Consider the following 144179-nt stretch of genomic DNA (forward strand, 5'->3'; position numbering starts at 1 on the left):
AGTAAGGTTCTAGTAAAATAATATTATCCTTGATTTAGTTCAGGTTCCCACTCAGATAGCCTTGGTGGTCCTAAACCCCCACATTCTGGCAACTGCTGCTCCAGCACCTCCAGCCACAACAGCACTGCCACGTGCGTCACTCGGCTTCTAATAAAAACACCCACTTGTTTTTCTTTCTTGCTGGCACTTTATGCATGACTTTACGAATCTGAGTCGATTGTGTAGAAAATAAAAAACTCTGACTGTGCCCAGTCTATGTTTTTGGATGTGCAAGAGTTAAAATTAAATATCACTCTGAAGGTAAATATCGATATGCGTTTTATGTGTTTTATATGTGGTCCATCTGTCTTGGTGACACTGTAATAAACCTTTTTATTTTGTGTAGTTGCTGATTTACACAGGAGGAGTTTTTATAAATCAATAGAAAATATAACTGGCTTGTGTTTAGATTTGTCTTGATTACTATGATCCAGTTAAGCCCTCGATGTTCCATAAAAGACTCCAGCAGAGTTACAGTTTTATTAAGAAGCCCAATTACCCCCACAGGGCAGTGTTTATTGCTGCCACTTGTCATGACAAAGCACAGGTTTTTTTCACATTTCACCGCATTAAGGCCACTTCCATGTACACTTATATATGGCCATAGTTAATATGGAAATCTGCAGGTGTTGGTGGGGAGATCTTTTATAGTGCATTCATATGTATAAGTGTGTATTTCCACTAATGTCATTACAGTACTGAATATGAAGTTAAAGCTGTTTGCTTTCGTTGCGGCATGTTTTAAACATGTCTTACTGTAGGAGCTGCAGTCTCTCTGCTGATGATGGCACTGATCTGTGTTGAAGAAGGTCCATAATTATGTAAAGAACATTGTTTCTGTGTGATGCTGCCACACTGAGTGCCCTATGAGCAGAAATAGCTCTGCCTACTATTCTCCATGCCTTTCTGCTGGTTTCATCAATATGCTGTGGAGGGAGGCGGCATGTTGCCATGGAAACAGGAGACAAAGATGCAAAGCAAGGATGTCAATGAGCAGGAGAGAGGGCTCCGCTGAGTAACAGTGTATGTGCTGTGCATATTTGTAGGAAGGGTCTTGAGCTCTGAATCACTGGAGCCAGTGTCCCCTTCAGCAGTGTCTTCTCATAAGACATTTGTCTCAAGTTATTATAAAGTGACACAATCATAATTTGGAGTTGAAAGTTGACTGCTGTTTGTCTGCAGCAAATCATCTGTCAGCACAATTTTAATTTTCAATGGGCACCGAAGCAGAATCATTCATTCATCTAACTTCTTATACATGATGATGTGCCATTATTGGTGACAAAGCTGTCCATTACTGTGATTGACCAGAAATAATTGCAACATATTCTATCTTTTTTGATGACAGATTTTCTATCTCATTGTCCTGGTCGTTTGAAGATAAGCTTATTCTCTACAAAATGTTAGGAGTTGATCTAATAACCTTGTTAGTTTGTTTCCATTACTAGATGTTATTCAGCTGCTGATGTGTTGGGTTTTATTTTAGATACTTTATTAATCCCCTTAGGGAAATTATTCTCTGCATTTTGACCAATCCTAGAATTAGGAGCAGTGGGCTGCCACACTGAGTAGCGCCCGGGGGGGAAAAGGACCTTGCTCAGGGGTACCCCAGCCCTTTCGACCTGGTGGGGACTTGAACCGGTGACCTTCCAGTTACAAGCCACAGGCTGCTGGTTGATTAATATGAAATGATTATTCACATCAAATAAGATGCATGCAGCTCAATTGTGTATCTCTAAACATCACTCAACAAACAAGTGACATTCCCTTCTCTTTCATTTTACATTTTACAGGATGGATGATTTAAAAATTAGTTTTCATAGTAAAATAAACCTTGGACATGTACTGGACACAAATAAAAAGTATTACATACTGGTGTTTTTCAACACACATGCAAATCAGTTATTCTTATATAATTAATTATTATTTAATAATCTTAACTAATTCTTGTTGTTGTCTTATGTGATGACATTTAAAAAAAAAATAATCGTACATCACATAATCTCTGACTATTTTCCTTTTCACCACCCAACAGAGTGTGAGTGAAGTATTGTTTTTAGGGGCTCTGTGTGTCTATTTGTTTGTGCTTCCACACTTGCCAATATGACCAACAGAGGCCGCCAGAGGCTTGTTGCGTGAATGGACCGAAGTCTGCCACCTCTGACTGCCTTCTTTATATATGTGTATTTTAAAAAAAAGAAAGAAAAAGGTCTGAAAAAGTGGTTTTTCTTCCCACATTCTAAAAACATGCAATATGGGGATTGGGTAAAATGGACAAAATTGGACTAAATTGACTGGTGTGAGTGTGAAAGTGGATGGTTGTTTGTCTCTATGTGGCCCTGTAATGGACAGGTGATCTGTTCCCCGTGACCCTCATGTGGAGGATAAAGCGGTAGAAGATGTCTAGTAGTTTTTTCTTTTTGGAATGTTTTTAACTTTTTATTTATTATATGAATTTCTCTCAATACCTTGATTCACATAAATCTGGTTTGAGTACAAGTTGCTTCATGTATAAAGAAATACGCATCAATTTGCTGACAGTGAAAGGTAAATATCTTCACACAGTTTGTTCCTGTATTCAGTTGTGTGAACATCTCACACTGATTGTGTTGTTACTTTGATTGGTTCTCCTCTTTAGGAGGAGGCATGGTCTTATCACTCTCTGGTACAAATACTGTCAATTAAGCCAGATAAAGAGAGACTGGTGACGGTGAGATTATGACTCAAGTATAGAATAAAAACATTTGTTGATCATTCACTCTTGGAGGCTTGGAGGACATGTACATTTTTGCTGCTGGTTTAAAACGAGCATAATGACAGCTTTTGATCACATTGCTGTGTGACGGTAGCTCAGTGGTAGAGCAAGTCGTCTTTCAACTGGAAGGTTCAATTCCCAGCCCCACTAGTCTACATGCGGATGTGTCAACGTGTGTTTGATAGCTGTGCTGGCAGCGTGTCAATGGGTATGAAAGATGTGCTGTATGAAAGTGTGAGTGAATGGGTGTGACTGGGTGAATGGCAAAAACTATAGTGTAAAGCAGATTTGAGTGGTCATCTGATATAAAACAGCTCTTGTAAATACAAAAATAGGTCTATAAATACAAACATTTACCATCCTCATCTACTCAGAACCTCCTACAGACAGAATATGAATGAATATCGTGTGTGTTGTGGATGCATACAAATTGAATGCATTACTTTAACCAGTATCCATGTTAATTAAAGCAATTACCCCATTTTATCTCTGGCTGTAGGAGAGGCATGCTAATCAAATTATCATCATCAAGCACCCATTTTCTGACAGCCAACAAGGTCAGTCCTGATTTTCCAGGCAGTTTTGAATCAAAAAATCTTATTAAATTGAATATGATGTTTGCAGTCATGGGAGCAGCTTGCAAAGGGGCAGTAATGAGTAGCCAATGAGAATATTCTTCATTACACTGTAGAATTTCCCTGAACTCTTTAACATAAACTTAACTGTATTTCACTTTTTAATTGTTTAAGCAACCTTTGTTGCTGAAACCATTATTATCTGCAAGAAATGTTTTAGATTGCATTAGATGCACTGTTTGAAGAGACAATGATCTTCTTACATCTGACAAGAGTTTCATGCAGCAGCTCCAGAATAACCACTCAGTGAGTGTAGGAGCTATGTTATGGGCAGTGGTTAAATCTGACCTCAGTCTCTTTTAAAGCATTTAAAGTATGCATTAGGTGCCCTCTAAAGGCAGTTGTGAAAGCTGAGAATAGCATTGAGTTAACTTCCTCTGATTTACATCTGTCTCTGTCAGCTCTTAATGTCTGCTACATTGGTCTTGGTAGTTGCTGAGTCCAGTGGAACAATGCCAGCTAGGTAGAGGTGGTGCTGGGACTTAGCCAGCAGCAATCTGGGACAAGATCCAGAATCAGACGTCAAACCTGCTTAAAACTATATGGAATCTTCCCGCTGATCCTCAGCCACCACATGGCTTTTATCCCCTATTTTGTGATGATGTGGCATAATCTACTGTGTTGGTCACTTCCTCATTCATTCATCAAATTTCCCAGAATGACTTCCAAAGAATCCATAACCTCCTTATTGGGTATACTGTATGTCCAAACATACTGATTTGTTTTCTGCTTTCTTTGCTGCTGTAATACTGGGAATTTCCCCATTGTGGGACAATAAAGGTTTATTGTATAGTATTGTATATATCTAAGTTTGTCTAAGTTAAACATTACAATAGAAGCTGCCTTTTTACTAGCACTGAATTGTGTAAATGACTGCAGCTTTGTGAATGTGCATTCCACCACTGTGTGAATATCAAAGTCCCACAAATGCAACAACAACCACTGAAAATCCACTGAATTTAATGAAAATCTGCACAGAGGCGACTGGCTCCTCTAGATAAGTGATAACTGTCCACAAATAGTTCTCAAGCTGTGCTACGTGTACCACCAGTGGTACATGAGCTTCCTTGGGTGGTACTTGGAGGAAAATCAGAAATAATGTTCAACTACTGTATAACAGGGTATGTGATTGGACATACCCTTAATCTACTTTTACTAAACCAGTGTCTGAAGTATATGTGAGGAAGAGGAGGATGATTAGAGAGCAAATGATCTTATCTTATTAGGAATAAATCTGCCTCCTGTGAAAAGACTGCAGCTGACTTTGCGCAGCCTATTTACAACACTGTATTTTAACGTTGGTCATAATGGTGTTACTTGAGCTCAATATTTTCTCCGGTGGTACTTGGTATAAAAGTTTGAGATCCACTGGTCCTCAACATCAAATAAACATTACCTTGTTAATTTTTCTACTCATTCAAATTGTAAGAGCAGCTGCTCTTCTTTTTTCTCAGCTGGATGTATCTGAGTGCTCTTGTTCTATGTTGTTCTACGTAAAGTTAAAGGGACTGAGGCCTAAACTTGGCATTTTCCTCTGGTGCATCTGATCATTTTCTTTGTTGGATGAGCTGTACTGAGTTTAGTTGAGGCTCCACAGGAATGGAGTGGTTATGAGAGCTATTACTTTCAGGGCCCTTGGGGCATCTAAGAGAACAAACCATAACAGGTAAATACTGAATACTGGTTCAGTATTGAGTTTTTGAAAATTTCACTAGATGATGAAGCTAATATCAGATTCTGCTTTTCTTTTTTTTTTAAATTGTGTTTTGCAGATCCCTCGTGTCAGTATACTGACTAAAATGTTGGAGCCTTCCAAATGGTTGTTTTCTCCTTTAAATGCTGAGCTTACAGGATCCTGATTTCACTGAACAGCACACAATATGGCCAATGGAAATATGTACAACACCTATTTCAATACATTTGAAATCAGAGTGAATATATTACATTATAAATAGACATCCATATTGACTTTGCTTATGACTAAATGGAAAATAAAATGAGCTGTTAAACAAAGCAAACATGCTTTTTCTCTGGGCTTTCATTCAGAGACATCAATGCAATAAAAACAGGGAATCTTGAATGCACATTTCCACCTGCTGCATTCTCTCGATGTTCATCACTCAGTGTCCTCAGATTCACCTTTTTGCAGCATCCGGCCTTTTCGACCTCTTGTCCCTTTTTGTCATCACAAGGATAAACACTTAATCCTTTGTGTTTTCCTTCTCATCTCCTATTCCCCACATATGCTACTGTATCTGTGGCTGAATGCTCGGCTTTGGCTTGGCATGAATACTCTGCACAAAACAGGATTAGCTCAGAGCAGAGAGTGGGCGATGTGGAGCGGGTGCCTTCCTGACCCAGCATGCTGTCAGAGGCACACCAGGCCCACTCACTAAGCTCTTTAAAGGATTATTCACTGATAAAGAGCACACATTCTATTCTGATCTCCAGATTGCTACTGTCAGAAACAGTCGACGTGCAGTTAAAGTGGCATCTGCTGCCTGATGCCAGTGGCAGCTCATCAGCAAAGGACTTGATACTACTTTTGGCTGAATGAGTCAAGGACAGTGTCATTAGGATTTGAATATGAATGATGCAGGGTTTGATTTTAAAAGCATCAATCCAGTTATTCAAATTTAGATTATTGAATTTTCATAATCTTGTTTTGTAAATGCATTAAAAGTAATGTGTATTGCAGCGGGTGGGGATTGGGAACAGTCTGTGAGCAGCATAACTCAAAAAGTAAAGGGTGGATTTTATAAATGGAGAAAATGATGGGTTCTTCAACACCATCTCCTGTCATTGAAATCTAGATACACACTACCAGTCAAAAGTTTGGACTAGAGTTGTCACGATACCAAAATGAGTAACCACGATACTATACCAGACAAAGTATCACGGTTCCGGGTAGTATCGCGAAACTGCGGCCTTTTTTGATTATTATTATGAACTGCAATGTATTTGTACAAGTTATAAATACTTATTAATTACTTATAATGTTGTTTGGTGCATGATAAACATATAACATATATAGATATATATATATATTTATATTTATATAATAATTCAGTTTCCTTTGCACATTAATTTATGTTTAACTAATATAAATAATCAACTTAGGATAACAAATCCACTGTCACTTCACCGTGGGACCCATGCATGTAGAGACCATCCTTTCACCTTTTCTATATCGCACAAAGACACGGCGGGTGAAACCAAAGATCTCAAATTTGGACTCATCAGACAAAAGCACAGATTTCCACTGGTCAAACATATATCTTCTGCTTGTTGCTTTTCCTTAGTAGTGCTTTTTTTAGCAGATATTTGACAATAAAGGTCTGATTCACGCAGTCTCCTCCGAACAGTTGACGTAGAGCTGTGTCTGCTACTGGAACTCTGTGTGGCATTCTTCTGGGCTCTAATCTGAGGTGCTGTTAACTCGGATGAACTTATCCTCAGCAGCAGAGGTGACTCTAGGTCTTTCTCTCCTGGGATTGTCCTCATTTGAACTCCAGACTCTGATACTGTTGTTGTTGCGCTTACTTTTTCATGTAATATCGAATAATATGTCCCGAGCTTATTATCGAAATCGATCAAAATTTTATCGCGATCCCGAATTGAGATCGAATTATCGCCCAGCCCTAGTTGGGACTCCCAACCGCATTAAGAAGGCAAAAACTTCACAAATGAACCCTGACAAGGCTGTGAAGTGAAAACCATTTCAGGTGACTACATCATGAAGCTCATTGAGAGAAGGCCAAGGGTTTGCTGTCAACAAAGCAAATGGTGACTACTTTGAGGAATCTAAAATATAAAACATGTTTTGAGAACACACTCCATATGTGTTCATTCATTGTTTTGATGCCTTCAGTGAGAATCTAGAATGTAAATAATCATGAAAATAAAGAAAAAACATGAAATAAGAAGGTGTGTCCAAACCTTTGACTGGTAGTATATAAATATGTATAAAAAAACTTAAATGTCTGTATAGGCAACCCTTGGTACATTAACAGTTACCTTTAAATTCTTCTATTCATCACGGGAACACATATCCAGAACAACGTCAACCTTATGAAGTTTTAAGGGACACAAAAATGTTGTTTCCCTGTGGTTAAGGTTAAAAGGTACAGATTCATTTGTTCCTGCATCTGTTAGAATAAGTACAGCCTCCTCTGTCAAAAACATTGTTTCACAGCATGAGCATGGTGTGGCTCATTTAAGCTCCTGAGGCTGTGTGCTTTGGTGCCGCTGTGTGTGGATTCATATTCATCATAGTCAAACTGGCTCATGTTGAACTGTGATGACAATGCCTTTTTTTTTTTGGTTTTCTGCTCCAATCCATTGATAGAGTTTTGCCAAATTGCCGCCACACATAGTGATGCTGAGGCTTAAGTGCTGCTGTATGTGTTTGTGTTTGTCTGTTTCCATCTGAGCGATCCCCACCCTTAGAGACTCACTCTCTGCAACATGTGCATACACTTTACACTTATTAACAGATGTCTAATTCTGTTCAATGTGGCCATAACATTTTTTCTCAACAGAGCTGTTATATGGGCAGGCTGGTGCCCTTTGTTTTATTCACCAGGTATCACCTTTAAATACAATTCCATTTTGTGGCTTAAAGTTGGTGTGTTTCCTTTTCAAAGATGTTTGACTTTGACATTTAAAAGTCCTGCTGTAAAACTTTTAGGGTTTCCTCTTTATGGCTTTTCATAAAATACAGTTTGTAACGCTTGCATTTACGTCAAAGTCTTGAGGCAGCAAACAATGCCTTATGTTTGATTTTCTCTTTCTATAACTATATATATGTTTACATATCAATTTTTATATATATATAATTAATTCCAAAATGTTCTGTAATTTATTGCGATTGATCACAAACATAAATTTGAAGCTTATAACAGATATTTATTTATATAAAATCATGGAATTAATGTAGAATCAACACAAATGGTATATTTAAATTCAAAGACTGTTTAAATGGCTTTCTTTAAACTTTAAACACAATTTCTCTCCTGTGAAGTACAAATTTGGCACAAGAAGGAATGATATAATAGATCCCAGGGCCATGTTAAAGTGCAGGTTGAATATCAAAATCACCAAGGCCAATAAAATTAGACATCAGCTGAAATGGCAATTATTTCTTATATGAACTAGTAACATAAATGATAACATCAATCTTTGTGCCAGTTCAATTTCAAAAAGGTGCACATGTGCACAGTGCAAATATAAAAAAACCTCCGAACATTGAACATTTTTCACTGCATAGAGACAATTTGGCGTAGTCCTTTACATTCAGGCAGTTACTGAGGCGGACCAGTTTGTTTACATTACCAGGCACTTCTCACTCTCAGGCCACATCATTCAAAAGAAGCAGGCTTCTTCGTCCCCTGATAGTGGAAACAAACTGGTTGTGCGATTAATAAGTCATTTTTTTTTTAATCGTGTGAAAATGATGTCTCATGCTCCCTGAACTCCCTGGCATTGTCATCTTGGAATATACCCATGCCATCAGGGAAGAAAAAATCCATTGATGGAATAATCTGGTCATTCAGTATATTCAGGAGGTCAGCTGACCTCAGTCTCTGGGCACATAATGTTGCCGAACGTGTTTGCATTTTGATGCTTATTTGTTGTTTGTGGTTGTGTTCATTTCCTGTGCGCCTTTGAGGCTTCTTATAACGTTAAGTTTGTCCTTGTTAAAACAGGTGTGTGAGCACTTCACATTTTGTTTGCGTGATGATGTAAAGCCAATAAAACCTGTTTTACAACAGGCACATTCAATAGCTATCAAATGGAAGCTTGGAGCAAGTCTTAGCATGGGTGGGCAGCACTTGGCAGCGCCTCAGCTCTGGCACCCTGTAGGTAGAAACTGGCTGTTAACATGACAAGTATCCCCAATGATTTCTGCTGGTCAGTGGCCAAATACACTTCTTATTTACTGATATGTGTCTCAGATTTGACTATTTTACAATAAAAAAAAAAAAAAGACAATCAGAAGTGCATCACAGTGATGTTATTTGTTTGATTACAAGCTCTTGACCTTTTTGGGACTTTTCTGTCCTGCTAGAGAAAATTGTTTTGTGTGCTTGCTACATCATTAAAAGCATAAGTGGTTTAACAACGGAATCAATGAAATCACTTTCTTTCTCCACTGTGGTTGGTGTTACATGACACCAGCACAACAACACTAAGAAACAGCTTCTACCCATGGATCACTCTGATAAACTCTCAATAACCATATTGCTATGTATATGTATTCATGTATGTACTGTAAAACTATTTGGAGGGACTGTGTGCATCGTTCTTATTATCTTAATGTTTCACTTATTTGTTCTGTATTTTTTGTCCTTATTTTTGTTTTGTTTTTACAAGTACACAGAGATAGAAAAGTCAACTTTCCTGTATGGCCAATAAAGTTGATTCATTTATCATTCATTTTAAAATGTTGTGACATAAGGTAAATCTAAGCTAGATACTACAGCCTCAAAATCCATAACTTATTTTGGAAACAGTTTACTGATGAGATTGAAATTTCTGCATATTAATAACGTTTTGTTTTTCCTATGCTTCCATATGTCCTTCCTATGTGATCCTGGGACCTTCGTAACACAGGTAAGCAGTAAAAAACGTTTCTTTTTATACACTTTTATTCATATTCCTTGTTGGTTCTTCGCTGGCATTAGATTCAGCTGAGTGTGAGTTTCTTCAAACACTGTGTCTCTCAGCAGAAGCTCACATATGTCTACCAGATGTAAGTTTGAGCACAGTAGGAGGGTGTTTAATCTTAAAATGTGGGTGTTACTGCATGTGCATGCAAACGGTTGAGCCCATCTGTGCATTTGTGTTTGTCAGCATGTAAGATTATGTCAGGAACTACAGCAAAATGATTATGCAGAACTGTACTGTTTCCTCAAAGGAGAAGACATTAACACAAAAACTAGCATTAATTCAACAATCTATATATTATTGATGAAGAAAAGGCCAATGTGGAACTGGAAAAGCTCTTGTATGAATTCAGCATACAAAAGTTTGACATACAGGAATAGTCCTTTATTATCCTTCAATTTTAAGAAAGTCGCAATTGTGACTCGGCACTAGAAACATTCTACAAGGTTTCGTAAGGACATAAACTTGTATAGTAAAGTACTATATAATCTCACCCTTAACTATACTAATTTGGATCATTGTCTCTAACTTGAATGCAAGCTGGCTAAAGCTAATGTTCTTTACAACAGAACAACTTCAAGCTGAGAAGGGATGTGTTTGATGTTAGCCAGAATATGGGTGGATACTTTACTGCCCTTTAAAACATCTCAGCTCACATATAGGAGCTTTTATAGGAGCAACAACTGAATCAGATGCTTTAGAAATGACTTTAAACAAAAATACTTGACCTCGGGGTGAATGAACTTTGAGTGAAAATGACTGTGAATAAATATCCCAAGTATTTTGGGTGGAGACAAATTCATAAAGTACAAACTGATATGCCACATCCAGAGGAATTGAAATACTGAAAACTGTTCTCATTGTCCTTCAGTGTCATTCAGTTAAAACAGAGTGATAAATGGTCAAGCAGGGGCAGATTGTGGAGTAATTAATAATGAATTGGTGCAAACACCTATCTCAGGTATTAGTGAATATCATTTGAGTCTTTTAATCTTTAACATCCCCTAATCTTTGCTCTCGTTAACCTGTATTTTCAGTCTGTCAACATGGCAGTTATGAGTACTTCATAGTTGTGCTTTAAAGTTTTGTTACATGTGGATCAGTGTGGATGTAATCCTCATGTATGGAGTTGATAATCGATACATGAGCTTTGTTTTCTCATGTGGATCCTGCAGCTCATTAATGAAATACTTAGTGCTAGTGAAAACCACAGTATTTATGAAACAGGAAAGTACATCCTACATGTCAGTGGCCGTTTCTCAATATCCATACTTGCGTACTTGTGCTTACTTGCGTACTCCCGTACTTGTGAAAACGTCATCAGCCTCAGTCCAAGTGCTGTTCCAATTCTCAAGTAAGCGAACAGCGAGGACGGTTCTCAAACCCGGAAGTGTTCTCGCTCCGCCCATGTTTACCAAGTATGCATCGGAGGTGACTTAAGCGTACTTGGGATGGCCATGTATCCCAGAATACATTTCGGCGGAGCATAGCAGCAGATAATAGAAATATAAATCTGAAATAAATATTTTTCTGTGTCCCGGAACAAAGTTTTAAGATCATTTGAGGCGAGAAATGAGTCATTTATAATTCAAATATGTGGTTTGTGTATGAAGATATGACGTATTTATAGTTTGGCAGCGACATTTGTCGGAGGTGATCAGCTCCACCTCTGTGGGCGCTCGGCGCTCACTGTGCCCGGCACAGAGCAGCGTGACCTCGGCCTGTCCTGATGAAATGATCCGCTGGCTCAGACGTCGCTGTCATTACATGCTCGGTGTGATCCATAGATTTGTTGTTGACGTGTTATTTTGATTTTAATGGAAACGTTTTGACCTGACGGTTTGAAAATTTGTATATCATTCATTTTTTTTAAATTTCAACTTTCAAAGTTAGATTTATATTAAAGTCGCACGGTCATTGTATCTGTACTTAAATATAATATGTAAATATTAGCTATGTAGAGTAGTATATATTTGTACACGTCATATATATATATATATATATATGTATATAAATACTACTCTACAATGCTGTAATATATCTATTTTCCACATTGTATTATTTGTATTGTATATTTTAATAGAAATAAATTAATAAATGAAGTTAAATATTTAAAATGTAAAAATAATAACAACATGTATATGCATTTATTAAAAGTATTTCATATGTTCATTGATCAACACCGTAGGTGGCGGTAATGAGGCTGCAGCACTTGGCGCCAGCCACCATTCAAACAGCAGAACAATACATACATACTTGCATACTTGAGTACTGAGAAACAACCACATACTTGTGTACTCCCGTACTTGGCAAGTATATACTCCCAGCTTACTTCTCAAGTATATACTTCCCAAGTAAGTACATACTTGCTAACTTGAGTATTGAGAAACGGCCAGTGTCTCCAAACCACCACTTTGTCTCTTTTGAATACCAGATAACCTGTTCCATTTGACTCAGATTTTTTAAAGATAAAAGTCCCAAGGTTCTAGCCAGTAGGGGTGGGCGATATGACCTAAAATTAATATCACGGTATTTTTCGTCTTTTGAACGGTGACAGTATAATATCACGGTATTACTTTTCTTTGGTTCGTTTTGTGAGGAGTAGCCTCCAGAGTGTGAACCACATATCTGAAGCCATATCTCTCTATGGTTTGAATGGGCACCATGTCCTTTGCGATATATAGTGCAATTGCCCTGGTAATATCTTTCCATTTCTTACTAATCTTGTCGTAAGGTGTAGCAGCAGTAAACGATGCCTGCAGTGAAAGCTGTGTGGTCTTGGCTGCTGGTCCCACTTGCCCTCGTTTTGGCCCGGGTTGCTTCTTCATATTCACGCGCGTGCATGTTTTTTAAATGATGAAACCGGTTGCTTGTGTTTCCACCTCTTGCTGTGGCAACAGCAACACGGCGGCAAACCTTGCATATTACTGAAGTGTCTCTGTGTCGGATGATTTAAAACTGAACCAGTTCCAAATAACGGAGGTGCCTCCTCTTTTTGGAACGAGAGTTTCCTCTCCAGCGGCCTCGGTCTCTCCGTCTGGTTCCGACACTCCACTCATCTCTTTTCAGATAATATAGGCTAAAGGCCCAGTCGTTTCTTTATTGATTACCCAGGTTAGTGCTCGTTATGCTAATTTAATGGCCACTCCCTTTTTACCACCTGCAAAGCTGATACGAATATGTTTTACTTTTTTATTTGCAACAAGATATATAGTATATAAGGACAGGTATTTAGACCACAACTGAACGTTTGAAGAAAATTGAATGCCTTATTATTTAGAATTTGGCTATTATTGATGTAATTGCAGCCGTTCAAGGCGCACAATTGATTTATTACGGTATTGACGGTATTGCAAAATCCATGTCGTGGCGCAATGTCACACGGGTGATGACTATGACACCGGTGTACCGCCCACCCCTACTAGCCAGGAAATTATTTTAGCATAACACATTTATTATATTAATATAATATATATGTATTATATATATATATATATATATATATATATATATATATATATATATATATATATATTATAAATAATATAATGTTAATATAATAAAGGACACATTTCGATAAACCCATTTTAACTTGTCAGTTATATTATTCATAATTAAAGTGATTGCTTTGTTTATTTTTGGTTTGTTTGTTAAACAAGTATTTGAAAGATAACAAATCCCCTTTTTTCTTTCAAAAGTCTATATATTTGTATAGACTTTAATAGATGGTGAATCTGCACTTATTTGTACATTGGTTAATGTGAGTGTGTTATGTTCATTGTACATCATATTTAAAACATTTGTTGCCAGTTCAACATCCACAATGAAAATCCACACCGTAAGTATGTCATTAATGCGATGTTGTGTCGTGATTTATCAAACCAGGACAATCTCAGAATAGAATGACTTTGTGATATCATCTACATCTCCATTCCTTTCCCCTCTCACCTCCTCTGCAGATCTACCCTTGCGAGTGTCTCCATTTTCTGTCCTATTTGGTCACTGAAAAAAGCATTCAGCGGTTTTGTGTCACGGCAGTTTGAGGATAATTGCCATTTAAGCCTCAGGGCCCACATTACATCAGCTGGTTTATTGCAGCTCTTTTGGGTGATACCATTTTTAATCTCACCCACATTGATCTTTCTCTTTCTCCATTAAGGAATCAAGTCAGGTGGAGTTGAATTTCTCTTAGTGGTGGGTGGTGGATTGGTGTTTTGAAGTAGGACATTGTCTGAACACTGGAAGGCATAAAGGAGGTCAGCTCAGCTAATATTGACTCACAGTCATTAAATATATCATTTGGAGCATTTGTCAGCAAGCCTCTGAGGCTCTCAGACATCATGTGTCCTCTCCTTCACCCTCATTCATTCATAAATGATGCTGCTGTCTCCTTTATTGAGTAAGCAGGGCTTTGAAAATCTTATCTTATCCTAGGAGTCATAATTGTTGTACATTATTGGAAGAAAGGACATGTCCAATTTAATTTAGTTATTCCACCTTTAAATAGGATATTCATGAGCTGTTAACATGAGCTTGATTAGTGTTTGTATTACACACACACACACACGCACACACACTGAGTAGCCTTGCAGACTTTTCCCTGTAACCTCAGTTTATTGCAGAGACTGTTATTCGGTTACTGGTGTCTCCATACTTTTATTCCATGAAGGGGTGTGTGTGTGTGTGTGTGCGTGTGCGTGCACGTGTGTGTGTGTGTGTTCGTGTGTGTGTGCGCAAATATAAAGTGTGACATTTTGAGTAATCACTTTCTGTTGTACCTAGAAGTTAAGTGTGAGTGACATCTCATGACAAGTGGAACTTGAACTGGAAATGGTAACACGCTCAGTAGGAATCTCTGTCTTTCTCTCTCAGCTATTCTTCTGAGGACAGTGCATTGACTTCCATTCATTTGGATAGCCTTAAACAAAGCCTTATCCCTAACCTTAACCCTAAATTTAACTTAACCACAATTCAAATCTTAGTCCTAAACTTAACCAGTGTCTTAGAAATGAGGGGTGTGTGTAACCCAGCATCACTTGAGCCATGCCAGAGCTCTGCCGGGCTTCATGGAATTGGCTCCTTTTCTCCGTGATTTAGCCACACAGCACTGCCACTGTTCATTTGCGTGTGTGTGTGTGTGTAAGAGGCCAGTGTATAGGTCGACTTGTAGATCCTGTGCTGTCACTGTGGAAATGTCAGGTCATTGCTCCAGTTAGCAAAGCCCTTGTCAGTGGGAGCACTTGTTCTGCTCTGCTAACTCTGTTAATGAAAACCATCGGCATGAGAAGGGTATGTGTGTGTGTGTGTGTAGTATAATTTCATTTTCCATATATACAGAGTGAAAGAGAGCGGAAGAGACTACAAAAGTGGGTCACTTTATGTGTTAAAGAAAATGATACAAATCAAATAGGTGAAGGACTTTCTTTGATAAATAATAATTATTGATTTTTTTATAGTTTTTTTTAATAGAGGTAAATCTCTGAGGCACAAATCTGGGATGTATTTAACTGCAATAAGTAAATAAATGATGATGTTCTAAATTATAGTCTGTTTCTTTTGATTCAGATTAACGTCAAGTGTCATCAAAATATACCACTCACTGAAATGACTTTACTTTGTTTTATACAGAATAGAAATGATGCGCACGTTTGTCTGGAGTATACTTCATGGCAGGAGGATTTATTCTTCCTGTGTGCCTAGCGATTCTATACCCCTCGAAAACAGCATGCAATATATATATGTTGCATGCAACATTATGCTAATTCTCTCACACTAACAAGAAACAACAGCAGTTAAAGTAAGAACGATTCTTTCTGATATAAGGCCAATGACAGATTTTTCATTCACAGCTGATAGATCACTCATGGCTGATAAGAACCAATCAGGAAGTGAATGCAGGTAGCTTACCGTTTTCAAACATCGCTGTTTCTGTCTGTTCAGACTAAAACACCACTTTGAAGTTATCAAAGTAAAATGGGTGTTTTCAAATGCTGTGTTCCAAGGCTCTAAATGCTGGGATAGCAGGTATATTCACAGCAAATGTATTTGTATTGTTAAATAAATAATGAAAAAAAGTAGATGTAGCCAGACAGCAGCAGTGTGTAAAAACACAAAGCTGTCCCTTAAGCTGGGGACACACTGTCCAACTTTCACAGTCATGACTGATTTTGAAGACTTGGAATACACACTGACTGACTGGTTTCACGTGTTTGATTGACTGTGACTAAGGTCATGTTGGGTCTGTTCCCCCGCTTCAGACACACTACATGATTTTTTGCCCGACGTTACCCAGGATTCACACTAGTTGGCACAGATATCTGTTAGTGTGTGAGGGGTGAAAACTTGTACTGATTACCAACCCAACTGCAAACATATGTTGCCACCATCCAATGAAAAGGAGTAGGTGGGACACAGGGCATAGCGTCAGAAGATGAAGATGACTGGAAGTAGTGGGGATATAAAAACAAAGATGGCAATGAAACTGACACTCTTGTACACATGGCCGCTCTTGTGAGAGTTTGATGCCTTCACTTGGCTTTAGTTGGTTTGACAAATCGTGTGTGATCCCTCATCAGGAGCAGTCGTTAAATGTGTGATCCCCAGTCTTTTAGTCCAACCTGTCCTCCAACTGAAATGTAACTATGGGTCGTTTTGGGCGCTGGTTTTGAAAACATAGATATAGTTTGTAATTCCTGCATACAACCTATATTGTACGTTGCAGTATTTTTCAGTATGTGTTACTGAAGTTACAGGGTTAGGGCAAAAAATACAGGGTTTGGCATTCAAAATTAAAAAGGTGGTATTGGGAGTCGACCACACTCGGGTGCAGAGCCGGATTAAATAAATGGACTATACTAGGCAGACTGTATTTTTTGGGCCCCCCTCCATCAATGTTATTTATGAATTGAAATCTGAAACTTACCAAAGTTATTAATAAAAGTTAATTCACATTTTACATAGCGTAGTCTTTGGTTACGACTTATCCTTATCTTATCTGATTATCTAAAACGCATTTTAGTTTTAGTCACGTTTTAGTCATTTCTATATGTGATAGTTTTAGTCCAATTTTAGTCGAGGAAGTCAGTTTTAGGTTTTTCTTTTTTTTTTCTTTTAGTCTTTTAACAAATCCATTTATGTCAATAAGTGTTGGAGATAACTGTTAGGCAGAAACCTTTAATCTCCATATTTCAACTTTTCAACAGTTTTTTCCATGAATTGATGCCGACTTCATCATACAATAGTGTCACACATAAGTTTAGCATAAATGAGACTTTAGTGTACACAGCACAGAGGGGCCCAGAAAGGATAATGCAGGTTCTTCCAGGAAAAAAGACAAATTTAGCTTTTTTTTTTGGCCACAGCACAACAGTGGCAACGCACTGTGTTAGCTGATCAAATACATATGGTAGCACAATTCTGATGAATCACTTGTCAAGACAGAGGATGCTCTTTTGTGATATTGTGAACCTGAGTGCAGTGTTATTTTGTTCTGAAAACCTACTGATCTTTAGCCTTGTTCAGTGTGTCCAGCATGTGTATATGCATGTATCCACCCCACACGAGTGTTTGTTATTCCAAGAAGAAAAACAGTATAAACATACAGCAAAGCAAGGCAGTGGGTGTCCTAGTTATTACTGTCATTGCTGCCCATTTGCAGCCAAACCAGCTCTATTATTAGACTGGTGTGGACTGTCATCAGGTATCTTCAAACGCTGCTGTGCATAAATCACATTTGACAGGTTTTTTTTCCCCTCTACTCTGTGAAGTGCAGTGTTGTGAACTAGCTGTGACATGTTTACCATTACAGAAGACATTAGTAGGAAAATAATGCAAGTTTCCCATGTTATGCTAAGCTTTGTGTTTTTTTTTTCCATTTTGTAAATCACAGAATAACATGTGCGATTAGCCAGCAGAGATTTATGTGTTTTCCTATACATTCAGTCAAAGATCTCCGGTGTGTTTTGGTGTCAGGATATGGGTGTGTTTTTAGTCAGGGAGGCAGCCTGGATTTCTACTCATCACCATTTATAACATGGTCAGTAGTTAAAAACAAAATGTAAAAACTGTCTCCTGTAGTTAGTAAATATCACAAGAATATCCACAAATAAAGTATTATTATTATTATTATTATTATTATTATTATAATAACAAATAATTATGTATAGTGAGGATACAATTGAAAAAAAATATTGGGTGTTTTTCCTCAACTGAGAGACATTAGGTGCAGAGCAGATACATTGTGAGAAATGTCCAGACTCAGTGTGCAGATTCTTCAAAAACAGAAGCAGATCGGTGTGTGACCTGGTTACTGATAAAATATTTAAAGCTGTGGTGCAGGTTTAACTCCATCTCACACATACTCACAACAACACCACTTTAGACCATAATCAAATATCCGTATTTACATAATTTAGGATTAAATTAACAGGATTAAGATTAACTTGATAACCATATCCTCTCACACCTGAAATCATTGCTCTCATAAAGTGTGTGTGTGTGTGTGTGTAAGAGTGTTTATGTCTATATGCACTCACTCAAATTTCCTGTGTTTAGCTGCAGTAAAAAGCAAGATAATCTTGTCAGTATGAAATGTAATTTCTGCTCTTTGTGCTGTTCTAGCTACTATGTTTTCTCTCCCCATTCAAGAGAACACAATTTTCAGAATCATATCCATCCAGTATGTGGATGATGTTTTGTCCCCATGCTTTTGTCCATTACTCGTGTTTCATCCAAGGTGATCATCAGGTCATAGCTTCTTCTTGCATCTTTTATCAGCTCAGAGACAACAGACAGTCATAATTTCTAGATTATATCCTGAATACTGACTCTGCTACACTGTCAGGACATTTATCAATTAGGTTAATTTTGCTATTACAGTGAAACAGCAAAGTTTAAGAAACAAATCCAAATCTTTCTTGTTCTAGCTTATCGTATTTACAAATTCATACAAAATATATATTTTACACAATGGTCAGGCAAAAGGAGATACTAGAAGATACAGGGTTTATTAACTTTCTCTCAGCACAAATTAAAGAAGTTAAAACTCACAAGACTGTAAATGGAGAGGTAAAGTAACACAATGTAGGATTTGGTTCAGTCCTAGACCTTCATCAGGCAAACAATTTCTTCAAAATGAAAAGCCTTCTTACCTACGGTGTGTTTATAAACCCGCCAACCATCACCAGTGAAATGAAAAATACAAAATGAATATAAACAATGAAACAGTTTTAATAATATATGAACATAATAATACATACAAAATGAAGCAAATTATAAAACAATAGAGTTTTACACCTAGATATTGAAGAGACAATGTATACAAATGTATACAAAACATGGGACATGATTAACAGGTTATTCAGATTTTTTCATGAGCTGAACTCAAAGATCTAAAACATTTCTATATACACAATTTCTTTCAAATATTGTTCACAAATCTGTCTAAATCTGTGTTAGTGAGCACTCCTCTGTCCAGATAATCCATCCCACTTCCCTGATTAGACAGCATGAATATTGCACAGGGGTGCCTTAGGCTGGCCACAATATTTATTTAGATTTATTTTTTTTGTTTGGTTGGTTGTTGTCAGACTCATTCTGTAAATCTTTGATTTGGATAAGTAAAAACCATGAGACCACTGTCAGTAGCCTTCATCCACTGGGGAACATATCCAAAATGTTGAATATCTAAACTAATGGCGTGTTCACTAGCGCGACTCAACTCGCCTCACCTCGGCTCGGCACGGCACGGCAAGCGAGCTGAGGCAATACTGTGCGTGATGTTGCCATACTGCCGGCCACTGATTGGTCAGAGTGCCATCACAGGAAGAGCCATGAGCAGGACGTCCGACACAAGAATCAAACTAGATCAGTTGAAAAGACTTAAATCCTAAAAATGTGGGTTAATCTTCATCAATTACCAGGGATTGCGACTGGCGAGCCGCATCACAAACCCTGCTGCTGTATTTTGATAATGTGAACCAGATTTACTCATGCTATTACTCATGGGATTTATTTATTGAATTAACTGTCATTTAACTAGAAAGTGGCTTGACAAAGAACACATGCACATATAAGTAACACATACTCAAGACAAGAACAACAGTTGATTATAAAAGGGGAGACCAAAACCCCTCCTTTTAAAACAGTTGCAATTTTCAACTCCTTCAGCAATGAAAGTGGCAAACCCAACTAATATTTTTAAAACCCGAGATGAGATTAAATACCATCTCTAAATACTGTAAGAAGAGTATTTTAAAATACAAAAGGAGAGACAGGCTGGAGGAGCATACTGAGTAGATGTGTTTAGCTTCTCCACATATGTCAGCTCTGATCCAAGCCACACCTGCTGCTAACCACGACTTACCACAGAGGGAGGGAGAGACAGAGAGGGAGAGAGAGAGAGAGAGAGAGAGGGGCAGCAGAGTGCAGGGTGTTTCTGCCTGTGCAGTCACAGGCTGAGCAGTCTCTGAAGCGAATGGTCGCTGCGGTGCTGCTGCCATTTCCTTTTTTCCCCTCTCATGTTCTTCTCTTTTCTCTTTCTACTCCATGATGGAGCTTGTTCTCTCCTGTCATCCTGAAGCAATGGTGTAATGAAAAGGCTCTGTGGGAGAGAAACTGCACCACTTCATAAAGGAGCCTCTGGCTATTTGCTGACACTCACTCAGTGCTGGAAATACACAGAAGGAAACACTCGCTCCAAATTGGCAATTCTCCTGTAATGAATTGTGATTTTTTTATTTCTCTCCTGGATTTTGGACTGTGGATTTTTTTTCTGGTCATTTTCTGCATCATTTTTAAGATCCCAGGCTATCCGGAAACAGGTGGAATTCTTGGGGGTTAACCTCTTTGCTGCATGTTGTGGAGCTCAGCTCACAGACGGACAATGACAAATAGCTCACACTGATTGAATCAAGTGCCAGGTCAGGTGCAAGCTCTGTGTGTTTCTGTTGATAATCACACATTTAACAAATGGGAGTCAAAGAAGAGTCTTGCTGACTAGGAGCAGGATTTCCATGTCAGTGTGAGAGGGAGAGGAGTGTGTGGTCACTGAGCAGCTGGGGAGAGCATGCCAGCCATCCTGGTGGCCACAAAGATGAAGTCAGGACTCCCCAAACCCAAACCAGTGCACAGTGCTTTACCCATTCCCCAGACTCCCACCAGGCCGTCAGCTCTAGCTCTGCCTCCTGCTCCCGTCAAGTCCCACATATCTTCCCTGGGCCAGCCGTTGAACTCAGGAGGACACACAAGAAGCAAGGCTCAAGGGTCAGAGGCTGGAGGCAACACCCAGGTATACTCTTCTAGTGTACTAGTTTAGATCAAGTGTGCCAGGTATTTTGTGCTGCCTCTTTGTAATTAATAGCCTAGGCTCCTTAAAGTAAAATGCAATAAACTAGAGGTTTATCTCACACAGGTTAAGTGTTTACCTTTGTGAGGCATTATGTGGTCAAGTTCAGTTAAGAGGCCAAATACTTTATACTTTAAAGGGAACTTAAAGTATTTCATGTTGGTTATTTTTACCCTCATTTAAAAAGAAAAAGAGTTGTAGAGTACAGTATTCTCCATATTTGGCATAAGACACAGTCACAAAAAAATCACTTTCTTTTTTCATGTTGTGTCCCAAGTACCAACCGTTCATGGTGTCACCTATAAATATCTCAACTCCAGTGTGAATCCTTTTGCAGTTTGGTTTACACCATTTTGACATTTGATGTCTCCTGCACCCAGGCCCCTGTTGGATGATACCAGCTGTCAGTCATTCTGGTGTCCACTTGTATGTGCTGTGTTTTATAATCTGTCATGTGATAGTGATCAACCGTCTATGTTCCAAAGATCTGCCTCAGATTGACTCCTCAGGAAAATGTTTACTGATGTTATAAATTAAGTTCATAGTAGGCAATTACTACCAATCACGCGGACTGATGGCTCTACAATATATTCTTATTTACTAATTCAGCCAGCACCGTGGAAAACTACCTCTATTTTTTTATATTCGGTCTGTGTGTGCATATCTACCCTGAATAGGGGTGTACAGAGGGAAATCAGACTGAAGTGTGATTTTTCTTGGTTAGTCAATACACTTTTGTATTAGCAATATTTCATATTTGTTGTTTGTTTCCCCTCAGCTTAATAAATGCCATTTTAATGACATTCTGAATGTTCAGCATAACGTTCAAAGGCATGTATTCTTGGCACAAAAAGTCACTTTATCTTTCCATGTTGTGTCATTTGAAGGATTGAAGGATGTTTGTTTTACTTGTTAAATCAATGCACACAATTTTAGTATCAACACACTCCCTCACTGGCTCAGTGTAGCATAACACAAACACAAAGCCAAACTCAGTGAGTTCCTTGGAGGAAACGGAGAAGGCTGTGTCTCTGCTGTCCAGGATGGATGGATGAATGGCTGCATGGCAGATACCACAGTGCCTGGTTTGCTGTGTTTGTGAAATATTGGCTGCACTTAGCAACCCCACGCAAATGGCTACAACCACAAGAGGGATCGTTTTAATGCCATGTAAGGCAGCGAGGGGAAGGAGGTGTCTGTGTGCTTTAGTGAGCCAGCAAGTGCATGCTTGGCAGTCAGTCTTCACAGTGAGTGTGACTCAGAGCCAGTGAGGCATCCAACACACTGGTGTTCAGGGGACAAATCTAAACCAGTCATGATGGTGATCGCGTGAGTAGAAGATAAGGGAAGCCAGTGGCGTCGGGCGTGGCAAATATCTGCTGCTGGTGTCGTTTGTTTTAGTGTCCAATCACGTTTTCTCACTGACCTACATTCCACTCTCCTCTTTTTCTATCCCTGTGGTGCTGATGAAGCAGCAGTCATCATCCTCAGCTGGGATAACACTTGACTTTCCCAACCAGCTGTAGTGATGTGAATGATATCCTCATATTGATCACTGCTGACAATGTGCATGCATGGCATTTGGACTTTTAGTGAAAGTATATACAGTCAAAGTGAGGCGACTCTCTTGGGTGAGTATACTTCAGCTGGCATCTGCGAACAGTCCATGATGCTAGGGCCCCAAGTCTGTCTATGTGCGTGTCTCTCTCTCTGAGCAAAAGTTTACAGACATGAAATAGACAGACATAAAAGAGACAGACATCTGCGCCCAAAAACCGGAAATACGTCACTGGCACTCGCTGTAAATGAGTGAGAGAAGTTAAGGTTTTAAAGGTTTTATGTGAATGCAGATTGCACACGGTAGTCACAGACTGTACAACGTGTAGTGCATTCATTTATGTTTTCCATGTTTTTCCATGGAACTTGTTCTACCGATACCTTTAATACATCACTTCTGACATGCATGGTTAAAGCAATCCTTAAAAAGTCTAGTCTTGATCGAGGCATCCTGGAAAACTGTAGGCCAATTTGAAAACTTCCATTCCCATCAAAATGTTTTTGAGAAAATTGTAGCAGAGCAGCTCACTTCCTTTTTAGAGAAACACCAAATTTTATATTAATGGCAGTCTGGTTTTCACAAGATGCACTCAACTGAAACTGCTTTGAATAGATCTATCTGCCACTGTTGACACTGTTGATCATAAGATTCTAATAGACTTTGAGATGTGGTTGGGCTTTCATGAGTGCTTTTATAATGTTCTCCTCATACCTCTCTGACCAAAGTTTTAGTGTTTTTTAAAAAAAGACCCATTTTAAGACACAAGGTGATCGCTCCTGTGGAACACTCTCCCTTTGTTGCTTTAAAAAAAACCATTTATTTTTAATCAGGCTTTTAGTTAGACTAATTATTGTTTTTTATTTTGATTCCATATCTGTTAAAGGTGCTATATAAATCAAATTGACTTACTTACTTACCTGCAATATAAATGCAAACAATTTACTATTATTTTAAATAGTTTTTTTAATTTACTTGTTCTTGGTGTAATCAGTGTTGTTTAGTTGTCTGTAATAGATGAGCCAAAGATAATTATCTACATCGATGGACAATGAAGACATATTTTATTCTAATCTATTCTATGCTAACAGATGAACTTGATGTTTAACTTTATTATTTATTACTTATTTATATAAATTATATTTTTTGTGTAAAAACCCCAACATATTTCTACATTTGATCTACCAGTTTGTAGATTAAAAAAAACAAAAAACTAATGCAAATAAAAATAGTACTTGGATTGAAGATAGAATTTAAATAAATATCAGGTTGGAGTAAACGATTGACATTTTTTAGTAATTGTCCTTCATATTAGAAAACAAATCAACAGATTCTCTAATAGTTTGTTTATTTATTTATTTAGTACAGGACAGGAGTGTTGGTTGTTTCATCGCTCAGTTTTATTGTCCTCATTTCTGTGCTGCCTCTGCTGGCCTTCGCCCCAGGGACTGACAGAATGGCAGGAAGGGCTGATGAGCAGAACAGCTACATCACTGATAGTGAAGGTCTAACACTCTCAGTGACCCCAATCAGCTCATTTTTTAATGTTTCTGGTGTTTTTTCTGCCAGTGGTTTCTGCCAGAGGGCAGAGAACATACTGTAGGAGACACAATTAAAGAGGCTGTTCCCTTACCATACAGCACTTAAAGCCAATGAAACATCAGATTGTCAAGGTTGGGGCTGTCTTTGACATTTTGACAGAAAGATGTGTTATAGGAGGGACAGAGAAATCATTTTCACCTTCCACAGTAGCAAGAAATACATGACAGTTATGTGTTGTAACACTGTATGAGTGGATATGAGGATTATTTAATTTCTCAACTAGAACATGTAACCCTTTAACTCTTTATTTATCTGTCACAGGCAGAATTTTAAGTATTGTGACTTGATTTGAGTATTGAGGCCAAACCTAATTCAAAATAACACTAGATAGATTTCTGAGTAGCTACATTTAGGGATAATATTTGAATTGTGGTTAGTGTTATGCATTAAATGTTATGGTTATGGTTAGGGATAATACTTTGTTTAGCCTGTTCAAATTAATGAGTGTCTCAAAAAGAATAGTTGGGTAACCATCTATTTGTTTGTGTGTGCCTTCCATTATATGAAGAGCCAATCCGTGCACTGATACTCTGCTGCCCTCCTGTGGCATTTTTTTTTTTTTGCCCTACACCCAATTCCATTCACAAACATCCAGACGCTGCATGTGTGTTCCAATAATTCAAGGCCGTCGTCTTTGCTGCTTTATTCATGTTTAATGCCTTAGTGTGATCCCAAACCACCTTCTCTCTTTTACTCTGTCTGTTTTTTTATTTCCTCCCACTTTCACTCCTCTCTTTTTCCTTTTTGGTATCCAAGTGTGCATCGTTGCCAGCTCATTATTTCATAGTTACAGCTTTGAAACTGAATATATTCAAATAAAGGATTAGTCATTCTGCCACATTAGCAGCAGGGGACCCTGAAAAATAAATTCGGATGGTTTGTGAAATGTGCCTAAACCTTTTTAAAATAAGATATAGTTTTATCTGGACACACATCAACTAGTGATAGATGGAAAACATGTGTCTGTATGATAAGGAGCTCATTTCTTAATATGCATCTTTCTAGATAAAGGCTTAAGTCAGGCTATGTTTAAAGACTGATTTTGTTAAATTCATTACGAAAAACTAATCTCTGCCTGGGAACACAATCTAAATCCCATAAAAAACAGATTAGGACCAGTAATAAGCCAGCTCAGTTTATGTTTACAGAGATTATCTTGTAAATGAAACAGAATCAGAACAGACTTCAGTGCAGTATCGTGGAGCTCAGTCTGGATATTAAAATATTACTGTTAAATGGCTACAGATTGATAGGTGTATACTTGTTCAACTCCATTAATTCAATGAGTAATTGCCCAAGATTATGATTTCCATAATTTTAATTATTTAACTTGAGTGTAATTTCATTGAGGAAATTGGTATGACCATGAGCTTTACACCAGAGTATGTGTGAATACATTTAATTATTAGATATTCAAAGCTAATTAAAGGACTTTTACAAGCAGAAGCTAATGGGGAATGGAGGCTGGAGAGCAGATGCAGGCTGATAAATAGTTTTGGTGATAATTGCATCAGAAAATTTAATATTTTAATGTAATTTTTACAATTATAATATTATATAATATAATGAAACATGCCGTCTTGGCTTTTTGGACTAATGGATAAACTCTTAGGTTACAGCCCCTGTGTAATCCTAGGATTTCCAAGCCTAGACATCCAAAATCCAGAGCAGTGTCATAAACCAGAGCTTTCATGGTATTGTTTCATTTTATTAGGATACAAAGGGAATCCCATCACAAACCAACCAAAACAATTGTATACTAGTTTCATCCATGAGGTGTGGATGAAACCATGAGCTCCTCCCCCCTTTTACTCAATATCCTGTGAAAGACAATTAGGACTTTTTATGGCTTCTGAGATTTAGCCTGAGTCTAGTGAGGATACAGCAGCAGACAAGAGTGAAAGCCAAACCACCATCATCACACTGCATTGGATTGCTAATGCTGTCCTGCCCACCCAGAGCAGATTGGCTGGGTGTCTCTGGGTGACTATATATTGCTTCTTTTCTAAAATTACCATGACAAAAGACCAAAGATAGACATATGTCTCCTCTGGAGGTGCTGCAATTTAAAGCAAGATTTAATGGATGTTTTAGTGATTGATTGTTGAAGAGTTCTTTGTTCAGTGGAAAAAGCAAGGTTTTAAGAGACTGCTTGAGTTCAGAGGAAGAGCACAGGATAAAACCTCTGGTCTGTGAGTGATCTTCTTAGATTCGGCTTACGTGGTTCATTCTTCGATTGTGTTTGACCTGTTGACCGTGGCACATCTTAGGCTGGAGGGAGACCATGTTGTTGTTGATAAGAGACATCACACCTCTGTGTCCTCCTCTCAGAGAATATAAAGGTGGTTATCCTCCAGTTTGTCACACGCACACACACACACACAGACCACCTGAAGTCTGTGGCTTTTATCTGACATTAAGAGGCAGCTTCTCTCCATGTGCCACCTGTACAGTTTTGAGCATGAAAATAAAACAGGATGTATTCAAGATTTTTCAAATTATATTTTTAGACTCATATTTATTTCAGAAGGAATTCTGGTATGTGGTTTGTTGGTGTTTTGCTTTAGTTTTTTGGGAAGAAATTCAGTGGTAATAATTAATTAGTTCTTAATTTATTTTCCTGTCTTCAAATCCAGCTTAATCAGACAAGATGTTTGCTGCTTTATACTATTTAGCCATACAATGTTTAATCACTAAAAATAATTAGTATTGTGTTTTGTTGACTCCATTGGTTTTAAATAAACTATCTGTAACCCATGTTTTAAGATATGTTTTATCACTTGCAGCAGTTGGCTCCACTTTTAATGACCTCATCTCTGTCTAATGTGTCGCGCTCAGATTCCACTTCCTGTGCAGTTGTCCCCTCGCCTTCCTGTGTGAGGTCATGGCTGAGTACATAACCATATTAATTAAGGCTGGGCCTCTGCCTCTCCTGACTCAACATCCTACCATTGATCTAACCCCTAAGGTGCCCTCCTCCCCTGGTTTGTCTCCTTCTCTACTTTCCTTACATTAGTTGACACATGGAGCCCGTTAGTGCAGACAAACTGGCCGTTGTGAGTGGCACCCCATGGGGAATTGGTGTGGCACAGGGAGTTGGACTAACACAATCAGCTCCATCTCTGTCTGGAGATAGCAGTGAGTGTGGAGAAAGGAGAGATAGAGGTCAGTGAGGATGAAGTCACCCTCCCCTGAAGCCACCCAGAGTCAAAAAGCTGGTTGGATATAACTTTGATCACTTATTTGACCTACAGAGAGGTAATGTTGTCTCCTGATCATGGTACCGTTGATGCAAGACAAAGCTAATCTTAACTATCATTGTGAGAATATTTACAAAATGAACTTTTACAGTTCTCTGTATTTCCTCTGTTGTCAGCTTCACTTTCTTGAGCTTCCTGAACATTGTAGGAATTACAATGAGTGTGTGTGTGTGTTTGGTTGGTCTGCATGTCTGTGCACACTAAGTTGACACAAGCAGTCTCTTATACCTGGTTTACACTAAAATAAACAGTTATATGCAGTTTGTTTTCCTAAAATAGGTAAACCAGCCAAAAAAAGACAACTGACCTTCTGCCCATTTTTTTTCCTCTGGTGAGTCGTGTTAAACAACCATGGAGAGCACTGGCACTGTTACAGTGGTGGCATCTTTATATTTCACTTCCTTCTTCAAACTGAGCACTGACTGAATGATTTTGGATCACTGCTAGAACAGTGTGCATCAAAATTCAGTCTGCATATGGTGTAAATTCAGCGTAGGCTGCCAAAATGAAGTAGTCGAAAACAGAACCCGCATGTTCACCTGGTGTCACCTTGTCCATCACTGCTGATTCAAGTCATGTGTCTATTGCAGATTCATCTGACACAGGAGTGAAAGATCGTATCCATTCCCACTGCAGACAAAAGCCAGGTGATAGCAGGTGTTGTGGAACACCAAATCTAAAACAGTGCTATATTAAAAATCAAAGGCTCACCATCTTCCACACATCATCATCATCACACATAGAATGCATAAAATGAAAATATCTTATCATTAAAAATGTCACTGCATCATTAACTTGTTCAATCGTTTACTATATAGGGGAACGTGTTCTAGACTGTGTGGAGAGTTTCATAACTGAGGTGGTCTCAGCTGGTAGTTGTGAAAACTAGAACCAGATGGCATCATTGCATTCAAAGTGTTCTGATTGCAATGAAGGGTTTATAATTGAATAAGATACATTTAATGGCATTTTCATTGTTCTCCACAGGTCAAATTGAAGGTTGAGTTGAACATACTGTTGAGTGCATCCAGGTGCAAATAATAGGAAATATATGTCTAAATGTGGAATTATAGTATGATTGTTATGGCTGTAAATGATCAGAAAACGCTGAAGTATTAGCACAGATTTTGGGGAAATCAGAAAGCACAGAGATGTAGTCCATCATCCAAGGTTCAGTTCTTTTTTTATGTTCTGTGTTGAAAAACACATCAATCCACATCTGATGTTTAGTGCCAACCACAGAGGCCAAGGAAAAATATTACTAATTAGCTGAAATATTATTTTTTATTTCTGTTTTATGCAGTACTATATACTGTTCTGTATCAGTATTACATTTGTCTGTATGATGCAGTGTGGTGAAACATCAAAAGGAGCATGTGTACTGTGGTTTCCATCCTCTTTGTATCTGTATCTGCCCACACTGCTCAATCATCGTCAATCACGATTTACTTCACTGTGGGTAATAATAGCAACATTCATGTTATGTTTTTGGTTGATTTAGTTGATATTATCACTGCAGACCCTGTAAAAACATTGAACACTGTTATACTAAATCACAACTTTAGCAACAATGTTGGGCTGAGGGAGTTCATATACAGTATATGCACATTTTACAGTATGTAACATACTTAATCACTAATAGCAGTGTGTGAAAGTGAAGAAGCCAATAAAAGGATGCAGTGACTTCTCTTTTATCAACTGTATACTGGGCTGCCTGTCCAATTTCTTTTGTTTATGTTTCTTATCCCCTGCGTATCCATATGTCTCCCCCCACCCACTTACTCCCTCACTGAAATAATCACGTAACAGAGCCACCCCAACTCCTCACCCCCACCATCACCCCAGTCTTCCTCCCCCGCCTCAGGAGCTCAGAGGTGCAGGTCCCCCAAAATAAAGACCCTTCAATGGTGAGGTTTTCCCCCATTGTTCCCAACACCCTGAGGTTTATCTGGGCTGTGAAAGGAACCACACTCTGAGCTTTTTCAAGGCCTGTACTAAAATTGTTAAACAAGCCCTAAATAATGACATATGTTCTTGTCTCTCAGCCTTAATGTCATTAAATCAATGCTGGTTAGAAGCAGCAGGTATCATGATGTTTTAGTTTAGTAGTCTGTAATGTGATTAGACGGGTTTTGTATTGTGTGTTACTGTATATAGATGTTGATACATGCAGTAGTTACGGAAACACTTGAGATCCACATTTTTTTGAAATGGTTATGTTTCCATCTGTGCTATTTTTCCACTGCTGTGTTTTCATCCATGTTAGTGCCGTGGTTCTTGGAATGGTAATGCCTGTTGGTCAGTTGGTCTACCGCTTTGGTTTAGAATATTAAATGGTTCATGGTGACATTAAATGTGGCCAGAGAATGCAATCATTCTGACCTGGTGATCCCTGGGCTTTTCAACTACTGCTAGTGGTTTAAAATCCCAAGGTAAAATCCTCATATATTAAAATCAACATTTTGTTGCATGTGTTTGTTGATATGTTTCCAACATCCCTATGGATTTCAGAGGTTGCTATGCCCTCACATGTGCTTTGAGATGTTTTTAAGACTCATCTTGTTGTCTGGGAGTATACTTATTATCATCCCATCAAGCACAGAATGATTATTTTTATTTTCTGCCCCTACCCCAACCCGACGTGACCCTGTGTTTCTCCAGTCTCTCGCTTTTCAGCAACACTCTGGTTTACATGGTTTACTGCAGAAGATGTCATTATATCCTGTTCCTCATGAACCTCCCTCTCAGCTTCTTCTTCACTTAACATCACAGACATAGACAATGATGCTGGTGAGACATTGCCATTATGTCATTATTATTTACTCTAAATGCCACTTAATATGGTAACATGACCTTGCAGCTCATTTTAACTGGAAATACATAGATGGAAGCTAGTAGTGCGTCATTAGGACTTTTAAGTGTCACATTTCATGAAATATCTTAATTTCCCCCTCAACCTTAGCTCCTCTCTAACATGCTAATTGAAATGATGATGCATCATATCAAACATTATCTGACATTAACCTTTAGCTAAAATCAAACAACAACCAAGCAGAACATCTATATCCGCTTTTGTGAATATCTTTTACCTTATTCACACTGGTCAAAAACTGCTCTTTAAAGTTTTTGCGATTCTTGCATTTTAACATCACATAACAATATCATCTAAATCAGCTCAGCAATTGATTTAAAAAGAGACTAAAATAAAAGATGTAACATATCTTTCTTTCCACTGTGGAATGGAAATGTTGATGTTAATTGCCTGTTTGTAGCAGCTTCACCAAAGTTAAAAATTCTGCGTATGCCCATTCATTTTAGTGTGAAAAGAGCTTTTAAACAACACTGGTGGCTAATAAGGCTTCTCACTTAAATGTACTCAAGGCCAAATTGCTTAAATTCCTCTCAGTTCGCATGAGATGGAAGACTGATAACTTTAATTTGAAAAATTCTGCTTTGCATAGTTCAGCTGCTTTGTGTTATTACAAGGAAATAAAATAGTCTTTTATGCTACACTGCATTTAAGCAGCTTGCCACTCTCAGCATGTTGTTTAGAAAATTGAACACCATGCATTTCAGCTACAAATGTGAGCTATTTCTGTTTTACACAAACTGGAAATATAAAATGCATTATAAAATTACCACAAACCAGCTGTGAGTTACACATGTGTCTTATTTTATTATTTGGCATTCGAGAAGCAAAACAAACATTTATTTCTCATAGATCATTACTTTATACTGCATCCATGCATTATCGTTTCATGAAGCTTAAAATGTTTCTGCTCATGTTTCTGCTGGAAGTGATCAGGCACCACCCCCCTCCACTGTAGTGAGAACTTTCTGTAAATCTTGGGCCTTTCCCAAAATTCAATTTCAGCTTGTAATTTGTGGTCATTGGTGGTGACCTACACACACATAAATACACATATGCAGCTGCTGCAGTGTGATGTGGGTGATGGTTGATCAGAGACTGGACTGTCAGTCTTTGGTCAGAGAAAAAAAACAAGGCTTTTTTTAACAGACAGCAGAAGAGTTGGTTAAAGAAATAATAAATAGAACAGAGTGGGTTCGTGCTGAGGTCTACTTGGTTTGGCTTCTGCATTCTGCACGTCCCACTCTTTAGTTTATCTACTGTTAACAAGGGTTCACCAATCATCCCTTTTTTGTTCGTTTTCAACACTTTTTGGCCACAGTTTTGGTCAACTGGGGGTGGGGCAGCAGGAGGTTAAGAGGTCTGTCCTTTTCTCTTCCTTTCTCCTCCCCATATGACCTGTGGTCTATTGAAGCGCAATAGCATAATGTGTAGCTGCAGGCAAGGGAGGAGGGGAATGAGGGGGTGCTGTACTTGTCTTACTCCTCACAGTGCTTTTGGTTTGGCTATCTCTCTGAGCCAGTGGAGGTTGTGGAGCTCCGCTCGCCTCTCCACTCCAGTGTTTATTTTTCCCTCTGTTGTCCACAGTGGGTGGAGAGAAGCTGGAGGTGCAGAGCTCTCCCACCCCCTCAGGCTACAGAGACCTGCCAGGATTCAAGCAAGCAGCAGCTGACTTTTTCTGCATGGTGCATTTATTCAGGACACTTTCCTCAAACCTGCTGATGCCTCCTTGAGTCTGTTTTTTTTTTTTTGTCTGGTTGGAGTTGGGTTCTGTTAAGTCTAGACTTGCTACTGATGGCTCATATTTGGGCCTGGCTGGCCAACCAGCAGTCCTCCTTCAAGTGACGCAGGTGTCTCTGAGAAAGAAACTGCAAGAAGCAACATGAGCTTAATGCTGTGCCGCTGGGAGCAAAACAATTTCAACATGAAACTGGTAGGCTGACAACTTCATAAGTTATCAGAGGCCAAGCACCAGAAGGCATTTAAAAAATTGATTATGTTTCAGTTCATTTAAAGGCCTTTCTTTTCAGTTGTTGACAGCTCAATGTAATGTTCACATCTTTATCTTGCTTTTCTTTACTAATGTTGTGGCTTTAAGACACGTCTCACTTTGATATTTTTCCTGCTTTGAGTTTATGTGTCAGTGGAATTGCTTGTCTCATCAGCTCAAAGCAGTGACTGTGGTGTTAGGTTGCATCTATGCTTTGGAGTATTTGCTGTCATTTTTAGGTTTTAGGTTTTCCACTTACCTTTACTCGTGTGTGTGTGTGTGTGTGTGTGTGTGTGTGTGTGTGTGTGCACATGCATGTCTGTATTGGGATTTTAAAAAGTGTTTTAGGAGGAGTTTAAAAAGAGTATTCTAAAGGATTGTGGCTCTGCTTTATTGCCCACTTTTGGTGGAAAAAACACCACACTGGAAAAAAAGATGGTAAATATTCAAGGGTCTGGGACACAGTGGTAAAGAACAGTCCTGGTCAGGTGCAAGCAAGTGAGAAAAATAGGTCTTTGTAATAGTTGATGTGTATGATACAAGTAGGAAGCAGTTCATCCAATTAAAGTAATTTTGTGTAATGAGCACCCTACTGAGTTTACACATAACACAGGCGGATGAGACACACACTCTCACCCTTTCTTTTTCCCTGCTTTTTTCTTTGAGTGTGTATGTCTTGCTTTCAGTTGTGGCTCTTATCTGGATCTATGAGGCCAGAGAGGAAGGAGAGATGGAAGCAGAGGAGGTTATTAGCAGTCTAGAGATGAGGTGATAAGAAGGCTACTTTAATTACACTCTGCTAACCTCGACACAGCGTGACTGACAGGGGACCGGTGGGCCACAGGGTCAGTGTGTGTGTGTGTATGAGTGATAAAGAGAGAGGGAGAGAATGACAAAGTGATTGCAGACATGCATACAGCGTAAATCAAAATGGATGATTGATGTGTTTAGTTCTGGTTAGAGATTGGGACGAGGCAATACTGGTCAAAATTAATGGATCAGATCAGAAAGAAAAAAGTGTTAAATCTGTTACAATTCAAACATCCTATATCTTGCATGTTATACTACACATAAACTCAGCCACAGCTTTTTTGCTGAGTCATGTTGAAGGCTGCTTATCTCTTTTTTAGATGATTGGCCACACCCTACACAACTTATCTCGGAATATTGTTACACAGCTGGAGAATTATTCATGTCTTTGAAATAGCTTGAAATTTCTAGGTGGTAAATGCATCTGTAATTCAAAAGGTGCAAAATGAAAGTATAGATATTAGCATCAGCAGATTCTCGTTGTGATATCCCAAGTTAAACATACCAGTAACCAGATCAGGTTTGATTCAGGCATATACTGCACTATTCATAAGGTATACATCATGGTACTGTGTCATTCTTTAAAAAAAGAAATAATGTTTGCCCTAAATAGCATCAGCATTCATTTAACTGTATATTTTGTTTTTCAGACGGAGAGAAAGTTTTATTTCAATCGTCCAGAAAGTTGAATTCATCACAAGCCTTGTAGTGTTAAATGTTAACATGAGGCAAGTCTTGAGCTGTATTTGTACTTGTGGGTAGATTTGTTGTAAGACAGTAGTATCCTTTGACAATCATCCTGCAGACAGTCATACATGACAGTCATGACAAGCATTAAAATATGTAAGTTAAAAGCATAATAGGGCCACACGGTTGCTAGCACTGTTGGCATGTTTCCTCTGTGTTGGTGTGGATTTGCTCCAGGTGCTCTGGTTTCCTCCCACAGTCCAAAAACATGCAGTGGATAATTGGACACTCTAAATAAAGGTGTGAATGTGAGAATGAATGGTTGTCTTTACGTTTGCCCTGCCATGGACCCACGTTTCCCCTGATGTCAGCTGGGATTGGCTCCGGCTTCCACATGACTGTAATGTGGAGGTCAAAGTGCTAGACAATGAATGAAAAGCTTACAAAAGACATGAAGTGAGATAAATGTGCTTTAGATTTAGATTTAAAATACGTAATACTAATAATAGCAGAAGCACTGGACCAATTCTAAAACCTCTTGTTTGTGCTGAATTGCCCTCCTTGAAGTGCATCAGGCTGCATGTTCTCAAAATTGATCTTGATCAGATGTTACTTGTTACTGTAAAGCACCGATTTAGGGGAATTATCATTTGTCTATTTGTTGTCATACTCTGGATTAACCTCTAGAAATGTTTGCACTTTTAGATAGTCAGGATACGTGGTGTAGCCATTATCAAAACTGCAGCTACTGGGTGGGGATGTTCAGTGTTTTTGATTTAAGTATCAAGTTAGTTCATGACTACACATGAACTGTTGGCTTCTGATGGATACTTCTGTTTCCCATGCTCTAAGCTGCAGGGTTCTGGCCAAATCATTTTGTCTACCATGTGCCTGCTTTGGCCTCATGAAGCCACATGTCTTTCATGTGACAAATGGAGAGCAAGCAGAGACATGAGGGCTCATTTAGAGCTGGTCTGGTTCAGCGTTGTGCGGGTTAAAGCCACTTGAGAGACTTGTGTGTGTACAACAGAGAACAGAGGCTGGGAAAGTAGCTACCAGGGGCCCTGTAGACCTAAAACCATCCTGGATGAATCCTGCTGGGGGCCGACAAGAAGAAGCAGCAGCTCCAGTTGCATTGGTGATGGTGAATAGAGATTAGGGAGGAAGCAAATGTTGGTTTGTTGTTCTCCATGGTTACTATATAAAAGGGAAACAACACACTGCTGATGCTGATAGGTGACAGTAAATGTGGTAGTGATTGGTCTAGCAGATTGGACATAACAATGACTTTATGGCTGGAAAATAATGGCAGAAATTGGGGTATAGCATACAGCTAAAGAGTGCAGTGTGACAATTTAAAAACAATACTAACATCAAGTATTTAATGCAAGCAAACCATTGTATCCTGTACAAAGCAGCACAGCAGCTGGCAGAGCAGGACCCTGTTGTCATATCATATAGACCGGGGACTCTGATTTCTCTGCTACCATCTGTCTGTCTGCTTATGTTCACACAGAGCTGTGCACACCATCAGTCCCTTCCTTGATTTGTCTAACCTGATGGGGGTTCCTGTACAGTCTTTGATAAGTAGGGGATGATCACCCATCTTACCTATGAACCACTCTCTCCCTTCACCACATCCTTCTGTTCTAATATCATGTGTGTGTGTATCCATCAGATCATCCATCATTCTCCCACCAGCCATCTGCTGCCCAGGCTGGGTCAGAGGGGGTGTGTTGCCACATGTCACCCTCAGCTTGCGAAAATGATGCTGAGTTCTAATTCATGAGACCTCAGCATGGCCAATATTTAAGAGTGGATCACTTTATTTTCACATACTGTATACTGCTTCTAATATTAGTTACCTACTTAACAACTGAAGGAATGACAACAAATGTGATGAAAAGACTTGGATGAAGGCTGACAACATTTAAGAATGTGTTTTATAATCGTATCCAGAAATCCACACGCTTGAGAGCAAGCCATAATGATTTTATCATCATTTTGGAGGTGGTGCATGGATAAATGTGTCCCACTCAAAAGCCCCTCTGATTGCCCCCTTACACCCCCACCCTAGTATGCTGTACAGTACATGGTATGTTGTATGTTGCATTGTGAATGGTTTTCACATATTTTCATGTTCTAATACCGAGACACAAATGTGTGGAATTTTGTTGCTGAAGGTCTGTCTGTGGTTGAAGTGTGTTGTTAGTAAGGGAAGCTCCTTGGTATGAATTTGTGTCCAGTTATGAATATGGATATGGAGAAGTAGTCCTGTGTGAAGTAAGGGTTTCATGTTTTTGCATGCGTGTGGTCACCTGTTGCTGTAATGTACACTGTTCAGCCTCAGGTGTGTCACAGGAAGAAGATCAACAGTTCAGTCAGCAACAGGAACTCCACATTGAGACATTCATTACATTTACTCCATCTTAGAAACAGGATCATCATAATGTCATAGAGCCAGTTATGTAGAATATGACACTGTTTGGTTGGAGGAGTATATTAATGTTTGGATGCACACATTAGTAGGTAGACACTAACTGGCCACTTATACCAATTGGGAAGCTACAAATAGCACTATGGTCATGAAAAGTCTTCTTCATCTGCATCCTCACTCTCTCAAGTATGTAAAAGTTTAAATAAAAAGCATCTTAACATTCGATTGATGGTTTGATGTTGCTCGACTAACTCTGTACCTGCAGCAGCAGAAGAAGGAACTGAGTCAGATTGTTTGACTCAAAGTGGAAGTCACCCGGAGAGGGGGACTGGGGGAGAGGTGGGGTGGGTTTAAAACAGTGTCAGATTGTCTGAGGTTTCACTCTGAAGCAGTTTGAAGGGCTCTTACCTTCAAATGGCTGAGAAAGAGAACAAGGTGAAAGAGGAGTAGAAGAGTAAAGCATGTTCTGTTAATACAAACCTGAAGCCAGGAGGACACATAGATATCTGGATGTTTATGGACCCTCCAGGTGTTGCCTTTGTCCTGCTAGTTTTCTTTTTTAAGGTGACATGGCAGAGTATGGAAGCATCAGGGTACCGGCCAGGAGTCACAGCCACTTGTCCTGCAGAAACTTCAAATTGGTAAGAGGGGTTCCCTCCTGTTGATGAACGTTTTTTCTTTTCTTTTTTTTTTTTTTTACATTTAGAAAGTTTGATATAACATGAGGAAAACATCAACTGTGAAGATAAAGAGTTTTTTATCCACCACAGACATTAAGTGAAGGGGCTCGGTGGCTATGAGAGAAATGTACTCAAGAGGAAAAGGTCATCCTGAAATAGAAATGTCAGGGTAGAGCAGCCAGGAATTCTTTTGGAAGCTCACTGACAGAGAGGCAGGTAACAGTCAAGAGTGTTGAACCAATGATAATTTACCATTTAGATCTTGTTCTTCCTCAGCACTGGATATCCTAAATAAGGTCAGTAAAAGAGGCATTCATCTACATCCTGCACTTGATGTTTAAAGGTGGGTTTCCTTTGAAGAAAGCCCTGTTATCAGAGCATGTCTTCTGTAGACTCAGCACTCAATTCAGTTCCTTTAGTTGTAATAAAGCGATAACTGTTTAAGTCCTAAAGCTTCTCGTGAGAGATAGCACTTCATTTCAGGAGTTCAGCTTTGGTCCTGCTGTATGTGTTCTCTTTATAGTTTGTGCTCATGTGGATAGATTAGTTCATAATGGTGTGTTAAGTGCAGTGCTTTTTAAGTTGCTTACTGAACCCTGACCACAATAAGACTAATAGCGCTGAAGTTATCAACATAATTGTTTTTTGGAAGCATTTAGTGTGGCTTCAGCGCACGCAAAAATAGTGCTTCAGTGTACAGACCTGAGGTGTTGTCTGTTTCTTTGAAACATTTGGCTGCTGGATTGTGTTTTTCATGCTTGAACTTCACTGGACAAAGTGAATGGTCCTTGGCAGTTAAAAGATAAGGTACTAGCCTCTCAGTACAGCCATGAAACATCATCACCATCATCGAACTAAAAACAAAGGGCACTGGACCCATTTATGTTTACTAGGGGTGTAACAGTACACACAAATAACAGTCCGGTGTTTATTTTGAACAGACAACAATTGACTGCAAAACTAAAAACCACCTCTTGTTATAAAAGAAAACATGCAAACAAATGCATTAGGAGGGTTCTCATTCATTCACTTTGTTCAAAAGAAAAAACACTATTTCTTGTAGGGATAAACTGAGGAAGTATGGCTCAAGCACTTTTAATACTCCTACTACAGCATATGGGCACAAAGATGTGGATATGTGGATATGTGGATATATGCCAATTGCTTCAGTGATGTTTTTGACCCTGTCTGTGTTATTATCAAGAGGCTGCTTAAAAGCAGGGGGAATAAGTTGTTGCACACACATTTTTTTGCACCAGTGACGGTGATGCCGTGTGCCCATGTGAGTTAGCATGTTTGATGTGTTTCCAGCGACGTACCGCACCTCTGCGAAACATCGCCGGCAGAAAGTCTTTGTCCGGTCTACCAGCCGCGTGCCATCACCATTATGTTGCACCGGGAAACTGAAGTAATCCCACACGGGTGATTTAAATGAAGCCAGTGGCTCTTCCAACTCCACATGCTCCACATCACTTTTCTTTTTAGTCTGTTTTTCTAACTACTTCTTCTGTAGGCTAATGATGGTTGCTGGCAGCTTTAAGGCTCATTACCGCCACCTGGATTTTTTTTTTTTTTTACAATAGGCTCTACTCACTCAGATGTATTCGCTGTATGACTACGTACACCAAACCGTGATCCCCATATCATGACACCGCGGGACCAATACATATACTGTACCGTTACAGCTCTGCTGTTTACGATATGCCTGATGTGAAAACTGAAAGTGAGGAAACTATGTTATTACATTATCAGCTTTAAAATCAGTTAATCATCCTCATATGCAATTAATGGCACACAATGAGCTTCATCTAGCTGTAAACATGTAAAGGTGTTTTTTCTTTTAAATTAACTCTTGTATGGAATCTGTGTTTCAGCTTGACTTAAAAGAATGTTAGTGCTATCCAAATTAGAGATAAAAGAATTTATCGGACAGAAAAAATAATCAAGCTGATTTTTAAGACACATCTTAGAGACTGGTGATTAGCCACACCCTACACAACAAATACATCTCATTGCACTACAATGAACTTGATGTTGAGCTATGATGCAAGTGCATAATGTCAACATCTCTGTAGTGACCTGTCAGCGAGCAGTTTATCACCTCACAAGTCAGTGTCAGTGCAAACAACAACAGAGAAAAGTAAAAACTAGGTTGTTTTCTCCAGCTGTGTGTCAGTTTGACACACAAAAACGCAAACACACATGACTCAAGAAGTACAAAGGCACATCTGCTTAGCTACTCCTACTGTATAATCAGCTTTCCTCATGATTTGTTGTGACATTTGCAGCTGAGCCATCTGGCCGAAACAGAAAACCCACTTTTTACTCTTCCCTCTTTAGAATACCCCCCTGTAAACACAAGGGCATGCACCCGATGTGATGTCCTGATCTGACTGCCATGACCCTTGCCTGCATAGTCTGACCCAGCACTAAGGAGATGGTCTGTGTGTGTCATGCCCTTCTGCACTGCAGCCTCGTGACTCAGCAAGCAGAGGCAGCGGGGACGCTGGCTGTGAAGCTGACTTGTGTGTTTGTATGTAGCAGGGAAAAAGAGGCAGCTGTATTAACGAGTGACTCAGTGGTGCTTATCACAAGCTGATTGTGTATCATCATTTCATGCATATGGATCCAGGCTTTAATGCACTGTGTCATTTGATAAAGCATGTTCAGCTATTTACAGAGTCATGTCATATCAATTTACATAGGCTTATCTATGTGTACAGTGTAGCTTCCATAAAATCAGAGAATATCTTAGTGTAAATAATTTAAACTGCACTATTAATTACCAGTATTAAAACCAAGATGCGTTTAATCTGGACCTATGAAGGTGACACGTCCACAAAGCCGGAAGTCTAAAGACTGGACAGGCCACATATAGCTTTTTCCATAAGGCCCTGACTCTGTGTATGACTCGGTGTCATGTTGCTGTCTTTGATGATGGGAATGTCCCTCACTCCACAATCAATTTACAGCTCCAAAAACAACCTCTGCTGCCATGAGGAGCGAGCCAGTGTTCTTTGGGAATGAAGGGATTTTCCCTCTTGAAAAATATATTTGCATTATCAGACAATGGATATCTGACTCTAACAGTGTTAATATGGATGTGACATAATTATATGTACCATTTGTATCATATTAAAATATATATCTAATATTATTCCCGTTCAGCGCTATAGGTTTTAGGCTGTTCCTTGGCTCAATTGCTTGTTGGATTTGGTCCATATGTCCCTGGTGCCCATGAAACCAAATAATGTCTTTGGTCAACCTCTGCCTTTTTATTCAGTGCCAGCAGCTAAGCAATATTTCAAATCATCAGTGGAACATCTTTTTAATGGATCCATGTTTCAATGCGTAATGCTGTCTTAAACACAAGCTGCCATACAAAAGTTTTAAAACTGTTGTAAAAAAAAAAAATGTAGCAACCATTTCTGTTTGGAGAAATGTGTGCACGGGATAATTAAGGGAATAAAACAGCATGTTCATTCAGTATTGACACATATTCAGCGCTGTGAACACATTTATTTTAAAAGGGCCACAGATGAAACCTACACCTTTTTACTTTGAAAGGTGCAACCTGTGAACAAACAACTCCACCCCCTTATTAGTATGTCAGTCAAATAACATTAAAGACCTTTGCATGTAATATTAGCCGATACTGGTCAAAATAACTGGATCAGACAGATAAAAATGTAAAATCCGATACAATCCAAAGAATCCGTAACCAGGTATTGCAAAAATGTTGATTACAACAGCATTTTATGGCGTATTTCCACCGGCTCGCCTCGCCTCGCCTCGCCTCGCCTCGCCACGCCACGCCACGTTTCCACTGGCATAGTACCTGGTACCTGCTACTATTTTTAGTACCTGTTTCGGCAAGGTTCCAAAAGCGTGCTGAGTAGGTACTATGTGATACAATAACAATCCTAAAAACCTGGGTTAATCTCCAACAACTAACAGGAGTCTTGTGTAAAGTCACTAGTCACTCGTGTGTGTGTGTGTGTGACGCAGCCATGCAGTGATGACTCCGCCCACGTTGAGTAGGTACTTTTTTTGTAGTAGAGATGCAACCTAAACCGTGCCGTGTCATGCCGAGGTGAGGCGAGTAGAGCTGGTGGAAATACGCCATTAGTCATTTTGTGGGCCGTTAATTTCTTCTTTAAAGGGAGAAGACACAGTTGGAAATGTATGTCTTTGTAATAGCTTGAAATGGTTGTTAACGGTTTCATAGTTTAAAACATACAACATGACTGTATTGGACTGATATCGGTATTGTCAGATACTTGAGGTTGCATCTTTATCAGCCACAAAAAAGTGGTATTTAACACATATAATATACAGTACATACATAAGATTACATTTTAGTTTGAAGTGTGGTTTTAATTTGTGATTCTGATCAGAACCCAATGTCAGCAGTTTTTGTTTTAAAAAAACCTTGTCGTGAGATTTCAAGCATATAAAGTGAACATTTCTTTAATCTCACATCTAACAGACATAAATAGACACACAATAATAATTCTTATGGAGTTGTGCTTCTTCTCAAATTTTCAATAAGTATAAGTATTATTTCCTCTGTTTTGGTCTCCACTAACTCAGTAGACTCAAAATATCTGTCTCTGCAGTTTTTTTAGTGAAGAACATATGTGCTGCAGTCCTCAGTGAAGATGTTGTAGACGTAAACACAAGTTGTTTTATGTTTTTGTGGTTTTTTTTCTTGTGATTGCACTATCTGGACACATACATTTAACAAACCACAAGTGAGAGTTCTTTTACTGACACAGACGGGTGCTCAGTGAGGTTTGTGGAGCTTAATTTAGGAACTCATTACATTACTGTACTTAAGTACAGGTTTGAGGTACTTCTATTTCACTGTAGTATTTCAATTTTATGTTACATTTGCACTCAAAGTAAGTTTTAAAGACTTAAAAAGAACCTGCGGTGACTTGCCCACTTCTCCTCATCTTGTCTCTCACAACCCACCCATGTTTTCCCTTGACTGACCTCAGGCTGCTCGACCCCCCCTCAGAGTTTCTAGCTCTGACTGACAGCTACCCATTTCACCTCGTTTTTAATTACACCCCAACCCCTTAATTAACCTGCTCGAAACTACATGAAAGCAGTTTGCAAACACACACAAAGCTCCTCAAGAGAACTTCCTGTTTTCTATGAGCAGCCGACAGTGTGAAGCACAGAGTCTAATCCTGCTGCTTAAGGGATTTTATTTAGCTCTGTGTGTCACACACATTTTATAACTTGTGTTTTGGGTACGTAGCCTGTGTGTGGTCATGTGCTCATAAACTTTTTGCATTTGAGATTGTGTGTTCAGGTGTGTGTGTGTGTGTGTGTGTGTGTCACTCACACCTGTTCTAAGCTGACATGAGAGCAGTGATTCATTTGATGACATGCCTGGTAGAAAATGCTCACAATGCAAACACAAAGAAACAAGGGCCACAACTGAACAACACAACTTGTTTTTCGATTATTGAGCTGCGGCTCGACCTCAATGGTGCTGTGTGTGCCCTCATTCATCAGTAATTGATGTACTTGAATTTCACAGTGTTTGGTGTGAAGCTAATATTCACGTTTCCACTAGTGAGAAAGTTTACATGCGCATGAAAATGTACTGTAGGTTCACGGAAGCCACATTTTGTGTCAGGCCACTATTTTTAAATTTGAAATGACATTTTTGCCTCCTACTTGAAAATGAAATTCACATATACAGTATACATACACAGACACAAACAAGGAGTCAGTATTTCTCTCCATGCACATGTGTACATGAAAGTTAGTCATAAGTTGTGGAAAACTCATTGATGAAGCCATATTTCTTATTTACATGACACTGAGGAACCAAGAGCAACCTGGTTATACAACACACTGTTTCCATGCAGCTATGGTTGTAAGTCAACTGCCCTTGTCCCAGTACACAAGGGCTAGTGGGGAATCAGTTTATTGAATGAAGTATGTCTGTCTTCACAATGGTCAAAGGTGGTGATACGCCCTCTTTTTACAGTTGAGTTGGTGGCTATTTGTTAGCATGTAGATTATCACTCTGGATAATCTGGATATTCATTTCAATCTCAGTTTGACTGTGTTGGTTGGACAAACACAGTAATTTGGTTCTTTCTAATGTCATTATAATGTAAACATACCAATAGTTTGTCACTTCTCTGTCATCTTTTCAGAAGAGTGTCAGTTTGTGCATGTGTGACAATGAGAGCGAGACTTTATTTAGAACAAGTTGCACTTTACTTTCTTCACGTTTCAGTCTCGAGCCTAACAAAGCTGCAAATCAGCACAGATGCACATGGTCTCCATGTATCAAATATAATATATACTATCCTTCTTTATACGAGTAAAATCATTTTCTACTAAACTCCAACCTTTGTGTGCCCCCCCACCCCCTTTTAAGAAAAAAATAAACTAACTTCTCTTGATGACAGAAAGGGGGAGTAAAAGAGAGAGTTTGGCATCTAATTATGAAGGAAGCTATTCAGATTATTCAGATGCTTGCTGTGTGGGGCACACTCTTCTCCTCCCCCCAGGCAGTGAAGGGTCTTTTCTGTCCCCTGAGAGTGATGTCAGCATGGCCCATTGAAAACAGCCGCCGTGCGCTCTGAGATGAATGCCCCGGCTGAACACAATGGCCCCAATTTGAATACCATGCGGATGTATGCCAGATCGGAGCCCCAACAAAAGACAGGGCGCTACTCTTCTCCCATTCAACCATGTTGTTATTTTATTAGAGTCGTAAATTTGCTTCAACCATTTATACCTTTTGTAGTTTTCAAGTGTTTATGGAGTTTGAAACACGTGGACGGCCTGACAGGGTTGCCCCCTGTGTTGGACTGTATTTTTCCTCGTTGGCTTTTAACTGAACACTGGGGTTGTGTTTGTTTCTGCCTGCAGATCTACACAGACTGGGCCAACCATTACCTTGCCAAGTCAGGACACAAGCGTCTGATTAAGGACCTGCAAACGGATGTTACAGACGGAGTACTGCTGGCTGAGATTATACAGGTCGTAGGTAAGGAAAATCTTAAAGCTTGCTCTCATCATTTAAATATTGGGGAAAATGCCTAATAGAACAAATTTGATCAAGTACCAAACGTTTCTTTTCTTGTCAGAAGGAGCATAATTAAATCTGTTGTCTCTATTATTTCATGCTTGTTTATTTTGGTTTCAATGATTTCAAGAATTAACTTAGTCCTGCCTGACTGACATTATTTCTTCGTTATCAGAACATAACACAAGTGCAGAAGTTCAAGCTTCTTCGTGTTAACTCATGAGTGAGAAGTTTGATACTGTTTGTTCCAAAAATGTTTTTTATCTTATTCAGAAATGAAGAAGAAATGTATGCAGATCTGGTTTGTGGTACGATTTAGACTTCTGTTAAAAATGAGAAAAGGCAAAAAATAGGAAACTATATAAAACATGAAATAAGGGAAGACAATTAAAGCAATACTCTCCAAACTCTCCCTTGAAGATGTTACTGCTGTATTATATTCATTTGAATCTGTCCTTTAGAATACATCTTATATTTAACATACAGTTTTAAACAAATTGTATCTTATGAGTATTAATAAAATTAATAAAAAAGTCAGATTTTTCAAGTGTAGTGTAATCTGTCACTCTGTTGTTTTGACGCTCGCCCTTTGTCTGAATCATCATCAGTCTTGTCATTTCATCTATTGTTAACCTTGCAGCTGGAACAGGTCCACACCAGCTGACCGGTGACTCAGCATGTCACTGACTCTTTATGCTTCCAGCTCCTCATCATGTGTCTGACACAGATTTCATACTTTCATGAAGAGTCCTACTGTTCTCATGCTGTAGCTGTTTGATGCTGTTTTTTGGGGGGCTTCACAGGCCCTGTTATTAAAATGTTTGTCACATATTGACTACCTGCTTCAATGGTGGCTGTTTGCGCTTTCCAGATTATTCAGCCTCCAGCAGTTTTTTCAATAAGTGATTGAATATGCTACTTTTTGTAATTTACTCAAAATGTACTTGAGCATTGCCAAAGCATCATCCTCTTTATCAAGAGCGTTTTCCTCACCAGATCTGTAGGTCACATATACAGTATACATTCCCTCTCACAGCTGCCCACTGCTGCTACCCCATATTAAATGAACACACAGCAGAGGTGTCTGTTCACCTGTTCTGGTTCTGGCTCTGGTTCTGGCTCTGGCTCTGGCTCTGGTTCTGTCTCTGCCTCTCTGCCCACTGTCACTTATCCACTGGGGAAACCTCACATCACACATTTTGTGAAAATGGAACAGCCTCCTGGTGTCAGAACTGCCTCAATGGGACAAAGACCTCTTTTTCCATCCGACAACTAAAGGTCAGGATTTTGGAAGAGGGAACAGCAATAAGTCACCAACTATTCTGAACAACTCATATTAAATCCTGTAAAATTCAACCAAATCTGTAGCTTTTAAATGCTGTTTGTCTTCACTTTACACCCTTGAGGTTCTCAAAATCCAGCCTTCATACAGTCTCTGGCTACTGGTTTTCAACCAGACAAATTCTTTTTGTTACATTTAAAATCCGTTTTATTTTGGGAACATTTATTTACTTTGCAAGTGTAAGTGTGTATCTCTCAATTACAGAGCAGCTGTGTGTTGTGGGTGTCACTGTGACCACAGTGTGCATTTTCTTCAGGAAGCACATGTATCATATATAAACATTTGGGGTGTTAAATCATTCATCATCATTTAATTATGTTAACTATTTTAACACATATGCGACTGATGGCACTTTCTATGGGTGGAATCATTAAAACTTAAAATCAGTTTAGTTTTGTTTCACTAAATAGACAATCAAGAGTTATTATGCAGAACAGAGGTCATTTCAATATCCTCTCTTGTCTATAATTGCAGCTTTTTAATAGTAATTTGCAGTAAATTAACTCAGTCAAGCCTTTTGGTTGTCATGGTGCTGATGTTTACAAACTGGGGTTTTCCAACTTCACTTTTTTAGTTTCAGTCGCACCCTTCTGTTGGGCTATGCAGCACAGTGGTCCTTCATCGACAGAGTGGACACTGCAGTCTGTTGATTGGTTACCGAGAAGTATCACTTCATATGGAAATGCAATGGGAAAAACGTAAGGGGAACCATTTTAACATTCATTAGGACAGGTTTTATTGATATAGGACAGGATTTATTTTTTTAATGAATATCGTAGCACATAATTCCTGTTGCCCTGGTATGACTTCTCCCTATTTACATACCTGTAATAGCAGTATCAGGTATATCTGCACTGCACTTAATTTACTGGAGGATATAAAGCTGGAGTGAAGGAGATTTAATGCATGTTCTTGAGGAGGAGCTGTGTGATGTGCCTCAGCACACCTATTGATGCAGGAAGCTGTGCTTTTTGGCACAGTTGTCAGATGTGAGATGATGGCAGTGTCTCAGCTGCTGTGGGCTGGGTCTCTAATGGACAGGAGGAATTCCTGTCAACACACACACACGCACACACACACACACACACACACACACACACACACACACACACACACACACACACACACACACACAAACCCCTTTGTAAAAAAAAAACAAAAAAAACAGCACTCCCGTCCCAGCTGGGCCCCCGTTGGCCCTGCTCCTATTTGCTGTGATACTGTTTCATGTCTCAGTGGGAGGAGAGGACGGGTCAGAGTCACCGGCATGAACACCTCTGCCCTTCTCACTCAGCCAGAAACTGTCTGGGACACCAACACACTCCAGGATTCCACTAAAAATAAAAGACAGGATTAACTTAAGCAATACAAGTGAGAAAAGGTTTCACTCTCCAGTATTTACTTCTCTGTCTCTGCCTCTTTTTGTCTCTCCTCAGCCAATGAGAAGATTGGTGAGATCAATTGCTGCCCCAAGAGCCGTACTCAGATGGTAAGTGACCGCTTGAGCTTGTTTTGGTGGAAGGGGAATTTTACATGTGAACTAAAACTCCTTGATGACCAGTCTCACAGACTCATGTGGCCCTCGCACTGAGCTGTGGTACAAAAGTCACTAGTGAATAGTCGTAGATGGGAACGGGTGAGTCAGTTTATTTTTACTTTGGTGGTATTGTGGGCTGCTGTTTGTGAAACCTCTGGCTCAGACTTCTGGCAGTTGGCGCTCAGTTGAAAGTAGCACAGGGTTTGGTTTTGGGGCCAGATGTGTGTATTACACGTGCAGAGGAGACAGTGTTTCTGTCTTCTGCTGGAGTGACAGCAGGCACGGAGGCATCTGCACTGAGGACAAAGAAATTAGTTTTTACAGTCAGTGACATTTAGCTGATATGTAAGTGGGTTTTCTTTCTGTACGCTGCTGATGGGATTTCAGTGCTTTCACAGTTGTGTGTTCCTGTGGGAAGTGAGCTGCTGGTCTCAAGACAGAGTTGCCCTCCACTGAATGTGAAAGGTTATAAATTGGGTCAGTGTGCCAGCTGAGGGGGCTATACAGAGTCCACATTTAAAGCACCAGCGAGAGAGAGAGATGCGCATAACAGCTGAATGGGTGGGACGTGAAAGCACAGCTGACCTCTTCTCCCTAACCTCTTCTTCTTCATCGCAAACATACCCACATGGACCTATTTTGTTATATTCATTATGTCACCCCAATATTATTATTGTGCTCTATTTTAATGTTTTTAATTACTGCCATATATTAAAGAAGTACTAAACCCCTGTTCTGAAGCTGACTCCGCCCAATGCCTGATTTTTAAAAAAGTGGGCAGAGAGTTATTGGTGAGTGGGGAGGGGAAGGAAGGGTGAGTGAGCACCGCTGGGGGAGTGATGTTGGATTAACAGCAAGTGCAAATTGCGGCAGCGGCAGCTTGCTGTGGTATTTCCGGTGGCAGCAGAGCTACGTTGAGTGTGAAACACACGCATTTCAGTAAGTTCACACACTCACACGCCATACATGATCATTTTCATGCTGATAAGTCATAATAGTCACCCTACATGAATTAGTAATCTATGAATCGATGATGTGAAGGCATCAGCCAGTCAGAAAATAGTATTCACTGTTGCTGGGTGGTTCACACAGCTCCGCAGCCTGCATGAAAATACACTGTAAATGTTGTAAACACAACAAACACAGCAGTATTTCTACTAGTTTCTACTTCTATTCTAGCAAATACAGCAAATACAAGAGCATGCTGAGCTCGTGAGGACAGCGATGTATCAAAGTGAAATACGATGTGATACCATCATGGGATCGTTTATTCTGAAAAGTAAACCAGCTGTTTAATTTTGCCACTTCCTCTCCCACTCGTGCTGAATTCCGTTGAATTTATGTTCCGCTGCGCCATCTGCCAGAAATAGAAGTGCACTCCGAGGCCCCACACCGCTGTGTTTCTGGGGGTGTAGCTAGAGGAGGACAGTTGGTGACAGACAACCGGGACAGTGACAACAGCCCGGTAAGAGTCAGCTAATACGAAAATTCAAATGTAATGGAAGGTGTTTCGCCAGAGAAGGCAGTACATACACACATTTTTAACACAAAACATGTCATCCAAATACTTTACTCAAAACTACCAAGAGTTGGACCTGGATTAGTGAATAATATTACTAGATAACCATATACACTACTTTTAACCTGAAGGGTTAAAATAGTGGTTTAGGGGTTGAGTTACTCTTTAAGCTTAGGAGCTGTAAAAAGCAGAGCCCGTCACCATAAAACAAGTTAAACTCAGCATGTCTCCTCCTACATAGGCTGTATCACAAAACTGTTTATCAAGCAGCTCAGTTAACTGTGGAGTTCCCTTTCCTTTCTGCCTGAAGCAGAATTTTTAAACACAGGATGTCAACATGAATTAGCACTAAATATTAAATGTGATACCCATGGGAAAATGTTATGATTACAACTGAAAAGTTGATATCCAAGATGCTGTTTGCAAAAATGACATTTTTCCCACTGGAATTGGAAATGACTTGACAAATGATCCTGTTACAGGGAGTTTTAGAGTTTTAATTATTGTCATGAACGACTCATCTGTGAACAGACAACCTGTAACATGATTTGTTGAAGTGTGTCCTCTGTAATGAGTCAGTTCATTTGTCTTATACACATGATGAGTGGCTTTTTCCAAATCTTTTGTTTGATGTAGTCAGGGAGGTTTTTGTCCAGAGCAAGTGAGCTGTGCACTGCAGCCCTTACCTTGGCTAAGTGAGTTAAGGTAGCTGCATCACACATTAATCCTGCATCACTGTACAGTGCTGCTGGTTGTCAGCATGTTTTATGGAAATAGATTTTGACAACCATTTTAAAAAGAATCTTTTTCCTTACGTGTTAACTTTGTCAGTTTGTCTCGCCCTGCTACTTCTCACCTGTATTTGATTCATTTGTGCTGTGGGTATCTTTCTGTAATTTTGTTGTGTTGTGTCCAACTTTGGATACTCCTGGTTCTAAATTGACAGTATTGTGACCTGGATTATCAGAGATGAAGATGATTGTGTGTGTGAGTGTCGATATTGTTGATCAGATAATGGCAGTCAAACAAGAGCTGCTTTAATTTTAAGCTCAGATGTTTCAGTGTGTGTTGTTGCAGTGAGTATATTTAGACAGTTGTATAATCTCTGTCAGATTTCAAGCGAAATCAGAAGCAGTCAAGCAGCGCTCGCAGGTGCAACTGCAGTCATTATGCAAATGCCTGCTTTGGGGTGTTGAAGTACTGTCAAAACAAACATACACACAGATCCAGGGATGGAGGAGTATGTGGTACGAGCCCACTTTTACAGTACTCGATTTCTGCTGCAAATTACCGCCACTTACATTCACTTCAGTCTCTAAAGGAATAAACAGTGTTACTGTGACCTCATACTCACAGAAGCTGATTTTCATGCTGGTTGTTGGGGCCAGAGAGTGCATCGCTGTTTTTACAACTGTTACAAACACATGAAATGGACCCCCATCGTTGGGTCATTCCTTTGCCACCCATTCACAGTGTGTTTGTGTCTGTCTGTGTGGGTTTAGCCAAGAGCAAGGGGTGTTGATTTGACACTGAGCTGTTAAAACCACAAACAAACACACAGGCTGTCTCGTCCATGCGGTCCACATTAGAGCAGCAGCTTCTGGATTCACCTTCTCATGACTCACAATAACAGCAAGGAAAAAAAACTCAACTCAAAAACAACTGATTTATTTATTTCTTTTTTAATTTCAGACACTGACTTTTTTAGGTTAAACAGAAATGGAATTTCTTAGTCCAAAATAAATCTCAGCACTGTGTCCCGTAAACCAGGGTTTCCCAATCGTGGGGACCCACTTCCCTGCATCCTGCTCCAACACATGATAAATAGTCAGCTCATCAGCAAACTCTGCAGAAGCCTATAACAACCCATTTATTTGAATCAGGTGTGTTGGAGCAAGGAAACTTCTAAAACATGCAGGACAGTTGGTCCCCAGGACCACGATTGAGAGACACTGATGTCCAGGAAACCTACATTTTCTTCATGGCAAGATATTTATATATTTTATGGTACTTACTAGATGAGATTCTGGCCACTTATAAATACTTATACCAACTTATTTATACCACTCTATATATGATATTTATTGTAAAGAGAGAATTCAAAATACTGTGAATTTGTATTTCTGGTTTAGATTTGGTTTTACCAGGGTGTTTATCTTATTTTTCTTAGACAAATTGCTTGCTGGACTGATGTATTTCCCTGTTTCCCATCAGATGTTTTCTGTTCTGTACATCAGAGGAAAAACTCTCACTTTTGTTAGTTAGACAGACACAAATCCAAGCATGTAGAAACCTGCTGAACCAAGTATTTCATATGGTTGATGGAAAACACTAAGTTGCCTTTGTGGAACATTGAATCATCATACAGCTCTCATGTCACACTTTTTACTGATAGTCTTGAGTGTGTGTTTGCGTGTTAAACTGGCCTCATAATTGAGCCTTTATTATATATATATATATGTATGTATGTATGCATATATTCAGCCTGTTTCACCTTTGCGTGCATATGTGTCTCTTACAAGTGCCTCACAGTTTTTTTAACCCGGTCAGAGAGCACGCCCAGTTCTTAAAATGAGTGCACACAATCACATACACACTTTGTAGGTTTACGCTGCAGCAGTCGGTTACAGTAAATGTCACAGAGTGACACTGGTGGTAGCTTGGACACATACTTTTCTTTTTTCTTTTGTGTAGATGACGAAGCTTTACACAGGTAAGCAGGATGATGTCCAAACACATTGTTCTATTGATGGTTCAACAGGTTTGTCAGTGTTTGCTGAAAGAGAGAGGCACTTTCTGGCTGTGTGAAAATACATGTGAAAGTTATTCTCAGCTGGATAGAAATCAGTCCATCACATAATGGAATTAAAACATAATAATATAAGAATTCACAGTTTCTGTTTCTGAACAACCAAATCTTTGTTTCACATGACACCAACTTTTATTAGCTTAGAGTACAGATTGTCTTTCACTTAAGTGCTGCTGAACCATATACTGCCCTTGCTTTGTTTTATACTGGTGGAATATTGTGTGAATTTAAATTAGATCATGTGAATCTCTGCTGCCAGCTTAAGCAACAATGGTTGTCCCTTTTAGACAGAAATTATTCGACATTTACAGAAAGGTTGAATAATGTGTTATAAATAGCAGCCCCTACACACCAAAATATTAGCATTGAACAGAAAGTCCGATACAATGACCCTGCAACTCATTTATCCCCTGTAGTAATTTATTGTATGAGGTTCTGACAGAGATCGTCACCTGATGCACAGCATTGCATTCATTTTTTGTTCACGTCTTATACATACACCCTACTCTACTGTGCTGATATGTTGCATAAGTTATCTGTTGCAACACTAAGTCTCAGATTCACACGTGTGGTGCAACGATTTTGTTAATCATACAATAAATGATTCCAGAAGCTTCAACCTTGGAAAAGGTGGAAAAGGGCTTTCTTTGTATGTTTTATTATGTGTTTGTGAAAGATGGAGCATAATCTGTCACATGAAGCTATAATAGTAAGAATCATTTAATAAATGAAAAGCATGCACTCAAAAAGTGATTACAGACATAAAGTCACAGTTTCAATTTGCAGAAGCAGTAAGAGAAAATATGTAGCCTAAGGGTGACGTGTCTGAGTTGTGCAGCTTACTTTTTATCAATAGGCAGTGAAGCAGCAAAATTGTTGCTATAACATGTGAACCTCCTGGGAGAGTGACGGTGTGGGCGGACACTTGGCAAATGCCAATATAATCACATACAGTTACACACACGCACAGAAACACAATGCGTTATCTCTCAACCATGTTACGTGACCAGATTCCTCACAACCCAACATTCACTAAGTCATATGACAGAGCATTCAGCAGTGTAACCATTTTTAGAATTGCATATTATACATTTGTACTGTGTTTTGTTTTGGACCTCTTTTGTAAAAAGCCCACACTTATTACACTTGTTTTTGTAATTTCATTCCTAGATTTATTTGTTGTTCAGCTCAGACCTCCCGTAACTAACAACTGTGCAATCAAATACATTTTGTTGCAAATTACCTCCAAATAAAATGCTACATATTTGTTTTCTTTACTGTAGCAAGGCACGGCTACAACAGTGAGAATGAAAGTGTATCAGAGGAGATGAATTAATATTGAATACTTGTGGCACCATGGTTCAACAACGTCTTAAGGCTTTATGTATTATGTCAATCAAGTTTAAGTGTCAGCGTCAAACGTGTCAAAGTGTCAACATTTTGAGAAGATTGAGGTTATTTAAAACAGTTAAATTGTAAAATGAGTTTACAGTGTAAACAGGTTTTTATTGACTTCAGCTCTGATTGGCATCATTTGGAATGTAATACGTGAAAGTGAATATGCTCATTTCTTCTTTGTCTGTGCTGTTTTTGTCAGAGATGTGCTATTGCCAGTGAAACACTACAACACATTTGTCTTCCAAACATTATTGTTTGAAGTGATCCTTAAACCTTGGGACAGAGCTCAGCTCTCTGTCAGTAGCTCAACAATTCATTTAAAGAGAGATTGAAATAAAAGATGCACAATAGTAACCACCGTTAATTATCAGTGAGGTCTGTTATGTTGTTGTTGTTTTTTCTCAATCCCAACTTGTCTTGTTTCAGCATATACTGTACGGGACACCAGAATTCATGCACATGTGACGTGCCTTGGATCTCTCTCTCGCTGTCTCTCTCTCTGTCTCTTTCTCTCTCTCGCTGTCTCTCTCTCTCTCTGTCTCTCACTCTCTCTCTCTCCCGTTCGCTGTCTCTCTCTCTCTGTCTGTCTCTCTCTCTCTCTCCCTCTGGCACACACTCACATATACAAAACAACGGCATGTCTGTCATGAGTAGTGTTTGTTCAGACGGTTGTTGGGTGCCTGGCCTCGTGGCCTCATGCTGTCAGGAGCTGGAGCAGAGCAGGAGGTGACGGTGGTGTAGATGGTTGTGTAAAGTCAGGCAGTCGTACTACAGTGACTGATCACACCAGGGCAGGTAGGACTTCCATATGGTTCATACCTTACAGACATAGAGTAAAAACACAACAATGCTGGGGGAGATTTATTAACTGTGGGTCTATTTGTGCTCATTTACAGTTTGTCTGTCAGATGATTCGTAACTCCCTCCGTTGTCTTAACTCAAGTTTGTTGGAGAAAAACTAATGAGCCAAAAAAGAAGTCTAAAAACTTCATGAAATCAGTCCAGAGTCACTTCTGCAGTCTTGCATGAATAGTGACACACGGTTCATTTCTTTTTTATTATCATTCCTGCTGGTACCGTGTTAAACAATGTGATGCCAAGTAGAGACATCATGATTGTTTGATGTGGTTAGATTTTTGTATCCATGAAGAGGAGGAATGAGTTGTGATGTTGTGATTATATCGCTGTCTTGAACTCATTATTCATAAGAACATCCTTGACTCTTAATTCACTAACTCATTAAAAGTTACTTTCAGGAATGAAACCGTGTCAAGCTTCATGCCATCTTTGTACATCCATCAGACTCATTTATGGTTGATATTAATCCTACACATTAACATGAACTCTTTTTTAATGACCATTTATTAACCTATTTCATATGTTTAATAGATGATCCAGACGCAGAGTATACTCACTGAAAATAGTGTTTTGTATGACATGTTGGGGTGATGATATGAAGTATGTTTATGTGATGTTTATCTGTGTGTGTGTGTGTGTTTCTGTACACTGCTGCTATGTTTGCAGCAACTATACCATGGGAATTTGGGGCAGTAGGGGAGTGGTTCTGTCATTCATGTGAAGTTAATGCCCAGGGTATTAAAGAAAGACTCTGTGGTTAGAGAGGTTTATTTTTAAGGCACTGTTGTCATTCAGAGCAGGCCATAGACTGCATTCCTCATGTCTCCCATGTTTTCTGCTGCAACACCTCAAAGGACAACATTTGTCAGCCCCTCCAACAGCTGTTTTGGGGGGTCAGAGGTCACTGAAATGACAGCAGGGGCTGCATTGCTGTTTCAACTCAATCTGCAACTGGAAGTCTGTTGGCCTCTTCATGTACTTTATTATTGAGAAGTAGAGAAGGTCCAAGGAAAAGTATTACAGATATAACCAATAGTGCCTTGGATTTGTCTCTAACAGTAATCAGTGTTGTTAGTAATCTGGCTTTGGGTGTCATGAATTCTGATTGCTATCTTTGCTTTGCAAATTATCAAAATTAGTAAAGAACATAAATAACTATTGTGGCTGAAACATATAATAACCTGCATGTACTTTCAAATTATGAAATTAATGGGAGTTTGATAGTAAATATGATTAAAACCTGAAAACCTCTGACTGCTATTTGGCTTCCCACTCCTCTAACTGGACAAGGAAACCTTTACATTGTTTATGCATACATTAACATTGCCATTGCTGCTCCGAGAGCTTTTCTTAAAATGTTCTTAATTGTTGGGAAAATAATAGCAATCTAGCATTACTTTGTGTATTGTCATCCCTGTATTGGAAGGTGGATCATATCGCCATATTTGTGCCAATATAAAGACAAACTGTCACCCACTCAGCAGTGGATGTAGAAATGTGCATGGTCTAAGTTTGTTGTGGATATTATGTGACTAAGTGTAATATCATTGTTAATAGAGGTAGCATACTGTTTATAATAGTAGTAATAGTAGTGTTTGTAGGATAGTTGCTGTTGTAATTAAGCATGATTGTAGAAATGAGTTTAATGCATTCTGTCGTTCACTAGTGAATTTGTTTGCAGTCACAAAACGTTAGAAGAATTGAATCAAGGCAGATGTAAATAAGTCTCTCACCTCACTCCAGATACTTCCTAACAGGAGAAGCACACAGAGGAAGTTCTAGGTCAAGCTATATTTAGTCACCACATATTAACTGTACTCATGTCATTCATCTTTGAGAGCGGGACCCTCAGCACGCCTCTTTTACAAAGGATACACTTCATGTGTATTTAAGTTCAGAAACCACACACAGATGCTTGGCATCTTTGCTCCCTCATCTGTGAGACCAATTTTAACCTGTTACACTTTAAAATGGGTTTGTTGTGAGCATATAGTTTCAGATAAACCTCAGCATGTTGTAAATCTACTCTTGCTTGTAATATGGGAGAGAACAACTACACTATACTGACATCATTTATGCTGTACCTGCTGTGTTTGCTCATTAAAGGTAGTTGGTCAACTTTGATAGCACAATTGAATCATCCACTGTGAGTCTGCTTGGTGACTTAATTTATTTATGTGATTTGTAATTATGTGGGCCAGGCAGCAGGTCTGCTTTATAATGGGTCACATGACCTTTAGTCAAAGCTTGTCTACTTAGTACTGACTGCCAAAGGCAATTAAGTAAAGATTTATCATGAGTTCCTCATCATAACATCAACATTTTTGAGTGGACCAAGAGATTAATGAAATTTGTGAATATTTTCGTCATGATGTAACAAGTTTATAAATGTTGGGCTGCCAGTTTACCTTTATGGAAAGACATGTATATGTTAACCTTTAGTTTTACCATTACACATTGAGGATTATACAAATGTGCAAATTGAAATGGTAATGTGCATGATGCAGTGTCTAACAGCTGTGTCTTTGCCTGTCTGTTCAGATTGAGAACATTGATGCCTGCCTCAGTTTCCTGGCAGCCAAAGGAGTCAACATCCAGGGCCTGTGTGCAGAGGGTAAGCTGGACCTCAGTGCTTCTGCTGCTTTCACTGAAACAATAGCAGTAGAGAAAAGAACCATAGCTGCACAACTTGTGCCCACAATGCTATGTAAAAAAAATCACAAATGATTACCCATTACACACAGGACACATTAGAGCAGTTATTCCTAGAGAATAGGTCAGTACCCTGAGATGGAGCTAGGCAAATTTTACTTGAGTAGCCGAGGTAATTTGCAGATTTCCTCCACAATAGTTTGGGTTTATTTTTTTAATCCATCCATTTTCTACCACTTTATCCTCCACATGAAGGTGGTGGGGTGTGTCAATCCATCCAGTTCCTCACATAGAGACAAACAACCATCCACTCTCATACTCACACCCAGAGTGATGGTGTGAGTGTCAAATTTGCCTAATCCTCAAATCTGCATGTTTTTTGACTATGGCTGGAAACTGGAGAACCTGGGGAAAACACACACACACACACACACACACACACACACACACACAGAGAGAACATGCAACCTGTAAAATATATGTTTGCCTGATATTTTTCATATCACTCACACAAGGAACTCAATAATAATAGTGATAGTTTTCATTGGGCAAAAAACAGGAGTATCACCTGATAATGCTAAGCACATGTTGTTTTATGATGTTTTATATTTTCCTCCGACTTTCATTTTGCTATCTGGCAAATAGCACTCTGTATAATAGTGTATATTATTTTATCATATTATATTATATGTTAAGAAAGAATAGCATTAATAAATGAATAAAAGTGTCAACAGTCATTTTACAGCCAGTAAAGCAGTCATGTCACAGTGCTTTCAGCATAATAGTAGTTGTAGTTTCTCAGCAAAGATCAGAATTGTTGACTGAAGCAGCAAAATTTCTCATCAACTTTCATTTTCACTTCTCCCCCACTTTCCCTTCTATCATCATCATCACCTTTTTAATATACCACATTGTCCTTCTCCTTGACCAACAGAGATTCGAAATGGTAATCTGAAAGCCATCCTCGGCCTCTTCTTCAGCTTGTCCCGCTACAAGCAGCAGCAGCAGGCTCAGCGGCAGCCCTCTTTCCCACCCAATGCCCAGTCCCAGAGCACACATCCTCCCCTAAGCCAGCAGAGCAGTGCCCCAGCTCAGCTTAGCCACTCTCCGCATGGGACTCCTGCCCTTACAGCCCAGAAACCTGTGCAGGGCGAGATGCAGTCCAGGTGAGGCTCATTTATGAAAACTCTCAACTCAGAAAAGACTAGTAACATAAACCTGACACTGGCTAAAAGGTTTTTTTCTTTACTTTCTATTTCTGCTGTTCTAATCCATCATAATGTCATCGCTATCTTCCTGTTCACACTCTCTGTCATTTATACATAAACCTGACCTTTCCGTCTCTGTCCTCTTCCACATCTCTTTTGTCTTTTCTTCTCCTCTAGGGATGGATCTCAGAGTAAACTACTCAAGTTTTCCCTTGGTCAGAAAAAATCCTCTAGGTCAGCTTCTTCTGTGTTTCTTTTCTCTCGCTCCTCCCTCTTTTTCACCAAATCACCTCCTGTCCTCCTGTAAGAAGGTAGAAATTGCCCCTAATCAAAGATAACATTTATTTTCCTCTGTAATGAGTCACAGCTTGTTTCTTTGCCTTTGATTAAGGGCAATTTCTACTAACAGCACTGTTTGATATGCATGAGTGGCAGTGTGGAGTAGACAGAGAGCTCCAGGATCCATCTTCAGGCAGTCTTTTTGCAAGCTCGCCAAACAGGCTACGGAAGACCTTTAGATAACCTGTGTGTGTGTGTGTGTGTGTGTGTGTGTGTGTGTGTGTGTGTGTGTGTGTGTGTGCAGTACAATGTGATATTAATGATTAACAAAGGAAGATGCTGTGACTGGAATGTTTATCTATGTGTTGTTCTGAGTCACTTTCAATCTGTGCTTGCTGCGATGCCTTCAGATTGGTTTGTGTTCAGTTTTTACCTTTTTTTTTTGCATGTGATGTCCCCTCAAAATAGGATTTAGGATGTGGTTTGTATGCTGCCCATGTGTTTGTATTACACCTGCTCCACAACACAGCTTCTCTTCAAAGCAGTGCAATGACTCCATCTTCTGGACATCATATGTAACTAAGAGATGTTCTGGGAGTTGGCTGGTAGACTCTCAACTGATGAAAGTATACAGCAGAAAAGTACAAGGCTTTCACAAACTGAGCTGCATTTTAAATGTGCTAAAAATATCGTGTTGTTTTTCTAGGTTGTGTTTTCATAAATAAATAAGTACAGTTTCCAGAGATTGTTTTCATTAGAACTGAGCCAATATGATAGGGATCTGTACCTAATCAAAATTCATTAGTATTTATTTAAAAAAACATTTTCAAGAATATGAGGGTACAACTTGTTTCACATCATCAAGGACAAGCAAGTCTGATGTTACATATTTAAATATTGTTTTCAGTGTGTGTGGTACACTATTAACATTATTTAATTGAACATTTGTTGCCCGGCTTGTTCTGCCATAAGTCTAATGAACTTAGTCCATTCTTGTGTTGATAATATGTTAAAAACCCATTACATTGCAAATGCTATATAAATAATGGTCAGTCAGATTGAGTGGCATGCCGGAAATGAGAGTTTCTATAATGAATGCAGGAGCTGACAGAGAGAGCTGTAATCTGCTTATCAGTTTCCTTCTCACAGTCCCAGGATAATGATGAGGTAGCTGGTAAATTAGCATTTTATTAGCAGTCTAGATGCCCCAACCTGGTCAGATTACAGCCTGGCTCATGTATATCACCAAAGACAGCAGATCAATTTACAACATGTAATAAAAATGTCAAATGTATTCACAGCTGGTCTAATCCATGGGGAGATATGAAAGGAGCAGGTCCTGTGATATTATAGCTGTTCAGTTGCCCTGAGACCTGGAATAATGTCTTCACTGTTTACCCCACTCACAAAAATACTTACTTACCATACTGCAGGTGCATATAGGAAGCCAGAAATTGAGCTGGATTTGCATTTATTTCACAGTGAATGAGTTCCCTTCCAAGCTGTGGAATGAAAATGACCAGATATAAACATTTGTTGTGGAGGGAACACATCACTCACGACACACTTCACGTTTCAGATGCTTCCTTCTGAATGTAAAAGGGCAGGATGATCTGATGAGTCCCACGTTCACGTATATCGTTATAGTGTGCTCTGCCTGTTCACATTAAAACTGTAATGTAAGTGCAACTCCTTAGTGACTGCATGATCCCTGTGCTCTCAGTCCTACTTAACCTGTTTGAGTTTGAGCAGGTTGAGTCATAAACCAGGAGGGACCCTGTTGACCATGACTTAATACCAATGATGTTTTCCTCTAATCTCTCCCTCTCTCCCTCTCTCTCTACCTCTCATCAGACTTCCTGGCCCCACTTCGAGGGTGTCCACTGCTGGCAGTGACATCCCTCCAAGAGGCTCGGTCAGTGCCGCTGGTAACAGACGCAGCCAGGGCTTCAGTGACAAGACCAAAGCCAACTCACACCTGAACAAAGGTAGGACAGATCATTAACCTCTAGCACACACGGACACTGGCATGTTTCATTTGTGAAATGGGATTGTCATTTACAAAAATGCCTCTTGTCTAACTGCTGTCAATTGCTTAGCTTTTGTATAAGCAGGAGAGGTTCATTCCTATTCAAGTCTGTAAACTGGGCATTTACTTGTGGAACTTAGTGCCTGCAATAATCAGAACGTTAAATGGCTGAATGCAGCAATTTAATTTGGAGATAACGTGACTTGAATGTCGTAAAGGTACCGACCTGGTAACATTAAGGTGGTTATTGTAAACTGCTTTGACTCACTTTACTTCACTCTGTGCTGCGGCAGACAAACTGAGCATGCGTGGCAGTGTGTTCAGTTGGACGTTGGGGTTGAAATAGCCTGTGTCACCACTCAGGGAGCCATGGCTTTATATAGACTGTGTTAGTGTTCACAGCCTAAACTCATTACTCTGCTTTCAATAGAGAATTCTGACAACCCAGAGAAAGAGACATTACGAGAGAGTGAAACATTAACAGAGAAAAAAACTGTGTGTGTGTGTGCGAGAGAGAGAGAGAGACAGAGAGAGAGAGAGAGTCTGCTGTCTGTGTTTAAACTGTGATAAATTAACTGGGACCACCACTGTTAGCAGCACTGTGTGGCATTTATTCTCATGTGCAGCTTCATTGGAGAGGAGTGGGAAGTTGTACATTCATGAATGTGTGTAGAAGAAATTAACAGACTTCATGAAAGCAAATTATCTTCATTGTATTTTTTTATTATTGGTGATAGATGCAGTGGTTGTAAGAAATGAATAGGATTTTCTTATTATACACCTTCTTGCAGAAAGTTAGGTGATTAGATCCAAAATTAAATAATTTCTTCCTTCGACCATTTTTAGAAACATCTGTTCAGGCAAAAACATGAAAAACAGGAAAACATAAAACATGTTCTCCAGTGTGGGTGTTTGTACATTTATATGTTTGAAAGCAGTAGGTCCTATAATTAGCAGCAGGTAGGGTGAGAATCACTGCCCTCCCCTTCCCATGTTGTTCACGATGGCCAAGCCCCTCCCCCTGACCATAGTACTGCACTACACTCCCCCTCCTCCTGCACTCTCTGGATGGATGGAAGTGTTTTGGGACTCTTTCCTCTGTTGCCCATCTCCTTTTCTTCTATCTCTGTTCCTCCTGGACTTCTGCAGTACCCATGAGGTTTGTCAGCTTACACTTGTACTTCACTTTGAGCTCTGGGTGGCAGGTTAGATAGTTTTTGAGCGAAGACTTTGTTTTGCATTAAACATTTGAGATTATGGTATGATTTAGTCCATTTCTTTGGTTTGTTACTGAAACTGCTTTTGAAATTGGGGAATTGTTCATGCTGCAAGAATGTGTCGAGTCAGTACCTTTTTATGAAAAGCATAAATAGATTTGAGATCATTTGTGGATATGTATTAATCTGTGATTGATTTAAAGTTTGTTTTTGTATCTGTGTGATATAACAAAACAAAATTGCTTCATATTATGTTGTACATGCTTCTTGTGAGACACTGTTGCTGCAGGTTTAGATTGCTGGAGAGACACCACCTGTAGCTTCAGTTGTGAGGTCAGACTTGTTTGTTAATGGCTGTGACACTAGAATGCAGTCACATCAGTGCACGGCTGCACAGTGAGAAAACAGACTCCTTCCCCTCTGCTCTGTGTTAACATAAGGTGACAGCATTTGGGTGTCCACAAAGTGACCCAGAACAGAGAGACAGAGAAAGAAAGAGAGCAGCCTGTTATTGTTTAGCTGTGTATGTGCACTTCTCTCTCTCCCCCTGTGTTTCTCTGTGTGTCTCTGTGCCGGTGCTCTCACTGAATGAATAGCCTTCTGATGAGCTGTAGCATCACTGTTTGAATGTATTCATGTGGAGAAACTTAAAAAAAAAACAAAAAAACACACACACACACACACAAAAGCTCCCTGTCCCTCTCACATTTTGGAGCATAATGACTGAACCAGGGAGAGTAAGGGCTTCTGAAATCAGAACATGATGAGTAAGCAAAGACCCGCCGCCTCAAATGTTGTGCCAATCTGACATTATTTGTGCAAATTGCAAATTGAATTTCTATGGAGGTTTCTGTAAATCCAATAAAGCTGAACAATGAGAGATAATTGTCATGACACTTTCTCACATGCAAAAACACCAAAGGTTTGAAACCACAAATGTGTCTTTTCTTTCCTGCTATATGAACGTGACTTGTATGTAAGAAGGGCAGTTTCAGGTCAGCAATTTGGTCACTGACTTGCTGAGAAGGTTTAGCTTCTTGTCTTGTGACCAGTGCAATCATGAGTGCAGTTGGCAAACTTGTGATGTCTAAACAGTATCAGCCGACACTACTGCTAATGTTTTCATGTCTGTGTGTGTGTGTGTGTGTGTTTAGTGGAGTGGAGAGGTCCAGTACATATATAGATATATATGTATGTGTGTTGGCTCTTTTGTCTTTGAAGTTGCTGAGTAAAACAGATGTTCCCGCTCGCTACTCAATTTGACATGCATGCACAGACATGTACACACAGCAACGAATGGTGTTGATGCTCAAATGACATGGTTTTACATGGTGCTTGTAGTCAAGCATGAGTGTGACAATCTGTGAAAGGGTCAACTTCCTAAAATACCTAGAGTATGACGCCTGTCAGACCCTAGGACAAACGTTCCTTTTATACAGAGATACTTTGCATGCATTGCTGTAAAGCATTACTTACTGTAATTTGTTTACATTGAATCAAACATGCTGGTATTTGCTGCTTCTGTGTGATTTCAGACTGCATCCAGAATCAGCGGCAACAACAGCTTTACCCCACTGATCCAATTCTTTATCTCTCTAACCTGCTGCCAACATAAATATTAAGAAATCCAATGTCCCCCCCCAGTTCATGTTTGCATACAGAAGGACAAGGTGGAATAAATGCTAAATTCCTCACTTGAACACGTTTCTATGGCAGACATGAAGTAGATACTTGGTCTGTTATTCATTTCTTTTAAGGGTTATCCACAACTGTACTGTTCTGCTCACTTTTTCTTTAATGACTGTTTCCTTAAGCAGACACCCGAGCAACACAGTGAATGGGGGGCAATAAGCAGTTTAATTCCAGGCTTTGGCCCAAGGCTGCACCAGGCCATTAAGTCAGTGACCCATTCTCAGGGCCTGTCTTTTTTGAGGTAGAAGTGCTTCCACATTTTGGGCTGGTAATCTAATCTAACTTAATTTAATTCTCAATGAGCTACAAGAAAAAAGATAAATTAATTTGTGATCAAAATATTTAGTAGTCATTTGTTTATTGTCTGTTTATCAACTTATTTTTGTATTAATCAACCACGTTTCCTGTGTAGCATTGACACGTTTTTCCCCTTTTAAACACAAGAATCTTTCTCAGTGCACAGTTGTCTCTAAAGACGACACATTCACCACCTTTTTCCAAATTAAATCTTTACTCCATCTTGTTGGCACCTACAAATGCAAGGGTCAGTGTTCAAGTTAGTGTTTTTTTCTGACATTGGCAAATTGTTATAATTGTGACAGATTTGGCAGGTTTTTTTAAGAGTTTCCAAGTAGATTACTTTGGCGTCAGTTTCCTTCAACCTTTTCAATCCAATTGAAGTGTGTCAATGCACATTACTGTGGACGGTCATCTGTTCCAATGTCCAAGACCTGTTCATGTCCTGTAGTTCTTTTCTGACCCAGAGTCAAAGTTGACCCATTTCACAGATAGCACAGACTTCCTGCTGACCCACACCAAAGCTTCACTCATTTTCTCTGCCTGCCTCATAATCTCATTTAGCTACTTCGGCTAATTGGGCCAGAGTCACGTTCTAATGGTTGCATTGTTTCAAGCTGTGCTTGGTAAATGCTAGCCAGGGAGAGAAATAAGAGGAGGATAGCAGGTGTTTATATTCTATAGAAAGATGCTATTAAAGTTCTATTAAAATGAACTGGGCAGCCATATGAGAAAGTGCTTAACACATGGGTTGAATATACTGCCCAAGTTTCAACTAAAATAGACAACATGAATTACATAAATTGAGTGAATGTAGTTGATATTAGGGGTGGGTCAAAATAGCGATGTTGTCGTCCTTTCTCGTGCAATACAATAATCGATACCACAGTGCAAATATCGATATTTTAATTCACAAATTATGTAGCTACATTAAACTCCAAGTCTCAGCCAGTTTCATTTGGCGGATGTTGCTACTTCATGTCTCCTCACAGTGGTGCTGCTCAAATGAATGAGGGAAACTTGGGCAGAAGTTACCTGGCCAAAAGGGGGAGATTACAATGGGATAATTGTGGAGAAAGCTACTTTAAGAGATGTCCCATCCAAGTTCAAGACATAGACTTTATGCACGTTGTTCTCTATGTTGTGAATAAATAGAGAAAACCTGCACTTTAACTTTTCATTTTGTACATTCTGTTTTCTACAGTTAGACAGATATTGTGATGTATTGCTATTATGATTGTCTTGCAATATATTTATTATCACAGACTTATTGTATTGTGATATTATTGGTATCGTGGACTATGTATTGTGTATCGTATCGTGATTCCCACCCCACTTAAAAGTGTCACTGGACATTTCACAGAGTTGAGCTCTTAATTTCTTTAAAAAAACTTAAAAAAAAAAAATCCTTCCATTTCATCTGCAATTACCACTATCAAGTTGCACAATTCTTGAGCTTGCACAGTTTCATTGATTTGCTGTTTTATTGTTTCTATGTTGATCCATATAGGAAACATAGGAAAGTCAAGTTTGGTTTGGCTGTGCATGTCTAATTTGTCTTTTGTTCTTGTTATTGTGTTTTTAAATTGTCTTTATTGTTTTTGTTCCACAAACTGCAGAACAAATTTCTCTTTGAAGGACAAGAAACATTATCCAGAACAGAATTGTTGTCGATCACTAGTTCTCACTTGGTTCAGTCTTCCTGGATGAATTTTAACAGAGGAAAAATAGAAAATCAGGGTCACAAATATGTACAGCCAACAGAAAAAGTGTAATGTGAATTTTGTCTTGAGAAAAAAATAACTTTAAGATATGACTAAAGCAACTACATCTATTCCCTGTGTTCCCTGTACAGACTTTATCTCACTGGCCAAATCCGCTGATATTGGAATATTTAATACTCGTCTGAAGCACTGAGTTACATTCAGGATACTCTAGTTTTCACAGCAAGAGGAGTGATTAAGAACAGAAATTCCAGCTTTTGCTCCCTTGAATTCTTCTCTCCTTTGTAAGTTGTTCTGGAAACTGGGACTGGAATAAGACTTAATGTTCAACTGTAATTTCAAGCTTTTCATTAATGTTATCGTAAAGGAACTAGGTACTTGTCACTATATGAAACCACACAGTGTTTCTTAAAGCTGAGAGATGCTGACCAAAGAAGTCCATATAAGTCCAAGCCTTACAAGTGCAACAGCACTGCTTCTTGACTTGACCTGCTTGGCAAGACTTTAAAGCACTTGAGCCTGCTCCTCATTGTTTTTATAAACAGTGTGTGATGGGTTCCTCTCATTGTTAGTGCTCAGGGGTTTTGAACAGTTTTGGTGGCTAGCCCACAGCAAGGTAATGACATGTTTGGCTGTATCAACACAAACCACCTCCAGGCCCTTATAAGGTGACTTTGTGTGGGGTCAAAGACTCACCCTCACCATCTTGTTTCTCTTCCCTTCTGCTTAACTCTTTTTGCTTCTGCATCATCGTAATCAGTGTTGTTTTCGTCAATGATGACGATGGCGAAATTATTTTGTTGACACCCCTTTTTTTCATGACAATAACGAGACGGTGACGAGATGAACATCTCATGTTTGATGACGGAAACATGATGAGACGTGTGTGAGTTTTCGTTGAAGAGACTGGAATGGACTTAAATGTCAGTGTGTGGTTTGTCAGACGTTCAGAGTGCACAATATTTCTGCTTATTGTGCACGTAATCTGTCAATCAAAACCTAAAAATGACTTCTGCTCCAATCGAGAGTCTCGCCGGGGGCAGGCGGGAAAACTGTTGAAAAGTGGAAATATGGAGATTAACGGTTTCTGCCCAGCAGTAATCACCAATACTTATTGACCTAAATGGATTTGTTAAAAGACTATACTTGTACAAAAAACTAAAACTGACTAATACTTTTTTGAGTTTTCGTAGACTAAAACCATCACATATAGAAATGACTAAAACGTGACTGAAACCATCACATATAGAAATGACTAAAACGTGACTAAAACTATCACATATAGAAATGACTAAAACGTGACTAAAACTATCACATATAGAAATTACTAAAATGTGACTAAAACTATCACATATAGAAATGACTAAAACGTGACTAAAACTATCACATATAGAAATAACTAAAATATGACTAAAACTATCACATATAGAAATGACTAAACTAAAACTATCACATAGAAATGACTAAAACGTGACTAAAACTATCACATATAGAAATGACTAAAACGTGACTAAAACTATCACATATAGAAATGACTAAAATTTGACTAAAACTATCACATATAGAAATGACTAAAATGTGACTAAAACTATCACATATAGAAATGACTAAAATATGACTAAAACTCATATATAGAAATGACTAAAATGTGACTAAAACTATCACATTTAGAAATGACTAAAATATGACTAAAACTCATATATAGAAATGACTAAAACGTGACTAAAACCATCACATTTAGAAATGACTAAAATATGACTAAAACTATCACATATAGAAATGACTAAAACGTGACTAAAACTATAACATATAGAAATGACTAAAACGTGATTAAACTATCACATAAAGAAATGACTAACATATGACTAAAACTATCACATATAGAAATGACTAAAATTTGACTAAAACTATCACATATAGAAATGACTAAACGTGACTAAAACTATCAAATATAGAAATTACTAACATATGACTAAAACTATCACATATAGAAATGACTAAAACGTGACTAAAACTATCACATATAGAAATGACTAAAATGTGACTAAAACTAATCAGCGTTTTAGTCCAAAAGACTCAAACTAAGACTAAATCTAGAATGGGTGCCAAAATCAACACTGATCGTAACTCATTGCTTAGTAAAATTTCTTTTTTTCTTCTGGTGCAGATTCCTCAGAGGATATGACCACACAGCCTTCAGTGATGACTGAGCATGCTCTGTCGTCTGCGGTGACTGTCTACTCATCCGCCAGCATCCCCACTGCTACCTCCACCCTAATTCCTCCGATATCCTCCTCCTCATCCACAGCCATTCCCCAGCCAAATAGCAACAGCAAGCCATGGAGGAGCAAGTCAATGAGCTCCAAGCACACCTCGACTCCTCACTCCTCCACCAGCACCTCCACATCTGCCCTACAGACCATCAAGCAGGAGAAAGATACTTTCTGTAAAGCTGCAGGAGTAACTGAAGCTCCTCCCAAGGTTGTCACGCAGAAGTCAATGCTGGAGAAGCTTAAGCTCTTCAACAGTAAAGGTGGCTCCAAATCTTCCACCTCCTCAAATGGAGTTGGTGCCCAGACTGACAACACTGCCCCAGCTAGGCTGCTTGGAGCAGGGCAGGTGGACAGAGTGGAGACTGCCTCCAACACTGAGTCATTGGAAGAGGTCGATGGTAATGTCAGGCCAGCAATGAATGGAACCAGCAATGTTTTAGCATCTGGAGCAACTCCCACAGCAGGTACCACTGTCTCCATAACTGCCAGCAGCCCCAAAATTGCCCTGAGGGGCATTGCCCAGCGCACTTTTAGCAGAGCTTTAACTGCTAAGAAGGGCTCTGTAAAAGGCCCAGAGAAAGACAAGGACAAGGGCAAAGAGAAGGAAAGAGGGAAAGAGGTGGGAAAACGCATCTCAGTCCCCGACAGGACAGAGCTCAGGGGAGATGACACGAAGGAGGAAGTAACACCTGTTGCTGTAGATGCCGAGAGCTTGAACAAAAGGGCATCTAAAATTGCCAGTTTCATTCCCAAGGGGGGTAAAGTGGTTAAAAAGGAGAATTCCACACCTGCACTGAGTGGAATACCAAAGCCAGGAGGCAAAGCCCCAGGAGTTGGGGGTAAGGCTTCCTCAGTGAAGGAGTCAGGGGAGAGGCCTCGGAGCATGCGGTTAGGAGGGGGCCTCGCCATGCACCGCGGACCTCTGGACAGAGACAGGGACAGCAGACACTCTAGCTCTACCTCCAGCCTGGCCTCCACAGAGGGCAAGACCAGCACTACCCCAGCAGGAGGCGGCACCACACAGAGCACAGCCAGTAACACAGTCAGTGTGCAGCTACCTCAGACTCAACAGCACCACAGCCACCCCAACATGGCCACCGTCGCACCTTTCATGTACAGGTGAGTTTACACATTCCACACACACACTTGTTGTGATTCCTATTACAGTGGTATACTATTTCAGCTTTAGTTTCACCTGTATATGTCACACAAATGCAACAGTACCAGACAGTAACCATAACATTGATGGGAAAATATGCAAATAGTAATAAAACATACTAATATCAAAAAGAACAAAAACAAATTTAACAGAATGAAGATCATGCAAGCCCATGGACATCTAGATTAATATCCAGATCAGATTTAAATACACTGCATTGCAAGAGATATAACACATGTGAGTGTGTGTAAAAGACAAAACAATGTTGTTTGTTGTTTAAGCTAAGTTTTTAGCAACCACTATAGCACCCTGTATAACTCTGTAGACCATATATTGTGTGTTTTACTCTGTACGAGTCAAAGTCATGTGAAAACATTTATTCAGTCATCACGTTATGATTTATTCTCTGGCAGCATCTGAAAATACAGAATCTGAAAATCATCTGTGACTTGTTAGCTAGGAATGTCACATCTGTGTTTGTTTGTGTTTAAGTGCAGAGTGTGTTATTTGCCTGACTGTTCTCAGAGTCTGGGCAAATATGTGTGGATGTAGTGTGCCTCTGACCTCTGTCCTCATCCCAGTGTGATAAGGAAGGAGCTCCCTCTGCCTCTCAATGACTCTTTTCTAACAACCACTCATTAGCCTCAAGACACTTCCTGCATCTCTGCCCTTTCCCCTCCTGTACATTCTGACCTGTTGCTAACCACCACACCTCATCATTAGCTACAGGATATACCTCCTCTGCCTGTCAGAAACAGCAAATCTGATTATTCTCTCACCTGCAAAAGACTAATAAGCTACAATGTGGCAGTCTGTGGCTCTTACTGACTTGCACTCTGTGAGTACAGCAATTAACAAGGCCAAAGTCTGGGATCAGGCAAAGACCAAAAGCAGCATTTCCAACACATTCAAATGTCAATATCAACTCCAAAAGGTACCAGCCAGTGCAGCGGCTGAACTGTATTGATTTTATCCTTCAAAGATAAACTTTACTGGCATTTGGGGCTTAGCTCAGCTCATTTTGGACCCTGGTCACAAGACTTGAAGCACAGCGGATTTAATTCTTAATCAGGTTTATTGGTCTTTCGTGACAATTTGCTAACAATTTGTTTCCCTCTAAATGTACAATCATTTTGAATCGATTCTTTTAGCACTGTGATCACTTACAATATTTCCCCAGATCCCAAACAGAAGGGGAGGGAAGCGCGAACACTGAGTCCGGCTCAGGAGGAAGAGGTGGAGACGTTTCCTTTACCAAGACCAGCCAGCCCTCCATCGAGGACCTTTCAGGTATGCAAATCAGTTACAATGTAAAGTAACTAACTTTAATCTAATGATTCTGTTAAATATTTCTGAGTGAGTTTGTTTTTTTTGGCAGGTGGGGGTGTTAACTCAGGTGAAGACCCAGAGACGAGGCGGTTACGAACTGTCAAAAACATAGCAGACCTGCGGCAAAACCTGGAAGAGACCATGTCCAGCCTGCGAGGAACTCAGGTCACACACAGGTAAAATAAAATGGATTCATTTTATAGAAAGTTGAAACCATTCCTCAGAGACTCAGTTCATAGAGGGTTGTTGAGGTAAGTATTCATTAAATACACCTTTGGAAGAAGAAGAAGTTTTTTTTAATTTGTAATTTTTTATTTTTTTCAATCAAAATCTTGAATATGCAATTGATACCATATTGATTGTATCAATAATATGCAGTAGCTGTTCAATATCATTCAAGATATGAAAATGATAGTAACAGGAAAATATTCAGTATACATAGTACAATATATGTACACTTCACAGTCTTATAAAGATCATCTTGGAAGAAATAGTAAATTGAGAATATGGTAACTAACCAGCTAAAAAATATGGTAGTGTTTTTAGAAGGATATTCTGATCACCCTGTTGAGTCAGCATTGTTCACAAAGAAGGGTTTGAAGCACATCCCAGTATAAAACAGAGCTCTACTGTTCATCAAAGTGTGAAGCCTTACAATGGCTGAGTGGTAAACAGGCTAAATCAGGCTAACTGGTGGAATTAGGTTTAGGTTAACAACTATTCCCTCTTGTTGCCGTCTCATTGTCCTTTGGCTTGATTCCACTTCGATTGCAGTGCATATCTTTCATGTTGTTGTTGTCCATTCAGGTTTAGCTCTAATCGTGTTCCCTTGACCTCAGCTATGGTTGTCAGTCTCAACACTGACCCAGCTGGTCAGATTCAGTTGAGGATCTGTTGTAAGGGATATTTCCTATGATTCAGTTTTTGGTTGAATCTCTCATATTGTTCGTTTACATTTTTCATACGCAGTCTGTTAGTTTTATTTACTATATAAAAAAATCTGATTTTTGGAAAACACTGCAACCAAAATAAAAGAAACCAATGTCAAAAGCATGATAAAAGAATTCTTTAATTCTACAGGCTAATATTTAATTGTGTCATTGAGCCAGCCACTAAAATAGTTCACAGTAGTATTCAGAATTTAGAATTACTACTATTCAAACTAAGTTTTAAATGAGACCTTATGTAACCTTATATCACCTCTGCGTTCTCTCTAATCAGCACCTTGGAAACCACCTTTGACGGCAGCGTCACCACAGACATCAGCAGTGGTGGCAGTAGTGGTAATGGCAGCAACAACAGCAGTGGGGGTCGGAGCATCCTCAGTCTCACTTCTTCCCGACCCTCCTTGTCTTCATGGCGACTGGGCCAGTCCAGCCCTCGTATGCAGGCAGGCGACGCCCCCTCGATGGGGAACGGCTACGGTGGACGGGTGGTTGGCAGCCAGGGAGGACGGTACCTGTACCCCGGGCACCTTCGGCGGCAGCTGGCCGGCAGAGGAGGGGCACTTTGTAGCATGGACATTGGAGACAGAGCTGGGGAGGACATTGACCTTGAAGGAATCGCCATGGAGGTCACTGGATACATGAGCGATGGAGACGTGTTGAGCAAGAATGCTGCTCGCACTGATGATGTCCCCAGTGGGTAAGTGGATTACACTGGAGGTTGACAGAAAATGACTTCACCTTCAGCTCAGAGAACTTGTTATAAATACTGTATTATGTTTTCAATCTTATAAAACTAACTATCAAAAAGCAATATAACTTTATTGATTTAAGAAAAATTAGCTATAGTTAATTGTGGCCCTAGAAATGAGCTGTTTTACAAAAAAAGACATTCAGCAAACTTGGTATTTAAAGGTCCAGTGTGTAAAATGTATGTGAAATGATGTTTGTTTTGGAAGTAATTACGTCTACAATCATCTGATTGTATAAATTGTTGTTTTTAATTGGACCACCATGTTTTTACAAGAGTCCGCAATGAACAAACATAACATCCTTTGAGTTTTGATGCTAACTGAGGTAAGGTGAGGGATATATTCAGCTGCAACTTATACAACATGATGTTAATACATTTTACACACTACTTTTATTTATTTATTTATTTTATATTTGCTTTTCTGTAATATGACCTGTGTTACTCTGATCCAATGTACACACACTTTGAGATTCCATACTTCATCCATCCTTCTTCTACCGCTTTATCCTTCACATGAGGGTTGTGGGGGGCGCTGGTGCCACTCCCAGCTGACACAGGGTGAAAGTGGGGTACAGGTCCACATAGAGACAACCAACCATCCACTCTCACACTCACACCTACGCGCTCAATTTTCCTAATACCCAAATCTGTATGTTTTTGGACTGTGGGACGAAACCGGAGAAAACAAATGAGCAAAGTAATAATGGATAATGCATTTGTATTTGTAGTTTTGGACAGTAGAAATGGTTGTTAGCATCATTAAATAGCAAATCCAGCATTTCATATACTGTGCCTATACTTAAAGTCTTAGTAACTTGCACTAATGCATAAAAAACATGTGAGAAAATGAATACTCTTTTTAATTTAGAACTTATTTGAAAAGTTCTGTCTTAAATATGAAAATAGTTTTACTTTTATAGTGTGGGCTGCTGTTGTGACAACACCATGTGTATAATTAGCAAGTGAAGCAAAACAAAAACAAGAGGGAATCAGTGCTATTAAACTGTATTTTTTTGCGATTCATGTGAAATCAGTAGAGGGCAGTAGTGTTCCTTCTTCACAGACCAAATGTTGGGTGACATCCCTCGGTTTAGGTTCAGTAGCCTAAGCAACTTTAATTCTGTATAGATCCCACAAGTATCTGATCTCTCAGTGTCTGCAGATGCAGAAGCACTGATATGCTGATAACCTGTTTATTTGCTTGCTCAAATCCATTGTCCATGTTCTAACAGGCCCCTTGCATATTTTGGCTATCACACAGTGCAATTTAAACTTCTGTTGTCATCATTGTTATCAGATAAAGCTGTAATCGGCACCAACTTGCCCTGAGATGGCATCAAAATGTCAGAGAAAGAGATATCAGGATCTGGAAATGGATGAAAGGAAATGTAGAACAGATCCTTTGTGGTCAGCTCAGAAAGTCATAGAAAAACATGCATCTCTCTCTCTCCCCCTCTCTCTCTCTCTCTCTCTCTCTCTCTCTCTCTCTCTCTCTCTCTCCTCTCTCTCTCTCTCTCTCTCTCTCTCTTTCTCTCTCTCTGGAGTGGGAATTACTTCCTCTGGCCCTGATGCGGTTGTACTGATTCACCAGCCCTGAGGCAGCTTTACCAGTCAAGGGAGCTAAGTGTTCTTGAGGTACTTAAAGGTCTGTTAAGCAGACAAAGACCAAGTCACAGATACACCTGGACATGTGAGTGATGTGAACAGGTGAGCAGAGCCATTTAATATCCTGCCTGGGTCAGAGACAAGACAGAACAAAATGTATTTTATTAGGATTTTCTGATGCTCTGATAGCTGACATGTTTAGATAGTAGATTTAATAACAGTTTGAGATGTAAGAAACTGTGAAAAATGCCAGTCACAGTTTTCCTAAGCTCAAAGTAATGCCATAAAATGTTTGTTTGACCAAAACCTGAAACATGGATTAATATACGCTGGTTTGAAGCATTTTTGCTTGATAAATTACTCAAATGGTTTGTGGATTGTAGATTGTGTTAGATTGAAATGCTCTTAATAGTGGATGATAGGGACCTGTTAGAGTCTGGACATGTTGATCTAATTCTCTTACCAACTGTATGTGATCCCAAGTGATGGATGATTGACAATTGTTTTTATTTATTTGAAGGTTGCCGTGTGTTTGTGGGGGAATGCAGGTACATTTTGGTGTGTTGTGGGTTTTCATGTTTATACATATGAGGATATTTGAGTGTGTGTGCAGGCATGTTGGTGTGTGCACAGTGGGTGGAGTCGCCCTGTGGGTTAACCATTTAAAACAGACACAGACTGATTACCTCCCCCTCTTCCTTAAATCCTCAGGCCATTGAGCAGTTGGCCCTTTCACAGGCCTGTTAGCATCCACTAACTGGTTCTTCCACACTGAGGTGGGATGTTTACTCTGAGAGGAGGAGCTGGTATTTGAATAAAGCAGTCAACTATCTCAGTTTAACTCTTATGGCGTATGTGTTCTAATTTCCTGGTGTCTTGCAATATTGCCATCTAACCTAGTTTAACCTGTGGTGCTCATAAGACTCTCTTTTTTATTCTCCCTATTGTTCTGTATTAAACATTAGAATGACCACAAATTAAAGTTCTTATAACTTGGGAGTGAGCCAGCACTCATTTGACATATTGAATAATCTCTGACATTTTATAGAGAGATAATAGGTAGGCTCAATATTATTCAGTGTCAATTACTGTTTTTGTTTGTGTGCGTATGAATTATCTGTTGAGGTTTTAACTGCCTCCTCTGTTTTTCCTTAGACTTCTCTGACCCACATAGAAAAGTGACCCACCCCCCATTCCACCCCTCAACCTTCTTAGCTTATGTTGCCCCCTTTCCTCTTTCACTCCCTCCTTTACTCCTTTCCTTCCCTTCCCTTCCATTCCATTCCATCCCTCCTCCACCTCCACCTTTCACTGGCAAACCCAACCTCCAGTCAGGAGATATAAGTATGTGGAGCTGAGTGAGGCTGCTTAACAACACTGAGCTCCCACAGAGCACCAGACACACACACACACACACACACACATTCAGGCTTCACATGGACACATGATCTATACACTGCAAGTTCACTGAGTACAACATCTGATATCACCATGCTCAAACACCCTCTCACCTGGTTTTATTACCCATGAAAGTTCAGATGTGATAAATGAGAGTAGCTGCAAAAGGAAACCTTTGCTTTGGAGATTTTAATCAACAGAGATCAGCCCTCACCTGGACTTGTTTATTTTGTTTTGGACTATCTGTGTTTCCATGTTTAAGGCAGAGAGGTATGTCACTGTTGAGTCATTGTTTTTGCTCTTATTTGGAGAACTGTTTATTGTCATTTTCCTCCTGTCAGTACCACAGTGCACACATTTGCTAGTCAAATATATTTGCAGTTTCATTTATTGAAGAATTCTTGCTTCTATCAGTTGCACGACTGTGTAAACTTTGTGCTGCTGCTCAATTTCAGCTCATAAACGGTCTTGTTTGGACTCGTTTCTCCTGCAGAAGGTTATAGGTTAACAGGCATCAGAAACAGGAGGACAGGGAGAATCAGTTGCTCATCAGTGTGTGAGCATGCATGTGTGCTGATGTGAGTATGTGGTTTTGTGAACAAATGTTGTGTCTGATCCTCCACACAGCTTAAAGCTAGGTGTGTGCATGTTAAAGAGAGAGGATGCCTGGTCATCTTCAGGGTGACTTTGCTTAATATAATGGATTCCTCCCATAAAGGACATGTGTCAGAGGATCCCTGCATTTTCATGGCTGTCCGCATTGTCTGTGATCTATGTAAAATCTGCAAAATGACAGTTTACTAACCCAGCGAAACAAGTTTTAATTTTAGTGATTACTGAAAATACCCCCATGCATGCAATTTTTAACCTTGAGTTAAACTGTCAAAAGCAAGCACTTCTAGTTTGGACTCTTGGGAAGATTAGCAAACACATAACGTGACAGAGTATCCACTTATTCATGTTCCGGTGAGAAAGTGCAACATCAGGTATTCAAAGTAATCTATTGAGCAAAAATGCTACATAATTGCCTGTTGTAGCTTGTCTGCAAAACAGTGCTACAGTTTTTTTTTAGCCTCCTTTAGCTCATTGTTTTGGTTTTTCAGCCTGCACACCCAATCAATCTTGTTTGTTGAAGAAATGAGATATCCAATAATAAAGAATATAATATTAATAATAATAATTAATCAGTTGAGCTTAGATATGATCCAAATGAATGCCATGTTGCTCTGTACCAGATCCATAAATATGCAGTAATGATAGTAGAAAGCTGTAATGTATCAACATGGTGTGTTTTCTGCTTGTTTTGTTGACCCACATTGGCCAGAAAACAAGCAAAGGGTTATTGCACATTTTGTACAGGTTTGCTCTCTGCTGACTTTTAGCCGTTAAATCTCTGTGTCACGGCCTACATGTTGATTCTGTTTGACTACATGTTACACAAAGGAGCTCTGTCTACACTCACATGTGTAGGAATAAATGCATGTGATGAATGTTTAATTCCCTTTTACTAAGGGCCACATACAGATAACATGGAACACTGTTTTAGTGGTTCAGCCACTTGCTCTGCTTATTTTGCTACTCACTTAACTGCAAAAACAGACTCATCATTAGTCCCACACAGGAAGCATTCATCATTTAAATGACCCAGCCTCGACATTGAATCAGTAGCATGTCGTTAAATTACACCTGGGCTAAATTAGTCAATATTTAGTTCCATCAGGAATCTCCTCCACTGGTACATTTCTGGGGAATTTGTGTTGTTTTTTTGAGCTTGAATAGGAATGTTTGTGTTAGTGCTGAGGGCATCAGCTTCAGACTGTAACGTCAGCCAATAAATCAAGTCACTTTACAGTAACAAATGTGACTGAATGACCTATAGTTAACCCTGCACTTGTATGCTTCGTGATGTTTTTGCTTCTCTTGATATTCATATAGTTGGTCGATCATAATATCCCAGCCTGTATGAGAAGTCAGACACAGTGTTGATGCCGATCATTTCAGTCAGAAGAAAGGACAGGCTCATGCTGTGTCTCCTAAGCTGCCACCATTCTCAAAGACAGCTGTTGTTTTCCACTGGCCTCATGAGAGAGTATGTCTTCAGTTCGATATTTTGTTGTCTTCAGTGTTTCTGTGGGTGCTTTTCACCAGACATTTCAGCTTGATTGATGAGATCTATGCCTCAGCCGGAAAACTAGATGGATGTGGTCTTTCACTACTTTGAATACAACAAAAGCAGCTCTGAAAGGAAGTAAACTCTAGCCAAACTTGGCATTGCACAACTGCAAATCATCCACTCTGAGCCTTTTAATGGTGTATCTTAGATGCATTTTACATTGTGAGTGCAGTATATCATAATTTTTGGTGTGCTTTGCAGGTACATGACGGACGGAGGTTTGGGTCTGTATACACGTCGTCTGAACCGCCTGCCTGACAGCATGGCTGCTGTTCGAGAGACACTCCACCGAAACACATCGTCTGGACAGGGGGATGCTGACAGGTAGGTTTGAATAACAATTATTTTTCTTTTAGTTTGAAAAAAGATTATTTTTTGTATATTGATTCCAACTGAAAGTAAACTGGACCATGCTCAGATAAACAAAAAGTCCCATATGCTGCATGAAGGTATTTGTACATCCCTTAATATGCCAAGTAAACACACTGTGTTTGTTCATATGTGGCATATCCGGTTGTGTAAGTTTGTGCATACTGAGTACATATAGTTAGGTAATATGTTCTCCTGATTTTATCAAACTTACAAGTAAAGATCAATTTATCCATTACTTTATCACAGGGGGTGCTGTGCCAATCTCATAGGGCGATAGACGAGGCACACCCTGGACAGTTCGCCAGTCCATCGCTGGGCCACACACACACACACACACACACAGACAAACAACCATTCACTCTCACATTCACACCTATGGTCAATTTAAATCCCTGAATCTGAAAATGTTTTGATTCTTTTGATGTCATGAGCTTTGGTACACATAATAGTGAATTAAATAATGAAATTACTTCTTCAGTAACTTTTACTTGTATGATTTCTACATGTGGGTGCAGAATATAAAATATAGCAAAGGTAGAAGCATAAAGCATGCAAACCAGTCTTTAGATGCACTTGCTTCTGCAGAATGATTTCACTGAGATGCAGCACAGTTTGTCCTGTTCATGGGGACGATAGAGATAAAACTATCAAATACATTAACTATTTACTTTTGCTTATTCTAAACATTAACTTCACAGTTTTTAATTGATGTCTATGGACAGATATGCTGTAGTAGTTTCATTTGCTCCTCAGGTGTGGCTCATTTCCTGTCTTTCAGACTTTTTTGCTGGATTTGCACTTACACGTACACATACACATACACACACTCACCTTCTCCTGTCCTTCTCCTCACCTTTCATCTTTCCCTTTTCACCCCCTTTCCTCCTCTCCTTCCATGCTTCCAGGATTCCTTATTTCCTCTCACTTCTCCTTTTTCCTTTACCTTGTTTTGATTAGAGAGCACAGCGACCAAAAGAAAGTGGAAGCAAATTAAATGATAAACAGTGGGGGACTTTTGGTATTTACCCTTGATTTTGAGCTTTCATGTTTCCCTCTGAGGTTTAATTGTAAAAGTAAGCAGCTCATGTTTCTGCAGAAACCTTCCTTTTTGTCTTTCTCGATCTTCACTTTCTCATAACCGATAAAGGTGCTTACTGCTTCTAGTTCGGGACTAATTAGGAGAGCTGGGCAAGCCGCAGATGAAATAAATACATTAGCATATTAAACCCAAACTATAGGTGATATAGTGGTGAACACATTTCCCTTTGTAATTCATGAGTGTCGCAGCTTTGAGGTGTGTGCGCTCCATATATGCTCACTGGGTGTGCAGCTCACCTATAAACCTGCTAGAGTTTAAATGCTTTTTATGTTCTATAGATGCAGACTGGAAGAAGTGGGGGTGGGGAAAGGTGTTGGGTGTCACAATAGAAATGGGGCAAAAACCCCATGACCTCTGGATGAGGGGGGTCACAATCTTCAAAAGGCTTGGCTGTTTCCAGCAACCTTTCAGTCTTAAAGCTAAAGCCCTCCAGAACAGATCAAACCTGGACTAATGAGAAGCATACAAAAAGAAGGGAAAAAAGGAAAAAAGAACTGGTTGAGCAGCTTATCTATGCAACATGAAGCCATTCAAAATATACTTTATCTTATCGCAAGCTGGGATGGAGTTGCTAAAACCAAACTGCCACATTTATGTAAAGCAGTACAATTTTGCAAAAGAAGTCATGAGACAACAGGATCTGTGAGTAAAAAGTCAGAGACAAACAAAAGCTAAGTGTGTCTGTGTGTGTGTGTGTGTGTGTGTAAGTATGCGTATCCCTATCATTTGTCTTTGTGGCAGGAGAAAGAGGAAGCAATCCATAATAGTCCGACCTGTGATTTGAATTCTCTTTGTTAGAGCAGACAAAGGAAATGTCTTTGTGGTGTGAAACTGCTGTAGCTGTGAGTGTCAGAGAAACCCCAGCTCCTCCCCTTTGTGTTTAGGCATTGAAGATATCATTTCAAATGAGAACTTGACAATAATAAGAGAGAGGACAGCACAACACAAATCACTTAGAGTCCGGACTGATGACTGATGCTTTCACTTGAGAAAAAAAAGAATATAAATCAGTATAACGAGGTGCAGGTTGGTCAATGGTCTATTCCACTCATCTACATCTTCCAACAGCATCACTTGAGATGCTTTTTGTCTTCTGGCATCTGAACTCCAACCCGTTTATACTCGGTCTCATTGCATTTGGATCATACTTTATCTTTTTGGCACCTGAAACAATGGCCTAAAATGATACAAACCCTGTATGATTCATAGTAGTATAATACTGATCTCTGTCCAAACACCTTTAACACTAAGAATAGAATCACTCATCACTCCTTAGTCATTTTGTTTCTTCCAATATCAACATATTTTTCAGCTGTTGATGTCAGTTAAGAAGCCTTTTTGATGTAATATCTTTTTTCTTCCACTGCAGAACATCTTGTACCACTCACACTTACACTTAAAGAGGCTTTTAACACACACACACACACACACACACACACACACTGTTTAATGCCCCAAGCTCCAGCATGTTATACCTGTCTTGCCCTCTACCTGTCTGTGTGTCTGTCCTCTGTATCCCCACCTCCACCTGCTCTCCTGCTTCAGCATGGTGAATATTGTAGATTGCCCCCAGGCTCTTACTGCAACAATAATCACAGGCTGAGCTTCTTCCCTGTTTCTTTTGTTTCACAGACCAGTCGTCCTGTTCTCCATTTGTATGATAATCACACAGACACAGCTTCATCTTCATTTGCCTGGTTGTACTCGTACTGTTCCTTGTCCCTTCTCAGAGAGCATTAACCTGTCAGTGCTGACCACAGCTGTTGCTCTGCTCCACTCTTTGAATGCCAGAAGTGTTTGGTTAATGATGGACAGAATGGTGCAAGCTGAGTTAGTGTTGGGTTACTAGGATCTCTGGCACCAGAGTAAATGAAGAACACACCTAAACTGTCTGTGGTCGAATTATCACTTTACATAATTGCAATATGATTTATTTTTAATAAACCTTCACAGTAACTGTACATTTCAAAGTTTAATTTCCTTGTTTGAATCTTGTAAATCATGGGTATTCACTGATCACAGAGGAAAGTAAAAACAATATGCTCACTTTCACTGAACAAAAGAGGAAAATGTCTTTTACCGTAGATAACATGGTAGCATGCCAACATATTCACTAAGAAGAGGAACATGTGTGAAACATTTGGTCTGCAATACTTCTATCCTTTGTCTGCACTCTCCTTATCTTCTGCACACACACACACACACACACACACACACACACACTATTTAAACAACTACTTTTCTACATATTCTCACACGTCTTTAATACTAAACCCCATAAATGTGTCCCAGACATGTTTAAGCTGTGTGTGTGTGTGTGCGTGCGTGTGCCTCAGTCATGCTGGAGCAGTCTGACCCACACACTGTGGCTATTCCATGAAGGCTGTTGTAGTTGATGATGCTCCCACACACGTACTGTACATGCTACAGAATGCTCTTCCACTCCCACTGCAACAATCTCCATCTTATGATTCTTCAAATGTGTAGCCAGTGCTTTAAGCACAGAGAAATTGTTTATTTTATTTGTTTTGAAACTTACCACACACAGTGGCAATTTGCCAGACTAAGATTCCTAAAACAGACAAAAAAAATGATGTTTCAGTTTCCATGGATACTGTTTAGGCCTTCGGGCTCTTAACAAGCACACCTTCTCTGCCAAAGGCTCACAGCCTACACACCATCCATGCTACAGACTCACACATACTAAAGAGGGTGGAGCTTTACTCAGGTTCTCCCACACCTTCCCAAACATCGCAGCTCTAAGAACCACAGTCCTCTTTGTCTGTTTTTATGTATTTTTTGCTACTCGTGTAAACACAGAGAGATTTACTTACGAGATCACCGACAGAGAGACAAAAAAGCATGGGGAGGCTTGCTCTTGTCTGCAATCTGAACTCGTCTACCAGGAGGAAACAGTAGATGGAGTTAGACTCAGACTTAGACTCATCTACACTGTGTGATTTATGAAGCAGTCAGCAATGGGTAAGTCCTAATCCTCCATACTTCCACTGACTGACATTTCCAGTGGGGAGGGGGGTGGGGTTGGGCTCAAGGAAATAGTTTACTTTCTAATTTTGTAACCCTCTAATTCACTTTTTCTTTTTTATTTACCCTTCAGTAGCTTTAATGTTGAAAAAAATCCCCTTATTCCACATATCCATAACAATATTGTTAAGTGTATGATGTCAGTTTATTCCGTTATACCGACATGAGGTTTACATTGATCATAATGTTGTAAAACTGATCAGATTTGTACCCATTATAGACATATTTTGTGTCTTTGTGATTTCCACACAAGTTTATATAACAGTCATGTTAGTCTGACTGGATCATTTATTACATTTCTGCACAATATAGACAAAGTTCAAGGGAAAGCAATGGAGCTAAAAAAAACAAAACAGACAACAGACTACAAAAAGTTAAGAGGGTAAACTACTTTCTTTAAAGTGAATTCTTTTCTGTCATCTGGAGATACTTTTACAGAAGGATTCAAACCACATGAGCATGAAAGTGAACAGATTCCTGCGACAGCTTGCTTTGGATTTCTAGCTGCATCCCAACAAAACAACAAAAGTTTTTGTTATTTAGTCCCGGTATCCCGGTAAAGAGGCAGTCCTTAGTTTCAAGCTAACATTTAGGTGACAATATGGTCGCCTTTATATGCAGTGTGTGTTTAAGCAGCATGTCTACACACACATGTGGAATTCCACCTTTTTCACAGCACTCGACAAATTAACTTTTTGCTGCAGTTGTGTGTCTGTGCTTAGTGATGCATGTCACGTGTTTGAAGACACCAGAGTCTTTTCAGCACATATCTGGGTCAGCTGGTTGAGTCTGAGGGAGTGTGTGTTTACACATCAAACATAGAGACAGAGCGAAAAGAGTCTGAGGATCTAAATGCTTTGATAAATAGTCTGACTGCAGATAGCATGTGTTTTCCTGAGGCAGGAGACAATGAGACAAGACTCGGAGACAGACAGAGCGACAAGAGAGAAAGAGAGACATTCCTGAACACGTTGTTCGATCCAGTTCTGTCATTTCTCGTCACTGCAGGGACAGCTGTGTCATTTTTGTACCACACAACTCCTGGGCTTTGGCCCGGAATGTGCCTGGTTCCATCCCAAAGGCTAGTTTACATGTCACAAAAAAGAAAGTATTTTAGAAGCAGAAGCTTTTTTCTGTTCATGAGAATATTATTATTGTAACAACATTGCATTGCATTGTATTAGTCATTAGAGTAATGATCCAATAATGATATCATACTGTAATTAAACAGCTGCAAGTACTTTGCTTTACAGTAAACGCTGCATTCTTTGTAGCCAAATCTCCTTTTTTTATTTTGTGTCTGTAAACACTACGCAGAACTTCTCTTATATATGTCATTAACATTTGCATCTAAACGTCTGTGTAGTCTATTTAAATTGGTTTAATTCTTTCTGGAAGAAGACACTTGATAACATGACAATGACTTACAATGTTATCGTAATAAAGTTTCAAATAGGTTGATATTGATAATTATCACAATAGAATGTCAGATAATTAGAGATTCTGGAGTGAAAACTGTTGTTGTTTCATGTTCATGTAAACCACATTTCCTCATGCAAGTCACTGTTTGTCTCCTCTCTTTTCATGTTGACTCTGTAGAATATACTTTGGACCTTACCTGTCAACTTTGGCATGATGTCATTCCACACGCCCCTTTCCCTGAGGACTCTAAGCCAAAGTCTTTCTCCCCCACTGTCTGTCTATCTGTCTGTCTGTCTGTCTGTGAGGACAGAGGCAGAGGTTTGGGGTTATATGATCCAGAGGCAGTGTGAGGATCAGTAGTTGCCCCCAAACACAGGAAATCCCCTTACTTCTGCTTCACAGCTTGTTATGGCCACTGGTCTGTATGTCTAATTCTGTGGGACAGAGTGGAATGGGGGCTTTCAGGAGGAGTTAAAGTACTGCAGAACTGAACTGAACCGACAGACCAACGGACCACAGTCCCCAGGGAAGCACAGAAGTACAGTTAAACAAACACAACTGCAGCCTCTTTCACAGGACACGACCAGACACTCTTATTGGCTGACCCACTGGCCAGATCTTTTTTCCATTGGTCCGCTTGCAACCCCCACTGCTGTTCTCTTAAAGGAAAGTTTGGGGTTCGGCCTCTGATCTCTGACTCCTTTGGGAAAGCGGAAAGCTCTATATAGCGACCTGGCAAGAGTTTTCTGTGTGGAAGGTCTTGATTTGGGTCACTTTTCTCATTTACAGTTTTAACTACAAACACCTGTTTTTTTTAAAGGATCACCCAAAACCTATCAGTGTGGCTTTATAATGATTGTTTGTTGTAATTGTTGTAATGTACGTTCTGGAACGGTACATTCTAATCCAGTTTGAATTTCCATCGTGGATTGTGTGGGCCGGAAGGCGACATAAAAAGCTTGACGTCATAACAGTGTGACATAATGTTAGTTGCCAATAAATTCCACAAAGAAGAATGTGACAGAATAAAAAGATTAACATTTTGTGTTTGTTACTTCTTGGCATGTGGCTGTTTATCACTAGAAGACAAGCTTTGTTTGCTGGCTACACAGAAAAGACAGAAGTGGCCTCATCAACCAATCAATGGACTGCAGTGTGTCTTTTTAGGGTCAGGCCACTGTGCTCAGTACCCCAATGAAAGGGTGACAAAAACTGGTTCAGCGTGGATCGGTTAATTTGACACCTATCTCAATGTTTGACAATAGAAAAAGTGCATAACATATTTGAACTGAGCCACTTGGTGGAAATGTTTTTTTTTGTGTTGCATGATTTGGGTGCACTGACCCTCTCTGTTCTTCAGAGTCAAAGTCCATTAGATGCCAAATTCTACGGCCTACGATTGGCACCACTTCCTCTTGGGTGCAGCCTGTGGTTAATGTCGCCATCTCCTGTGATTGGCCATGAATGTCTCAGTGGTTGTTAACTGGCGGGTAGCGTTGCCAGCAGGAGGCTGTGGGCTGGGCCATGCTGGTTAAGCTGATCTCTAATTAGCACTGGCTTGTCAGTTAGTATGGGTGGATCTGTCTGGGAAACTGTAGGCATGCACACAGACACACAGACACATAAACTGTAGCTGGGAAACACACATGCACACCCACATACAGTAGGCAACAGTGGTGGATCGTCCTCAAGTTTCAGGGAGTCTATGACCATGTGGCTTTGACTTGTGTCGCTCTTTGATTGTTGTTAGACTGAAGTGGCTTTTTTGTGGTGTTTATGTGTGTGTGTCAGTGTGCTCTGTAATGGTGAGGCTGCAGCAGTGAAGTGGTTAACAGTCCCAGGGGAGGCTCATGTTACCAGCACCAGGGCAGGTCCTTCACTCCCCCCCCAGTATCTGTGTCTGTTAGTCCACAGAGAGACCAAACGTGCCCTAGGGATGAAGCGTCAGTGCAGGCAGTGACAAAGGAGCTTGATCTAGGAAGACTGCCAGGGTAGGAGAGAGAGAGGGGACTGGGAGGGAGGGGGAGAGACATTGTGAACAGAGGGGGAGAGAGAGAGAGAGAGAGAGAGAGGAGCAGACTAGAAGTGGGAAAGATAGTTGGCTGTGTGAACTCACTCGGTGGCATGGAGTCATGAAGCTTTCTGTCCAGCTTAGCATTTTCTCACAGTGCTCTGGTTCCCACGGCAACCCCGGGACCCTGACCAGGTAGATGTGTGTGTGTGTGTGTGTCTGCGCACGCATGTAATGCATGTGTGTGTGTGTGTAAAGGAAACTTTGACCTTATAATAATGACTTTGATTTATCTGCACACGTGTGTGTGTTTGTGTGTGTGTGTGTGCGTGCGTGTGTGTGTGTGTATGTGTGAGTATGTGACTTTCCCCTGTGGGTGTACAGATGAGTTGTGATGGTTTTGGTCACTTTGAATCTCCCAGCACCTCTCAGCTTGTCTGCTCCACAGATGCTTTCATCTCTGAAGCTCTGTTTGTGTCTCTGTTCTGCTGCTCTTTGGTTTATTCTGCTGGTGAATACACTTCGTTTCTCTCTCTGTTTGTCAGGTTGCACAAAAAGCAGCATATGTATTTGACTTGAATTGCTCAGAATGCTAGGACTATTATTTTATCTCTTCAGTTTAGGATAATGCAACAATATGCAGACCCACAGGTTTTATGGTGATTATAGTGTGTGCTTGTGTGTGTGTTCTTGTGCATTGGCCATCACCGTCAACCTCCCTCTGGCCCTTTCAGAATGATGTTTGCCAACTGGCCGAGCTTCCTGTTCCCCACAGTCTCCCAGCAGACACACACACACACACACACACACACACATGCACGGACACTCACACAAGTCCTGCGTCGACTCCCATTGTGTTTGCTCTGTTCAGCTGGATCTGTTTAACAACTCACAGACACACAAACACATCATGATGTCACCCCTCCATCGAGCCTTTGTTCATATGATAGACAACCCCATTCATCCTGTGTGTGCTTGTGTGTGTGTGAGTCAGCTTAGACAGAGGAATAAAGAAAAGAAACCATCGGGCAGCCAGAGATGCTGAATCCATATTTGTTGATTGTTATTCATGGTTTCATTTTCATTTAATGCTGTGATTAATGGATCAAGTCTTATTTTTTCATTCAAAGGAATACTCATAAGAAATAAAGCAATGCAGATACTTGTTTATATAAAGATATTTGTACAACATTTGGTTATAAAGCAGTATAGATGTGCTGTCATCTGCACTCAACAGCAAATCTAAATCAAGGAAAGCATCCTTCCATGTGCTGATGCGGTGTTGGATGTTATGTCACAGCTCACTGCTGTGTTTTTAGGCTCCATACAGACTGGCTGCTAGATCTCAAAGAGGAATCAAACAAGACCCATGAGGACATTCTGCATCCTCTTCATTTTGGATGATTCAATGTTTCACAATTGAATTGAGCTTCTGTGTGTGTGTGTGTGTGTGCAGCTGGGATGACAGCAGCTCTGTGAGCAGTGGCATCAGCGACAACATTGACACAGATGACATCAATACCAGCTCCTCCATCTCCTCCTACACCAACACGCCCGCAGCACAGCGCAAGGGCCTCAACACACAGGTATGACTTAACACACACATATACAGTACATGCATTCCAAGAGTTTTTGGCTGTGTCATATGTTTGATTAATGTGTTCCAGGTAAGTTCAGAGTAAAATAAATCATTCAGATGTAATGACAACCTGCAGGTCTACCTTTGTTTGCAAACAGAATGCAAAACAATCTGATGTTAGTTACTAGAACAATCAAATAATCACTAAAAGATGTTTCCTTGCAGACATCAGTGTTAATTTATGGTTAATCTTTCATTCAGACAACATTTGTTTTGTTTACATTTGGACGCAAAACTAGATGATGCAATTGTGGTGTGCAGCATTCAACAGTTGGAATGTACTTTTTAAACATGTACAGTGTTGACTAATCCTCCAGAAGTAGAAACAGAAGAAGAGGCTTCTGTAGTAAACAAACACCATGCAGGTCTGCTCATCCCTGAACTGTCCACTATACATCTCATTTTTCTTCCTGTGCGTCTGTGACTTGTGTTTTTGGATTGGAAATAAAGCAGTAACAAAACAGAAAAAACATCATATTTATGTGGATCAGACATGTGATAGCACCAAACCTCGTAGCCCTCGTGTTTGGAATTAAATATGGGCTGTATCGCATCAGAGTTTTTGGATTGGCATGTTTACATGACATATTTTTATTCCAATTACTTGTGTCCATGTAAACATAGCTAGTGAATCCATATAATGTTTTATTATTATGTATTATGTGATGCTGTTTTTGAAAGGCTGTCGTCCACATTACTAAACAACATATTCAAATGCAAATCAGGTCACAAAGCAAAATAAAATGCTCCCGTGTTGAGTGTTGTCTTAATACAACTCAATAAAGTAGTGATCACAAGTACCATTCAAGGCAGCATGAGTTGTCCCAGTATACAACCAATGTCATTTTAGGTGTGTCAGTGTTTAAAAATGAAAACAAGATCATTTTTAAAAGTTAATTAGACAAATGACTTAAAGAAATATCAACAATATGCAGACAGCTGACACTGTTACAGCAGCATTTTTCTCTCGTCCCTCTCCTTAAATGCAGTCATGTCCCAGCATTCCTCTGCTCTCAGTGAAGAATGTGATACTATATGTCTGGTTGACACAGCTGTGAACTCACAGAGCTACAGCTGATGTTGACTCTGATCAGGAGCCACAGTACGGTTCAGGAAGGTGATGGCTGAGCTGGTAATACTGTGACTCACACACACATTCACATACTGAAATAGACTGAATAGCGGCTGATGTGGAGCCAGTTGTCACGTGACCATTATTTCTACATGGCAAGGTGCTGAAAAAGAAAAGTAGAACACAAACAAGTATTTCTCTCAGTACAGTAGCTCTGACAAAGAGGTGGTTGATAATGTCCTCTGGAACACACCTTGGCTATACTCGCTTGTACTGTTGCCTTGGCAACTGTGGAATTAACTTAAAAGCAGCTGTCATCCCTTTAACAGCTGTAATTTACTGTGTTAAATAAAGGCTCTGGTAAACTGGCTGTGAACAACAAAAGTGCAGCACTACATTTTCAGCACTTCAGTATGTTAATGGTTTTAAGAATTTCTATTTTTCTATTTCTATTTTTATACTCTGTACAGTCTCAAATTAAATTGAATCAGCTGCGGGGAATCTGCTCAAGCACTTTTCTGTGTTATCTTAAGTTTCAAAAGAGAAATATTAAAGTCTCAAATTGTGCCCTGGTAAAATCCTGGAACACGTATAAAGTAAATAATAGAGCATCAGGTGAGATGACGGCATTTCATGGCCCGAGGGCCAAAACATCATCTCCAGTATTATCATTTATATTTAAGGAAAACGCTTGTAGAGTCAGAGTGTGCCTGCTCCTTTGAAGTTGTGAATATACATCTGAAACTTTTTAATGTGATTCTTGTTGCTTTTAATAGGCTCGCTGTTCGAAATGTTAAGAAGAGAACACATCTTTAGAGGGCAAATATTTAAAAAGCTTTCCTATTTCTAATGCAGAGAAGTGATGAATTGAATCCTTTCATTTCCTTCAAGTTCAAGTCTCTTCCTTACAAACAAGACCTGCTCAACAAAGTGAGAATTCTTCTCTTATGTTTCACGTAACCGGGAGAACTCTTTCTGCACGGCCGTAATGTGGTCAGACAGATTCTAAACAAAAGGCTCAGGTGACGGCGGAATGGACTGCTGGTAGGATTACCCAGCATGATGTTTGTGGTCATAAATGGAGTGGTTTTTAGAGCCACTTGGCAGTGTCTCATAAAAGACGCTTTCCTCAGCAGTAATAAATCTGACAGAAGGTCTGTGTGTGTGTTCTCAGCCTGTGACAGATGCGGAGAAGCACTCGGCCTCCACGGCGTTGCACCAGGCGTGGTCAGGAGACGAGGTGAAAAGGCCAGACTGCGGGTCAGACAGTGGGGTTAAGATGGAGCCGGGCTCCAAGTGGAGCCACCGGAACCCCTCTGACATCTCTGATGAGTCTGACAAGGGCGGCTCAGGGAGGAAGACCCCCTCTGTGTCTCACACAGGATCCTGGAGAAGAGGCATGAGCACACAAGTGGGGGTGACATCTCCACGCACTAAAAGCACCAGCAGCACAGGCTCAACAAGCTCCATCAACCTCAAAACCCACAGCTCAGGTAAGATAGACACCTGCCACTATGAATAGAAAACTCATTTCTTAATCATTGTGGATATACAGAAGTTATCTATTCTAGTTGTTCCATCATGTGAGCTCTGAGTCTGTTGTCTGGACACAATGTGGTCAACTATTTGTGTCCAGAGTGACAGATGCAGTGGGTTTTTAACATCCAGTCTGTTGCGGAGCCTTGTTTTGGTTTGTTTTAAATGAATTTAAATTCCCTTTTGATTTATAATAAAATGATTGACATACTGTATATATAAAAAAAAGCATATAAAACACACTGGAGTACATTTGTTTGGTGAAAAGTACTCTACAAATAAAGATTATGTTATATTATAAGTAGTTGGTGCCGAAACCCAAAGTATACGTGTTAAGTATCGTAGTCTAGAAAGTTAACATTGCTGATGTCTTCTTACTTGTGTCCTGCAGGTAAAACAGATGATGTCAAGGTGTCAGAAAAAGGACGCGTTTCTCCTCGACCTAACTGCCTTCACCGCTCGCCCTCAGACGCCGGGCGCAGCAGTGGCGATGAGACAAAAAAACATTCAGCCTCTAACAGCCGCACATCTACAACAAACGCCCTCACACACACTGTCTCTGACCCCCACACTCACACACACACACTCACCTCCCGTACCCCGACTAGCACTTTTGGTTTCAAGAAGCAGGGCACTGGAATGGTTACCATGGTTACGGCCAGCGGCGCCACCATCACTAGTGGTTCAGCCACCTTGGGGAAGATGCCCAAATCTGCAACCCGCTCACTGGCAGGAGGCCTAAAAGCTGGCGGGCTGGACGGAGGGTCAGTACTGGGTCACCATGATGACAGCTTCCTTCCCATGAGCGCTCGCTCCACTCTGCAGTACCGCAGCCTGCCGAGGCCGAGCCGCTCAGGAGCTGCTGCGCGCAATGGAAACCGCTCTTCCACCAGCAGCATCGAGGCTGCCGTACTCTCCATCACGCCACACAGTAAAAACTCAATAAGCTTCGCCAAGGCCAACATCGCAGGAGGACTGTTGGCCAATCAGACAGATCGTGAGAAAGGCGTCTCTGAGATTGACAACCTGAGGAGTGGAGTCACGATGCAGAGTGGAGGAGCAGCGACTGGTCCTCTGACAGGAAGACAGCAGGTCTCTTCACCTACATTACGCAGGTGAGCGCTCATACCCACCTGTATACACACTCATACACACATGGATCTGGGCAGCTATTCTTCTTGGGACATTGTCTTGACTTACATTCATTTGGACAGCCGAAACAAAGTGTTATCCTGAACCATAACAATTTATGTCTAACCCTGAACTTAACCTAACCACAATTTAAATCATAGCCCGGAACTTAACCAATTCCTCAGAAATGAGGTTCTGCTTCATTAGGACCATGTTTTGTGGACTATCAGTGTTCATGCCAGAAACAGTCCTAAAGAGGTAACAAATACAAGTACACATGCATGAACGCATACACACACAGAATACTAATCTTGCAGACATAGTGACGGCCAGACGATGAGCCATGCTGAGTGGGGGCTCTCTTGCATGGGCATGACTTCACTGATGGGACTTTACTAACCATTTGAAAAGACAGTAATCATACAGGCACAGTAAATAATAAGCAGCGGTGAGTAAGGATCACACGTGTGGGCCTGTTATACACACACACTGAGGTTAAGTCAGGCTATTATGAATACAGGCCTTGAGCTTGGCTGATCAGCTGCCAAGCCTCAGCCTTGGCAGTGCAGGGGGGAGGGTGTGGTGCAGGGTAATGGGAGCTGGGTCTTACCTCAGTGCTCTGCCCTCATTAATGTGAGGGAGTGATAACTCTTCAAAGAGGCCTTGTGCTGCCATTATCGCCCACCACAGCGACAGTCATCACAGCCTATCATTTAACTCATGTGTCAGGATTAGCAAAGAACCATGAGAGAGCTCTTTCTGTGTGTGTGTGTGTGTGTGTGTGTGTGTGGTCTGCCACTGTTTTTGTATCATGAAGAGCAAACAATAACATACTGTACTTTGATGCAGAGCTGTCTCAAATATATAAAAACATTTATAGACACCAATGAATGAGTTATAACTATGATCATGTACATCTATCTTAAAGGTAAATACAATTCATATGAAATATTAATAGAAACTATAACATTTACTTGATGATATGATATGATATTATACATTTGCCCTGATGGTCACCAATTTGTGATTACATACCCTCTTTTTGTGTAACAGGTTGTTTGGTGGGAAGACCAGTAAACAGGCTCCAGTCACCACAGCTGAAAACATGAAGAACTCCACTGTTATCTCCAACCCTCATGCTACCATGAACCATGTGGCCACAGTGTCTGAGTCCCCTGATGGAGGACTGTGTGGCGGGGACAGTGAGACCAGCAGCCCCCTGTTTGGAGGAAGAGCACTGGGATCAGGGACCGGGACTCTGGGCAGCGAGCAGGTGAGTCACTGTTAATAACCTGTGGACAATTAGTGCTCTCTTGTTCTCCAAGGTAACAATCTACTATTAATAAAGTAAACTGAATGATATTTGTACTTGTAATTGTAATAAAACTGTCTTCAGAAAAGTTTGTGCTCAGTTGTCAATTAACACAGTTGTCAAACCAGGAGATTAAATTGGGTTCAAAGATTTAAAAAGCTTTTGAGTTTAGGGTGAATAAATACTGTATGAATGTTTTAAGGATGTGGGACAGTGTTTGTTGAGCTAAGGGCAAGGCTTTGCTGTGGACACTAAGGATTTTGTTTATTTTAGTGGACACACACATGGGTAGTGTCAGTGTCGTCATGAAGTTGTTTCCTGATTCATAAAGTCACATGTAGGACGTGCATATACATATATCTATATATTATATAGATACATTTATATATATTAGATTATAATATTATATATTATGTATAATTTTTAAAGCCAGAAAATAGGAAGCAATTCCAATCATCGTCAAAGAGCCCTTTCACCTTCAGAAATGATGATTCATATTGGAGCACTTGAATCAACATTCTCTCTCTCTCTACCCACACACAGGCCTCCAGTCCTGGCTCAGTTTACTCCTCTACTGGCCCCTCAAACAGCCTGACATGGGGCACCACCTTCAGCGGCTCCTCTGCCCAGAGCAGGGAGGGAACGCTGGGTGGGCATGGTGGGACTGGCAGCATGGGCTACCCGTCAGTCAGCAGCATGCATACCAGCAGCGAGTCCATCGACATGAGCCTTGGCAGTGCTGGAGGAGGCGGCGGCCATGGGACCCACAGGGAGGACACGCTGTCCGCACTGGGCCACACCAGCAGCGTCAAGACTGGCATGTCTGAGAGGTAAGGAGTCAGACACACAACATTCACAGGGATCGGTCCAGAAGCTTAACTCAGTCTGTTTGTGTGACGTGTGAAGTTGCATGAAAAACACACTTGTGCACTTTTAATAATCATACTGGTCTTCACTTCACTGTTAGGGTTCAGTAACTAGAGATAATTATTACTACAACTTACACTTGGGTATTTTTTGTAGTTTGGCAAAAAAGTAATAATTTGTATCTGTAGTAATGTCTTTCCACTCAACAAATGAAAAGAAAAGTTGTGTTTTGTTGATATTTATATTTCCCTTACGTTAAGGATTCCAGAATTGAGATGATGCACAGAGCATTGGTCATGGTGAGGTGTCCCTTCTTGTGCGCCATACTGTCTGTGCTCAAACACAGAAACAAAATCCCATGGTGTCTTCGGTCTGTTATACAGTAATTGCGGTCATCGTAGCTGACAGGTTGACTCTGTAATGTGACAGGAATGTCTCAGAGGAAACTTAATAGCATTCTGAGTTCAAGTTCTGAGCTATGGCATCATCCTCCTCGCCAAGTTTTCTTAATACCTTCACTGGTGAAGAATATCGCAGTTGACTTCTGCTCATAAGGATTTCCACTTTACTCTCTAAACCTTTTTCTCTTCTGTGTCTGTTGTGCGTTTTCCTTCCTGTCTTCCATCAGTCCCCTGTCCTCCCCCTCCGCTAGCCCTATATTCAGCCGAAACACGCTACCTCGGAAGCAGGACAGGTAAATGCACCTGTGTGCAGTGTCAGGCTCTCTGATGAACCAGCTGTGGAGGCTCCTACTAAACCACCACCTGCTGCCACACAGAAAGCATCAAAGACCCTCAGAGAGTAGCTATGTTTGGTAGCTTGTTGTATTCTGTGTCCTGTGTTGCTCTGTGTGGTAGTTTGTGGGTTTGTTAGGACCTGTAGCTCCTGTATGAATGGAAATTTGTGCAAATGTGAGCTCCAGTGGTTTTGTTTCGTGGTCCACTCTAGTCTCTATTGATTGTGGCATACTCCCACCTTGTGGTGGATCTTATAAGTGCAGATTTACCAAATGGTATGAGCGTAGGACCTTTGTTGTGGACTCTAGACTGCAAAAAAGCATCAAGGGTCTTATTTTCAGTAAAATAAATAAAAAGTATCAGCCAGTTTATCAAGATAAATGAAGCTGAAAGAATAAAATCATTTTCTTCAATCAAATACCAGAGCAAAAAAAGAAGAGGTCAAACATTAAATTACAAAATTTTCTCTTGCAGTGTAAAAGTTGTGATGTACCAGAAATATAGTTGAGAGTTAAGGTTTTGATAGTTAGTTATTCCTTGCAGACACATGTTTCCTTGCCTCCTTGCCACTTGTTCTGTCCTCCTCTGAAGTGTTTCTCTTCCACAGCGGGCCAAATTGTGGCAGAAACACTCTGCCTAAGAAGGGACTCAGGTACTAACTTCACTTCCTGCTGGACATGATGCACTTGTGCACACTGGTTCACCAAATTGTCCTCTGATTTTCATGAGATTTTCTACATCTACATTCAGTCTTTGGGGCTTGTGTTCACATGCTTTTAAAAATGCTTTGGATGTGTTTTGTCACTTGGCACATGTGTTGTTGTGTTGTGTGTCTGTAAAGAGTTTGTCTTCCTGGAGAGTCGTCTCTGTCTAATGTGGCTTCAGGCTTGAGTTTATGGGTCAAATATTCTTTGGCTTCTTCTCTGCTTTCCCCCAGTTTCTGTAGCTGTTGATGTTGAATCTGAGTCTGTGTTCACTGTTGTAATTTGTTTCAGCATCTGATTCATATGATCTTAAATCCTGACTAATCTGGCTGCTCCAGAGAAAAAAAAAAATCATTCATTCACCTCATTCATTTTAAACAATGAAAACAAAATCTTAATCCAGATCAACAAAATCATATACAGTAATCCACTCTGCATCTTCTCCGTTTTGTGCCCCCACATTTAACCTCTTCTTTGACTTCCTGTAGGTACGGCCCATCCCCACAGCTGAGAGGCCAGGAGGAAGCCCGCGATTGGCTGCGTTCCCACTCCACCAGTGGGCTGCAGGACTCAGCCAGTAACTCTCCGTTCTCTCCAGGCTCAAGCCTCACCTCCCCCACAGGCACTCGCTTCACCTTCGGACAGCTCGGTAGGACTAACGCACAAGCCAGTCCAGCACTGGACATTTATTTAGCTGGGATTTTTTTTGTTTGACCTGAAGCAAACTTACATCCATGAAAACGATTTTAAAACATAACAGAATCAGAATCAACTCTATTGGCCAAGTTTGGTTCCACTTTTATCTTTAATACAACAAACAATAAATGTTTGAAAAACAAAAGAAGAGTTTGGTTTTTTTTTTAGAGCTGAAGATATAAATATAAAAATATAAAGTACAAGTACAAGTTATTGTTCATTAAACTGAACACAGATATTTAGTTCCTAAAAATTAAAAGTTGCAGATTTTCTTGTGAGAACAATTTACCACAATCTACTCGATTTAGCCTCTGTGATACATGTACAGCTCTATCATATCATTGCTGTATATATTAATATATTATAAGTGAAAGATTGATTGATTCTTTCATTATTTAAGATTTTTTTTCTGTTTTCCAAAAGATTTTTTTTTTCTACATCCTACATTCACATATAGATTTCTGACATTTATAAAAAAAATCTTTTTGTGAGAAAACACTTTTTTATATTTGAAGCTTATGTTTATTGTATAAATGTTGCAGCATCCAGCCCGACCTCAGCAACTCAGATCAACCTTGCTGGTCTGCGGAACAACAGTCTGACCAATCAGGACGTTGCTTTTGACCCTTGCAGCGACAATCGGCTGAGAAACTCTTGCATGTCGCTTGATGACAAAACTCGCACCATGAGTCGATCGGGTTCTTTCCGGGATGGCTTTGAGGAAGGTAAGATAGACCAGAGGTGAATGCATGAGAAACAAATACTTAGTCGTATTCAGTGACTCGTGAGTTCTTACCCTTTCCTCTTTTCCTCAGACATTAAGTAAAACCTGTTTTTAGTTGTAATCCTTTTCCAAGACCTGCTTTGCCCCCATTTCTTTATTTTCCATATATTATCTCTGAAGCCTTCTCTCTCTTATTCCACATCCCCATGCCAAAAGTAGTATTATTCCATTTGTTTAGAGAACATTAGGGTGGATTACAACTGCTCCTGGAGGAAAAGCCCTCTATCCCCTTAGAAATACATAATCAGCTTTGGTGTGGCTGTTTTTTCTCCCTAACCCTGTTTATTGGGAAATACCAAGCAGAACTTTTCCCACCAGCAGGCACACAACGTTTCTCCACTGGAATCCTCAGAGCCATGGAAACACAATGTATGACTATAGGACAGGATGACAGGAAAGAGCATACTCTGTTGTACATCTGTATTTGCATATTATATAAAATGTGATTATTTATTTGACATTGTGCTAATGTCTGTTTAATTCTATTATTATTATTATTATTATCATTATTGTTGTTGTTATTATTATCATTATTATGATCATAATAATAATAATGTAAAATTCCAGCCCTAAAACTCGGAAGTGAACTTGCATTTCAGTAAACCACAAAATAAGCATTAAACCACATCACAATGCAGCCAAACTACAAATAAATTACATATGTTGAATTATTTTCTGATCACAAATTATTTCCAATAAAGCATTTTGTCAATCAATGGTTAATCAATGATTGAAAACGAAGTCACAACAGATGTTTGGGGATCTATATGTAGTTTCTGTCACAAATATTAGCAAAGCACAGGACAACATGAGAGATGGACAAAGAGCTGGAGATCTAACCCAGTAACACTGACACTTGTTCTGTGACTCTGCCTTCGGGCAATCAGCTGTTTTCTTTGAGAAGAAGAAAAAAGAGCTCCGTGGTTGTTTTCTTATACCTTCAGTCTGACCAAATGTGTACATTATTCTGTTCAATACTGTTTACATCATCAGAGTAAACTTCTGTTTTAACAGTATTATTAAGCTCACTTTGAGGAGGGTCGTTTGTCTCAAGCTGCTGCTTGTTGATTGTTTCCTGGAAGTGTGAAGTTTTTTTCCAAATGCACTTAAACGTATCATTATTGTCCCCCTCTCCTTCACACTCGTGTATATGTCTTGCTCTATCTTCCTGCTCTATGGATCTTCCCTTTCACTAGAGGAGATAATTACAGGGATCATAGTGAGGGGCGTGAGAGAGAGGAGAGGTGATGATATACAAGATACCTCCAGCATAACTTTCTGTGTGTGTGTGTGTGTGTGTGTGTGTGTGTGTTGGATCACAGCACTGTTAGTCTGGAGGACAGGTATATGTGTATGTCGTCGAAGTATAGAGTTACCCGACCGTTGTTTGATTGACAGGACAAAAGTCACATCATCCGTCAATTCATTCTGTCCCCACAAGGCCTCCCAGTGCCTTTATATATGCACATGTATATAGAATGATGTATGCATTATGAAATGTAGATTAACTTTTACATTTCTAGTATTTATTAGCATTTTAACTCACTAATGCAGCAAATCGTCACATCAAAAAAAGCTAAAGCCAGGGAATGTTTGCAATTCTTTTCCTCGGAAAAAAAAGATAGCTGCCACTTTGATTAGTCAAATAATTGTTGCAGGTCTCGTCAGAGCTTTGCCTCTTACAAATACATTATTACCTGCAAAGACTGATTTATGAGGTTGACAGCAGACCGCACACACCTTGCTGTCTAGACCAAATAAAAATAAAAGTGTGTCCTGAGTAAAGTCTGCTCCCTATGAAGTAAATGAATAAAGGGAAAAAAAGAAATTCTGCTGAGACTAGCCCGACTTCTCCATGAGATTGATGACTTCACATGCTTAATCCGTTCCATTCGGCTCTCAGGCAGGAAAACAGAGCTGCCGTTGTGTCCCACTCTGTGTGTGATTCAGAGCTGAGTCATTAGCACAGTGATAAACAGGCGGCCAATAGTTCATTCAATAGTTGCGCCACAATCTTACTATAATGTGTAAGACTTCTTTTTGATCACAGAGCTGCAGTCTTTATGATCAGGTTGGGGATAACATTGTCAGGTGTGCAGGTTTGATGGAGAGTGGGTGGTTTGTGTGGAAAGGATGTAATGGGACTTGTTGTTGATAATTAGGGTACTGTTGTGTGTGCAGATGTAATTTCTAATCCCCACTTTTACTTGTGGTTTCAGTTCACGGATCATCGCTGTCTCTGGTCTCCAGCACCTCCTCCATTTACTCCACGGTGAGTTTACATAAAGCCAACAGTTAAATAGAGCTGATTATAATTTGATAGCAGCAGTGTCTTTTTGTTTTTATCACATCATATAGTTTGTATCAAACATTTTTAAACAACATTTACCTGTTAAATATACTGATTGAAACATATCAAGGTCCTTGTAAAGATCTAATTTACGGTCACCGCAACTACTCAAGTTCAATTTTAATCAGGATCTTTGCTGAACATCATGTTCCCTGTCCTCTCATGCAAATTGTGTCACTAAGTTAAAACTTAAATTCATTAAAATGTTTGCTAAAAAATATTCACTTTTAAATATCTGATTACTGTAAGACAAAAAAAATACAGACTTCCGTGTGTGCTTGGCTCTGCTTTTACGTAAACAAACCTCATACAACTTCATTGTAAAGCAACAGTATTCCGGATCAGTGTAATTACTGCTGAGAAAATGCCATTCTCCATGCCAAGCAATGACTATTCTTGAGGTCACAGATCTGCACAACTCATGTCAATTCCATAGACGTATGTTTCTGCTCGTGCTTGTGGAATTAGGAAATATTGAGTGAAAAAGGCTCAGTCACACAGCTCATGTGTGTGTGCATGAGCCAGTCAGAGCTTAGTGCTTCACAGTGTAGCTCCTCCTCCCACTAGTGGGCTGGTTTACTCACCTGGGCAGGTGTAGCAGAAACACACTCAGACACTAGATCTGTGCTCGAGTCTGGCTGGTCCTTCGAATCCGAGAGTCAAGAGGTTTAAAAACACACAGCTGAAGAGAGTGGAGGCAAAATGATGGCGACTTTATCCCTGACGGGAACCGTCACATCCTGGCAACAGACGGTAGGAATGTAGGGAGCTGCAGTGCTTCATTCTGCTTTTATGCTGACTGAGTTAAATTTGGAGTTTGTCAAATGTAAATATATTTACACAGAACATGCATTATTAAGTTGTTTTTTAGAGTTTACAGCTAACATGCCTGAGGAGGTGAAATTTGAAGTCATTTGTGCCTCCAGATGCTTCATATCTTAAAAAACAAAACAAATCTAATGCTTAAAAATCCAACCTTAACACAACGACAACAAACTCAGCTGACGCCAGTTTATTATTATTTACTTCTGTTTTTGTGCCTGTCTACAAAAAAAGTGATGATCTGTGATGTTGATAACTTTCAGAACTGTTTGTTTGTATTTCTGTTTGTGTATCCAGGATCAGTTGGTCATGTGTGTGGGATTGACAGTTTGGGTGTGTAGATCATGTTAGGACAGTTACCACAGAGTGCAGGTGCCTGTTACACTGCTATACATGCACAGACACATAAATCTGTTGAAACGGATGCTAGTGCAGCCAAATGTCATAATCCCAAAATCATTAATTATCCGCTGTTCTGCTTCATTGCTTCTCTCAGATGTCCAACAGTGTTTAGAAAGAAAAAAAGACCGTAAATGTAATTCCTTCCAAAGCTGCAGAGGCAGCAACAACCATCAGCCACATGAAAATGTACAGAAACTATGTTTTTAGGACTTAACAATCTGCAGGGTTGGTTGAAATCCGACATATCCTGCTTATAAAAAAAAACCCAGTACCAATGGCATATCCTCTTTGACAAGTTGAATATGGCTTGAGCAAATATTAATAACTATATGTTTTTGAAAATGAATCCTCAATAAATTCTGAAATTATACACATTGAAATTTATTTGAGTTTTTCAGTCTTTAGTTTACCGTCTTACCTCAATAATGACAAAGAAATGATTCAAACATGTCACGGAAATGTGTTTGGATATAGCTTCAATGTTCAGTTGAATCTGTTTACATGTAAACAGTTGCATGTGTCACTGTTTTGGTGATGTGTAGCAGCAGCAGCAGGGTGTGCTGGGTGCGTGCAAGAAATTGTTTTGCGGGCTGTATGTATTTGCCTGTCTGTCTTTCTGGCTATTGTTCTGTGTGCACTCTATGAAGACAATGGGACTCAACACTCGGATATCACAGTGAAATGCCTTCAGGTGAAATAGCTCTGCTTTCCAGACACATTACACCAGTCAGTCTCCTGCACAGTTTATAAAGCTTATCTTTTTTGGAGATAATAAATCAAACCGTGATTGAGACATGTGCTGGCTGACCTCTAGCAGCTTGACCTGCTCTGCAGTTTTCAGTCTGTATCCAATCAGCTTTCCATAATGATGTTCTCTCCTTCTCATGTTTGTTTTTACAGAATGAAGAGAAGTCTCAGTCAGAGGTAAGTGTTATCCAGCTCACCACAAGTTTGTCCTCTTTAATTTTCCATGTGGCTGGACTTGTAACATGGGCTTGTTTTCACAGTTGTATCTAGTTACACGTGTAACTGTAGTGTGACTGACCTTGTAACGGGCACTTGTTCCTCTCTGAACACCTGTGCACACCTGAATGTTCTCTTTTATGCATCTGCTCCGTTTCATCTCAACCTGAACTTATCGCAGTTCCAATCTGGGAGCCTCCCTCATTTGTGACTGCAGTATTTTTCTGGTCGTGAGTCTGTGTGTGTGTATGTGCGTATGCTTTTATCTTGGTGCTTTTTGATATCATGGTTTTTTATGTCTTCAGATCCGCAAGCTGCGCCGGGAGCTGGATGCCTCACAGGAAAAGGTTTCCGCCCTGACGACACAACTGAGTGCCAACGTAAGTGAATGAGTACACAAATACACCCTCCTGCTCAAGCCACAGTCCTACATCGGTCTAATTATTGTGATTAATGAGGCATGCAAAAGACAAATTGCAATTGATTTGTGAAGGGAACTACATAAATAATTTTTGAATACTGAATTGAAACAAACCTATTAACAATGTGTAGGAAGTGACAGTGAAATGTTCATGAGTGTCTCTCACAGTCACTCCCAAAACAATTCACAAACATTCAAAAAAGAACAGAGCGATAAGTGCCACAGAGCACTTTGGCCTCAGAAGGTATAATTTCACATCTGGCTGAACTATCAGAAAACCTCTTAAAGCATCTCTAGACATGATCCTTGTCTGGAGTCTCACCACGCTCTACTTGTAATCTGCTGCCTGAGCCTGCGCTAGCTGCCAGTTTAACTGTGGATTAAAGATATGAAAAGAAGGCAAAGGTATCAGATTACAACAGGGAGTCAAGTCTCAGCACACTGCTGAGAGACTGTCCCAGATGTGGACCGAAGATTTACAGCTAATGACGCCTGGGTTGTAAGTGTTGAAAGAAAAACACAGACCGCGAACAGTGGAGTTGATGGTGGGAGGATGTAGGGTGAGATGTGAGATGGGGGTAATGGAGGGGCTTTGTTCAAATATTTGATTACATGCTGCAGACAGATAATGAATTATATGAATACACCTTCTTCAAAAAAGTCAAGACTATAGGCATTTATATACAATATACACACTTCTTCAGTGTCACAGTGCAAATGAAAACTGTAGTACATAAACTTAGGTCCATTACATTCAAACCAGTTCACACAATGCTGATTAAGCCTATCAGCTCCACATGACTCTCGCTGTGTTTCTCAGTATAGCAGTGTTTGGATCTCATATCAACACTGCACACAGGGTGATTTGTTGTATGTAAAGACAGACAGAGGCAGCAGCAACATGGCACTAGTAAAGCAAGGCAACATCAAATAGGTTGGAGTATGACTGAAAACACAAAGAAGTGGCAACCCAAAGTTTCAGAAGTGCTCAAAAAACCCAGTTGTTCCTTTGAATTTTGCTCATCTACCTTGTCTGAAGTGTCACATCCTCTCACTTTGTCAGAAAGCTGATTTATTCTCATACACTGTCTCACCCTCAGCACCACCCTTTGTTTCTCCTGCAGGCACACCTGGTGGCAGCATTTGAACAGAGTCTGGGCAACATGACTATTAGACTGAAGAATCTCACCCTCACAGCAGAGCAGAAGGTGAACACAACTTCTGTTTTTTGTTGCTGATTCTCCATGAACCAAAGTTCACATTCAAACCCATCGCCATTGACTTGATCCTCATCCTTCTGTCTGTGTAGGACTCTGAGCTGAATGAGTTGAGGAAGACCATTGAGCTGCTGAAGAAGCAGAATGCTGTTGCTCAGGCTGCCATCAATGGAGTCATCAACACACCTGAACTCACACCTAAAGGGGACAGGACAGGTAGATGCAAACACCCTGTAGGTTTTTTCCATAAAACATTCATCTTCACATTGAACACATGACCTTTTTTCACAAATATCCCCGTAAAGACGGCATCGTTTCATGAAAAATCCCCGTCCACACGGAACCCCCTGAAACGACTCAATACGCTGTAGTACATATGCCAGCACTGTAGCGTCACACCAAAAAACAGAAGAAGACGTTATTGTTTTTTCTTTTAAGTCTGTTCATGCTCGGCATCACTGAAAGTTTCTACCTAATGACTTCATTTCATTTTAATCAGTGCTTTTCCTGGGTTATCCCAGTCAAAGGCACCCACCCTATGCAGTTTTAACAGATGGAACTATTTACTGAGTTCATATTTACCACGGGTCCTAATTTAATGTGGCCTATATAATCAGGGGCTGTCAGTTATTTGAAGGAGTCAGACAGAAATGCTCCAGGGATTTCATGTTCTTTCAACAACCGCATCCATGAGGGATATTAATCTTTACGTTGCACAAGTGGTTTGACATAATTCAATGAATTCAGTAAACCCGTTTCCATGTGGACGGCCCCTCAGAAGAAGCTTGTGGAAATCACAAAGCAACTAAATAGACAGGTCAATATAATAATAATAGTGACTTAAGCTCCCTCTGTTTGAATGTATATAATTAATACTCTGGTTGAGTGGGTAGACATTTTGAAATGGACCATGTGGAAGACAATGCAAGACAAATTCACCTGAAACTGAAGGTGAAGGTTTCCTAATGACTGGTGTGTGGCTCACAAGCACATCTATACATGTTTGTAAAATGTGGAATTATCAGAGTCTATATGTTTTAAGCTGAAGATAATAATAATAATACATTTTTTTTTACAAAATTTAATAAATGATACAGTTCAGCCTAAAACTTTCACAAGCACATGTATTTCATGCCCTTGTCTGTCTTTCCTTAGCTGGAACCAATGGCAGTTCACAACAACAGCAACAGCAGCAACAACAACAACAACAGCAGCAACAACAGCAGCAGCAGCAGCAGCAGCCAGACCTGCGTATCAGGAGGCAGCACTCCTCAGACAGTGTCAGCAGCATCGCCAGTGCAACCAGTCATTCAAGTGTAGGCTCCAACATGGACACTGACGCAAAGAACAAGAAGAAGAACAAGAAGAACTGGGTAAGATGTCAGAATATTTCAAAAAAGCAGCTGGGGCTCATGCTGGTTTGTTGTTTAAGTATTTGTCTGTGTTTATTCCATGTGCATTAGTGTCACATGTTTGGGTTTCTGCCCTTTCAGGCATCTTTTACTGGAGAAAAGGTGAATACATTTGTGTCAGTAGACACTGTCCTTCTACCAGATGCTGACTGATATGATTATTTGTAGTAAAAAAAGACATTTGGTTTTGAATGGTCATCGAAACTACACTACAAATGATCAAATCAGTTATTACTGAATAGTGTGTTTTTTGCTAGTGACTATAAACAGTACATCTTACAAACGTTCATCTGTAACTTGTAAAGACATGTATTTTGCCTTTTTTGTTGTTGTTAAAAGGCATTCTTGTGCACCGGAGGACAAGTCAGAGATGATGACGTATGCAGCTGCTTTTTTCTTCTGTCATCCTGTAGACTGATGTGTTTGCTGCTTGTAGTTCTCCTGTCTCATCCTGATGTTGAATGTTTGGCAAAAGCCGTGTGGTGCTTCCTGCTAGCTGTTAAAGAGTTTCCTGCTTTAGGTCACAGTCATAATAAAAGAGTGTGTGGGTATGGATGTGCTTCCAGCTGTCAGTATTTGTGTAGGTGAGACCGCACAGGAGGATCCTTGATGCAGGTGCTGCTCACACAGCGTGTGATATGGAGTAGAGTGTATATGGGCTTAGTTTATAATGGCTCTTGAAAGACCCTTCCTTTCATGGTGGTTGTGAGGTAGAATTAGTTTGCAGCTGCCTGGAATTCAAATAAAATGAGCTCTAAGTTTTCTAGTGGCCTTGAGTTTAATCTGTGTGTCCCCATAACACATTAACACACCCAAACTCATGTGAACATGTGCTGTTTTGTTCCCCTGTCTTCCTCTGCTTCGCTTCATGTGGCAGGTCTATGAGGTAAGACTGGTATGCTGCGTGAAATGAAAGAAACAACTCTGCCTAACCCCTGCACCTCTTCTTGGTTACTAACCTCTGTCAGTTTCTTCCTTTCCTTTTGTCCTTCGCTGCCACCTTAGTGCCTTTTCCTCCCCTCTTCAACAACTGCTTCTCCCCAAAAACCTGCTCTTATGTCTCTTGAGCCAGATCCAAAAGGGAAAATCCACCTGAAAATACTTTAGGAATGAGAGAAAAAAGGGCTGGGGGATTAAGTGAGTCTCTGTCCACCCTCTGTGGTGGACGTTTGTATAAGTTACCAAACACAGGCAACAATGGCTTTGCTGCATGTCCATCACAATCAAGAGGGACAAAAAGCTTCTTTCTGAAGTTGCCACAATTCTAAAGATAAAAGAAATGAAAAGAGTGTTAAGTATTCTTAAAGTATGGTGGATTTTCATTTAATCGGTTCTCTGGAGATCAAACAGTGACTAGTTTTACCAACATTTGTGCCTGCAGTCTGACTACGGCATTGCAAAAGATTCTTTCTGTATTACAAAGTGAAGATAAAAACATGTTAATATTGGGTTTTTCACAGTGCTCAACCATCACCTGATTCACCTGAATCATGTAGTACATTCAGAAATGTGCAATATCCACTTCTTATCACACTTCTTTTCATGACTGGGTTTTCACAATTTTTGAAGGACCCAGACATTCTTGTCAACCAATGGATTTAAACTAGCAACTCTTCATGTCTGCTTCTCTAAGATGAAGGCAGATGATATATTGTTGTGTTTTGAATTGGAGCTCATAATAAAACAGGCTACACATACTTCCATTTCTCCTTTTTACCCACTTACACATTCTCAAAGCTGTTTTCCTCCACTTCCCGGGCACAATCCCCCCCCGGCCTTGTGGTTCCTCCCCCTGCTGACCGTCTCTCTCTTTGTGTTTTTCCTGTTTTGTACCTGCAGCTGCGGAGCTCCTTCAAACAAGCGTTCGGTAAGAAGAAATCTCCAAAGTCAGCTTCTTCTCATTCCGACATCGAGGAGATGACTGACTCTTCTCTGCCGTCCTCCCCCAAGCTGCCCCATAATGGCACCACAGCCACCAGCCATATGCTCAGGAACACACACTCCAACACACTGTAAGAGCACATCATCATCCCCATCACCTGAATGTCACTGTATTTCTATAAACATACGTTAAAATCTGAAAACTAAGAAATGCCATACATTAATTCATGTTATTAAACTGTGGTGTCTTATATTGTGCGTGTGTGTGCTGCAGATTATCAGACTGTCTGGACGGGGAGGCAGAGACAGTGATGCAGCTGCGTAGTGAGCTCAGGGAGAAGGAGATGAAGCTGACTGATATCCGCCTGGAAGCACTCAGCTCTGCCCATCAGCTGGATCAGCTCCGGGAGGCCATGAACCGCATGCAGGTCTGTAGATCTACAGACACGTTAAAAAATATAATATGTAATCTTTTGCATTAAAATATCTAGAAATGACAAGATTAATGTTGTATATTTTGAGTAAGGTAGCCAACATGTTTTCAACATTCTTTAAATCCTTAAAAATCCATGTCTATATTCAAAGTAATGGATGGTTACTTTGGTATGGTGGTTGGTTTCATTTTGGATCGCTTTTAATCGTCACCTTTACCCGTCTCTGCAAATCTTCTGAAGCAGATCTCCCATGATACTGTTTGCCAGTGTGTTGTTTTCGTTTGACCGTGTGTATTCCTCACAAATACTGACTTATTGCTGTTTGCTGTCAAAGCTCTTGTCATGAAGTGCAAGCACAGCAGAACCAAGTGAGATAACGAGCCAGCAATTCCCATGATTCCATGCTGCTTCGGTGTTTTGTTATTGGTTTGACTGAGAGAGCAGAGCAGAAATGACATATTGTACGTTTCACTCACTCACTCACTCAAGCATTATTTTTTTTCTCAAGTTTTCCTCTGTTTATGTCTGTAGCTCGAGATCGAGAAACTGAAGACAGAGAATGACCGTCTGAAGCTGGAGAACCAGGGCAGCAGGACGGGCTCCCAGGTCTCCATCTCATCTTCACCTCCCCCTCACACAAACAGCCAGACCCCCGGGCCTGGCCTGTCTCAGCACAGCCTCAACCTCACCACTAGTGAGTCCACCAGCCTAGGTAAGACAGAGCCAGTGTTACATACTGTGTTTAGTGACCTTTACACATTAGATCCCTATATGTGTATAGAGATCACAATTTAAATAGCATACATTTCTGTGTAGATAGAAATTTACTTCAATAAACTCATTTTATCAATCAGTAAATTTACCTGTAGATTCAGATTGTCCTTTAAACTAATTATTATACATATATCCTGTATATAGTGATCTGGTACAACAGTGATCAACTGTACCGTATTGATTTGTATGTGTCAATCTGTTTGTATGTGATGATTTGCACTATTTTACCGATTACTGCTATAAAGGAAATTGTCCTTTACCCGTTAAAGCTCAAAGCTTTACCTTACTTACCCTATCACTTCCTTCCTGTCAGACATGCTGCTTGATGACACTGGTGGAGAGGGAGGGATGCGAAGGGAGGGGAGACATGTCAAGGTCGTCGTCAGCTTGGATGAGAACAGCAAATGGGGAGAGGTGAGGCCAGTTTTTAAAAGTACACCTGAAACTGTTGTTTGTTGCTTAAGGTTCTTACACCTATAGACCTGTTCTCTAAAAGCAGTAATGTGTTTCTGTCGCAGGAGGGCCGGCCTCGCCATTTTTTGATTGGTTGCATTGGCGTGAGCGGTAAAACCAAGTGGGATGTTCTGGATGGAGTGGTCCGACGTCTTTTCAAGGTAAACAATCAGAGAGTATTATTTTAATAATGAAGGTACTATGTAAAATGATGACATTTGCATCCTTTAAAAACCTGCTGAATTAAGAATCTTTGTGTTTGACAGGAATATATTACTCACGTGGACCCAGTGAGTCAGCTGGGCCTGAGCTCTGACAGTGTGGAGGGATACAACATTGGAGAAATCCACCGGTCCAGCAACCTCAGCGCTGCACAGACACCCGAGCTGCTGCCCTGTGGCTACCTGGTGGGAGACAGCAACACCATCAGCATCCAGCTTAAAGGTTACAGATTTCTCATACTCATTCAGTCAGTGCTGTCTATCGGTCTATCTTCTATCTATAACTGTAGAGTGAAAAACAGCAGACAAAAGTAAACTTTAACTGCACTTAAATAAGTAAATGAAAACCAAAAATCTAAAATATCATCATCTATCATATGACGTGTGTGTGTGTGTGTGTGTGTGTGTGTGGTTGTCCAGGTGTGACCAGTGAAAACGTGGACTCGCTGGTGTTTGACACTCTGATCCCGAAGCCGATGCTGCAGCGTTACGTCTCCCTGCTGAAGGAGCACAGGCGAGTCATCCTGTCAGGCCCCACTGGCACCGGAAAGACTTACCTGGCCAATCAGCTGTCTCGACACCTGCTGTTGCTGGAGGGCCGACCTTTGACTCCACACGCTGTTGTCACATTTAACGTGGATCACAAGTCCAGCAAAGTAAACACACACAAATGTGATATTCTGTGTAATTTGTACATTATGCTTTAGATTTGAACTTACATTAAAGATAAAATGTTAACAGATCTTCTCTTAAGAGGGTCACAAACCTAGTGGAGGCTATAGTTTAGAGATAATGTTCAAATTTGTCAGCCACACTGACATGGCTGACAATTTTAATACAGTTTTATGTATTAAAATTGTATGTAAAACTGGACTGATTTAAATTATGTTTTTTTAATTTCTCAATAATCCAGTGTCTAATGAAAGATGATGTTTTAGCTTTTAAAAAATGTTCACATCATAGGTAAATGTTCTAAAATTCTAAAATATGATTAGATATAGGTTAATACACAACACTTCCATCCACATGCTGATGTGTCCTTGGGCAAGACAGTTAACCTCACGTCAGCGTGTGACTGGGTATGAAAGATGAGTGATAGAAAGTGTGCTGCACATAGATGAGCTGGAGTGTAAAGCAGCTTTGAGTGGTCATTAAGACTAGAGAAGTGCTATGTAAATACAAACAATTTACCATTTAAACAAATGAATAAAAACAATGTTAAAATGAGGATCATTTAACAGTCAAGTTTTCTGACTCATCCAAAGGAGCTGCGTCAGTACCTGTCGGGTTTGGCTGAGCAGTGTAGTGGCATGCTGGGGGTGGAGAGCCCTCTTGTGGTCATTCTGGACAACTTGCATCATGTCAGCTCCCTGGGAGAGATTTTCAATGGCCTCTTCAACTGCAACTCCCAGCACAGGTCAGTCTCTCTCACACACACACACGCATATTTGTAATAAAATTGTATGTTCAATTCTTTCTCTATGAATGGACTGAACACTTTACTTGTTCCCAGGGTGTAATTCAAGGAACAGTCACAAAAACATATAAAAACAGGTTTAAGCACAGCTGACAGTTGTGGTGTAGAAATGTTTGTTTGGATTTGGCTGCAGTTCACTTCACTTCGTATGTTTTCAAATGAACTCCTTGTTGGAACAATTCTCAAACATGCTACTTTTAAGACATGTCCTATACCAGTGTGTGTTGACGTATTGGACTGATTTTACTAGATGAGACACAATACATAGTGTTTTTCTCTCTTTCAGTCCCTATATCATCGGCACCATGAGCCAAGCTACATCATCTGCCCCCAACCTGCAGCTTCACCACAACTTCAGGTAAAAACTGCTGCTGATCTTCTCCATCCACTCCTGACAGATGTTTTTTTTTTTTTTTTATTGAATGTATTTCTACAAATGTATCTGTGGGACATTACAGATGATATTTGGGTTTTGACACACCTGTGTTTTCCATGATCAGGTGGGTGCTGTGTGCCAACCACATGGAGCCAGTGAAAGGCTTCCTTGGTCGCTACCTGAGGAGGAAGTTGATCGAGACGGAGATCGGCAGTCGAACGCGCAACATAGAGCTGGTGAAGATCATCGACTGGATCCCCCGAGTTTGGCACCACCTGAACCGCTTCCTGGAGACACACAGCTCCTCTGATGTCACTATTGGTGAGAGGACATTCTGAATGAAATTAACTTTTATTGAACCATGCAAACCATTCTTACCTCTTTGCTCTGTGGTGTTCAGGACCTCGTCTTTTTCTGTCATGTCCCATGGATGTGGAGGGGTCCAGGGTTTGGTTCACTGACCTCTGGAATTACTCCATCATTCCTTACATGCTGGAGGCTGTACGAGAAGGACTGCAGGTAACAAACTCACGCACTGTTTTTCACATTAAAACAATCCAAGACTCGATTCAACATCCTGAGGGGATTTTTAAAGGATGCCCATTAATGAATCCATTATATTGAGTAGATGACTTGAAAGTAAGTCCTCCAGTATTATGGTACAGTAGAATGTGTTTATTTTTATTCTACATGTAATTAGCATTTTAATTTAATGGCGCAGCAGCTACTCACACAGTGAGGCCTCTGGCTGAGACTGAGACACATCCAGACAATCAAATGTGATGAGAGGAATTATCAGTATAGAAAAGAAGCCAAAGTCTAGTGATGATAAAAAGGAAATGCTACTATAAATCTTAACCCAGAAAACTTCACTTGGCATCTGGTACTTGTTATTTCTATTTTTCTAAACCTGATTAAAAAGGAACATGTCTATGTTTTATAATTGTCCTGCAGTCTTCTCAGTTTTGGCTGCTGTCTGTAAGATTTTTATTAAATGCTCTATTTTGTAGTGCATTTTTCCTAAACATGTATAAATGATCCGCTGTTCTTTTTGTTGTTCAGACCTGATATTAACTTTCACCACAGGTGAGGTCAGGTGACATCTGTGAACATCCAAAAACTGACATGGCGCTGGGCAAATTGTGAAGGCTTCCCTGCAGGATTTTGGTTGCAACCAGAATACTAAATCCATTTTTATATGCAGTGTGTTGACGTAGTGATCAAATGTGATCAAATCACCTGTGACTGGCAATGATACCAAGTCTGAACAGAGCCTTAAAGAGAGGGAAATCTCTGTGATTCTGCTCAACACTGAACCTCAGACATCAGACAAACTCCATTGTCCTCAAAATACTAAACCTTTTAAATGATGCTCTCTGTGTCTCTCTGAAGCTGTATGGTCGCAGGGCTGCGTGGGAAGATCCAGCTGCCTGGGTGATTGACACTTACCCATGGTCAGCCACGCCCGCTCCTGCTGATTGGCCACCACTGTTGCAGCTCCGCCCAGAGGATGTGGGATTTGATGGCTACTCTGCACCGAGAGAAGGAGTCAGGAAAGAGCCTACACAGAGCGACAGCGATGCAGACCCACTGGTGAGCAGAGATACAGATCATTTAACAAGTAAAATAGCCCAAAGTTCAATCAGGCTGACACTTGTTTCTCTGACAGATGAACATGCTGATGCGACTGAAGGAGGCAGCAACATCGTCAAGCCCTCAGAGCTATGACAGTGACTCCAACAGCAACAGTCATCAAGACGACATCCTGGACTCGTCGCTGGAGTCAACCTTGTGATGCCGTTAAAACACAACGCTGGGATCCATTTTCTGGAGAAGATAAATGTTCTGACTGAGAACTTCTTGATGAAAGCAAACGTTCATGCCACAAAATCCAGCCACCTTAATTTGGGTGCAGGAAACCCAAATACTTAACAGAATAAATATAAAATAGCATTTCACAAAAATAGGCAAACAAACATTTCTACTGCACTGCGCTGTTTTTTTATTTTATTTTCACCTCGGTGGCCCAGGGCTCCTCTCAAGAGCCTGACATCTTCAGACAGACAGAAAAAAAAGCACACAGCCCTTCACTGTAGGAGAGGCTTTATCATTACCCTCATCATTTTCACCATCAGCATTTTCAAACACCAGGAATCTATCCTTTGCTGATCATCACCTCCAGCTCAACAGACTGAGATACTCCTTGTCCTGCTCAGCTGCAGTTCCTCTACTGCCTGAAGATGGCGATACAGTCAGTTATCTCTGGAGCATCAGTGAGGCTTCTGGAGGGATGGACGATCAACATTCAAGCTTATTTCTAGTTCTTCTCCTCTACAGCACAAGTTGCTTGTGTGACTACTGAATAGATTGAGCCAAAGTGAATAATAAGTCCCACACAATGCTTACTCTCATTTGCATAAATTACTCAAAGTTTGAAACACAGTAATGGTTTAGTAAAGATGTGTCCACGAAATATAATTACGAGAGCACAAATAAAAAGGTTTTTACTAGATACATGCAAACCTAACTTTTTAATGAAAATTTAACACCCATAGTGAAAAGGAACCAGAAATGTGTCAATATACAAAAACCCACAATATTAACTTTGTCCCAAAGAACGATGCAAATTCTGTAGCAAAATGTTTGGGGAATGAAGACAAGCTTTGGTCAGTTTAATGTGAAATCTCCCCACAGTCCTGCAGAAGCATTTTCTTTTACAGTCCACATTATATGGCACATTCCATCCAGGTCCCCAGTGATGGTTACATCCCGCCTCATAGCAGAGAAACCATTGTTCTACCAAAAGTAGGAGTCTCTGGGATCAGTTTTATTTGTCAAAAAATTCAAGCTTACTGGAAGTAAAAGGCTTTTTCTTCTGCTGTACAGCATCTGTGCTCAATTTTAAAAAGCAATGCAAGAGCAGAAAAATGAATGTACAAAATCCCTAGAAAATACTTCGATCTCACAGAAACAAAGACTTTGCAGAGGAAGGACATTGACACTTTGGCTTGATTTGTCCTCGTAACATAAACAGTATTTGAGATCATGTATTTTTGTTTCATAACTTTCTGTGCAATTTTACAAACAATGCCTCCAACGCTTGTGTTTTTGCTTTAACCCTGTATGTATTGAGATCTCCATGCACATGTGGCCCAACAGGCTGTTGTAGCACAAATGTCTTTTGGTGCTGGACTGAATTCTAACAAAACAATGCCTTACTATTTTCTAACAGACTTTGTGCATTAACAGAGACTTTTTTTATGTCTAAATAGCTGTAGATTTAACAGGGCTCCAAGTCGACTCTCTCTTTGAGCACCTCGAGGAGCAGTGTTGACCTCTTATATCAAACACCAATGCTGTGGGATTGAGGATACATGAATGAGAAGCAGTAATCTGGGTTTCAAAGTTAATTGTATGCATGTGGGACCCAGTTGATGAGAAGCTGATGTAAATATTTGGTCCATGAGCAGGAATGGAAAAAAAAACCTAAAACATATAGATGTGTTTTGGTGCTTGAAATCAGAACTTTTGGAAAGCTGACGAGGGAAGTTTAAGATGTGCTGAATTTATACCTCATCCCTATCCTTAAACTATGCTTTCGTCAAGCTCATTGTTTGTTTTGATTATGTGATTTGTGATGAGCTGTCAAATTAAGTGAAAGTGAGTGTATATGCTGCTTTGTTTATAGTGATATAATTAATCAGAGGTTAAAGATATTAAAAAAAGGTACTTTTTTTTCAAAAAAGGTTGAATGATAAGTATAAGGGTTGACATCATTTCTATGGCTTCAAAAATAAAGGTATTGTACTATTTCCTTTATTTTATACCTTTCAATCTGCCTCGTGAGAAGGGCAGACAGGCGTTTAAAGTGGTTCAGTGCAGCTTCTATCACTTTCAGTGTTTTTGTCACCAATGCTATGCAACATACATTCTGATTTCAGAATGGAAGCCGAAAGCGCAATGTGCTCAATTTGTCCCCCGAGCAGAATTTCAGCACTGCCGAGTCGTTCAGCGTGGAACAAGATTTGTGAAGACTTTGTTTGGATTGTAAACGACTGAACCTGTTTGTGTTGTGAAAAGCCTGCTCTTTAGCGAGTGGTGCGGATGTTCTTGAAGCATTTGACCAGTCTGTCTATTACTCATAAACTCAATGAATGTTTAGCCTTCTTTGCTATGTACATTTTCTATGTGTAACATAACTGTAAATAGTTGGTTACAGTTTTGATGACTTTTTTCTAGACAATTTGTTACAGTACTTGAAAAAGAGTATTTTGTGTACAGTCTCTTTACATCAGAGCAGATTGATGCCGTTTGTCATCACTGGTCTGTCCAGGGCTCGGAGATTTAAATCTGATATCACTGTACTAGTCTTAAGTTATTGTGATTCAATAAAAATAATGATTATTTATGATTTCAATTTGTGAAACAGTTTTTACACAACACAGACACCTCACATGGAACAGTTTACAATTTTATTTGGTGTTTTGTACAAAAAAATGTGAAATAAACATATATATACATCACATAATACAACATACTTATTAAACAGATTCATATAAATTATTAAGGAAATAGCTACATTTTTTTTCCAATAAACAACTCTATCAAGGCAAAAGTAACTCAATATTCTTGGCATAAAATGTCCATACAAAATTGTACAAAATACTGTACAATTGAACAAAGCTGTGCAAAACAGCAAATTGTATCTCAGAAGCAGATCCGGTTGAAGTAACAAGCTTGAGTGAAACATATTTTGAACAATGACATTTGTGGGGTTTGTTTCTTACAAATCTGGTCACAGTCTCAGAAAAAACAAAACGAGGGTTATATCTCTATATTTTCTTCTTCTATAAAACAATAAATTAAGATACTGTTATTTCTCCGTCATCTGACTCTGAGAAGTCTGAGTGCTTACTGGACAGAGAAGGAGAGGAGATGCTGGATCCTGTCGACCTAACTCTTTCTCTTGCGAACACCTCTTCCTCCTCCTCTTCCTCCTCATCATCCTCAGCTGAGGATTTCTTGCCCACGTCGCTCAGGTCCGGGTGTGGGTTGGCTTTGGTGGGTAGTGTCTGTTCACGGCAGCCGCCGGATGAGAGCAGTTCTCGTTCCTTGGAGTTTCTCCACTTCATCCGCCGATTCTGGAACCAGATTTTCACCTACAACAAAAAACGTGAAACAAAGGTGAGTGAAAAGGTTTGCCTCTGTGCGTTGCGTCTGTGTGCGTAAATTGCGCACGGCATCTTGTGCACTATAAAACTGCAAAAAGTAGCTTTTTACCTGCGAGTCTTTTAGGCCAAGTTTGGAGGCCAGTTTCTTCCTGTCGGGTTTGCTGATATATTTCTGTTTCTGGAACATTTTCTCCAAGGCCTTGCGCTGGACGTCAGAGAACACCGCCCTCCTCAGCATTCCTCTCCGGGGTTTCCCTCTGGCGGCTAGGGGCCACGAAAAAGTCCCAGGGATGGGAACCACTGACGAAGATGCTGCAATGCAAAAAGACAAGACACGGGTAAACATGAATGCTATTTTTATTTATTTATTTATTTATTTATTCATTCATTTAATATGTATTTATTTATTTATTCATTCATTTAATATGTATTTATTTATTTACTTGTTTACGTATGTGTTTTGTTTGTTTATTTATTTTGTTTGCAGCCAGAGATATGTGATATGAAAATAGCATATCATTGCTTTTAAAAACCAAACTCCAAACAAAGCATCAGGGGGCTCTATATAAATACAAGACAACACTTTTCCACCTTTATTGGAAGTTTTCCCCCTTTTGCAACTGTGCAATACGTCTCCGTTTGAGTGAAATGGCACGAGGTGACTAATTAGCACATTGGCCGGACCCCAAATGCATTGGTATGGTAAAGAGGTAGCATATCCTTTAAGGAACCCCGCGAGGGCGGATAGAGGAGTTAATAAACCGTGAACGGTAATTGTGTAGTAATGAACTAACGCAGAAAAGACTCTGGACAGGCGGCGAAGGCTATATATTATCGCAACAAAAGGAGATTTACACTTTAAAACTAAACACAACTGCATACCAGAATACTGATGCCCGGCGGGGGGAGTGAAGAGTGGAGGGGGCTTTTCTCTCCTTCTTCTTCCTCTTGCCCTCAAATCATTTTCATTAAATGAACACGAAAAGCTATTGAGGCCGCTGGAGTTGTTTTGTTAGGGCATTCAGCTGAGCCCATGAAAAGACCCCATCTCCATTATGATTTTTCTGAATGAAAGCATGGACTAGCGACTTTATAGACTTTTCTAAGAGATTAGTCTTTATCTCTACTCGTTGATTGGTCCGGTTTGGAGAATGGAGGAGCGTTTAGGGCGCAGGGAGAAACCTGTGGGCTCTGCACCACTCAGGGTGAAAAACATCCACCAGCTGAGACGCTCTGGTTAAAAAGTCCCACCGCGCAGGACATGTGTCCTGTGTGCAGACAGCTGTCAGGACTTGTCCCTGACTGTAGCTGCCCTGCAGTGGCCGCAGCAGAATCACGAACAACGACGCACTATGTGGTCTTGTGAGAATATTGAAAACTCTCAATAGCGCCTAATGGGGAAATTAGTGCATGACTGGTTCACGCCTTTGGCCCGCCTGGTAAAAGTCACTCTCCGGGGTGTGTGGGTGGTTCGCCCGGTGGGAGCTGACCAAATTGGTCACGGTGCTGATGGCTTTGTTGCCCGCCATCGCGGCCCGTTGGCCCCCCGGGCGCTGTGGGAAAACGTGGGCCGGGAAAATGCCAATACGCCCCCCAATGGGAAGCAGGGGGACTATAACTCGCCACCCCGCCTCAAATTTAGAGCGTGACGATTTGGGATAATTGGTTAATTAGGGGGTGGGTAGGTGGGTCAGAGCCAGAGGTCCTCATAATAAGACAGTGATTTCTTCTTCTCTGACTGTTTTCCCATCTCTGCCTCTATTTCCAGTAAATCTATATGACAGGGTTTTTTTAACATATAATTGCAATTAGTTCAGAATACTAGAGGCCAACAACGCATGAATCTATAGCTTAAAGGCAAAGTGCAAAAAGTTGCGCCTACCTGGTAAATAAGGCGTCCTGAAGATGGGGTGAAAAGTTCCGTCAAAGCAGGGGAAAGGGAAGGTCTTGGAGTGCATGTTGTGGATTGAAGGTGGTAGAGAAGCTGCGGGAACAAAACAAATACATTTAAAATCCTTATTCAATATCAACATAAACTCAGTCATAAACAACTCAGTCGTCCGTGTACTCACCGGTCTTTGGTGAAGGTGCGAGGATGGCACTCACTCCAAACTTAAGGAAAGTTGGGTCCTTGCTGCTCGGCAGCGTCGTTTTCGGTGATAACGACTCACGCGTCATCGCGGCCACCGTACGCTCTGCTGGCGCGCAGCTGAAGGACAGGGTGGTGGTGGCAGTGGGCAGAGTGACACTCGCTGAGGGAACAGTCCGGCTTATGAAGGCGGTGGGGCGGCTTATGCGCAGCAGATCCTCAACTAAAAAGCTGGAGTGGGTCTGGAAGGCAGACGGCAGGGTCTGATGGAGCGGCAGAGCCGCGGCGGGTCGGTAGAGCCCCGGGTAGAGCGCAGGAGGCGCGATGGCGCTTGGGATCATCATGGTCCCGGTTTAAAACAGTGAGTGGAATGAGAAATACTCCTTGTGTCAGCTGGGAGAGAGAGACCTGTCGTGTGAATGGCTGCTAACTCCTCTGATTTCCTCACTATGGGGAAAGCAGTTTTATAGCAGCCTGCCCCCTCCCCCCCCGCACCTCCTCTCAGGACTGACAGCCTCACAATGAGGCTCAACAAAGTTCTCCACATGAGCCGCTTTCATGCGCTCTGCGCTGGCCCGCTGATTGGCCAGAGGACGCAATTTATGATTGCATTAGACTTCATAAGCAAGCAACACTCAATGTAGTGACCACAAAAGACGGTCAGTCATCAATTTTCTATGTTGCCCACTTTCCTTTCTATTTTGTTTGGCAGAGGCAAGCGGCTTAATTAAAGAACAATCTGCAGATTCAGTCATTATATGAGAGGTTTAACAAAGATACTTTATTCCTTTCCATTCAGCGTCCTTCTGTTAGGGTATAGTAACCCTTACCCGATGCAACAAACGTATTCTTTTATTCCATTTTCAGAGGTGAACATTTAAACCGCACACATACACATGCATAAAAAGTAGATTTTAAGCCACCTAACATCCTTTAGAAAAACATTATATTATTGTTAAACGTGCATTATGGGTGCATTATGGATGCCTGGCGTACAGAATCTCACATGTAAATTAGTTTTAGGGTTTCATGGGATTTTCAACACTCAATCTGGCCCTCGTCATGGAATAATGTCTTAAACGGATTTCTGCTATCAAAACGCTTTAACAGATGTGTTAAATATCACTCTTTTTGCACAGGCTTCATTCAGAGCACAGAGCCGCTGCGCCGCAGAGCGCACAGGAGAAGTGTGCGGCCTGAGCCGTGCGCTCCTGATCCTGTTAACCATGAACTAACTGTCACCCTCAGCTGCGGAGGAGGCGCCCCTCGGCCTTTCTCTCCTTCTCTCTCTCCCGGCTTCAAAAAAGCCCAGTGGAATAAAAAAGCTTTATTTCAAAAGACGGTTTTGTTCTGCTATTTTAACCGGCTGAATAAAAGTGCATCTGTGATTTGATTTAAAACGCATTCATATGAGCGGACACTGAGACCCCCATATAAAACTCTTATTAAAGCGACTTGGAGCCTGATAGTCGTGTTTTGTCAGCTTTGCTCCTGAAAACCGCACAGCGATCAGGCGAAAGAGCATCGCAAAGACCCAGTTCTTTTTTTCCTTTTTCAAAGGCCAAATTGTTGCCAGTTTGAAACCAAATTATAATAAATCCAATTAAACAAATTGGAAATGTTTGAATTCGATTTACAACGAAAAACAGAATTGTTTATAATAATTTGATATTTGTTAATGTTCTTCTTTTAGGCATTTTAACTCTTTTAACCCTCATATTGTGGCGGACTTCATTTTCTTTTCCTCACGGAAACATGTTTTTTAAATTTGTGTTAAACATCAAGAAAACAAATAAAACGACTTGTTTTTATTTAAACATTGACTGAGAAAATACATTAATCAGTGAAGGCCTATTATTTATTTATTTTTTTTCTATTATCTGTATGACTATTGAAAAACATGACTGAAAACAGGAAACTTTTAGTTCAAAACGAGGATTGTCCGTGACGTTTGTGGTTCAAGTGAACCAGTCAGTTTGCATCATTTAAGATGATCCAGAGACAAGTCAACATCACTGGAATGCAAACTGGCCCACAGTCAGATAATTAAAAGGAACGCCTCCGTGAAATGATCCTTTACAGAGAGTCAGGGCTTATCAGAGGTGCGTCTGCTTTATGAAGAGCGCACGCAGGACGCACAAACAGGCGTTAACGCAGCGCTCCATCCCCGCAGCTACACCTCCAACAAGTAACGAGACCTTCAATGCTTTTCTTTTTTATGAGCCCGTATTCCTTTACTTGGCTGCCCGAAATCCTCCTTTTGTGAGCGCTAAGCAGATGGTTAGCAGGAAGCATAGGCTGCTCTGTCTGACCGAGACTAATTTCTACGAGCTTTGCAAGCTTGCCACGATCCCGCTCCTTTAGCAGCGCCGAGTAAAAACAGCTGGCCGTGGTTGAATTAAAGCCATTAAAAGCACATCTCTGAAATATTAGCAGCAACACACCCCGCCTCCCTCCTCCCTCCTCCACCACAGTCACACCGAGGTCCGGCTGTAATATAATTATCCTGCAAGGATTCAACATCTCAAGTCAAAATGTACATGACATGAAAGATTCATTTATGATATGATTCTGTTGTGGCAGGGACTTCACACTTTCTATTCACATGTGTTATTCCACTTTCAAATGTGACACTTTAATAATCTTATATTATTTATGTAAATATTCCAATAGGGGTGTGGTGTTTATCACTATTATGGTCTCTTTATTACAATGGGACGCTGTGAATAAGTGCCATATTTAGACAATAATGAATAATGGATATTATTGGAGTAACGCAGTTTTTCCCGTTTACCAAATCGATGAACTTAACCATTGTCTTGGCTCTCTTTCTGCTTCGTTAAGTGAAAGGGGCTGAGTAAATATGTTACCCATGCATGAGAGGCTCTCTATGCGCTGTCCCATTGTGCCGCGGATCCGACAGGTGGTTAACTGTTTATTATTCCCTCATTATTTATCGGTGACGTGGACTCACCGTGGAAAGGGAACTCCCCGTCTTTTCACTCAACTTAGGGTGAACAGATTGTGCTGACTGGTTGCAGCCTCGTATATGACACTGGTCACCAGTCCATCCATCTCAGCCTGAGGCCTTTTCAGTCTGCATCCAACTCAATCAGGGTTTGGTAAATGAGAGCCATTATTACAGCTGACACATTCATCCTAACCGTTTAGTCCCATATTTGTGGACATAAGGGCAACCAAATAAAATAAACAATACAGTAAGTCTAAGGATGGGAATCCTTATCAGTCCGATACTGGTCAAAATCACTGGAAAAAAAATAATATCACATGATTCACTATGCACAGACTGTAAAAACTGGAGAATTATATATTTGAAATGTGTTGTTAACTGTATCATCGCTCATAAATGGTCAGAAAAAAGTGATATCGTCACATCCTATAAGACATATATTTAAAAAACTCATTAAAAACATGTTATACATTTGAAGATGTTCTTCTGTGTTTGTTTTGGTTGTAACATTATTGGAGTTACTTTCTGTCTCCTGACATTTTCTTAGAGATGATTGTGCATACAATTCTCAGTAGATGAGCAGCCTGTCTGGCATCAGAAAGCATGTCGTGTTCAAAATCACTAATATCACTTGTTCTTGACCATATCCGTAACCCTGAATGCATTAAGTTGCTGTCATGTGATTGGACGAATCCATATTAACAAGCAGTTGTACAGGTGCACAGAATAAAGTGACTGGCTAGTCTGTACTTTTGAGCAAAGTATTACCTCTGCCAAGGATGTTTTTGTCAGTTTTTTTTAAAAACTTTGTGACAAAAGGGGTTGGTCTAAAAATATAGGAAACTCCCCCTTGACAGAGGTTTGCGCTCTCTGAGTGCTTTCTTTAGTTTTCTAATGGTGTCATGTGTGGTATTTCACTATACATTTTGTTGTCAGATTTGATCCAAAAAAAACAATTATGTCTCTTTTAGATTTAACTTCTCAACAGCGTACAGTTCTTACGCCATAATAAGACCATCATTTTACCAAGTGTAATCATTGTTTTGTTTTAATTGAAGCTGCAGTGAATACTCGCTCCTGCCATGAGGAGTTAACCAAACATCTATTTCAGCAGATTCAGTTTGTGACCAGGCTTTACCTCAGCGGTGGCTCCCACTTGGGGTGTTTTGGCCGTGGCGTCACCTCAGCTCGCCGGCAGCAGATGAAGGTCCCTGCAGCATCTGGCACCGGTGCCGCGAAAGGCCCTGCTCAACACTGAGCGAATTAGCAATGCCACAAAATTCAGAAGAGTGGTGACAAGCATTAAATTGATATTAACTTTGTATTAAACATGGACCCCTCCCTCTCCTCTGAATGGACTGGAGCCATATCAGCACACAAAGCGCTCTATATGAACTCTGGTTGCACCTGTTCCCTCTCACTTGGTCATGGGAGCTCAACCTCTTAGTTTCACTCCAGGCTCTTTTTTCATTTGCTTCACCCCACAGTGATTCCTTTCAGTTGGGTTTTTGTCATCATTTTTGATCTCATCTTCACCCCCCACATTCAACTCATCCAATCACATCATTAAGATCATGCATTTCACATCAACATTTTTATTACCTGTCTAAACTGTAACATTCGAGTTCCACTTTCAACCATGGAAAGTGCTCTTTCTGCTGCTCCACACTGGGCCACTTGCTTCTCCTTTTTGCCGTTCATTTAATAGCAGTTGTCAGTATGGATGTCGAATGGTGTCCTAATCCTCTTAAAGTGCATGTTGGTACAGTTTGCATATAATTTTCTCATCTCAGAGAAAGGCCACAACCCTCTCTATTCACAGGGATTCCCTGTCCTCTTTCAGTGCAGCCACAGCCAAAGCATTAGCATAATCTGACAACCAATACTATTGTCCATGACCTTGTATGCAAAGTTAATTGCTCATTAATACCAGACAAAACAGAGGGGTGTAGAGGAAGCACTGTAGTTCCCCAAATCCTTGTTTTAGAAGGGAGAGGCAGGCAGGTGGAAAATGCTACATTGGTTCATTAGTTTTTACTTGAAATTATTATAACTTATTCAGATGTTAATATTTTTCTTTGTTCTGCTTTTTGACCAAAGTTTCTGGTGCTTAAATTGAGTCATGCGTAAGTGGTTGTTGTTAAACCAACCCCTCTAATTAAAACAGTCTGGCATCACGTTCACACACATAATCTCTCTCTCACACACACACACACACACAAAGACTTGCACACACTCCCTCAAAAGTATATACAATTTGTCACAGTGGCTCTGTGCTAATCAACTGCAAATGTATCTCTCTGCAAGTTTAATCTCATCTCTACATTAGTTTCACGGATGCAGGGCGATTTGCAAGCAGAGCTGCTCCCCCCCGCAGCACCTGGCAGTCTTATCGGGTAGCGTCATGTAAACACCCACTGCTTCAGCGGGTGCCCCGTCTGAGGACCCAAGCCTCACTGCGCAGCAAGGAAAAGAAGGCCAGGCTGTGTGGTTGTCAACACCAGTTTAGCTTAGAAGTCCCACTGTGACGTAAGTGGTGACTCTCCTGGTCAGGCCGACATGTAGCACTTGTTTCATATAGATATAGCTGCTAATATCTGCTTATTATGGAATGAACAGGCTCCGGACAGAGTTCGAAGGGCCACCACATGCAGCTGCCTAACGCAGTCTTTGCGCTTTGCAGAAGCAGCACAGCTGGTGCTGAGAAGCATGAGACCAGAGTAAAAAAGAATGTAATAAAATGCTTGTTTTCTGTGCACCATTTATGTCATAAAATCTACAAATAATGTTTGTTTTACTCAGGCACTGTAGGAATGCAAGTGCTTTAAAAAGGGCAAAGTTTTGCTAATATTTCAATGTCTTTTCAATGAAATTTAGCTTGAGTTACAGTTTTTCACTTTCACTTTCTGGTTTGTTGTTTACTGGGAGTGGAGGCTTGCAGAAGTGTGTGTGTGTGTGTGGGAGGGGTGGTTATGCAGGGCAGAAGAAGGTATGAATGGGGGAGCAGGGGCTTGGGTGGAGGAGGGGATGCTTGACGGACTTCACTGCCTGTTGGCCCTGCAGCATTGATGCCGTGTTGGCCATATAATCGGATTGCCAGTGGGTGAAAGTGAGCCTGGGTGCTTATGTCAGTTTGTGTCTCGTCAAGCTGAATAATACGCATGGCCAGGGAGTGAAGCGGACGCTTGCCATTGAGAGCTCTCAGTACTTGTGGCTAAGCATTTCTAAAAGAGAGAAAAAGCCTCATTGGATTCATATATAATTCTCACTCAAGCGTTTTGGTTCATTTGCATAACAGGAGGAAACCAGTGATCTTTTCAGTGCTGCTGCTGCTGCTGCTGCTGCTGCTGCTACTGCACAAGTGTGTGTTTGCATGTGCCACTGTGTGTGTGTGTGTGTGTGTGTTGAACTGATCCTAGCCTGCATAAACAAGGCTGGACACAGTTCTCGCACTTGGCCTCTCATGATTAATCGAACAAAACAACATGAACATTTGAACATTTAGCGTTTCCCACTCATCTTCTTTCATGTGAAGGAGAGGAAAATGTTTGTTTTTGTTGTCATGAATGAACATAACCAAAGAAAAGCCTGTTGACTACTGAAATGTTGTCATGTGTTCAGTAGTATATATTTTAAACCAGTGTTAAGCTCCAGCTCCAGTTGAATTTGTTGAGATTAAGTTGAAAACTTCATAAAGTAGATGTATTATATATATGCTTCTTGTGACGATCTGATTTTGAAGAACAATCTGAATTCTTTTGTTAAACATAATTCTAATGTTGAACCTGAACACTGCAGCCGTAAACGTTTGAGACAACACATTTTGATGAAACTTTAATGAAACTGATTTTGCATTACAATCTTCTGTATTGAAATCACGTTTTTATACAAATAGTGTCTCACTTTTACAACGATGTGGCAGGATAGTCAGATTAATAATGATATTATAGACAGAAATGCAAAAACCAAAATGCCAACTCTCCTAATTCTCTTTGCTACCTTGAACATGATAAAGCGTTGACATCAGTCTCAAGGTTTGAGATGTCTGTAGGAGCTCGTGTGAGGTGGCAGTTTGCTCATGGCCAGCAGCAGAAGTCCAAAAGGCCACTGCCATTCTCTCCAACCCGGATGTGGACCATCAGTCAGTCCATTTACCCTGTTGAGACTCTGTGAGGCATGATGACGGTCAGGGTCTTTAGTCATACAGGCAGCAGTAATGTGGTCTGACTGACTTTCCACACAGCAGACCCCACAGGTCTGATCCCTGGAGCAGTCCTGCATTTGCAAAGTCACATTTAGAGTCATTGGCCTGTGCTGGCTCTCTGTCACAGTGAGGCCTGTAACTGATCCCATCATTGCATTATGGGGGATTCAATAGGCCCTAGGTGAGGTGACCTCTGCACGAATAGGTCTTTAACACCCCCCTTCTGCTTGTCAGTTCTCCAAATCATCACAGGTCTATCCCTTTCACCATCTTCTGTCGTCTGTTTCCTTTCTTCTCCGTCTTCCCTCTGCAACCTCTCTCCTCAGGTTTAGCAGCCATGTTGAGCTCACAGCCATTTCAGCTTAATGAGCGAGCAATGACACAGTTTATCCAGATCAGAGACACAGTAAGATGCAGGAGCACTTTCATACTTTTTTTTCTCCCAGCTATCAGCTGAGTGAACAAAGAGACACCAGGATTGCAATTGGCCTCTTATGATGAACTCATGACCAGGATGTGGGGTTAAGCCAGTCCACCAGAAACAACCTAGAAGATAAGATTCTTTTCTAAAAACATTCAAACACTTTACAGAAGACTGCTGACATCTGTAAATCTTTCATCACAATTCTCTGAATGTTCTTTTTCAAATTTCTCAAATTTTCTTTTCCCTTCTATCTCCCGCTTATTCAAAGCTCCACTAAGCTTTAACTTGGAAATCATCTTAAGCTGGAGAGTCTTGGTAGAAACCTCTTGTACAAAAGCTAAATACAAGGGTAAGGGTCATCTATTGCAGAGTGACCTCTGCTCTTAGGGGCCAAATGATAAGACACTTAAGGTCAAGGAGAGCACAATGGCTTGAGACTGAGTCCACTCCAAAGACAACACGCTGCAGAGCAGAAGAATTTGAAACTTTTACTTGGCTCCAGCAAATCAGTCAAGGTAAAACTTTGACCAGAGAAGTTTTCATTTGATAAAACATGAGACAGAAAAAGGTTGATGACCTCTTATGGCACAAGTCTTTTGGAGCAATATGCATAATGTAAAAAAACTTTATAAAAACTTGTGCATAACTTTCAAATATAAACACAAAGCTGTTACATTCAAAGCCTTGTTACAAGTGTTCACACAATGCTGAATTATGTAAGCTCCATATGAATCTCTCTGTGTTTCTTGGTATATTGTGCAGATCTTGTGTCGCCCAGTGACATTCCCATGCTGCACACAGGAAGTAGTGATTCATTTTATGTTAAGACAGATAGAGCTAAAGAACTGCAAACAAGATGAGCATAACTGAAAAGTGAATTCAGATTGATGGAATCAATGCTTCTCTCCCCCCCGAGCTGCTGGTGTTTACACACAAATGCACTGTCAGTCACGTCTGATAATATTTCCTGACAGAGTTTTCAGATGAAGGACACAGAATAAAAATAATGATGCATTTGTGTTCATGCAGACCCGACAGAGGCAAAATAATAACATCAGTAACAACAGACATCACCAAACGTGATGTACTGCAGCTTTAAGAGTGACCTATTGTTTGCCCTATACCACACACTGAGACAGAAAGTGTTTCTCCAGTTGTGTAACTTTCAAGTTTTCATGGTGACTGACTATAATATGGTGTGATCCCAGTTATTGTGGCAGCAGTTTGCCCTGAATATTTTCCCATCGTCTTGTCTTTGTGTCTAAAGTCTGATGGATCCTTACAGTCTTTTCTTTGAGGGTGATACAGTGGGACAGCCGGAGACTAATTGTTCAAAGGACAAGCAAATCTCAGAGTCACAGTCAGGGAGTCCAAACGTTTTAGTTTTTACGACGTGTGTCCAACCACCACAGTCTAGCCAGTTCACTGACAATATCCAAGAGCTCAGCAGATGGATAGAAAATGAGAGCAACCATTTGTTGCAAGCAGCCACATGCCTTTATACTTGCATCTTCTCAAAATAAATCCAACGTGAAAATTCATGCAGTCTCCGTGTTTGTGGAAATATGGGACAACATTTGTGAGATAGTTGCAGCTTGTGAGGAACAGTCTGTGAAAGGAGTCTGGGAAGAAATGACAAACAGCCGATCACCGCGTAATGAAAGATTCACAGACTAATGACACATATGTTCCAATTTTACACCATTCACTGAACTTCTTTGAATATTTCAAGGATTAGAGATGACAGGCCATGATAGGCCATCCCTTGAGTCCAGGGATCATGGCTGCATTCACATGATAATACACACACTTTGAAGTTATTATTTTTAACTCCTATTTCATTTGAAAATAAATGTTTAATGACTTAATGTTAATTACCAATCACCCACTTCCCTCAAAAAACACCAAGTTTATGACAATAATGGCACAAAAAAATAATTAATAAATGCACAAAAGCACTATCAATTCATTCACTGTTGCAACATCTGACAAAGAGATCAGATTGAGGGGTGCATGAGAGCAAGAGACAGTTGGCAAGGGTTGCCAGTTGAGAAAGCGCTATTCACACACACACACACACACCCTCACCCCCAAGGTCCTTCATGCTCACAGAGGAGATGACAAAGAGCACCAGTTAATTAGCAAGAAGTAGCATCTCAAGTAGGACTGTGAAGAAAACATCCATTCACACTCTCCCTCTTACCTCTCGCGTATGAGAAAGACTGAAGGGTTGCAGGGGGGGGGGAGACTAAGCTCAGACTGAGAGTGCGGCTGCCTGCGTGGGGCTGCCGTGCTTGGTTTAATTTGGACAGTCATTCCTTTAATTTGCAAGGTCATTGTATCTAACGGGGAGTTTCCATTGAGGCCGGCGAACAAGTGAAAGCCTACGAGTGCAAGTCAACGACAACCCCATCCCGTCTACTGGATGAGATGCAGTTGTGAAGGAGGACAGAAGATGAGAAGAGAAGAATAAAAGCAGAGAGGGGAGGATTTTGGAGAGTGGATGAAGTTTTAATTAAAGCACTTCTCCAATTTCTAAGCAGGCTAATTTAGCCATAGTTCCTCACAAGTGTATGAGGTAATTGAAACAGAGGTGAGGGAGGGAGCTGGAGGGTTGCCTATATTAGGTCTTTGTGGAAGAACAGTTTGAAGTGCCTGAATGTGTCATTGAAAAGAAAATAACAGTTGGAGAAAAAAAGACCAGTAATCTGTTGACTTATACTTTCCCTCAAGAAACAGCATAAAATTATTATCTTCTATTTAGAGAATTCACACACCATGCAGAGTTTACTTTCCATTTTTACAAAAGCCGATCAAATTCAAATCAAATTAAGTGTGTGTGTGTGTGAGTCCAGGTATTACTAATGTTGTGGGGACCTAAACCTGTTTACACAGTCACATTGTGGGGACTTGTCTTCCTTGTGGGGACAAAACGCAAGTCCCCATAACATCATCCAGGAAATGAATGTAAGTCAATGCAATGTCCCCATGTACGTCGAACATGTGTGTGTGTGTGTGTGTGGTAAAAGTGCAGATTAGGAAATAATGTAAAAAAGTGGTAATTAGCATTTACAATCGGACCAGGAGCAGAAGGGCAACAGCTTGCAAAAAAATCTCAGATGGAGGGATCCTGGTTGGTTTAAATGCTGTTTTTGTTTCATTTGTTTAAATGGAGGCCTGATCAGAGCAAAGAACTCCCAGAGGTCCACAGGCAGAGGTGCAGACAAAGGTAGGCTCTGCCGGTGCTGAGGTCCCCAAGGAATGAGGAATATGCAAAGCCCTGCACCTCTACACTGGGTCTGAATTTGAATAGCTTAAACAGGCTGCACCATAAGGAGGCAACATTCAGCTCCTCTGGCCACTTAGCTTTACATATAAAGGTTAGAGAATGTAAATGTATGACAGTGACTGGGAAGTGAGAATGCAAATGTGCATTTGTGTAAGTCACTATAGCAGGGGAAAAAGCTCAAGTGCTCAATTTTCATTATTGTTATTTTGCCTCTGTTTTGTCTTCGTGAAGAGAATTTATGTAATATTTGTTTGCTGCCTCCTTCATGTGACAACAGGCTCTGTCAATTTAGACCATCCGGCCTGGTTCACACTGGCTGTGTGGTGTTTTTCCACTGTGTGGCATGACTGCTGTGTCTCGCGCGCTTGTCTACTCACACCACAAATATGATTTTGGTTTTAAAACAGGGGTTTATTTACTCAGACGGACAGAGAAAATCATCTGTCCTTTATCTGATATAATAAATGTAGCATTTCCCTGTTGTTGTGGCCTTTTTCATTTCTCCACATGCTGCTGCTAAAATACACTGAACAAAAATAAAAATACGCAACACTTTTGTTTTTGCTCCCAAGTGAACTCCAAACTCCAAACTCACCATTTCTCTCAAATATTCTTCACAAATCTGTCTAAATCTGTGTTAGTGAGCACTTGTCCTTTGCCGAGATAATCCTTCCCCCCTTACAGGGTTATCAAGATGCTGGTTAGACAGCATGAATATTACACACATCCTTAGGCTGTCACAATAAAAGGCCACTCTGAAATGTGCAGTTTTACTTTATTATCTTGCTGCAACATGAGGTGATGGTCATGGATGAATGGCACAACAATGGGATCTCGTCACAGTATCTCTGTGCATTCAAAAAGCCATCAATAAAATGCACCTGTGTTTGTTGTCCATAACATACCATAACCCCATCGCCACCATAGGCCACTCGATCCACAACGTTGCCATCAGCAAATTGTCTGAAACTATTAACATTCAATTCACAGGCAACAGCTCAGGTGGACATTCCTGCAGTCAGCTCCCTCAAAACCTGCGTCATCTGTGACGGGCCGCTCATTTCAGAGTGGCCTTTTATTGTGACAGCCTAAGTCTGTGTGCAGTATTCATCTTGATATGCCACACCTGTGAGGTGGGATGGATTATCTTGACAAAGGAGAAGTGCTCACTAACACAGATTTGGACAAATGTGTGAACAATATTTGAGAGAAATGGTGATTTTGTGTATAAAGAAAATGTTTGAGATCTTTGAGTTCAGCTCATGAAAAATGGAAGCGAAAACAAGTGTTGCGTTTATATTTTTGTTCAGTGTAGTTTTAAAATGTAGCCTCAACACTACAACTTCTATGAAAGGTGTCACTTTCATATAACATTACTGACAGAATGTTAATATCATTATCAACAGATTTTGTCACTGTCTATTTTTGCTGGGAACACATGAAATGCGTGAAAAAAGGAGAGACAGTGAAACTCAAAAATAGTCTGAGGCTTGTGTGAACACTCTTATTTGTTAAGATGGGTGCAGAAATGAAAAACATGACAGAACGCAGCAGCGAGACACACGCTACACATCCACGCATGTGACCCTGGCATCAGACCTGACTAAGGAAGCGTTTGTGTGAATACAGTGAAGCGTAAGATGGGTTTATCCTGTCAAACTGCTGAACAACCAGGTTCTTTGAGCAGCAGAATTCACTTCTGAATCTTCTTTGTTTGCAGCCGTTTTGCTTTGCTAAGGCAATGTTGCCTCAGTCTGTCATGACAATAAACAAATCACTTGTGTTCAGTGCAGAAATGTCACAGGGTGATGTAAAGACCTCTATACTGAGAGTCATGTGGAGCTGATACCCCTAATCAGCATTGCATGATTTTCCACTGTGGTCCCGGCTCACATGGCCTCGACACGGCACGGTTTAGGTTGCATTTCCACTACAAGAAAAGTTCCTATGGGCGGAGTCATCACTGCACAGCTGCATGAAACTGCGGTGACTTTGTTTTCCATGCGTCACAAACACAAATGAATAAAACAAAAATAAAAATGTTTGACTCCGTCTGACACAGTCACTGGTCTGAAATACAGCGACAGTGTTTGTGATGCAGCTCGCGATCAGCAGAGCTGTCGCTAAATACACCACACTCCTCTGTTAGATGTTGATATATTAAATATTTCTCTGGTAATTATTGGAGATTAACCCACGTTTTTAGGATTGTTAAGTATTTTTACAGTCCGCCATTGTTCGGCTTGATTATTGTGTCAGACGTCTCTTCCTGTGACAGCACTCTGGCCAATCACTGGCCGGCAGTCTGATGACGTCACGCATAGTTCAGCACAATTGGAACCTCAGAGCAGGTACTAAAAAAAGTACCTGGTACCAGGGAGGAAAAAGAAATTAAAAAGAAGAAAAGTTGTTTTGATTGTCTAGCAGACGGTGTCAAACGGAGCTCTGTTCATCTTCAAAGCACATTGCAGAGAGAGTCAGGAGCTGAGGTGCATTTAGAACATCTGTGGCACATTTAAGCATTTTAAATAAATGAAGAAGAAAAAAACATCTCTGGTAAATGTCAGAAAATAAGATGGTATTAGATAAATTAAATACTACTGAAAAACTTAATTAACTTAATGCTCAACATGGAAAGCCATGACAACCTTAGAGAAACATTTTCCGAGCACATCGTCACTTTAGATGACATCACCATGGCTCCAAGTTCCACTGTGAGGAACCTTGGAGTTGTTTTAGACCAGGACATGTCATTGGAGTCACACAAACAGCCTTCTTCCACCTGCAGAACATTATGAAAATTAGGAACATTCTATCTTTAAAGGACAATGACAAAAACAAGCTTTTGTTACATCTAGATTAGATTACTGTAACTCCTTATTATCAGCATGTTCAGTTAATTCAAAATGCTGCAGCACGAGTTCTGACAGGAACTAGAAAAAAAAAACTGCTGATTGTTTAAATGATATCATAGTCCTATAAACATGTCATCACTGACTCAGAACTGTCCTGTCTATAACGTGACATAATTGTTGTGTATCTGTTGCTGGTCCCCTCTTGTCCTTTCTGTCCCCCACCTCTCCTCTGTCCCCCATGTTTCCTTTCACCCCAAACGGTGGAGGCAGATGATCGTTGAGTCTGGTTCTGAGATTTCTTCCTGTGTTGCTCATTGTGTGAATTGTTGGGTTTCTCTGCTCTCGATTATGTTGTCTACGGTGCCTTGAGATAACATATGTTGTGATTTGGCGCTATACAAATAAATGAAATTGAAATGAATTGAACAATGAGGATCGCATGACATCACTACAACCTGAGCCTGTAGATTTAACCAAGACATCAATCAGACTATTACTTCATGGAAATGTGAATTATTGTGTTGCAGAGCCACAAAGGTGGGGGTGGATTTATTAATAAAATACAGTTACTATAACATGAAATATCACTTAATTCAACAATGAAATATGACCATATTTCCTACTGTAACCATACTGATGAATGTGCCTTCACCATAGTGTCAGCAGATCTTAAAGGATATTTTGTGAGCTGTGATTAGAAATTATACTAATAATATGAACAAGTTAAGCTACACAGAATTTAGTCAAATAACTGAAGCCAATCATGTGAAAGGCTCAAGACAGTTTCTTGAAATGCTGTACGGAAAAACAGACCATTGTCATAAAATGTAAGGCTAGGCTGAAGCATTTTTTAACAATACTTGTTAATATTCAATGTGTAACTTTCTAACCATTCAGGATGTATTCAACAGCTCATCTGCTGTGTCAGGTGGATTCTTCCTGCAACCAGGAAACTGCTGACAGGAACCACAACAGTGTTAACGATGGCCTTTACAGATGCAGGCTAATGGTTAGCTTGCCAGGGTAACATCGCCACTTCAGCAGCTGTCTCTTTCATGTGTTGATAGGAAGGAAGCTGACGACAGGGCAACACTTGTGCTTCCTACCTCTCAGACACTCCTACTTCAGATAATTGATTACAGTGAATGTGCATCAGCAGTAACACACACACGCACATGTACAAAGAAAATAAACATATATGTAATTTAAGATTGTCAATACAGATGAGCTTCATGTGAAGCCCAATGGTGATCAGAGAGTCGTGAATATCTAAACAGCATCATTGTGCCTTAAATGATCACTGAGTAACTGTTGACTGTCACATACAATGTTTGTAAGCATTCAGTGAAGAGAGAGAGACAAAGATTTAAAAAAAAAAAATTGAAAAGTGTGGAGACTTTTGGTTGGGAGGAGGACTGGAGGGGCAGTGCTCAAATACCCGGAAAATTCAAAGTGAGAGTGGAGGGGGTGGATCTGCCAGTGATGGAGGGTGGATGGGAGGTGGAGGGTGATGTATGGAAGCGTAAGAGTAAGAGTTTATTCACTGGCGTCTGAGGGAGCCATTCAGAGCCTCTGAGTGACTGTCTATAGCGGGGCAATCAACCATAGGACTAGGAGGCTTTATCTCTAAAATACAACCCCACCTCCACCACCCCGCTCCACCCTTCAAACACACACACACACACACACACACACACACACACACATACACACGCTCCCTGGTACCTGTGAGAGCCTCTCATGTGCGACTAAGGGTGCCATTGAGAGAGACAGGAGAGAGAATGGCCCCTGAGGGACAAACAATCCTGAGGAGTCTATCATTCTGTGTGGTGTTGTCTTAGGGCTTGAATAGAGCCAGTGTGACCTGCCCACCACCACAACCTCCTCCCCTTCTCGCCTCCATCCATCCTTCCTGCCAACCACCACCCAGCATCCACAACTGTCCTGCCAAAAAAAACTGCTATCGACAATTCTCACTTCACATGAGCTTTCCCATTTAACCAGGCTTCCTGTTTGTTATATCTTTAAAAAAAACACACACACACTATTTTCATCACAGCTAAAATGTGTACAAAATCATTTTTCTGCTGATGTTAATTGTATAATTTAGATACATAGTATGCTGTGGTGTGCAGTCTAATGACATCAGCTGTGAGCTGACAGAGGCCAATCTTCAAATTTAAAACCCATAACAAATACCAAGATAAGTAATACAACTTGTTTTCTCCTCTTTAAACCAGCTGTAAGAAGCAATTCATTTAAACTACTCTCTCAGCTATAATAATGTTTCTGCCATTCAGTTTGCATCTGCATCTTTTTTAAATATTCTTTAAACATTAGTTAAATAAAAATGATTGCTAACATGGACACACATGATCACCACTCATGACCAAATGCTCAGGGTTATGACCAAGACCAAGAGAACTTCAGTTTTGGTTTCACTTCATTGTCAGTCTGATAAAAGAAATACATGTATCGGTGTTTGCTTTTCACTATAGTTCATTCTTGTCTGTAGTTCTTGGAAACGACGCAGACAACAGGCACAAACATGCCCAGTGCACTTGAATGGAATGTGTTAGTGTGGATACGGATTACTTCTGATGCAGAGCTGAAACTTTATATGAGCAAGATGAAAAGTATACAAAGGTCAGGTTGATGTGCTCCAGTTACAGATCTGTCATTTTAGTTTTCTATCCCAGTTACTCTGGAAGTTTATTCATTTATTTATTATATTTCACTCTTTTTGAAAGTAATGTATTGCTATCAAAAGTAAAACTGCAAACATGGTAGCTTCTCAGAGCTCTGTCTCTACCAACATTTACTATTTTCTGCGTATTACTTGCGATGTAAGCTGTCATTACCTGCTGTGCAATGTGGTCATAAACTAGCCTCGTGTCAGTAAGTCACACAGTAACTCTGCATTATACTCTGTTTCATAATTGTGATATGATTACTGTTTGTAAACTGTAATCCCTTACACTACCCATTTCTGGGTAAATTAACACTGCAGTTATAGATAAATGAGTAATGCATTATTGCACATTATTGCTTTATTCAGGCTTTAAAGAAATCAAACACTGATGAATCTATTTTGTTCTCCATAAACATTGGTATTGATGATGTGGTATCATTAAATGAGAAGGTTGCATTGAACATTTAGAAGCCTAAATATTCATTGGTTCTCTTTTAAATGCACCCACTTAGTTCACAAACTCAGTGTAGTGAAAGTGTGTCCCAAATCAAGAGCCACTGTGTGGGAAAGACAGAAAATCCATGACTCATCCAAACATGTGGTCCTCTGATTCCCTCAGCTTGATCTGTCTGCAGCGTGTGTTGCCAAGTGCACAACACAGACACTGTGGCCAACAACAGTGTGCAGAGTGGTGCGTTGGTGTAGGTGACTAGAAAAGACGGCCATGGGGCTGCACATGTCAAAGTCCAGGGGTTTGGGGAGGGCATGAATTTGGTGGCCACAGAGGTAAGGTGAAGGGTACAAGGGCACCAGAAGGGTGAAAAGAGAAAGGCAGAGAATACAGTCATTACCCACCTAGGGCTATTCCTCTTTGGCCCATTAGCTGCTGGCGGCCGTGACCAATTGTGTTTTGTCGCTCCAAGCAGGGTCATCATCCAGTGGTGGTCTGAGCCTTTTCTATAATGGACGCTCACTCAGCCATCCTCACACAAAACTTTTTAAGAGGGAAAGAAATTCTGTGCCTCTCTCCTCTCCCTCTTGGTTTAAATAGAGCCAGTCAGGCAAGAAAGAGAAAGAGTGAAAAGTGATCATGAAAGGAGATTTGTTGCAATGTGAGGCACGAAAGGAAGTGATCGTTCAGCCACACGTGGGGTGAAGAGACTCCATGGTGGTGGGTCTTGTTAACCCTCTTGACTCATATGCCAGGAACCAAATCAAATTGTTCCGTGCCTCAGAGTCTGTGGATGAGGTTCCTTGTGGGAAAAGCTCACAACTTCACAACTGGCGGCGTGTGTAATTTTCAAAGTGGAAAGGAAGACTCTGAATGGGCCATAGCAGATTATGCAGCGTGTATGAACACTGATCCTTGAACTCAGATGTTTAAAACGGTGCCGCTGAAACAGGAAAGATGCTTCTCTGCATTGCTGGTTTGAGTTCATGTGGCAGGTTAATCTTTAAAGAACTTGAAATATATTCATTTCAGTTATTAAATTAGCTTAAGGAATGAACCTTAAGATGATATTATTCTTAGCGATAGTTTTTTTTAGTGTTTTTTAGATAAACTCTAACTACATCATTTAATGCCGTTTGTCAAGGTTATAGTCATTTGAGGTTCCTGTGCAGAGATTATGACACAAATAATTGTGGGCACATAAATGCATATTTTGTTCAGTATTAGTTAAGTATGCCTGTCTGTGTGTGGGTGTTTTTTTTGACCAGTCCAAAGCTGAATAAAAGGCCAGTTAGCCACCTAGCGGGCTACTAATTCTCCATGTCAAATACAATGGCTGCAATTATATGGTAATCAGTGTTGGTGGCTCATACCTTTCTGCTGCTTTCTGTGAGTGTGTGTCTGGCCAAGCTTCTCCTCAGGGAGGAAGTTAGTCACGGCTTATTATTGACCCATTAGACACCCGTCCCACTGCCAGAAAGAAACCAGTCGGCTCACAGGCCGCGCTGCATTCACTGAACAACAATAACAAGGGGGAGACGGAAAATAAAGTGAATCATTTTTTTTAAGGGAGACAAAATTAATCAACTCACAAGTGGCAGATTGATTCAAAACAAGGCCAAACTAGAAGTTTGACATATTGTATATATGTTTATAGAAAGTGTTTCAAAGTTGCTTCAGGCATCTATTTATGAGACAACCCGTCAAACACTTGTGCAAATTGTGAAAGGGGACATAAAGTCTGCAATAATCTAAAATGGAAATTAGATTACTGTTATAAGATGATAGTCCAGACTTTTAAACCAGTATTCATTTCTATGAGTCATAAGACTTAACTGCAGTGGATCATTACAACCAAGTCATTTTAAAGAGTTGGTTAAATGATTTTCATACAGCTGCAGAAAAATGATGTCTAAAGATATGAAAGTGTTTAGTATCTGTTCAAAACAAGACAAATTGTCAGCTCTTCTACTCACACTGCAAATGTGAAGCAATATGTTTACTACAAATTAAAAAGAGATTATCATCAAGAGCTCATTCATAACATGACACAGGCCTGTGAAGATATTCTCTTTCAAAACACGCCCTCTCTTTGTCACTTCTTCTCTTCGTCATATACAATCTACATATGTGTTGTTTTGATATAATCCCCCAGATCTGTCAACTCTGAAGTTTGCCCTCTGCCCTCCCCATCCCTCCGTACCCCCACTTCACAACACACCCACACGGACCCTGCTGCCACCTCCTCTCCCGTCTCCACCCCTGCAAAGCAAAGCTTTCTTTGTTAACCTAATGTGCTTTTACCAGTTGCTTTCTGCCAGGGAGACATCTGCTGTGTGCAACCAGTCAATATTGTGAGGACAGTTCAAAGCAGCCAGTTCATTATCTGTGTCAGCTTAACAACCCAAAGGTAGCGGTCTAAGGGACACAAGGAGGAGGAGGAGGGGGAGGAAGAGGAGAGTGAGGGGACACAATGTGTGAGGACACAATGGTCTCCTCATTAACCAGTGATTTATCATGATGGGATGCCCAGTTCAACCTTTGCTCTCCCCTCAGTGCACAAGTGCACACACACGCACACACACACACACACACACACATCTAGAAAATGATCCTATTGTTGCAAAAAGTAGTGAGGACTGTTGTGAAAGTGGGTTGAGTGAAATAATATAGTTAAAAAGTCAAATGAAAAGTCAAAGTCTAAGAAAAATCATCCATAGCTGAAGTGTGTCCTTTTTGCGAGTTTGAGAATAAAGGCCATTGAGGACCAAAACATTTACATTTCTGTGCTTTTCACATTTTCACCAGTGAAACTTTAAAGCAAAGCTGCCAGTTTCCTTGTTCATGTTTTTTATGTCCGTTAAATTATCCCCCTCTTTTTGTATTCAGACCAGTAATGACTGAAGAATTGCGGCAGAAAATGCAGAATTATTTTCATCTCGTATCAGTATGTGAGAAAACCCAGTTGCTTTAAAAGTCAACTTTATTAATCATTACAGACGATCCAAATCACACCGTAAAAAATTGCCTTGCATCAGACACACCCTCCCTTTCCTGGGTCAGGAAGGGGAGGGTGACGATGATATGATGATATCGTACGTGTCAGAAAGCTTCTAAAGATGCTCCATGCATGCATATGCAGAGAGATCATAGTCCGTCCTCAGCCGCACTGCCCTCTCAGAGACGGAGCCTCCTCTTGCACATAAAGGCTGTATAATGAGCGTTTAATGTATGGCTTTTCAAAATGCAAGAGAGAAGAGAATATTCAACGTGGCCCATGTGGTGGTTTTGTAAAGCTGCATTGGGGTACACACCCCTTTTCACTTATTCCATTTCCATCCCTCCCTCCCTTTCTGAATCCATTTGCTTAAATCAATCTCACAGGAGGCGGTCGTGGATAATGTACCAGCCAGGGTTTGTAAATCGTTTTGTTAACAATGCATTTCTAAAAGAAAAGAGGAGGAGAGAGATAGAGAGAGTGAGAGAAGAAGAGAGGGAGAAACAGGCAGAAGGGTGCTGAAAAAGGAACAGTTGGGTGGGTGTGGTGTGCTGCACTGTTTCGGACAGGCCCCGTCGACTGGTGACACCCCTGTCCCATCTCCTCCTCCCTCAGCTAAAGCCTGCATCCGCCCAATTTGGTCCAGTCCTTGCTTTAGTCACACCACCTGCCTTCACCATTCTTCACCTCACAGCCACCCATCCGCTGACAGGACGAACAGACGGCATAAACCCCTGTAACTCAGGCTAAACGCCTCTTTCACATACACACATACAGACTAAATGCTGACAGCGCGGCTGTTCCTTTTGTAGGATTATAGTGATCAATAATGAGCTATGAGAGATCTTTATGGTCAATTTCTCAATCATGTAAATGTACTGCTTGTGCTGATGGAAACACAAGTCATTGCTCTTAACAGTTGGAATCATGCCAAACACTGAATTGGTGCCATTTATTTTCATTTTAAGTCACAAGGGAGGTTTATTACTGTTTATAAATTACCAAGAGATGCAACTTCACCACTTGAAAGTGAAAGCTAATAACTACACCACATCACTGAAAGTTCCTCATATCAACAACAAACGTAGCACAAACATTTGTAATAGAACATGATGGTTTTTGACTACTCTCTCTTGGAAAAGACACCGTAATCTCTTAATTTCAGTGATTTAATTAATTTAGGAATATTTTACATTTGTTTAAAAAAAAAAAAAAACTGCACCAAAGTGGTTGAAAATGTGAGTTTCTACTCACTCCACAGGAAAGTGTGATGCAGCTGCTATTAGGGGTAAGGTATAGCATTTCTAACAATTAATGTGGTTTAACATGTTTTCTTGTCTTGTTCTCTGTTTTTTTTTTGGGCAACAAACTCCTCTTTTGGACTAAAGAGTCAGTCTTGAACATGCAAATGTTTTTGATGTGCACTGAAATCAAATCATTTGATAATTAAGTTAAAAGGCAATTTGTTCATCATATTTCTGCTAAATTAAATAATTCAATTTGTGTGTTCCTCTGGAGTTGCATACTTAAAGAAATATTTCACTGACTTGCATTTAGCTTTGTATTATGAGAATAGCGGTAGTATTTTTGAATAATTGTGCTTCCCTGCCTCAGTTTCCCCTGAGTCGAGAAATATCTTTCTTCTTTGTTTCCCGTCCGGTGACGCAAAATGATGCTCTGAGGCTTGAAACCACAAAGAGATAAATATAAACATGATTTATTAACTTGTTCTGTGTTTAATTAAAACTGAACCATTGAAACGAGTGGCGAATGTAACTGGTGTTGCTTTGGTTCTCAAGCACGCTAGTTGGGTTATCAGTGTTAACGCCACAACCACAGCTGAACAAAGTTCCTTAACACTTCACTTCAAAAGAGTTTAGGAAGAAGACACACTCCATCGTCCAGTTCGGACACGTAAGTTCACAAGACGGTGTCAAAAAAAAGAAATAAAATAATTATAATAAATATTATCACTTCACTTTGTGGACATTGTTTTCATTATGTGGACTAATAATGAAAACACAAAAAAATTGTCATTACTTTTTTTTTTTATTCTGATACACAGGCTTGTTTTTGGGCTCTCTAAGAAAGGGGTCAACTGCGCCTGTACAAGTTAGTAGTGACACATCCTATTAGCAGGGACCTGTTCCTCCATGTTTCTGGTGCCTGACTGCTTTGCCTATCAAAGCTGCTTTGAGCCTGAGGAAGCCTGGGCCAGTTTGATACTATATTCCCATGGAGCCCTCTCAGATCTCAACCAAAGCACCCATTACTGGATCATAAACACAAGAATCAGTCCACACTGGACAGCAATCCCCAGTAGAGTCCTGTGGATCAGGCTTATTTGCTGCATAAGTCACCCCCTGATTGCCCATTAGCCTTTGTCCCCACTGGCAGCGGTTAGCAGGGTAGCATGTGTAGCTCAAACCAGCTAGTGCACGTTTCTATTGAAGATTACGTTCTCCTAATTGGCAGTGAGGGGTATTAGAAGAGGTCGAGGCTTCAGGGAATTCACAGTGGCATTTCATCTTCTGTTCACTTAAAATGAAGAGGATGTTGAGTCATCGTGTGCTGACAGAGAGTATTCATCTGGGAGACAGCTTAGGCACTGATGATTGATGGGTTATTGTAATGCAAGTCCAATTTTACTTTTGTTTGTTTGCTATGGTCCACAGTTAAAATCTTCACTGTACTGCAGTTGTAAATAAGAATGTATTTTTTGTCCTGCTTGGTTAAATAAAGGTTAAATATATAATAATGATGGCATTTAATGTGAGCCACAGGGCCTGAAGTAAAACTCTCTATATTTTTTACAAACTCAAAACAAATAAAAAAGTGCATATTGTATCATTTGTTTCTCTATAAATTTTCAGAAGAAAAATATTACATTGACAACAAGAGCTGTTCTCTGGCAATACCTTGGCTTTGAACATAAGTAATAATGTCTGCAGTACTATTATCTCTAGTTTCAATAAGCCTGACTTAATAAATAATCTGTTGGTATATTACTTATACACATAATTAAAATAAGGCAATATAAGTGAACCTACAACATTCCCATTGTGTTACGATCTAAAACATACTTGGCTTTGTTCAAAATAAAATATTCTTAGATATCTTATATTCTAATATTCTTGGATACCTTTTGTATTGATATCTCCATCTGAATCGTTCATCCATAATAACTAACAAAACCTAAACTCAGATTCGTTCTCATAATACATTATAATTCATGCTGCCATAGAGTACTGGCAAAATCCTGCCCCTATAAAGACTAATTATGCATAAATTCATGTGTATGTATATACATATATACACATACATACATATATATATATACACACACATACATACATATATACACATACATACATATATATATATATATATATACATACATACATACATATATACACATACATACATATATATATATATACACACACATATATACACATATATATATACACACACACACACACACACACACACATATATATATATATATATATATACACACACATACATACATATATATATATATGTATATAATAAAATTTGTCAAGAGTTCTGGCTTCTGAGGCTGCACTCTTTATGCATATAACTCTATTTGAACTCACTCATACAGGCTTACTGACGTCCTCCTACAGAGTCAACTGCCATATGTTGTGTTTCTGGCTTCCACTTTTACTTTAAAATACTTAATAAAAAGCCATTGCTGGTATAGCAAAGATTTTACAAAACTTAAGCCACGACCTTGTATATGAATGTATGGTTTCCTGTGCTGCCAGATTTCTGATTATCATCTCTTATTCCATGGTTTGGCTTTTCTAAGATGACCTGATCACTATTGCTTGTCAGACATTCATGCTACTTCACTTTCATGTATAATTTCATCCCCAAAGTCTCTAAAATTGACATGAAATTGATTTCATCCATCAATATGAGACGTTTTTGATGGCAGAAAATGCTTAAATGCAATTTCCTTCAGCCTAATCTTGTATTTTTCGATCTGAATTAACTCATCATAACTGTTATGACTGGCATGATCGAAGCAAAAGAAACACCTGATGTGACTTTGACTTTCAGATCCACTCATGCCTAACTTTTACAACGTCATCTTCTCTGTTTTTTGGTGTAATGTCAAATTAAATGCATTTCATAAAGTTCTGTATTGTTACAACCCTAACTCGTTGGGGAAGGGGAAATAACATAAATAACCAGATGGAATTGGTTTAGCAAAAATGAGTTGGTTTTATTAATACGGAGGGTAAACTTAACATAAATCAATCACAATAAACCAAGGGAAGAGGCGGCTATTCCCAATATCAAAATACCAAAAACGCATCAAAATCAAAACACCAAACTGGGAATAGCACCCCTAAGGTTTAGTACTAAACAAAACACAGGCTCAGGGCCGTCAACTTAGAGCACACACACTTAAAACCAAAAGGAATATCTTAACTCAAAATCTGGCGCGCAGGCCGAGCCAAAGTGGCTAACAAACAAACTAGTATTCACAATAGTCAAAACTCTCAAATATCAAAGTGAATAGTGCAGCTACAAAACCAGCGCAACAAAGGGGTCAACTGTTCACTTGAAAGCACAGTGCCCACGAGGGAATCTCTGCTGCTGGTACTTTACAGGTGTGATGGTAAACGAGCTGAGGCAGGATTGGTTAGGTGAAGCTGGAGCCGGGTGACCCAATCACAGTGCAGGGGAACAGGCAGGCTGAGGCAGGCAGGTGAATTGGTGGAGGAAGACTGGGCAGGAACCAGAGCCACCAATCAGGAGCAAGGGCTGGCACACGTCTTCTGCATACTCACACATGACAAACACTGGTGGCAGGGCGTCACAGCCAAGGGCCGTGACATGTATCCAAACTCTTTAAGCCCTGTTGTTGACGGGATTGTTTTTGAAAATGAAATACTATTAGATGGACTAAATTTCATGTGATTCATTAGGTCACATGACCTATATGAGAGCGATGGGTCAGACATTGAACGAGCCGTGGTCCTTCTTCCTCGTTCATCTCAGCGCTCCCTCGGTGCTAGCTGTGAACGCATGCGCAGTGTGTGAATCGATGAATCTTCTGCTCACACAATGCCTGGGGCCCCTGTGACGTATTTTTGAGAGTTATGTGACAGCTGCAAATTCAGGATGTCGCAACTGTGGATTCGTGTTCATAACTGTGGAACTGTGAACTGTATGTTTTTTAAAGTCGTAACGTTTTGAATCATATTCTCATGGTTGTCAATTCGTATTCGTATTGAATAAATCACAACCGAGTATGTGCGCATCTTTTAAATAGACCCCATAGAGCAACGCCACTTTGGCTCCGTCCATTCCTATGGGTCTGACTGCAGACTGCAGACACAGTACAGGACACACCCCCAGGTAAGGACACGCCTCTCACAGGTCAAGACATGCCTACTTGACACTTTTTGGGTCACAGAAGAGACTGCGTAATGTGGTGATGTTTATGTTGAAAACAGCAGAAAACGTGCTATTCTTACACAATGACGAAGGAAAAGGTAAAAATGGATAAAGAACTTTTGATATGGAACACTGTATGAATAGTCATTATTGGTATACATTAAATTAATTAAGTTTAGTTTGCTAACTAGTTATATTTAGTAGTATTTGTACAGGTTATCCTATTGAGACAGATGATCTCATTTTCAACCAAGAAACGTGTAAGATAAACTACATGCTCCTTATTTATTTTTTTTATCTCTTTTTTAATCCTTAAATGACTGAAGTTTCTTACTAATTTGAAAACGTGTGACCTCAGTTTTACAATTGTTAAGATAAAAGATTTGATGATGAATATGTTTAGAAATAAAAGTTCTGTTGAATCACAGTCAACAGTGTCATTTGATTTGATTCATTTCAGTTAGCCTGCATATATTATAGGACAGGGAAAGTCTTATAGGCAAATGCAATCCAGTTCATTACTACGTGATTGTGGATTAAACATTGGATTAAACAGCTATAATGCCTCTTTCAAGCTTCTCTACTGTCGAGATGGGGACCTCATAGACTGCAAGGGGCCACAACACCCGGGGCAGGAGGCCGAACTGGAGGCACCAGGTTTTGAACTTCCTGGGTAGTTGGGCGTTATCGATGGACTGTAGAAAGTACACAGACAGACAAGAAGTATGCAGATACAGTGGCATTAATCATGGATGTACTTTTGCCTGAGGTTAGATATCAGACACTGAAACTGATGACTACATATGTCTCCTTTTAACACATGGTCACTATCTTATACAATCTGAAATCTTAATTTTCATGACATGTACAAATGTGGAACTCAGTTTGACTCGAGGTAAGCCAGATAGTTTAGGGAACTATTAATCCAATTTTCACAACAGTTTATATCCCCTAATGTACGTGAGTGTCATTATTTACTTAATTATTTTGTTATATCATTGTGACTTATCAGCAAGATAAGACAACTTGGAGAACAGCTTCAGAGCCACACATCCAGGGAAGCAAGGCTCAAATTGAAAGCTTTGCGGGGAAATTCAGGAAAGCCTTACAGAGTGAGGACTTTGTTCGGCACCTGTAATCCCAGACAACTGTTTTTGGAAAAATGGAAATAAATAATTGATCTGCTGTGCATACATATGAAAATAATATATCATTCGTTACTTGTATTTGAAAGTTATACAACTCTCTGTGCAGAATCAACAATTTCAGTGCTTTTGTGTTTCATTCAAATTAATGGTTTATTTAATTGACCAGTTTTTATGTTTATATTCATATCGTAAGGTTCCCTGACGGTAGCGCGTTCCCGAGACGCCACATGGGCTGTGGCGTGCTCGTACACAGCTGTGACTTCCCTTTCTGGGCTCTTTATGGCCTTTAGAAAGGTTTTACAAATATGAAACTCCATGAATTCAAAATATAGAATATATTCACAATAAAAGTAGGCAATTTGTTTTAATTCCACGACAGGAGATTATGTGATGTGACCTAGAATTAGTTTTGTGGGAAAATAGCCTGTATATATCAGTATTGGTTTATACCACTCACAATCAGCCAGGGCAGAGTGACGAATGAGTCAAGCTAGTCCCACATCAGAGAGCACAGACACCGAGTGTGGTCCATCAAAAGCTCTTCCTAATCAACCCTGGAGACCCCAGTCTTTTAGCCGCCAGCCCTCAACATGTCTTGCTGTGTTTACACACTCTGATTAGTTTGGTAAGTGTACAGAATGTCCCAAGGATGGTGATCTCTGAATCAATGTGCCCCTCAGTCCCATCCTTTATCTTCTCATCCCCCTCTCACAAAGGACAGAGATCCTCTTGGAATTGGTGAGAGAAATTAGGGGATCAGAGTCGGCCATCCTAAGCAAACAGACTGAGCTAATGGACCAGCCGCTGGCTCCTCCCCTCAAATTATTAGCAGTGAGGGAATGTAGCCAGTCCAGTCATAATGTTAATGCTAAAGCTTGCTAATCCCTTATACACACAATCAGCCTCGCACTTTCCTTGATACACACACTGCTACTTGGTAATCACTCCACCACCCAAGCAGTGGGAGAGGATGGAGACAGCAAACGCAAAAGAATGAGGAATGAGACTGAAAGTGAACACATGCTCACAACGTGGTTCCCAGGGCCTCAGAAGACAGGTTTGTGAAATGTGAGAAAAGATTACAAAGATGGAGAGAGGTTCCAGGACATGGTCAGAAATATACAGAGTTGTAATTCTTTTCTGTGAGTTGGTCAGTCTATGAATTTTACTGGGGAACACAGGAACATGCAGGTAACCCAAAGCAAAAGCCTTTAAATCCTTCTCCTCTGTCAACTCATCTCTGTGGAGGCCTGTCTCTTTTGGTTTTCGGTTGGCAACAGCTGGCTAAAGCAGAATATGCTAATGCCATTTCTTGGGAGGAGTACTTCAGGCTTATGAGGGATTAGCACTTGTTGGCCAACCCTGATTCCCTACAGAGCGAGCACGCTAATACAGGTGTTAGTAAACTGGCATTAGACTCCAGCTAATTAGCTTCCATTCACAGAGTGATTGTCTATCCAGCTCTGCCATTTGTAGTGGTGTTTGCTTATCGGCAGGGAGGTCTCTGTGCTGTGGTGGGTCCATCATGATTTGACATGATCTCCCCTCTTCCTTCTTTCACCCTCCCTGTAGGCTAGACGGCAGGTCCCATCCAACAGACTCAACAGCCAAGAGAGAAGAGTGCTGTCTCCACTGAAACGGTCGTTTCCATTCATGTTAAAAGATTTTAGTCGGACAAGGACAGTAACTTGGTTTTCTTAATGTCATGTAAACACGTTTGACTAAAATTACATTACATTACATTACATGTCATTTAGCAGACGCTTTTATCCAAAGCGACTTACAATGGAATCAAGTACAATTAGCCAGGGGTGGAATCGAACTTGCGACCATGATGTCTTTGGTACACAAGGTAGGGTCTTAACCACTGAGCCACTCCACCCCAAAATTGAGGTCGTCTTAGTCGGACTAACATACCTGGATAATGTGATTTATGGTCTGATTACTCCTGCATGTAAATGCTTAGTCAGAATGAAGTCAGACTAGCCGTTCTGCGTATGCACCAACATTTCCTCCCCGGTCTTTGAGCCGAGGTAGAAGGAGACATATATATATATGTAGACATATAAACTGCAGTACTTTTGCCGGAAAACATATGGCAGCGGCGTCTTTCTTTGGACAACACAGCAACCACAAGAGCCATGCTCAATCTAATTTGTATCAGCATGTACAGCAGGTAGGAAACATACAGAACCACAGCACGACACATTTCAACATCCATTCACTGTTT

The 144179-nt window shown here is 40.2% G+C and overlaps 2 protein-coding genes across 8 annotated transcripts; one reads left to right on the top strand and one right to left on the bottom strand.

The window, feature by feature from the left end:
- Nucleotides 1–20935: 20935 nt before the first annotated feature.
- Nucleotides 20936–112632, top strand: nav2a (neuron navigator 2a). 7 transcript variants are annotated; one of them, XM_044031180.1, is made up of 43 exons: nt 20936–21385; nt 44239–44356; nt 47174–47226; nt 56400–56472; nt 57445–57676; nt 57896–57952; nt 59852–59985; nt 67124–68348; nt 69569–69678; nt 69767–69893; nt 70939–71361; nt 76793–76915; nt 85997–86126; nt 88426–88744; nt 89179–89902; nt 90972–91191; nt 91774–92060; nt 92726–92791; nt 93442–93486; nt 94027–94187; nt 94777–94959; nt 97238–97290; nt 99493–99516; nt 99861–99935; nt 101101–101184; nt 101286–101409; nt 102349–102566; nt 102687–102707; nt 102945–102983; nt 103483–103491; nt 104445–104617; nt 104761–104914; nt 105452–105632; nt 106008–106108; nt 106213–106308; nt 106414–106591; nt 106789–107024; nt 107634–107785; nt 108132–108203; nt 108346–108542; nt 108622–108740; nt 109614–109814; nt 109891–112632. In XM_044031180.1, exons 1-43 carry the CDS (start codon nt 21164–21166, stop codon nt 110014–110016), a joined length of 7665 nt encoding a protein of 2554 aa, XP_043887115.1. In that variant the 5' UTR covers nt 20936–21163; the 3' UTR covers nt 110017–112632. The 7 variants fall into 7 exon arrangements, with proteins under 7 accessions (XP_043887115.1, XP_043887117.1, XP_043887112.1 ...); XM_044031177.1 differs by lacking the exons at nt 20936–21385; nt 57896–57952 and having other exon boundaries at nt 43902–44356; XM_044031182.1 differs by lacking the exons at nt 102687–102707; nt 102945–102983; nt 103483–103491.
- A 64-nt stretch (nt 112633–112696) lies between these two features.
- LOC122772863 (homeobox protein DBX1-B-like) lies at nt 112697–115927 on the bottom strand. The gene is made up of 4 exons (XM_044031185.1): nt 115465–115927; nt 115275–115376; nt 113502–113704; nt 112697–113380 (listed from the first exon to the last, which is right to left on the bottom strand). Exons 1-4 carry the CDS (start codon nt 115823–115825, stop codon nt 113084–113086), a joined length of 963 nt encoding a protein of 320 aa, XP_043887120.1. The 5' UTR covers nt 115826–115927; the 3' UTR covers nt 112697–113083.
- Between the last annotated feature and the right edge of the window lie 28252 nt (nt 115928–144179).

The sequence above is a fragment of the Solea senegalensis genome, linkage group LG7, assembly GCF_019176455.1.
Source record: "Solea senegalensis isolate Sse05_10M linkage group LG7, IFAPA_SoseM_1, whole genome shotgun sequence".
Lineage (NCBI taxonomy): Eukaryota > Metazoa > Chordata > Actinopteri > Pleuronectiformes > Soleidae > Solea > Solea senegalensis.

What these genes read in the sequence shown, in the direction of transcription:
- nav2a (XM_044031177.1), top strand. Translation starts at nt 43,951, where the DNA reads ATGAATGCCCCGGCTGAACACAATGGCCCCAATTTGAATACCATGCGG. An exon ending in AAGACTGGCATGTCTGAGAG is followed by an intron (nt 92,061 to 92,725) that starts GTAAGGAGTCAG and finishes GTCTTCCATCAG; the next exon opens with TCCCCTGTCCTCCCCCTCCG. An exon ending in ACAGCGATGCAGACCCACTG is followed by an intron (nt 109,815 to 109,890) that starts GTGAGCAGAGAT and finishes TTTCTCTGACAG; the next exon opens with ATGAACATGCTGATGCGACT.
- LOC122772863 (XM_044031185.1), bottom strand. Translation starts at nt 115,825, where the DNA reads ATGATGATCCCAAGCGCCATCGCGCCTCCTGCGCTCTACCCGGGGCTC. An exon ending in CGCACCTTCACCAAAGACCG is followed by an intron (nt 115,377 to 115,464) that starts GTGAGTACACGG and finishes TTGTTCCCGCAG; the next exon opens with CTTCTCTACCACCTTCAATC. An exon ending in TTGGCCTAAAAGACTCGCAG is followed by an intron (nt 113,381 to 113,501) that starts GTAAAAAGCTAC and finishes TTTTTGTTGTAG; the next exon opens with GTGAAAATCTGGTTCCAGAA.